The 144179-nt window shown below is 39.1% G+C and overlaps 9 protein-coding genes across 13 annotated transcripts; 3 read left to right on the forward strand and 6 right to left on the reverse strand.

Moving 5' to 3' along the window:
* Positions 1-3153: 3153 nt before the first annotated feature.
* Positions 3154-23595, reverse strand: LOC116250145 (sister chromatid cohesion protein PDS5 homolog A-like). 2 transcript variants are annotated; one of them, XM_031623586.1, is made up of 31 exons: positions 23220-23595; positions 21722-21925; positions 21366-21547; positions 20073-20199; positions 19765-19983; positions 18027-18243; positions 17779-17924; positions 17526-17671; positions 17310-17459; positions 17146-17194; positions 16869-17060; positions 16566-16748; positions 14122-14276; positions 13917-14043; positions 13630-13776; positions 13474-13533; positions 13268-13404; positions 13036-13153; positions 12749-12883; positions 12310-12512; positions 11699-11855; positions 11429-11560; positions 10304-10378; positions 9501-10202; positions 8469-8548; positions 4544-4595; positions 4378-4461; positions 4219-4256; positions 3885-3991; positions 3436-3623; positions 3154-3347 (listed from the first exon to the last, which is right to left on the reverse strand). In XM_031623586.1, the coding sequence occupies exons 1-31, from the start codon at positions 23310-23312 to the stop codon at positions 3312-3314; spliced, it is 4641 nt and encodes a 1546-aa protein (XP_031479446.1). In that variant the 5' UTR covers positions 23313-23595; the 3' UTR covers positions 3154-3311. The 2 variants fall into 2 exon arrangements, with proteins under 2 accessions (XP_031479446.1, XP_031479445.1); XM_031623585.1 differs by having other exon boundaries at positions 9501-10211.
* Positions 23596-25368: 1773 nt separating this feature from the next.
* LOC116251239 (probable L-type lectin-domain containing receptor kinase S.7) lies at positions 25369-28889 on the reverse strand. The gene is made up of 2 exons (XM_031625390.2): positions 26739-28889; positions 25369-25686 (listed from the first exon to the last, which is right to left on the reverse strand). Exon 1 carries the CDS (start codon positions 28780-28782, stop codon positions 26740-26742), a length of 2043 nt encoding a protein of 680 aa, XP_031481250.1. The 5' UTR covers positions 28783-28889; the 3' UTR covers positions 25369-25686; position 26739.
* Positions 28890-30588: 1699 nt separating this feature from the next.
* LOC116251238 (uncharacterized) lies at positions 30589-39157 on the reverse strand. The gene is made up of 8 exons (XM_031625389.2): positions 38742-39157; positions 35683-37745; positions 34003-35479; positions 33551-33867; positions 33252-33431; positions 31937-32100; positions 31768-31859; positions 30589-30857 (listed from the first exon to the last, which is right to left on the reverse strand). The coding sequence occupies exons 1-8, from the start codon at positions 38929-38931 to the stop codon at positions 30724-30726; spliced, it is 4617 nt and encodes a 1538-aa protein (XP_031481249.1). The 5' UTR covers positions 38932-39157; the 3' UTR covers positions 30589-30723.
* Positions 39158-41062: 1905 nt separating this feature from the next.
* Positions 41063-41650, reverse strand: LOC116250353 (nuclear transcription factor Y subunit B-1-like). The gene has a single exon (XM_031623980.1). The coding sequence runs from the start codon at positions 41648-41650 to the stop codon at positions 41063-41065; it is 588 nt and encodes a 195-aa protein (XP_031479840.1).
* A 9112-nt stretch (positions 41651-50762) lies between these two features.
* LOC116251553 (protein ACTIVITY OF BC1 COMPLEX KINASE 7, chloroplastic) lies at positions 50763-70533 on the reverse strand. Of its 3 annotated transcripts, XM_031625892.2 has the most exons (19): positions 70376-70507; positions 70141-70276; positions 68962-69558; positions 68261-68404; positions 67818-67943; positions 66947-67034; positions 65439-65532; positions 58795-58888; positions 58571-58625; positions 58306-58397; positions 55709-55879; positions 55450-55506; positions 55236-55319; positions 54241-54325; positions 53997-54058; positions 53802-53876; positions 51723-51827; positions 51311-51452; positions 50763-51027 (listed from the first exon to the last, which is right to left on the reverse strand). In XM_031625892.2, the coding sequence occupies exons 3-19, from the start codon at positions 69541-69543 to the stop codon at positions 50954-50956; spliced, it is 2130 nt and encodes a 709-aa protein (XP_031481752.1). In that variant the 5' UTR covers positions 69544-69558; positions 70141-70276; positions 70376-70507; the 3' UTR covers positions 50763-50953. The 3 variants fall into 3 exon arrangements, with proteins under 3 accessions (XP_031481752.1, XP_031481750.1, XP_031481753.1); XM_031625890.2 differs by lacking the exon at positions 70141-70276 and having other exon boundaries at positions 70376-70533; XM_031625893.2 differs by lacking the exon at positions 70141-70276 and having other exon boundaries at positions 70320-70476.
* A 1868-nt stretch (positions 70534-72401) lies between these two features.
* On the reverse strand, positions 72402-87532 carry LOC116251268 (NAD-dependent protein deacetylase SRT1). The gene is made up of 14 exons (XM_031625434.2): positions 87147-87532; positions 84726-84755; positions 84535-84627; positions 82893-83012; positions 81431-81531; positions 81165-81273; positions 80031-80110; positions 79798-79876; positions 78617-78670; positions 75932-76025; positions 74660-74742; positions 74015-74082; positions 73791-73893; positions 72402-73198 (listed from the first exon to the last, which is right to left on the reverse strand). The coding sequence occupies exons 1-14, from the start codon at positions 87243-87245 to the stop codon at positions 72656-72658; spliced, it is 1656 nt and encodes a 551-aa protein (XP_031481294.1). The 5' UTR covers positions 87246-87532; the 3' UTR covers positions 72402-72655.
* Positions 87533-89833: 2301 nt separating this feature from the next.
* Positions 89834-95106, forward strand: LOC116249810 (trihelix transcription factor DF1-like). Of its 2 annotated transcripts, none has more exons than XR_004171254.1 (3): positions 89834-90193; positions 93223-94666; positions 94738-94862. XR_004171254.1 is itself a non-coding variant. In XM_031623084.2 (3 exons), the coding sequence occupies exons 1-3, from the start codon at positions 89874-89876 to the stop codon at positions 94867-94869; spliced, it is 1536 nt and encodes a 511-aa protein (XP_031478944.1). In that variant the 5' UTR covers positions 89834-89873; the 3' UTR covers positions 94870-95106. The 2 variants fall into 2 exon arrangements, 1 of the variants encoding a protein (XP_031478944.1); XM_031623084.2 differs by having other exon boundaries at positions 93223-94306; positions 94738-95106.
* Positions 95107-108672: 13566 nt separating this feature from the next.
* Positions 108673-113761, forward strand: LOC116251569 (nudix hydrolase 2-like). The gene is made up of 9 exons (XM_031625915.2): positions 108673-108947; positions 109582-109775; positions 111261-111326; positions 111845-111982; positions 112226-112303; positions 112403-112453; positions 112540-112574; positions 112685-112793; positions 113315-113761. The coding sequence occupies exons 1-9, from the start codon at positions 108725-108727 to the stop codon at positions 113495-113497; spliced, it is 1077 nt and encodes a 358-aa protein (XP_031481775.1). The 5' UTR covers positions 108673-108724; the 3' UTR covers positions 113498-113761.
* Positions 113762-133496: 19735 nt separating this feature from the next.
* On the forward strand, positions 133497-136323 carry LOC116249502 (nitrile-specifier protein 5). Its single transcript, XM_031622617.2, has 2 exons — positions 133497-133657; positions 135225-136323. The coding sequence occupies exons 1-2, from the start codon at positions 133628-133630 to the stop codon at positions 136155-136157; spliced, it is 963 nt and encodes a 320-aa protein (XP_031478477.1). The 5' UTR covers positions 133497-133627; the 3' UTR covers positions 136158-136323.
* The last annotated feature ends 7856 nt before the right edge of the window (positions 136324-144179 follow it).

A 144179-nucleotide genomic window follows, 5' to 3' on the forward strand; every position in this document is an offset into this window, starting at 1 on the left:
TTCATGTTTTTTGTGTTTTTTATATTTTTATCAATTTTTATTTTTTATAATTTTCATGATTTATTAAATGTTTCATTTTTCTAAAAATGATTTATTACCGTATTATACCCGAGAAATTCCTCACCATATTAACATGTTTTCTTGTGACAAGGAAATCGACATGAAACAAAACACCAATATATTTGATGTGTTTCAAAAAAGAAAAATGATTTTTCTAAGGATCTCCGGAATTAACTTTGAACCAACTAACCACTCAGCTGTCTAAGGTTTGATATAGCCCTCTGTCAAGTTTTGAAAATTTAAAATTCTGTTATTAATTTTTTTTAATTTTTATTTGGCCCTTTCGTGATTTGAAAAGATTGGGGTTTGACTCCTGTTAAACATTTTGAAAATTTTTATTTATTGCCCACCACAGTTTTCATTATGATGCATAATGCATACTGACTGCTTCAATTTCAGGACATGCAATAGAATTGTCATGTCTAAAAGGTGGTTGATTCGTTAACGAGTTCTAAAAAATCGAGTAAAGAATAGAGGTGCTATATATCTTCTTTTTCAGCTAAATCAAAGCTTGTATTTACAATGACAAAGATAATATATTATCAATAACTTATGGTAATGGGATAGTGATGCCGGCCCAGAGCAGGTGTTTGAGTAGCTAATCATGTCTAGAACCACAGTCACCGGCAGAAAAGAAAACGCGACCCAGATTTGCACCCAAACCGCACCACGTTCATTTCAGTTCATTTTTTGGGTTTTTTTAACAAATATAATATTATTAATATATATAATAATAAATTAATAATGAAAATAAATACTCTCGCTGCACCATTGCACCTAATTTTTTTGAAATGTCCGGCGCCGGCACCCGCACCCCTCATCTTGGTGACATAGTCTAGAAGTGCACGGCTCTGAAAATTAGACACTCCATATATGTTACACCATTTGAATTAAGGCTTCTTATTTATTGAGAAATTAAGCCGATATGTTAGAGAATTAGCAGTTCTTGTCTGTTCATTTTAAAAAGTTTATAAGTGTTCATAAATATTGGAATTAGTTTTTGACATTTTGCAGAAAAAATGAAGAGTCATAATTTTCGATAAGTAATAGTGTTTGCAAAACATGTGCAAAAGAGCAAGAATTTTTATAGATACGAAGAGCTTAGAAGAAGTGAAGAGCTAAAATTTTGTAACACCTTCATATGGAAGCCGAGTGGCTTAAATTTTAACAATTTAGTAATTTTTTTTCCCACAAAATGAGAAACCTTGTTAGAATCTATCTATGGAAATCTCTCAGGCATTGTATTAAAGTATAGGTGTTCAGAAAAGTAGACATCAACAAGCAAAGGATATGATAGAACATTTATTACTGTATCCATTGTCGCCACTCACAGATTTCTGAAATGGTCATAAACAGTAGGTAAACGGATCAACAACCCCAGAGTCAATTTCAAATTCCCACTTATTGGCTACAACACTTTGTTTCTAGGTAAGGATGTCAATAAATCTGATTTAGATCTGATATCCGAAGGAACCACATAGAAAAAATTGGGTATGGAAAAGAAATTGTTATCCGATTACAAATTCAGATGAATTTGGATATAAGACATGACATCCAGTCGAATTCATATTCGAATTCGGATTCAAATTGAAGTAAATATTAACCAGATCTAGACTCTGATTGGGTATAGTATTAAATAAATAAATATCATGTACTCAATGCCTACAATATTGTTTGGACTCAGACGTTAATCTAAACGTTGGATTGGACTCAGACGTTAATCTAAAAATCAGATTTGGATTGGATTCAGATTGTGAATTCATATTTCAAATTCAGTTCAGATATGTCATAGATTTTCTAAATCTGAACTGAATTCAAACCTGAATACGTAGATATCCAAAAGCAGATACGGTAAAGTGTGCACAGAACTAAATCTCATTTCTTACGAGTCACTGATCTGAATACTTATAACCCGTTTACCACCAAACGAAGCAGATGCATGGAAGTCACCAGCTACATTATGTTTGTGAAATTTTTAAGACCAATTCATAAAAAAACTGGAAGACCCATATTCTCAATAGAGGAAAAGCTACATTTAATATAACGATTTTAGAACCTGTAAAGACCAGAGTTTGGCGAAGATGCTGGCGTTGCATGGAGAAAACCCAAACCGTTGGATTCAATGCTTTCTTTTTTGATATCCTGTCTTATTCTTCTCACCTCATCTGTCTCTATTCCGGCTAAATCAGACCAGAGGTTTTCACTCTCTCCCTTTCTCCCCACTGGAGAGGGTTGCTCTGGAACCTTTTGCAAAAAGAGGGTTTCAGTTCTTTGCCTCTGCATAGAGGGTTTTAAAAAGAGCTCTGAAACCCTCTATGCACAGGCAGAGGGTTTCGCTCTTTGAAATCCTCTATGCAGAGAGAGGCAGTTCTCAAACCCTCTACGACGCTGGTTTTGGGGAGCCGCCCTCTCCGTCCCTGTTCACCATGATGTCACTCTCCCCCTTGCAGAACGTTTCAGAGAAACCCTTTGCGGGTAAACCCTCAAGACAGAGGGTTTCTTCTGAAACCCAGTCTCGAAGAGCCGCCCTCTCCCTCTAATGTGTCGGGTTCTTTCTCTCTCTCTCTCTCTCTCCCTACAGAATACATCGCCTCGCCAGCCATCGCAGGTGGCGAAGCTTCAAGCAGCCTCGCAGCCATCGCGGGAAGCAACGGTCTTATTTTTCATCGTGGAATTTTCCTCCGACCTCTCGGGGTGGGACGAAAATGTATATGTTAGGAAATATTTTAAATTTAATATGATATCTTGAAATTTTGGCTTTCACGCACCTCTTTATTTTCTTTTCCGGATACGCGCATACTCTACTTTTATCAAATTAAATGAGGTTGATTTAGGACACATCTTGAATGCACATTAAATGCAACTTTCGTTCAACATTGCACATTTTCTTAGAAGGTCATTCACTTTTCTTTTTCTTTTTTTTTGGTTCCTTGACGTATTATTTAATTTTTTCCTTTTCTTGTCGAACAAAGGTAAGTCCAATCCATGGTCGGGTCAGCTCTCATGGGTAATTTTGGGTTAAACAGAACTGATGTTTCAGTTTGAGTTACGCACGCGCAAGGGGAAAGGAAAGTAGATGCGAGAGTCAATCAGTAATCATGTGAAGGAACCTCTTGATTATATAATTTATTTTAATGTACATTGTAATGTACAAACAGGAGCAGCCAGACAGAATCAATGCTGAGGAAAATGTTGATGAAGCATATTATTGCCTGATGCTAAAGTTTGCTGGAGGTGGGGTTTAACGCTCTTCAGTCTCCTTTGCTTACCCTGAGTTTCCAAGCAAGCTGCATTTGCAGAAGGACGGAATAATTTTTAGACATGTCAGATGGTCCGAATACAACGAGCGAAAAATTCATAATAAACTTCCCTTACCAGAGGTTCATCGTCGGAGTTGTCACCGCAAGCCTTTTTCTCATTGCCAGGATCTTCAACAGGTTGGGAGCCAGATAGATCAGGTGTGTTTTCCGCATCGAAAAGGTCATCCTCCTTTGCACCTGTTGGATCCTCAAAACTGCTCTCCACACCTGGCAGCTTAGCATGACGTTCAACTTCAACACCATCTGAAACGTAGGAATTTGGGAACTAAGATCCCACTAGCGGAAAGCACAAGCAGGTTATGTGATAGCCACCATCTAGCCGAGAAGAGACAATACACTTATTTTACTTTTTAACGAGATACTGGTAATGCAAAACGAAACGAGTGGACCTACTTTGCAACTGGTCCTACCAATGTAGAAAAGATGGAATCGACTGAAACCGTTGAACAGAAGAAAAACACCCTGAAAATAGTCGCTTAAGATCAATTATCAGAAATCACTCACCTCCACTGTCGGTCAGTTCATCTCTGCTCTCACCCGCACAAGATGGAAGACTTGTCCTGTTAGGTGATTTACGTGAAAGCTTGATTGAGTTGCAACGGTTTTCCTTCCTGCTAGAACGTTGACACATTAAAATTGCAATTAAGAGATGATGAGATCCTAAAAAGAAAGCAACCCAAGATGCAGAGTGTTGTACTTTCTCATTGTATTTTTTTTTCTTCCAGAAATATTGTCTTCTTTCTTAATTCTTTTTCTTTAACAGAATGAGAAACTTTCAAGCAGAATAAATCATGAAATTCAAGAACCAGGCAACAAGTTAGATGAGCCAGTAGCTTACCTTCTGCATAAGGTAGATGGACTTGGTGATGGTGCTTGCTGAAAGTAATGAATAAAAAAAAATTAAGATGATTAAGCATTGGACAATAATACAACCCCAAAAGAATTATCCTGAAAAATCAAATATAACAAATCTATGATTCTGGACTGAAAACAAGACCTTTGGCACATGAGAATCATCAATCCTCTCCCACTTCTCCTTTTCCAACTTAAGCATCTCAACATCTCCATCATCATAAAAGATCTTGGACAAACAAAAAACAACGCAACATTATTGGCCAGTTGTGAGTATTTTGACCGTTTGAAAAGACAGATATTTCGCTTACCAAATATTTCCTCTTCTTAGCATCGAAAGATTGTACAACACCTTCATAGAACCTGCACACAACAGAAACAAATGCAAAATAATTTTCAATATAACTGCATAGTTTCTGGGATTAAGACAATAATAACACAACTACACGAGAACATGCTTAATTTGTTAAAGTTCTATTTTGGCATAGGAAGGCCCCAGTTGCAACTGTTTCTTTTTTGGGCAGACAAAGCAATGACATCACAGATTTACAAACAAACTCAGCACACAATCTATAAAATGGTACAGCAAACATTGGCCTACAGGCAAAAACTGATGCAGTGGAGAAGAGGATTGCTCTTCTAACCCAAGGTCAACGTCCAAATTAAACTAGAAAAAATCGAAAGGAATGTGAAAAGGAACAGAAATAACTGGAAGGAAAGACCTCAAAGAAGATGCATTAATTCCAGGATAATCATAAATGAGGCTCAAACATTTTCATATAGCCAAAAAACGGATCCCTGGATCTAGATCCAAAACAAAGTAACAAGAAATAAAAACCTAAAATACTAGAACAGATAAATAAAATAATAAATAATACACAAATTGAAACTGAATCTTTTTTTTAATGCTCTTCAACTGCATCACAAACTTAATTAGTATTCCAATAAAATAGCCCCATTACATGCGATTGTTCTTATTCTAGACCCATATATTCCCTGCACTTGGTCTGTTATCGATGTAAGACAATTTCACCAACTGGCACTTTCAATTTCCCAGAAGTTCTTAATTTAACACAACTTACGTACCATGGTCTTATAGTAACACGGCAGGTTAAGCCAATAGCCAATAGATGTCAACTACATACTGAAGGAAGCTTTGGTGTTTATCATACCCAAACAGAAACTGGTGTCGAACCAATAAAGCATGCAAAGCAGCCATCAGATGTTTGACTGTCAGGAGTTTAGTTGAGTACCAATCAATTAGAACCTGATTGCTTGGGTCTGGTGGAAAAAGAACACAAACCATTTTGGGAATGGTTTTCCAACACCTCTTTTTCTCACCTTCTCACCTTTTCTATTCCCTTCTTCATTTTCTTCAAGGGTGGGAAAGCGACTTGAAAATTCAGTCCTATTTTGGGCCTGGTGTGTGTGTGTGTGTGTGTATATATATAGGTAGGAGGTGGATCCCTTCGGCCAGGAGGGATCCCCTCTCATCAAGACCACCCAATACATTTCAACAGGCAGCCTTTAATCATGTGCATGCTCCGATGAATACATTGGAGTGCATGTTGTGAGAGGCCGGAGGATTCCTCCAGATGTGTGTGTGTATGTAACACCACACGTTGAGAAGTTTAGTTCTATATTTAAAATTGTAAGGAATCTTGAAGGATTTACAAAAGAGGTTAGTTAAGTGATTTGGTTGTTTTAGTTCCTAGCCTTTTTTAGGCTGGAACCAAAGCTGTTAGAGGACAAGTTGGGAACCGCTAAATTGGGAGCCCGAACCCAGTGTGGAAATGTGCGGGTTATTATAGTGGTACCATAACTGGTTCAATGCTGGTTCAATGCTCAGACTTGTGGTTCCACACACATAGACATTTGTGCCTCTAGTGGGGCTGGACTGTAACACCCGATTTTGAGAAGTTTTTGTATCTAATATTGTGAAGAGTCTTAAGAGACTTATAAGTTAAGTGATAGATTGTTCTGGTTTCTAACATTTTCCAAACCTGGAACTGAAGTTGCTTAGAGTCGGGTCAAGATCTACCAAACCAAGAGCCCACGCCTGATGTGAGAGTGGGCCAAATTGTTATAGACACTATAATAACCCACACGACTCTCACACTAGGATGAGGCTCTTATACGACAGGTCCCAACTCGCCCCTTAGCAGCTTCGATTCAAGCATCAAAAAGACTAAAATTCAAAACAATCTATCATTTAACCAACCCCTTAATAGATCCCTCAAAATTCTTCACAATCTTGGATATAGGATTAAACTTTTCAATAGGGTATTACAAATTACTATATATATAACAAAGTGTTGTGATACATGCCGGTGAACATATAGGCCCTCACAAATATGATATAGAAAATAAAATATGCTCCTTCTATAAAATCTTTACAACATGTATACCCCAATTCCAATCAGATTTCATTGAGGAACCAGTACTTAGCATCATTGTCCGGACACAAGTATAATAATTTTTTGTTTTCAAGTATCAATCCAAACTGACTCTCATTACAGTAAATCCACTTAGAAAGTATAAGGTAACACCCACATCTGACCCGAATCCAACCACGTTAACATCCCTATGTTTGAACATCGTTCTCTTCAAGAGACATGCTAAACAGCAAGAAGATACAAGATATCTTCTCCAGATAATTGACATACAATATATTAGCACCTCTCTCTCTTTCTCCACAGTATTCATAAACCCCTATTCAACTAAATTCCTTCTCACAGTCACAATCTCAATTGCTTTGCAATTTAACTACCAGACACAAGGTTTTGAGTAGCAAATACAACAGCTAAAAAATTCATAATGCCATTTGATACATGATGACTCACCTTGTTGGAAAAATTGCCAAGTTTGACCAAGTCAACTTGGCAGGCAACAAACAAGTTAGAAAGCAAGGTGTCTTGTTAATCAACTTTCTCAAGCCAGTGGGCCAAAATATGACTCAGATAAGTCAACTTAGCTATGTCAAGCAAATTCTGAAAAGGATAAAGGGCATTTACTTACATAAAAATACCCAAATTCCCCTGAAGAAAAGAGCCACAGGGCATAGGATTCAAGGGAAGAGCGATGTGGGTATGGGCGAAGAGAGAGGGGCACATCATCATGGCTGCCCTAATGTCCTTCAGTACTTTTCACCAAGGAAGGGGCCGGCAGTGCTGCCTCATTTTTTTTTTTTTTTTGGTTTCGACTTTCAACCAAAGTCAGATAGGTGTGGGTATGAATGTGGGAGAAGATAAGCTGCAACGTCACATATATATATATATATATATATATATATATATATATCTGTGTATATGTGTGTGTATCACCTCAAAATTTTGGAGGCATGAAGGTTCCAGGAAGGGGAAGGGAAGCACAACTGCTACAAAATGGAGGGGGGCGGTACATAGGTGAGGTCTGCTAGGCTGGTAAACAATGCAGATTGTTGCCATGTTGCAGATGGGAGGAGGGTATTGGGCAAAGCTATGTGGGTTCCCCGGAGATCTCTCGATTCTCTCCTAAATTAAGGACGGGGCTACAATGTAAAGGAGTGTAAGGCTGCTGTAAAGCAGAAAATGTGGTAGAATGGTAAAGGGAGAGAATGAAGTACAAATAGGCACAGTTCCCCATAAATCAACTCTCTCTCTCTCTGTGTACCATAAACCAACTGTAAGTTTCAGGATGCTGTTTTGGAAAAGCTTTTTTCAATTTGGATTTTTTATTTCGTAACTGCATAAATTTTACATTATTATTTTATCAACATCGACTTGCAATGGACTTGAGAAATTTTACAAGAAAAAATTGCCGTATATAATTTTTTAGATCAGTTTTGGCTATTTTTCTGTTATCCATAGCTATTATAAACGTTAATCTAACAAGAAATTGCTCTTTACTATTTATGGTAACTTAGGATTCTTTTTCGATTTGTCTATTATGAAAATCATAAATTATGCTTTTATTGTTTTTCACCATGAAAGAAGTATAACCATGACTCATCTGTTAAGCCATCTGAGTCATCATGTGGGACATGCTTCATCCAAGACTAAGTCCAGAAATGCCAACCATGATGGAAACTACAATTAATAATTAAAATTTCTACACTACAATACAGATGTGGTGCTAAAATAAAGCTACAACCTAGCAAATTTCCATTGGTTTGGTACTATAAAACTTTACCTAGATGGCATGGGAAATAGAATGAACAAGAAAACCAAACATGTCAGAAAGAAAACAAAATCTTACTGTCTATCCATTGGCCACCAAACTTTTATTCTCCACCCAACTAACTCCGAGTTATCCTTGCTAGATTCTTCCAAAAGCCACTACAGAAAAGTAAACAAGAAATCTTCATGAGGCTCACAAGTCACAATTGTACTTGTAGAGAAATGAAACAAATAAAATGTCCATCGGCTGACAAACCAAATTAAGATCATTATGTTGATGTTTATGTCCATATTAGATTGTTAAACTTGAGGTTATTTCGAAAGAAGGCTTGAGAAACAACTCTCATAAACAGAATAACCATTCAATTATAACTTATCAACAATAGTAGAATGCACAATTTTTTGAACAAAAACAAGGAAAAATTCACCTTCTCCAACCTGTAACAAGAGCCTTTATGGCAAAGTTCACAGAACTTGCGGAACTGGATAATGTGTCATAGAAAGGATGAGTTCGCTAATGCACACTCACCTCACACAAGTACAGGGGCAGGTTCAGCATTTTTCAAAAGAACTTTGATACGAAGATATACACACACATATATGGGATTTTAGAACAGGATGTCTAGAAATACAATGTCTAGAGCGTTGTCTGAAGTTGTTTCAGATGAATCCAACCAGCCAGATGTATCGGTATTATTTTAAATTCAAGAAATTGCAATGAAATCACACTTTATCATATCACTATTTTATGTCTTAGAAGCATCGACTCATAAAAATCCAATTTACACAGTAAAATTATCCTGATTCATTTTTATGACATAGTTTTGGACATTCAAGTGCCTCTTTTCAGTCTGGTTCATCTGACATGACCTCAGCTGGCCGGAAGAGCCAGATGACAGCCCATGGATAGCATATTCCTGGAGATCATAATCTAGGGGTGCCATTTCTATACAGCTGCATTGGCACCCAACTCTGACTCAGTTGCAATGACTATATGTTGGTGACATAGCTACACACAATCAGTTTGAGTTAAAACTGTAAGACCACAAAAAAAAGACTTTAGATAAGACGCCATAGTATGTATAAGGACTTAGTTCTACAGAAAGCTTACCTGTTGTTTATCGTGATTCGCATCCCCATCAACATGGACATCACCCTTAAAGGTGAAACTGTGACCTTTTCTCGATGATAGTACTTTATTTTTTGCACGAGATGCTGGTCCTGAGTCTCCTGATAACTCCATACTCTTTATCGGTTCAACATCCATCCCGCCTGTAGTTAGTTCACCTTCCAAAATGCTGGAGTCACTATTAATATTGGATGACACTGATGTTGAAATACCCATAGTCTGAGACTTGAACCCTAGCTCTCTTTTGTTCTTCTTAAGCTTCAATGTGTGTGACATCATTGATGCATCAAACTCAGAAGCTTTTCTTTTATAACTAGTACCAAGGCCATATTCCCCCTTGAAAGTTTTTTTCATCTTCTTCCTTTGAGATAGAAGCACGGTCCCATTGTTCTTACTATCGTTCGTTTCTTCCTTCTTCAAAAATATGGAATCACTTTCAAGTTCAGGAGCTGCCATGCACACATCTCTGCGAAGATTTCCCATTCTCATTTCGTTCACCATACTCAACGTTTCTGAGTCTGTTTCTTGGTTTTTTATTTTATTTGACGCAGTATTGATGATTGGTTTCTTTTTCTTCAGTTTTTTAGACTTCAGCAATTTCATCATCTTCATCAGAGGCAATTCTTTTCCATCATCGTCACCAGCCTCAAAAATCTTCTCGTCCTTGACAGATGCAGACTTAACCTGCACGTTCTTAAAAGAACACAATATCAAGAAACATACATGTACATGTGTGTGTGTGTGCAAGAATAAGAGAGAAAGAGAGAGAGAGAGAGAGAGAGTACTTGCAAGCTCGATGATTTGAAATAGACAAACAGATCAACATTAGCCAACCAAGGAAGCTTAAACTCTTCATTGACCTAAACATAAAAGGTAATAGAATGTTAGCAACTCAAGGTCTCAGGTAAGGACACCACCAAATTGAATAAACTCCAAATTGCAATAAGTGAATATTCATTTCATCCCCTCACCTCCTGAACCCCCCAGTTTTCTCACAAACAGAAAGAAAGGCTAAACAAAACAAGAAGCGCTAAAGAAAAAGGGTGAAGCAAGAAAAGGAGAGAGAGTGAGAGACGTCTGTATGGATTTTATTCATACTTCATATATAGCATGGTTACAATGACCACTTTGACAAACAAGTATGACTGTTGAATTCAAGTTTAACTTTCAAGTTCAGTAGGCATATGCATCAGGACACTGAAAAGGATCCCAGTTTGAAAATTTTGCAGTGTTACAGTGTTACAGATTATCTTAAGTTGCAACAAAAATTAGCACCAAAAACTGAAGTCAAATGATAAGAGCTGGTGACACAGTTTAAATATAAATGTGACCATAGTAAATCCAAAATCTGAACACAACAAAGCTGTGAAAATAGAAAAGACATCTAAATGTCAATAAAATATATAACACATCTAAATGTCAAATAAAATATATAACACATCTAAATATCAAATAAAATATATAAGGAACAACGAATAGATGCCACCAACTATAAGTTATCTCATCAAGCACCTAAACAAATGCTCAATGCAAAAGTTCCATTATCCTATATACAATCATTCACAGAGTAGTGCCCTGCTTTTACTGGGAAAGGCATATATCCTGCCATTTATAAAACAGTCCTTGTTTATATACCAGGAAGAGTAAATACATATACAAATGACAAGACATTGCAGAAACGACTACCCATAGGCCACAAACAACCACATACGGCAACAATATCATCCAGAACAAGCATAACAGAAGCTTCAGTCATAGTCACCATTTAAAAGAAAAAAAAAACTTAGATACAGTAAAGAACAATTGAAACTAGGGTTACCCTAAAGGCGAAGATACATTAGTAAAATAGAAATACATGAAGCAGAAGTAGCAGAATCTGAAAGCAGTATATAATTTAGAAAGGAGCTCACATCATAGTTACTCTTGGTAATAGGGGTATAAAGCGCTGATGGCAGTGGAATTGATTGCATGAAGTCGTTATCTGGTTGGTTAGAGAGATTCCTGATAATGATAAGTCCAATCTCACATACTAGATGTGAATTCTGCAAGTATTTATGTAGAACTACAAATAAGAGACCATAAAAGGAAAGTAGACAGAAACAGAGTTTTGATATATTTTGGACTCCACTCTGTGGAGAACTTAATAACAGTCTGCATTATGAAATGAAGTATCAACCCACCTTTGACTTGTTTGAATCTACTACATCTTCAGACAGTTTGATACTTTTGAAGACTGAGACAATCGCACAAACTCTATTGTGCACCTCAGGGCACACAGTCTCCAACTTACCGTCAACATCTTGACATATGAACACAGAAAGAAATGCATATAACCTCCTGGAGAAAAAACAACAATCCAGTAAATAAAGACGAAAGTGACTCTGGTTCCTATCTCCCTGTTTCTATTCGTAACTGCAAGACTTTCCTATTCAAATTCTAGATGTAAGGCAGCGGATGCAACGCCTACAATTCACTATGATCAATTCCAGTTAGGATTTGTGGTAATTTTTTCGGCTCTAACACAGACTTGGACAACTATGGCCGAGATGCTATATGGACAACTAATCTCATGCGCTCAAAATCTAAAGCAATGAAGCATGAATATCATTTGAAACAACTCTAAGATGTAAAGGCTATTAGACAACTACAAAAAATTATCCCATATCATTGCAAATATTTGCATGTTCATGTCCAAACCTCACCATTAAGCAGACCTTTTAAAGATTATTAACTAAGACAACCTGGAGTAAAGATAGCGGTTACAAGTCAAGTCTGTGAAAGATCTCCATACCAGAAAATTGGCACAAAAGCTTCAGAACCAGGCCGTTCAACAATACTGGGGAATGAATTGTCATGTGCTAAAGCATGAACAAAATATGCCAAAATATATTCAGGATGATCTGATGGCAAGTTCTGGCCAGATGGTGCATAAAGCTTCCGAGATTTGGCTTCACGATAAAGCATCTCCACAATTTCAACTAGACGATGTCTGTACTGTAGAGTGAATTGTACAAATGAGAAAAAACTTATACACACCATCATGCACACTTACATATACAAATAATGTACACATATATGCTACACAAATATATGCATGTAAGCATGTATACATGTGTGAATTCCCATAGACAAAGGAATATGATATATCATCATCACTGCAAGAGATAGGGTACTCCAATATAAAAGATCAACCTAAAAGCTTTTGGTAAGAAGTCTTGAAGAGTATGGACCTCTTTGTATTCATGTTCGGGGATTCCATGCATGGCCAATGGAAGTGAAATAGCATACTTCACATCCACAAGCCGATCTTTTACATATTGGTGCACTTTAGCAAGAAACTGCTTCCTGACTTGTGGGTAAGTATCCTGCCATTTGTTATAAAAAAAAAAAATTAAGGGACAATCTGAAAATCAGAAGCCAAAACCCTGACAACCATTGATCTGAAAAGATATCACCAGCCACAACAAAAAACTGAGCACCTTATTCATACTAGTAAATTTCAAAAAGTGGAACACACCTGTGAAATTTTTATAGTAAAAAAGAAAACATCATTTGGAATTTTGTGGTCCCAGATCCTTGACAACCGCAGGATTGCTTTTGCAGAAGCAAGTCTAAGATGGGCTTTATCAACAATGCTGATGGAAAAACAAGAATGAGTAGTAAATTTCCATACCTGCATAAGTTGCAGACAATATGCAACATATATCCAACATGACATGCAAATAGTTTGAGAGATGAAGCCAGCAAACCTCGATTCCACAGTTTGGGACACTTCACCAAAAGAAAGTATATCTTTCAGCAACTTTAAGAGGTTTCCAATTCCAGTGCGCAGAAGAGCATCTTTAGTGGGTAGGTAACTCTTCACTAAGGTCTTAATAGCAAATATCTGCAGTTCTTTCAGACATTAATATGCTATGTCAATATGACAAAATAAAATATTCATAGCTAAACTAACCTTGAGCAAGCATTGTTTGCTTTGATTATCCCAGTCTGTTCCAGAAATATTTTCTACAACCTGGCAAAGGCCAAGTAACATACTCAGCCTGAGAAAGAATGCCAAGCAGAAACCAGAAAAGAACATCACATACAAGATTTAGTTGTCTGTGCATACACTGCAAGGCAAAATTCTGTTCGATAGAAACCCTACAATTTCCTCCTCCCTGGTTTCAAATATTGGCATGGCAATTTGTGCAATATAGCCCAAAGATTGCAATATGGCTGGTAGATGCTTTCCTTCATCTAGCATATCCACAAGATGCTGCACTTCAAGTATGAAACACCATCCCATATAAGAACCCAGAACATCATATTGCAAAAGAATGCTTGCATGTGGAACTCAAAAGCAATGTTCATGTCTGGCACAAGGTATACATGAATAGAAGTTAATAGAACACCAACCTTGTAAAGCAGTGAGAGTGACTTGAGGCCATCGCCAATTGTTATTGCAGCGAGAGCCTGGACAGAGTACTTTGCTTGCTTTCTTGTGCCTTCTATGCACAGTTTCTCTAACAGTAGGTCTACAGAGCTGAGATGAAATAAAGCATATCAAACCAGATCTCAAGTGATGATCTCACTCACAATTCTCAAAATGACTAGATAGTACCTGTCTAGTGTTGGAAGTTGACTTCTGATAGCTCCGCCAACCTTTGCAAGAACAAGCAGTATGCCTTCTTTGATTGTTTCATTATCATCTTTAAGAAGAAGGACTAGCTGTTCTTCCACCCCTCTAAAAATAGATGGAAAGAAACTTGCAAGAATCTGAAAAACAGAAAATCGATGAACAGTTATCCACCAATTTGACTGGAATCTGTTACTAAAGCACATTAGTCAGTTAACACCAAATCCAGAACTTACATGGCCACTTATCTCTGAACACATGAATGCAATAAAAACATTCTAGACCGTGTTAGTTTTTTGGGAAAGATAGAAAAAAATTGATGTGGCAAAGTAGCTGCCAAACTAGGCATTCTACTAATCAACCTGCCTGTTTGGGGATACCAGACAAATTTGCATTAACTGGCATTCAACCATAACAATGCCAGACACTCACAGAGAAGTCCATATAAACAAGTCAATCTCACCAGTTGGCTTTATGATGGCGGGGAGAAGACTGCATATAGAATCCTATTTAATCCACTCAATAATGTCAACCATCTCCCCCTCTCTGACATAAGTAAACACACAAATGTATGGTGCAAAAAATTTAAATTTAGAGTGCAGTAAACAAATTACAAATAGAACTTCTTCTAGAATTCCTTTCTTGTCAAGGTAGCCCACAATGTTGCCAATATCACAGGACTAGAAAAAAGCCAACAGTATCATCAACTCTACATTCAACGCTTGGAAAAACACAGAGTTCCCAAAAACCCAACAGTCAGCTACTCAGCTTTACCTAGAAAATCACTTAAAACCTACTTTCTCATGCCCCTTGAAAAAAGAGATCCACACTCTTTCTTGGGCCTCTCATGTAACAAACGTGGGGTTTAGGCAAACCATTTTCGCAACCACTCTATTGGCAGGTTCATATCATATGGAGATCAGACCTCTACAACACATCCAGGTCTGGATCATTCTTGAGACAAATTGATCGCAGATCAGATCCACCGTCAGGCCATTGCAGACCCAACCTGTTCAGCATAAGCATGCAATTTAGAGTCTTACACACCAAAAATAATTATTTTCCTCATAAGTTCAGTTTCTTGAAAATGTGTTCAAGGATATGTTAATTACAAAAATAACATTCATATTTCATCACCCCAACACTTGATTTTGCCTACAAGGGGCAATGTTGGGCACAAGTGTCTTGGACACCAGTACAAACTGTTGGATATGGTGAGCTTTAATAAATTACACACTAAAAGTGTATATACACATAAAGACAGTATTCTGTGTTTGCAATCCACTTTAAGCACTTACACATAATAGAAATAAAAGAACAAGAATAAAAGCAAATGGAAAGAAGGGAAAAAAATAAAAAGAAAGAATAAAGAAGAGCAAAAAGGAGACTTAGCCTTATGCCTTAACAGTTAACATATTAAAAGGGTCAAATAACTGGGAAATCAAGGCAAAAAAAAAAAGAAAAAGCAAAACAAAATATAAGAAACGCAAAAGAGAATTTCACCCTATGCCTTAACGCACTCAAAGGGGAATGGCCTATTTTTAGCCCCATATCAGCCTGCTCTCAGGAATGAGGGGGTGGGGGGGAGAGCTTGCACAGACAGACCATGAGAAGAAGAAGAAGAAGAAGAAATAAATGGAAAATTTTCTGGAAAAATACTTTCCTTTAATATAAAAGTCATATTTTAGATATATGCATGTCCAGTTCTTTAGATACCACATCCATCCTAAACATGTGATGTGCACCTATGCCTGTGTCAATGTCATGGTATGTCCGTCACTGACACATCATGCTTCTGGAAGTGTCAAAGTAACAGACAATTTTGCAACATTAAGGACCAAGCCAGCAATATTGCAATGACTTGATGGCAGCAAAAATCACAACTTTCAACTGCCTCATGCATGCTTGCAGCTAAAAGCATAGAAGCACCTCAATGTCTTTTCTAGGCATAGACATAATGAGAAATCTAAAATCCTGATGGTGATCCAATATCAAGGATTTATCTGCAATGGACCCAAGTAACACAACTTGAGAGTCTATGAATCTCCTCCCTCAAAAAGGCAATAACAAGGTAAGGTGAAAGAGCTTCCTTACTCAACAGGTATGCATGAAAAGAAAAAACAAACCACAATGTACATTAGCAAAAATGAACACTGGAAAGTTTCTAAACACTAATGGATATTGTATGACAACAAAAAGGAACTAATGCAGCCAAGACTAAAAGGACATCCTACATAGAAAAAAAAGCTTGGAGGAATACGTGTATCAGGAAACAATGCAAATAAAAGATCTACAGAAAGCGAGAAAGAAAAAGTAGTTGATAGTGCAGAACCGGTATCTGCTGTAAATTTAGATGCAAGAAAGTGAAACAGTTGTCTTTCCCCCAGCCTGATGATTTCAACAGATATAGAGTACAAAGTACAGCATACCATGAGGAAGCGCAAGCATGATGAGACAAGCTTTTCATTTCCAGCAGACTTGTGGAGAATAAGCTCATCAAGGATTTCCTCAATATGCTCCTTGTTGAAGAGAATAAGAGAACATTTGGTTGTTAATGTACCAAAGAAATCAAACAAAGGATGCCTATCTCCGAGGATCTTCAACAAGTCATCCTACAAAGTAGACAAAAAAGCCACATGGACATTGAATCATATACAATCACATTCAAACATGGTAAGAGATGAACTATCTGCTTCCATGATCTTTCTGAAGCACTAAAAAGGAATACTCACACGGCCTTTTAAAGCTTGTGCAGTACTAGTGCTAGTATCAAGAAGACTAGTTAGAATCTTCCAAACATTATTATCCTTCAACTGATTAAGGGTTTGAAAATCTTCTTCTGCTTTGGCAGGATCTTTAAATGACCGAGCCAGGGTCCTAATGCACCCTGAAGTTCTCTCTAGGATATCTGTAGTATCTTTATCCTGCAGAAAAATAAAGATTATGCCTTGTTAGAACTTAAGACATTTTGGCACTTCTGACATCCAATACTTAAAGAAGAAAAGATACCTGGTATTTCTTTCTAAGCGCCAGATACCGCTTCATTTCTTTCTGCAACCTGCAATCCAAGGAGAAACCCCCTGAAAATCCGGCCAAGACCTATCAAATACTAGAAAGTGGAAAATGGGCTTCTTAAAAAGAGCGACAAGAAGCATGACAATGAAAAGGCTAACCTTTGTTTCTGCAGAAAAGCTTGTTCAAGGGCCTTGATCTCAACTTTTTCAAACTCGGAGAAAGCTGCAATCCAGTTTCTCACTTTTACTTTAACTGAGACTTCAGTGGGCAACAACGAGTCTGATAAAAATTTCTCCACTGCTTCATATCTGCACAAATGGTACAACATGAAATATCGATGCCCAGAAACATAAAACAAAAAGTAATGCCCAGACCTCAAATCTTTGTCATAGAAACATCTTAGAATTTTCCCAGGAAGCCATCTATACTCATTTTGCTCAATCGAACCATCTGAAAACTTCAAGCATTGCAGTCGATACAGTTCCACCAGCCTCTCCAAAGTATACTTTTTGACAGTGATCTGAAAGTTACCTGAGGTCACTCATGCAATCTATTCAACAATACACATATTATACAGCCAAGAAATTTGAGGAAATGAATGTTTAAATAGAATAAAAAGAACAGTACAGATTTATCCCGAAGGCGCTCTGCAACAAACTTGATAGTCCCAATTGCAACAGACTCTAAACTATGTCCAGCAACATCACAAATTGCACCAACAACTTGTTCCCGAACACTTTCATCATAGTCTAACAACCGATCACAAAGGGCAGCTGGAAATGTCAACCCACCTCAAGGTCAATTGATGCATCCAATATAACTAGTTTGTTTGGCACATATATCAAAAAATAACCGACTCCAAATTTCTTTCTTACAGATAATCTCAGCAGCTTCAGGTCTGAAAGGATTAGATAGCAGGCAGCCTTTCATATGTCCGACAACAGCAGTTCGAATGTCAACCACTCTGTCTGTCAGCCTCTTAAGGAACTCTGAAAAAAGGGGCCGGAATGGCTCAGAGATTGTGCGACCAGGTAATGTAAACATCCATCCAAGCAGGTTTACTGATTTCAGCCTAACATCAGGTTCATTTGCCTGAAAAAGATTAAAACTTAATTACAAGGCCACACTTGTCCAATATCGAGGCATCTTTAGCTACAAACTGAAAATAAATAAATAACAAGGATTCTATGTCTCGTTTGGCAGGTTCGATCATGAAGTAATGTGAAAAATGAAGTAATTTCAACATAGAAAGGAGCTGAATCTTAAGAAAATACATGCATGTCAGTCTTGAACCTTCACTAGTCAAAAGTTCTTTTATTTCCAGGGCTCTACCTCATTTGCATATTACATCAGTACTCTCCAACTGCTGGAAAGGTACACACTGGCACAAACAACATACCATTTACTGCAACCAAGATGTTCCATTCTTATCAAGAAACCATTCGTGGAAACAAAATCTCATAAAAAGAACACCACATTTTACGAGGGGTAAAGGCATAATATGATAAAACAAGTCATAAACCACCAAAAGAAGAGCGCAAAAACTTCTCGACTTAAAAAAATAGTTTATTTAATTGTTCATCCAAAAGCACTAGAAGAACAAGAACAACTTCACTAACCTCAAATTAACATATAGACAAAAAAATTAGACAAATCTCAGCATAAATTACCATAATAATTCATGCTAAGTCCAAAATAATTAATCAAATACCCCGCCGGGGGGGTTGGTGTTGGTGGTGGGGAACATTATCAATATCTATGTGCATCATCTTGTCCCTTCCAATACACATTGTATCAGTCACTCGCCGTAATGATGCAAGGCCCCATAAGGGCCTTTACAGATGTCAGCCAATATGGGATTTATTTGAGCCATATTAGCCAGTAATAGCCAATTAAGTCATGTATCAACTAACATAAATAAATTAATAGTAGACAATTGAATTTATTTTTATTTTCAATTTACATAGTAATGAGCTACGATTCATACAAGCTGGTGCATATCAGCCGAAGGAGCTGTACCAGTGAACGCCTCAAGGCTCAAAATGATGTGGGATCCAACATTTAAATTGCTGGTGTATCCTCAAACTGTTTTTTGAATAGAACAGGTATAGAATATCATGTTTTAGGGGTTAAACTTGTCTGAATTTCACTGGGCATGTACATGGCTTGATTGTCATGGTCAATTTCACAAGCACCCTTCAAGTACGACAAACATTATACTATCAATAAAGTTTCAGTTATTGAATGAAGTCTAAATGGATGAAATATCATAAAATTCAAGCATTGGAGTTCAAGATCCAAGCATCCAAGAAGAAACATATCCTGTATATTTTCAGTATAAAAATACAAGATTTTTACAGGCACAAGCGCATTACACATGGATTTCATATAATGATAAATCACAACTTACAATATAACTCAGTGCAGCATAATATCCAACTGTTTACACCAACCAAATAAGATCCGGGCTAAGATGAAACTTCATAATCTTTATCAATCTCACGTAAAACATCCAATCCATATAGAAATAGCAAATCATCTAACAGACAAGTAGGAAAATCTTGGAAATAACTCACATAAGAAATCAAAGCACAAGATGATAAAAGAAAGTACCAGCAGTTCTTCTAGCATGTAAGGAGTAACTCCACGTAAGAATTGAGGAGAACAACGATAAATATCATAAATAATTTCATGATGATTAAAACAACTACTTTGAGAACGAGCATTCCTTGAGATTGCTGATATAAGGAACTGATTTATGTATGGCTCAAGCTTGCCAGCACACTGTTCAATGACACTAATAGCCAGTTCTTGTCCAGCTGAAGATATATCCTGGAGTCCACAAATTCCATTAGTATTTAAGAGACATCAGATGTGCGAGACCAACCATGACCACAAGCAAAAATGTGTGCACAACATACACTTTCATGTTGACCAAGCGCAGATAATAAAGCAAGTAATAGATCCTCCTGGACATCCTCACTTTCATCAACTAGGAGAACCATAATTGTCTGCATTGATATAAGGACAGCTTCTGGATGCTCATTACTGCACATGCAAAATATCCATCAAAAACATGTGACAAAGTCAATGGTTCAACAATCAAGTATCAACAGAGCTCCAATAACCTAAGCTCTGAAAATGGCTCACAACAAGTACTATCCATCTGTTGTGATGCGACTATGTGAGTGCATGCAAACCCAGAAAAAATCGTGAACAGGGATATTTTTCTCCAATGTTTCTGTAGGGCTTTCTCAACCTTTCAGCCATATGTGTCACATGCTAAATTTTTTCTTCTACTTTTGCTGCTTCATCATTTTGCAATAGCAATGATGTTCCTCGTGCACGCTACCAGAAACGTGAAAAGAAAACATAATTTAACCCCCCATCATAATTTAACCCCATTGTATGTGTATGGGAACATAAGCATGTTTGAGAGTATATGTGCACATGCACACAGATAAGAGAGAGAGGGAGAGAGCATGAAGTATAAAGACATGCAAAAAGAATACAGAATTCTGACTAAGGGTTGATTTCAAAATAATATGCCAATTCATGCAACTAAATCATGTTCTTTTTTTAGGTAGTTGTGCCACTAGTCAGAATGGTTCAAACAGTCAAGGCAATTAAACAACAAACTTGATGGCAATTTCCATAAATAAGACATGCATGAGGCATGATGCATCTGTTAGAACACCATTTCAGAAGAAATGTGATCCTTGTTCAGAATCTTTTCATTGAGAAAGGGTGACAGAGTCTTTTCGGAACCCATTGCTTATAGGTGTGCATGTTTGCATGCTTATAGACATGCCCAATACATAATCACATACTTTGATTTGTTGATTCAGTTGTCAAACTTTGGTATTTGGCCAGTAAAAGAAAGCATCCATAGACATATGAGATGACACTACTGAAAACTGCTTAAACTGTTAATGTGGACCCACCATGCTGATTAGCCATTTGGCATAACTGCCTTCTCAAGCTTACTGATTTTGACACACTTTACTGCACCAGCATTACCCTTTAATTTCAGTGGGGATTATGGGCCTAACACAACAAGTACAAAATGGAAAAGAGATAAACATCAAAACATCACAAATGCAATCTGCTAACCAATTAACAATAACAGCCTTAGCAAGTCATGCACAAGAACACAAATGTAGCAATGAATGCTTATTGGTAATTCAGAAACTAAAAGATTTCACAGAAAATACCTGGCAATAGAGAGAAATGTACTGAACATTTCATTCACTAGATCGTTGCATTCAAGATCCAACATGACAACACAGGACCTATATTTAGCAAGAGTCTCCAGAATAGCAATCATTCTCCCAAAAGAAGGACTATTTATCTCATCTAAACTGCTAAAGGTCCCCACAATTACACGAAATGCGTCCTGCAGAAATGTAACATAACTAAGATCAGTGGAGCTAATCCCAATGTCAGCTGTTCAGTTTGAGCATGGGTTTTGTCAAACTCCTGTGGCGTAAGCATGCCATTAATATATGCAGTTGACCTTGAGATCTCCAACGACCAGTTTACCATTAACTTTCAATGCTAACAAACTTACCCTTAACACATCGTCATTGTATGGAGGCACTGGTGCTGTTATCCTCATTATCTCACAAATGCAAGCCGATACCAGAAGTCTGACATCCCTATCTTGCTGGGCCAGAAGCTCAGCCTTTGCTACTGCATCAGCACATGATTGCACAGCCACCAACAGTGATTTTGGTGGTGATTGGTCAATCTCAGACAGGCAATTTGTGGCTTGCTACACAACATGACATGCATAAGATAAAGGATCAAGTGAGGCCGGATTTACATATTCCAAATACAAGTTAACATATGTCATTGTAAAACTGCATGTTGTTATGAACATACAGCTGGACATTTTCATGATTCACAACAATACTGATAATTGAAGTGGATACCTACCTATCTCCTGGTTAACCAAAAGTACGCATCACTTTCACTTAAGGTTCACGAAAGCAAAATGATCAAAAGTGAATACTTAATGAGGATAATAAACTAATGTTGATGGAATTTTATTAGCTATCGCCTGAGACAAAAGAAAGACCACAGTTACCAGGGTACGAACTTGAACCGTAAAACAAAAAAGGTATGCATATTCATGTGAATGGACAACTAACATCATGCTTGAAAGTGGAACATTCTTCAGTCACATATCGCGAGGAGTCATACACATCCCAATTGGACAAACAATTTCCATGAGAAAGGTCAGATTTTCTTTTAACGGGTAAATATGTAAGACAGAGCATAAAAAACTAAAAGACCAATTACTAAACCTCAAAAGGAACTTGCTGGCTTTAATGCAAATAATTTTGTACAATAGATGCTTCTCGAAAACCTATGACATCGGCAAATGGGTAAAGAAACAAATCCGATGGACTTCCGCTTGTACACTGCAAATACAGATAGAAGTATGTATATGCATGTAAAGCAGTGCTCCTGGCCCTTTAACTTTCAACAAAGATAAAAGCCAGAAGCCTATAACACATATATTTGATTCCAAGCAGATATTGATTTGGTCATACCAACAGGTAGTTCTTGGAACAGCCCAGAAAAAAATTTAAATTCGTTCCTTATACATGATTTTGTTATTTTACCCAAAAAGGACGAAAGCAACCTTTTCTTCCACGTGAAAAAGAGAATACCATAATATCAGCAGAACGTTCTGAAAGGGCTCTGGATAAAAGGAGCATTACGAGGGAATGTCAAAAGAACAAAAGGAATTTATCGAGGACGCCATAACAAGCACCAAAAGAAGAAGAAAAAAAGATGAAGCAAACATAGAGAATCAATCATTCGTGTTTCGAAAAAGAAAACGACGGATTAGAAAGAAGAATTCCCGTCCCCAGCAAAGACAAGCATGGAGATGGTACTGCAGAATAACGAGTTAACCTAATCGACTGAAAAAAACATATGAAATTGGGAATGCGCCAGACACAATTTCGGCTACGCCGCGGGCGATGAGCGAAAGGACGACTCAGAAAGACGCAGAATTCGATCGAGGGAGAGTCCAGTAAGAATGTCGAAACCCTCACCTTAAGGAGCTTCACGAGGGAATCCTTCGAGTGGGGAAGGTTCGCGAGCTTCGACCCGATTTCCTTGAGCGCCTGCCGAAGATTCTGCGCCATGACCTCCCTTCCTTTCCGCTTCCTCTTGGTAACTCCCGACACGAGTCTGAAGTCACAGTCCGTCTCCTTCCGCCATTACTGAGACGCGGGAACCAAAGCCCGGACCACAGACGAGAGACAGAGACCGAACCTCTACGGAATCGAAAGGCGGAATTCAATCCAACTGAATCAGGCGCGATCGCAGACGCTGGGGTTCCTTAAGTAGAGCGAGAAACGAACGACGAAAAATGGCAGAAAGAAGGGTTGAATTCCACAAGCGCCCTAATTCAACGGAGTCCATCGCAGGTGCTGCCGGTCCGTCAGAAACTGAGGTGACGTGTTTTTAAAGCCAAATTTCGAAAATAACCTTTTCCCAGATGGAAACTTTGATGGACTAGTTCAATCTTAGCAGATCCTACCACTCCAAGTTGTACTAAAATAGCAGTAAACTCTTGTAAATAAATCGGATTAAGTTTCATAAAAAGGCCGTTGGATAGCAGGAAGAATATTATGTTCTAATTCAAAAACATGCCCTTCCAAAAAAAATGATTATGCATGTTAATTATAGATTTTTCAATCAAACGTTAAACAAAGAAATAAAAAGACTGTATTCTTTGAACATGTGTTTGAAGAACACAATGTTTTACTTATCAAGTATGGGTTTTTGTTGGCCCACCAAGTTGGTTTACAATAATGTATGTTCTAATAAAATTTGAGATTTACATTATCATGTCCATTTCAGCTAACAAACTCAACCCAACTTAGGAGCCAGTAGAGCAATAAATATTTGGTTAAAAGACATTAATATTTAGATTGAAGCTTTTAAGAAGAAACAAGTGTGTAAATAAGTAAATGTTTGCAAGATATGAATAGATAACCGCCCACTATTGACAAGTAAGTTTGTATTAAGAGATTTAAAGTGAAGCTGGTTATATATACTCCTCCGTGCACAAAAAAATTATACATCTAGATGTAAAGACCAGAATACCTTCGATTAATAAAAATGATATATAAAGGCAGAAGAAAATATAGTGAAAAAGATAAATGTCCAAAAAAAATTCAAAAATCCCTATAAAGTGATCATTAGAAAGGCAAACTTTAAAAAGTTGTTCACCCAAAAAAAAGAAAAAAGTTTGCTAGCACCCTTGGAGACGTTAGGGGTATGTTTGTCAATTGAAAAACTTAGTAGGTTTATGCAATCGGGTACCCAATACCCATTCCCTTTGTTTTGCTGTAAACGGGTCGGGTCCGATAGATTATAATGTGTTTGAAATCCGAACCAAGTCATGCAGCGAAAATGAATAAAACGGTCGTAACGGATCCGATCCATTTGCAAACGGAAATCAATGGAGCAGCGCACTGCTTTCAAGCCGTGGCAGCCAATTCTGCATCAACGTCGACGAAGGAGAAACAAGTTTCATCTAAAACTTATGCAACAGCCGAATGCATTGAAAACAGAGGCAAAATCATGGAATTTATTTAGGGGTGATATCATTACTTAATAAAAAAATCCGAATGAAGTAATATAAATATTTTGTTTAAAATGTATGTCTTTGATTACATATTTTAATTGCCCTCAAGTGCATATAATTACAACAGGTCTTACAGGAGCCTTCGGTTAGAAAAACACCATGTTCTTGGAACGCATGTTTATGTAACACATATTTTATAATACCATGCTTTGTTTTCTTTCAGAAACATGGTATGATCATGTCTACGTTTGATTATTAATTTAATGGCATTCATAATCACATCAAGTTTGGTGCAACAAGAATATAGGGTTATTGGATCATGTATTCTAAAAGAGTGCGTTTCAAAAATCAATGTTACCAGACACCCTCTAAAGTCCACACGTTGTCCTATATGTTTCGTAAACAAGGCATAGGGAAATGAAATTTCAGTAACTTCAAGTTAAGCCTTGAGCCCCTTGCCTTGTGATATTTTACAAAAATATGGAAAAGAGAAAACTGTATTGTTTAGGAAGACAAGCCTGTATAATCATGTCCATGGCTTTATTTTGGAGCTCAATCTTCTCTGTCTTTATCTTCCTCTCCCTCTCTCTCTCTCTGAGATTGGCTTACAAGCAGAAACATGTTTCATACTAGAAAAAGTCTTTCAAACTTTTGAGATACAACAATTCTGGATACAACAATTCTAACACTATTTTAGCTTACAGCATGAATACAACGGAATGGATTAAATTTCACGCAGAGAACTACTGAATATACATTTCAGGCTGATGAAACACAAACTACAGACGCAACAGACAAACACCTTATTAGGACCCAAGAAGTATGGAGATTGACGCTCACAGGACTCGCATGATCTTGATCTCCCCAGATTGGTTCCGAACTGTTTTTCCTATGTTGGGACTTTCTGTCAATTAAGGCCATTCCTGCAATAAAGAGATGTCAAAAACTTGATTGGCAAGTTAACGAGAAAAATAATGCAAAAACCAAACAGATCAGGGTTAAGTTTTCACCTGCAGGAGAGTTAGAACAACTCAAATAACGAACCATGAGAGCAAGAGACTGGTCCAATTTTTTATATGTTTTACCAAACGAACATATTAATATAGACATGTAAACTTTACATTTTGTAATTTTAGTTCAGAAAACGGTTCATACCATTGTGAACATCAGTTGTTATGGTGGATTAGTAAACAAATTGGAACTTGCTGGTTTTTTCAGTAAACGTCAGTAAGTACAGAGATTGAAAAGAGTCTCAGTGAAATACCAGCAGTGGCAAAGCTAGAAATTTCTAGCTAAGGAGCACCAATACTTCAATTGAAACTTTTTACCAGGCAGCCAATATATAAATAAGTAAATGTCGATGAGGTACTAATAGAGAAATAAGCAATTTATCCTGCTTGTGTTGGCAACTGCCCAAGAGAACCCACATGTGGCTACCGCCACTGAACACTAGCAGCTTTGGAATTCTACTACAGGCTCTACAGCAGCTTTGGAATTCTACTACAGCCTAACAACGATCCACAATATTGCAGGAACGAATGCCAAAACAAGAAAGTTCACCGTTATAAGAAGTTGTCCCCCAAAAACGCAAACCAAAACTGCAATAGAAGGTCCGAATTTAAGAGCAGTGAGAAGCATTAATCTAGTCTTAAGTTTTTAGGTTTCTAATTCAACAAAAATACAGCATGCCGGCAAGCAGCTCACCAAATACAGTGAAGTTCAGAATCATGGGTTTGAGCAGATCAGACATTAATACTAGAAATTAACAGTGTAAAGTAAATAGTTAAATAGAAACATGAAAGAGTACAAGAAAATATCGAATGGTTCTAATGCTTGGTGTGAACAGACAAAGTGGTATGACCACTAGGACCAGGGGCTACATTCTTATTTTCACCAACTGGCAAGTGAAAAAGGCGAACTTAATAAGATGCAGAAAAAGGACATCCTTAAGAATAAGAAAAAGAAAATCAAGCACCTCAAGGAAATGAGCAATCTCCAAAAGCATTCTTTGATACGCGCAAGGGACTCAACACTGTACTGTTCTCAATGTCAGATAAGATTTCCTGGATGCTTAAAGGTAGGCTACAGGAAAAGCTCGCGACAGGCTTCAAAGTTGGCAAAACAGGAACTAATGCATCTCCATTGAGAATCTGCAGAACCTTTCTCATGGTTGGCCTCTCTACGTGATTAGGATGAGCACAATTCAGGCCCAGAAGTAGCATTCTCCTCATCTGCTCTTTATCAAATTCACCCTTCAGCCTGGGATCAACAGCTTCCAGGAGCCTACCTTCACCATATAATTCCCATACCCAATCAACCAAATTCCTCACTCCACTTTTGAAACTTTTTTCGATTGGTCTCCTGCCACAAGCAACTTCAAGTATCACTACCCCATAACTGAAAACATCGGTTTTTTCTGTTGCCTTTCCATACTGAAGATATTCAGGAGCAAGGTAACCCATGGTTCCTGCTGTAAGAGTAGAATCTGGGCTCTTATCATGTTCAATGATCTTGGCCAACCCGAAATCACCCAATCTTGGATTAAAATTTGCGTCCAGCATTATGTTGCTGGTTTTCACATCTCTGTGAATAACTTGCTTCTCGCATTCGTAGTGCAGGTACATTAGAGCTGATGCAGTACCAACTGCTATATTATATCTCTGTGACCAATTCAGTACTTCTCTATCATCTTCTTGGTAAAGGGCACTATCAAGGCTCCCATTGGGCATGAATTCATACACAAGCAGCAGTTCACCTTTTTCACAGCACCAGCCTTCCAGCTGCACAAGATTTCTGTGCCTCAGGCAAACTATAACTAGAAGCTCCCCCATGAAATCATCCATACCTTGATTAGCATGCTTCGATCTCTTTACAGCAACAGTCGTTCCGGACTCAGGAAGGATGCCTCTATAAACTGTACCAGATGCTCCGTATCCCACCACATTGCCCTTATTGAACCCCCTTGTTGCAGCTCTCATCTCTCTATAACTGAAATTCTTCGGACCTTTTAGCATTTCTTGCTTGAAATTCTTCACAGGCCTTGTGAGTCTCCATCTTTTTACAAGAACCCAGCTCAAATATCCCATGATCATGCATATAATGATCGCTCCCGAGATCTTGAGACCCAGATTCAGTTTTCTGCTCCAACAATTCTGATTATGGCACTTTGCTTGCGAAAAACCGAGTACAGGCTTGCCCTCAGCGTCTGTTGCTACACTGTGAGGAGGCGAGGGCCCCTTTGACTCAAGTCCATCAGTTTGGAAGCTCCATTCCTCAATGGTGTGAAGTTCAGTGCTCCCCTCCGTCGAACCCGAAAATCCCACATACATAAACTCCTCAAAATACTTCGACAGATCGATATCGACGGAAAATTGGGGATTCAAAGGCTTCAAACTCGTGTAGCTCATCCACATCATGAGCCTATTCATGTCATTCCTGTACTCAATCCAGGCCGTGATCGAAGTGCCGTTCTTCAAATCGATTCCCACAGTGCCTGCATCAAGTGTTTGAATAGACGAGAGGTTCCCGACGTCCAACCCCACGTGATTCGCGTTCGGGTCCCCAAGTCCCGCGTCAAAGAACGTATCAAATTCGACCGCGATGAACTTATTATCATCAGGGGAGCTCGAATTCAGGAGGCCTAAGAATCTTCCCGGACTTCCGATGGTCTCATTGTTTGGAGACAAGAAAAATGTGATCCCGTCACCGTATGAACCAGGGTTCGCGTTGGTAATGGAGAAGACGAATCTTGAGAAGAAAGAAGCAGAGGAATTCGACGCGGGGTCGAAAAACCTGAAGGGGAAGTTGTAAAGAACGCTACCTGAGCTCGAGGCCGGCACGTTGATCTCCCTGGTGAGGCCGATGGTGCCATTGCGGAGGTAGGCATCACCAAGCAAGGTGAGGTTCCGAATGGTGAAAGAAGGGAAATCGAAGCTCGTGTTCTCTGCACATGATGCAGAAGATAGGAGGAAAGAGACTAAAGAGAGAAGAAAGAAGTAACATCTTGAATATGATTTCATAGCGGAAGACCTTCACCAATACATGGAGAGAGGGAGAGAGGAGAGAGAGAGAGAAAGAGAGAGAGAGAATAAGAAGAAGAAGCAGAAGAAGAAGATGAAGGAGCGGAAGAGCAAGGGTTCGGATGAGAAAATTTTGAAAATGGGGTTTAAACGGTAAGGAGGAGGCTGGTGGGGTCGGTTAATAAGTAGAATTACCGAAGCGTCCCTGATTCTTTCTTTTTTTTTTTGGTAAAGAACACCATCAAAATATTGAACGGTTTTGTTAGTGTTCAGACCAATCGGACCAATTCATTCTCACACACTCTCTCTGAATAATCCATACTTTGGTGCTTTTTAATTTCTCCTTAATAGATTTTTGAGAAATTTCTTGTTTATTGTGGAATTATTGGCAAATTCTAATTCGTGTGCGAACTAACTTGGACAAATTGATATATATATATATATATATTTGAAAAATAACGGTCTTACTGTGTTCACATATAATAGGTTCATTGAGAAACTCACGGTCACAGACTCTCACAAATGTTAGCCATAGCACTGCAAAAAAAAAAAAAAATTCCATTTACTATCTACCTTTTAAATTTCATGTTTTTTTCTTGGTATGGCCACTTTCAAATTAAATAGGGCTACATCTATTGAACTTGTATTAAGAATTAAATGTGTGTGTGTGTGAGAGAGAGATAATCTCACTAAATTATGCTAAGACAAGCATCAAACTCTGCATTATGGATCATTAAATGTGTAAAAGCTTGGGTTAACATGGAATTCAGTAGAAACAAAAAATTACCCATGAAAATAGACCAAATTTAATCTAAGAGTTTTGTCATTTACTATTGTACTTCATTTTATTTTATTTTAACATAATTACCTAATAGGTGACAAGCTGTGACAAATCGTTAATATAGATGAGGCAAAAAAAGAAAAACAAAGCACAAAATACAAGAAGGAGAGAGAGAGAGAGAGCATTCTATTTTAGTCGACCTCTACTATATTTAATAGATTTTTTTGGAACTTTAATCCAAACAAATTTTCGGAACCACAGCGGACCCGTTCCCAAGTTGTTGGACCGAGGAGATTTTGTAAAGTTCAGGGACATTTTCGTCATACAAAAAAGAGCGACGATCCAAATAGGGGAAAACGCCGCACCTTGTGTGTGACTTCCTTGCGCGTACAGCCAAGCGCACGGTCAAGATTGATGACGTCATCATCTGCTCATCCATGGCGAACCCAACGGCTCCAGCACCCCGAGAAATTCCAAGGAACGTTGCGTGTGAACGTCTTTTAATATCGAAAATGCCCTTAGAGTGGATCGATACAAGCTCCGGACTGCAGGTCAGGACACAAAGAGGCATTGACTCGTACACGCAAGGATAGAATCGTCAATTTAATTTTATTCCTTTCTTCAGGAAAAAACACAAGGGATTTCTTTATAATATTAAATAAATTGACATTTTAGTACAAAGGAGTTATTTTGTTCACCAGTCGCCATATGTATTCCAAAATTACATGGAATAAAATAATATCTGGTCTAATACAGGGCTAGTCACGTGGATCCGCTTGTGTTCTTAGTCATTTGTTTTCCTCCCTCTCTAAAACGTGTCCCGTCGATTATGGCAGTTGTCACAATGTTCACATTCTTGATCCACAGCGTGAAAAAAGTTGCAGAGACTTCATTTTTTCATGTTATCACGCACCCTTTTACAGTGAAACATGCTATAGTTCCATCCATGGTGAGAATTCAAGGACAAGGAAGTTGTACGTTACTCAATAAAATGAAAAAGAAACAGAAGAAGAAGGCCTTGGATCTTTCCGGGAAAAATAAGATCTACAACGATCTTCATTAGATAATGAAATCAGACTGTACAACATGAGCGGGCTACCTACCCAACACGAGGTAGTGACAGTAGCTTCAAAGCATGAAACCATGTCAGTGGTGAAGATTTACAACTTTATGTATCCCATTTTAAGTTTATACTGATACTCTTCTTGCTGGGTGAAGCTATCGTTCAACCAACAACCACTTTCACCGCGTCCGTTTCGATCACGATACCTGCTGAAGTTAGTGCTTCCAAGAACTGCACAAAAAAAGACAAGCTTCTCAGTATTCCTCCTTGATTGAGTCATGAAAAGGTGGAAAAATCAGAAAGTATTCTAGACATCAAATTGCTGAGACACAGCTGCCCAATTATGAAACCTTATCCACCCAAACGGTATATATGGGCGTTGATTCAATTGTATGCGGAAGAAAATTGAAAAACACTGATCTTTCACTTTCTTGCTGAGATCTGATATTGAGAATTTCCAGAGGAGATATCTAAGAGTATTTCTGAAGATTTTTTTTTTAGGAAAATTCATGGTAATTAGAGAATAACTAAAATAGAAGAATGTTTGTCAGAAACGTATATAGAAAAAGCATGGTGACATTAATGTAAAAATAAGAAAGAAGGAAGCAGCTTAGTGAAATTGGTGGAAGCGCAGTTTCATTGGCTTAATCACCGTATTACTTTCAAAGGGACAAAAAATCGTACTAAGAACTCCCAGTGCAGAGACAGAGAATGTGCATAAGTTTTACAAATAATTCAACTTAAGAAGTTAAGAACACAATCGTGGTAATACTCATTTCGAGGTGAATTTATTCCGGATTTCTGAGGAAGCCGTTAAAAATTGGAATATGGTCAAACGTTATGCATCTCAACTTTACACTTGAATTTCAGAACTGTAATTTACGTGTTTTATCTGGTCAAAAATTAAAAAAGTATTCATATTGGTCATCATGCTTTTGCTCAGGTACTTTGCTGTCTAAGAGACCTTAAGCAAACTGACTTGGACTTGAAAAACTGGTCTCCATGGAAGCCAGATCAAAACATGGTCTCGGTTGGCCATAGTTAATTGAACTATAGCTCTTCCGTTGGCTTTTTCCAAGTTCAACAAGAAAGGAAAAAGGCGATGGAATAATTTTCAAAATGAAAAAACAAAAAGCCTCACCTTCATTTAGATTGCACCCTTTTATACTGGGGAAAATTACATCAGGATCAACATGTTGCTGTCTACATAGAACCGGAATTAAATTCTCTTTCCTGCAAGAACATAAAGTTTAGCTACTTTCTGAAATGAGAAAGCCAAACACGAGAAGGAAACATGATACATCCATTACCTAGCCCAGGAAGGTATAAATTTTCTTCGAGCCATGTCATCATCTTCTTCCTCCTCATCATCAGACCCTCTATATGGAGACATTTCATATTGCATCTCTTCAGTTTCTTCAATGCCAGATGAACAACCCTTGTCTACGTTTGCAAGGGTATTGGTGCCGATTAACTACAGTAAGACCAGTAAGTTTTAGTGGTCATATATAAAATCAAAACTTCAACCAAAAAAGAAAACTAGATATGGAGTCCAATATACTATTCTTTAAGTTCGTGAGACAACGTAGAAAAACACATTTGCAGCACTTCAGGTATATTATACATGGATGCTCATCCTTGCAAAAATGAAAATGATATATTCATCTACAATGCTAACCTTTCACATTCCGTCCATGGCCGTGAACATATTTGACATAAGAAGGGTCAATCAGTTAAGTTTTTTTTCTTTGTTGTTAAGCTGCAGATCGAGAAACTGTGAATCATCTACGTACGGTTAAGAAGATTGTTTTCTCGCATTTGTTCAAGCTACTCAACGAATGACAAACAGTAAATAAACGCAATAGCTAGGAGCAAGTTTATGTAGAAAAAACGAACATGAATCGCCTTCCAATCTAGGTACACGTGGCGTGATATATCTGTAATTCGATGTGCATCTCCGTGCAAGGGTAACCTTAACAAAAATTCCCTCAGAAAAATCTCAGACTTAGAAATTACTAACTTGTGAATTTTCTTTGATAAAAATTGAAAATAATTATTGAAATGTGAAAAGGAACCAAGAAAGTTTGAAATATGTTTACCTTTTTTTGAAAATTTTGGCAAAAATATCACAATATTTTCATTTTATCATATATTCAAAAAGTGACAATAAACTATCATCTCTCCGTTCCACACGGTGCTTTTATGGATAGTTTTGAAATATTGCCAATATTTGTGGCGATTCCGTTAAATGTACAGTTAAAGGACCAGGCGCATCCCACATTGTTGCATGCAGTAGCGCAGTCGACAATGTAGACGTCTCCCATCATCTTGAGAGTAGAGTAAACCACAGTGGTCAGGGTAATGTTTGCAGCCAACCGCCAAGACGACAGAGCATGTCCGTCATATTTGCAGAGGATTGAAAACAAGCGACTTTTGAGTCAGAAATAGAACTATACATAGGAAGGAAGATTTTGTGAATATGTATACAGGAAGTGCAATCCAGGAAATTCATTATAGATAACCTAAGATCTAAGTGGTTAGTAACTCACAGTTGAGATGCAGATGATTCCAAGTTCAAACATTTAGAATCAACAAAAAACGTCCTTCGAAAAATTGAGAAGCTACCTTGTCACGGAGAACAGCAACCGCTTCGCCTTCTCCACGAACATGCTCAGATGGCCCAGCATCACTAGCACCTACTATCCCTGTTCCTGAAAGTGCGGTTTTCATTTGTTCAATTCCATCTCGCCCTTTCTCTACCTTCTGTCTTTTCGCCTCTTTCCTCTTGAATTCGTCCTTATCAACCTATGGAAACAAACCCAAAATAAGAAACGAAGAAAGAGATGGTAACGAACCAGATGGCCTGAAATATAGGTAATATTTCAGAAGGCATCCGTTCCAAAACTGGAATAGCTTAATATTACTTTGTGCTGCAGTTCTTTCTCCTCAGCTAATCTGAACTGTTTGCGTGATTCTTCAATTAGTTTGCGCTTCCTTTCCTTCTCTTTTTTCTCTTCCTCTTCCCTCTGCTGTCGCTTTGCTAGATCAGCCCTCCTTTTCTGTTTTTTCTCCTCTTCCCTTCTTTTCTGTTCTTCCATTTGTTTGAGATTTTCTAGCATCAGCTTCTCTCTTTCTAGCTTCGCAGCTTCTTTCCTCATTTTCCGCTCAATTTCCTTTTTCTCTTCAAGGCGCTTTGCTGCTTCAGCGGCTTCCAAGGCTTTGACCTTTACATCTCTCTTGGCTGCAAATGTGATAAATGCCAAGCAGGTAAATTAAGCACGTCAGTTTTATCCGTAGAAGGCGTGAAAAAACAAAATAACTTAACTCTTACAGCAACTTGTAGTAATCATAAAGCTTTTATCAAGAGAAAATTTACCAGGAACTGGCTTCTTTTGTTGAATAAGAGGTACGAAGGATGAAATGTTGGCCACGATATTGTTCAGCTTCCTATCCTTTCCGCTGACAGCCTGACTTCCGTTCGCCCTTCCCACATTCCCCGACAATTTCGCCTTACTGGTCCTCTTGGGAAGAAAGTTGGAAACCTTTTCAAACTTGCCAACAGAAAAAGAAGGATAACGGTTCTCTTTATCATCCATGACATTTTTTCGCTCATCACTGTGCCTTTCGCTCACACCACTTTCTTTTCCGGCAAAAGCTGTCTGCGTGTGATCCCTATTTGTGCTGTTGCTGTGCAAGAAAGTTTCGCCTTCATCATTAATATCTGAAGAGCCACAGTGCGACATGCTGATATCCGCAAGCGCGTTCTCTGGCATATTCATCCCCGAGCAGTTCCGTTTGGGAGATATTTCAGAAACATCATCAAGATCCACGTGTCCGTTTTCTTCGTTCATATTAGTCTCTTCTTCCTCAATTCGGAAACACGTAAGTTCTGGGTTTTTAAATTGCTTTCCCGAACTGCTGCTGTTCGATTTCAGGAGAGTTCTCTCAGAAAATTTTCCAGTAGCAGGGGTTGAGGCAGCGGGGCTCCTAATACCCTTCCGAAGTTTAGCATCTGAACCCGAAGTGGAGCCACAGTAAGAACCCCTCAAGGAACCATCCATCAATTGCAAACCTGAAATGCAGCGTATCTCATGAAGGATGCCATCTTCACCTACCGTAGTCCCAACATGTTTAAGGTCTTCAGCATTACATAGGAATGAGCCCCTCATGTGTTCCAGAAGCCCATTAGGTAAGGATTGATAAACGTCTGGAGTCGAATGGATCTTATACTTCGCAGTGGCATTTGAGCGTGGTGTTAGAAAAGAGGTCGACTTGCATATCTGAGGACCATCAACAGCAGTTGTTTTGAAACTTGAAAAATCCAAATAATCATACAATTTACTACCTTCCATGACAGGTGGTTCTCCACAAAAAATAGGGAGACCTACACTGAATCCTTCGAACACTGGCAGTGAGTCGTCAACCCCAAATGTTGATGAATGTTTACCAGAGTAATCAAGAGAATCGCAAACAGTGGTCCGACTTGCAGGACAAGATGGCGAAACAAATTCTTTTTCTTGAGATGGCTGTTTTTTCTCCAAGTCTTGTTCAGTGTCACCTGTATGATGCGTATCAGACACGCAAGAACCAGCCTTCTCCTCCACAGAATAATCCACACTCATAACTTGAGGTTTAGTCCCACCAAGTCGCTGCAGATCATCTTTCGGATCCGAGCACTTGTTGTTGTCTAGAACAGTAATAGCAAGCCTTTCTGATCCTTGCTGGTTCGTTAACGGATGATCAGAAGCTTCATTTACTTGCTCTTCAAATTCAGAACCACGTGGGGAAGCGACCGAAGTCTTCTGAAATGCCGAAGGTGTTGATGCATACTGGTCCTTCAAATCATGTTCAACCTGTGAAGCACATAGACACACCATCGTTTCACTTGAACTGCTTAAAAGTTAACGTCTAATAAATGTTTTCTATTTTATATATAAAACAAGAAGCACCACCAACAGAAAAACGTGCTATTTTATAATCATTTTGACAAGTATTAGATTCAGCAAAAACGAAAGCAGGGTAAGGAGGACAAAAGAGTAGAAAATCAAAAACTGACCTCTTGTAAGAAAATTGGAGAGCAGCCTGCTTGCGACAAAGGCAAAGATTGCAATCGATCTATATCAGATTGTTTCGTAGACTGATGGGCTTCAACACCATCAAACCGAGCATCCAAATCCGAATCCGCAGCATGAATTTGATTAGATGTGTCATTATGGGATTCTACTATGGCTTCTGAAATTCCACTTGCAGATTCAGCATCCTCATTTTGAGTCTGCAGGTTGCCTCCCATCATTGATGGTGCAGTAATAGCTTTAGGATTCAGTTGGTTATCATTATTTGGTTGCATCCAGTATGCTGGACGTGAGAGGTTACAAACATATCCCATGGGGTTTTCACTCAACATGAAGCTTTGAGAAGAATGACGTGGCTTGCTTCCATTACTGCCCGCCATAAGAGACGCATCAACATTTCTTTGATGGGTAAGAGAACGATTTCGCAGGAAGTAAGAAGCCTTACTTCCTGTCTTGCAATTCTTGGGCGATATATTCAAGACTGCAACACTCTTATCTACAGTACCACAAAGGGCAATTCCCACGGTTTCGTTCACCATATCCTTCAGAGAATAATCTAGATCTCTAACATGCAAACTGTTTGAATGCACAAACTCATCTACTTTCTGCAACCGCTTAAGTGAGGAAGAAGCTCCACGATTCTGATTTCCAGTGACAGAAGCCGTTTGTCTTTGGGTATCTTCTCCTCCATTGAGGAAACAGGATGACATTGATCGTGTAATCCTCCTCTGAGTGCCAACAGAGGCACCTTGTTCTCTAGGTTGAAGATTTGCTGAATCTGATAGCTTTCTGATCTTCAATTGATCACTCGACGAAAACCTAGTGGTATCCAGGTTAACTTCTGAGACATCCCCTTCTGTGACTTCTCTTTTGTTTTTTGTGTCAGTGACTTTTCTTTCGCTTTTTATGTGTTCCCGAGATGAATTGGTCGATTTTCTGAGAGTAACATCACTAACCTCTTTGTTTGGCATTGTATCATCAATTCCCTGTTGAAGATGAGAGCAACTACTACCTTCTGGGGACTGAACATTCAGTGAATCAACCAACTTCCTTACCTCTGCCAACTGCTCAGCTGAAGATAAAACATCCTGCATCATATTACCTTCTGAAGCGTCCATGGTGGTCATCCCAATTTGTGAGCTTTCATTTGCTGACAGATCGTCCCCAGATACGACCATTTCTCTCTGTATCTGTTCAGAGAAGTCTTCCAAGTTCGCTAAATTAGCCGACTCTGGCTGCATGTTCTTGTTTTTCTCAAGACGCTCGCTTTCGAAGATTTGCTCATCATCTAAATCAGGACGTTTATCCTTCACACTGCAATCTTCCATATCATCGAACATCAGCTCTTTGGGCTGAATTGCCAACATATTTCCATAAACCGGCTGTCTTTCAGCAGCTTTTGCAATTTCAACTGAAGATAAACCACAAGGTGGGCAAACATTTCCATCATGCATTTGTTGTGTTGCTCTATTCCTTGCAGAACTTTCATAACCCAAAATTCTACATCCTATCTTGTCGTCACGAATTGACACCTCCTTGGAGTTCAAAGGGTGAACTGTCTTTTCAGTTCCAAAACCTTTGCGATATTTCAATGGGTCCATTGAGCGTACCCCAATATTCGACTGCTGACAAGCAAACCTGGACGATGCAACTCTCCCTGTATTTTCGTTTTCAGCAGCTTTCTTGTCATCAGTTTCCCTTTTCTTTTCACTGTTACGCTGCTCTAATGCTCGTTGCCTTGATCTCGACCGTGTAATTTTCTCCAAGGAGCGATCCGGTGCAATACAAACTTCAGAAGGCATTGCAGCAGTTTGGGGTGGAGGGTCACCATTTTGACTATCACCGCATATCTCATTGCCATTAGGTTCCCGAATATCTCCTTTCATTAATGTTGACATATTGTCTGTCTTGAATTCTTTATTAAAATCATGGGTCCCTATAGAATACAGAGCTTCTGACTTATTATAAGTGCAGCAACCAACACAGGAGTTGGCAATCTGCTTATGTGGCGGGATTAGTAGACCAGGAACTAGATCTTCTTTGCTCCCTATAAAGATAATTGTAACTTGTAATAAGTTTCCAAAAACAAAAGGTCGTGCAGACGTAATCAACAAGAAGAAAAGAATGAAAGATGGAAAATATAAAAGAAAAACACAATTAAGAAAATCTACAGCTCACATGTATATTGGAAATAATAATACTTTAAGAGGTGAAGCTACAAAGGAATTCAAGCGAACTTGAGCTTCGAATAAAAGCATGATACTTCGAAGCAACTCGGAGAGGGAGAAAGTAAAGAAAGGAATTTAACCATTTAGTAGACGACATTCATTGATTAAGGTGATTGCAAATGTCAAGGTTACTAGTCAAATAAAAAACCAGTTCTAGCAACATAAGACGTAAGCGATCAAAGGAGGAAAATTGAGACATGAAAATTAACACTGCCTACAGAAGTACCATTAGTTCGGGTAAAGCTGGTTATGCCCAAGAAAAAAGGTTTGTTAATAGGAATGGACAAGACATTGTACAAATTGGGTACAAAAGTTACATATTTATATATAAAGGACATTCATCGACAGCTTCAATCTTCCTCTAAATCTCATTAGCACCATCTGAAGAACTAGAACTGTGCCTCAGCATCAGATCACCAAATAAAGGAAAAAACACAGGCCATGGATATCATATAAGCGGGGAACTAGGGCATTTGCGCAACTAATGGTAGAAAAAAAGATAATTGATAAGCATTTCAATTGTTAATCAGCAAAATTCAGTCTAAGTAAAAGGGCTATAAAAACTAAACAAAGATTTGGCAATGTTCACAAAAATCTTGACGCAGTGCGCCACCCACTCTCCTCCTTCTCCTCTCCTCCCACCCCCCCTCTCGACCCCCAAAAGACCAAAGCGAAAAGGTTAAACTCCTAGAGAAGGGAAACCCTAAAGGTGATGCCATTTTCAAGAAAGAAGACAAAGTGCTAACCCTAACCCCAACATAATCAATTGTAAGAGAAGACAAACTTTCCAGCAAGAAATCCAGCGGAGGGCCTACCAGGATGACAGCGATCCCCAGTTACCGTCGTGGCTCTGGCACCGGAGAGCCACGCCGGCGGTTGGATGCCTCTGAGAAGAAGCGACGAATGGAGGGCTTGGTCGAATAGCTGCTGCTGCTCCTTTAGCTGCCTCACAATCCGGTTCCTCGTATCGAAGATCCCCATCAACATCTCCTCGCAACTCGCCATTTCTTCAGACTCCCTCTCTGTCTCTCCCAAAAAAAAAAGGGAACAATAATCCCAAGAAGAAGAATTTTAACTATAAATCGAACAATTCGCTCAGCAATCTTGCTGATACAGAAGAAAATAGAACCCTAGAGAGGCAAGGGGACGGAAGGAACGCCATATGTGAGAGAGAGAGTCAGAGAGAGAGAGAGAGAGCGAGGGAGGAGAGGGAGGGGAGGCGGGGGACTGCTTCGACCTTCCGGCATAACGGATACCTCAGATCCGCTTTCAAATTTGAAACTTCTCTCGTGTACAACGCTGTTACCATAATACCCCTGGTCTTGTGGAAGAAGGACGGGTAGAGTGTCTGCTTAAACGGGTCGGGTCTTCTAAAACGTTTTAACTGTTTTCTTTTTAAATACAGTTTTTTAATTTTTTACCATTATACGAAAACCCATAGGGTTTGTAGAGGAGGAGAGAGGAATATCCAAGCGAAACAATTTGTAAGGGTTTCATGAATATGTTTCAAAAGTTCGAATAGATTCATATAACACATTTTAAAGTGTTTCATAATTTTTTTATAATTTTTGAGTCATATTATTAATGGACATTTACATGCAGTTCCATTTGCCAAACAGATCCCAAGTATGCCTTATGCCGTAAGTGTCATTTTTGTGGCAAAAAAAAAAAAAAACATTTCAAAGCGGCATTCAAGTATGTCATTCTCACACTCTCTATAACTTATTATTACTTATATTTGATGTGATTTCAGATATTAGGCCGATATGATTTTTTTTTTAATTGGCACCATGAATTCATCAACTTTGCTTTCTGAACTCTATAAATCTCAAGTCAATTAAATTAGCTCTCAAGTCAAATTTGAGATATATATGATGAGAGACATAAATTATGGTTTTCTAAGTCCTCAGTTTGCAGAACCATAAATGTGAGGCTGGTCATTTAAATATAATGAACCGTAGGGGACTATGGCTGCTACCAAACGCAAGAATCGTATGTGAAGAGAGGAGATCGCACCAAACAAGGAAGTAAGAAGGAAGGAAGGAAGGAGGCAGGAAGACCGAACCACGCGATTGAATAATCCTGCTTTTCTTCTTCTAAGCTCGTATGAGCAAAAGATCGGGAGGTTAATAAGCAAAGTTTGAGGTAAATGAGCAACATATCTATGGAAATTAACAATATGTTTTGTTCATTTGAAGAGGATAATAAGTCTAAGGCTATTTATTATATTCGGCAAAACTATTTTGAATCTCCTTCCTTTGTTTTCTAAGTAATCAAATTCTTCCCAAGATTTAACAAGATTTGCCAGCTCTAATATCTTTCATAAAATGTTACTTGGGAAATAAGTTCTTAAAGATGGACCTCAAGGGAGTTCGATTTTCTTGGGTTTCATGCCTCTAGATGCATGCATGGAGTGTTTGAAGCAGTTGAAGTGTATTGGACCGGCAACATGCACCAACATAACTCTAAATATTGAGAGTTAGGGGAAGGACTTCCATGCATCAGGCGAAATATATGTCTGGCTCACCTCGAAATAAGTTCTCAATGTGGTTATGACACGTTATATAATTTACATTTTAGTTTGTGAAAACTATAAAATAGCAAATAATTGATAGAAATGGTGAAGGTATGTGCACCGTTGCAGCAGGCGCTGGATTTTTGAGAATCTAGAAGATAATTTGTATGTGTATATACGGTATAGTGAATGATGATTCTGGTTCTTCACATTCACTACGTTGTTCATCTAAAGCATATGAATGATTAAAAAAATAAGATAATAAATGATGGAATTGCCCATCTTTTGTTTTTGGTTCCTTCTTAATTACCCATCATGTTGGATTAACAGTCCTAATTATATGGTTGAATGACTTTATTCAATTTATATATATATATATATATATATATATATAGAGAGAGAGAGAGAGAGAGAGAGAGATGTTAATGGATATTAGAGAACATATCTCTGAATTTCTCTATCCAACTAAAAAAACACCCACAGACAGGCCCATGCACCTCCACACCCAACACCTCTCTCTCTCTCACCACACATACAAGCAGGAGCCCAAGTACCCAAATTAAAGAACACCAAAAACACACCACCAATGACCATGCGCCCAACCGCCATAGTACCAACAGATCATACCGGACCTCGGTATAGAGAACCACCACCACCAGCAGCAGGAGGAGCGCCACCGCCCCTTCCACCGTCCCTGTAAAACCTTCCACCACCGCCACCATACATCCCATGGTGAGTAGAACTATGGTAGCCATTGAGAGCACCCATGTCCTTTCTCATGCTCCCGGTGAGGCCATCCACCACCCGCATCCCCCCTCTCTCCCCTTCCATCTCCCTGAACTTCTGCAAGTAGACTGAGAGGGGCTCGACGTAGTCATCGAACCCCAACTTCCTCATGGCCCACAGCACATCATCTGCAGTGATGGTCTTCCTCTGCTCCCTCTGGCAGCGCTCGTTGGCCTCGCTGGTGACGAAGGAGATGTACTCCGACACACACTCTTGGATCGTCTCCTTGGCGTCGTCTGAGATCTTGGCGTGGCTGGGGAGGATCCTCCTCATTATCCTTATCACGTTCGCTATGGGCATGAACCGGTCTTGCTCCCTCACCAAGCAACCATCTCTTTCTGCGGCAGCAGCAGAAGCAGCGGCGCCAACATCCTCAGGGGGCTTCCCTTCCTGACTACCACCACCAACGGAGGGACTCCCCATAGTTCCTGCAACTTGACAAGAACTAACTCTTAGAGAAATAGACCGATGCAACTACAGGGAATATCAAATGGGTTATGACTGAAAATCTTGTTTATTCATGAAGCAGAGCAGACTAAGTTCATGAACTCTCTGCTTTTTTTCGTATCTGAGATTGTGAAAGGGCAAAACTGGTGGGGAGTGCTTAGAGTGGATGAACTCGAGCCCACCACGGAGGCATTAGCGAAGTGTCTTCATCTTCGTCGCGTAGGGCAGTGTGGATGGATCAGGTGTAGCTAGCGCCTGCTGTGTGCTCCAGGTTGATCGCACTGTTCCTTGACGTCTGTTGCAGGACGACACGTTTGGAATTAAGAAAACTTTATTTTTTCCCCAGTTTGTCTTCACATGAATGTTTCTTTACATTTATTAACACCGTCTTTTCTTTTCGAAGCTGGATATACCTTGGGCTGGGTTTTGAGATGACAGATACAGGCATACAGCGAGAAGCTCAGAAAGTACTCTTGTTCAGTGAAGACGATAAAGGAGAACTTAGCTTCCTACATAGTGCCATGCGAGATCAGAACAAGTATTTGGATTTTTTTCCTAGTCGGATTTCAAAACTGTTTTTAGTCTTCACTTTTTACAAATCATGAATATGAAGTGAAGTGGTCAAGGAGCACAATAATCATATTATTGAAATCAAAAGAGAAACTTCAAGGTGTAAAATTTTTTCAGGTAACGGATATTTGTAATAGCTAGTTTGTGCTTATAGCCTTACGCAGTTCATGCAGATGAAATTAATTGATTCATATACAAACTGTTTTTATCCTCAGTTTTTACAAATAATGAATATGAATTCAGATGGTCAAGGAGAATGGGAAGCATGTTATTGAAAGATCAAAGGAGAAACGATTAAAATTTGTCAGGTAACAGATATACATTCTTATGGAGGCATGTAATAGCTAGTTTGTGCTTATACCACAGTTTCATGCAGATGAAATTAATTATTCATATAAAATGGACAATGAAGTGTAGGAAAACAAGGATTATGTTTCCTTCTGCAGTATCAGCAGAGGCTTCTGTAATTTGGTCACCCTTGTGCAGTATCAGGAGAGAGTCTAAGATATAATCTATACATCTTTCAACCGAACAATTTCAATCTTTACGAAATATCAAAGATCTGAAATATGGAGATCTATGAAATCAAAATCTCAGGTTACCTAAAATATTAGATCCAGGCAAGCAAAATTAACCCTCCCGAGTTACTAATAGGAAGAGAGTTTTCTTTCTTGGCTGGTACCAACATCTTTTACCTATAATCTAAGAAGACCGCTTCTTAAAATTTTCTGCTAAAGAACACATTCGTCGTTAAAACTATCAAATAAACACTCATGAGCAAACACATGCTGGTTGTTCTTGTTACTGACGCCAATAGGCCGATCATTTTTCAACAAATATGTGGCCAATTATCACTTATTCCTGTAGTGAAAGGCCTGGAAAAAACTTGGGTACTAATTAAAGAAACCAAAACTGTAACTGTAATTTCCCCCCATGCTTTACTAATCAGAATTGTACGTTTCTTTGCTCTTGTTGAATTTACTACCAAAAAATAATGTTGAAAAAAGTTCACGGCTTCAAACCAGTGTTCTGATCATAATTAGCCTGAAAATGGGCTGATCTGAACTGAATTAATTGGCCGATTCAGGAGTACCACACGACAGCTCTAAACTATTTTTTGATATATCTTATCTTTCATATTTAATTATTTTACATATTTTTCATTTTTTTAATGAAATAATGTTTTTTCCAGTACCTGAATTAGTATATCGGCCCCAAACCAGCAGCGCCGCCGATTCGGTTCACAAACGGAATTTTGCAACACTGCTTCAAGCCTTTGTTTTTATGTAGGACTATTATTAAAAAAATCATAGAGTCGGCTTTTTGTGTTTTTTTGGGCAGAAAAATAACCATGCAAACGCACCTACTACTACACATGTACAAATTAAGTCGAGCCATGCACGAGTGGGGCCGGTCCCGGCCATGCAGGACAAGTACCCGTACGTGAAGTCATCCATGAGGCAGGGGCCGAGCCGAGGGGTGCAAGCATGCACCACGCACACTGCTACTTACGACTTGGCGCTAGGGGGACTTCACTGCCAGAATCGAGTCGCTTTTGTCTTTGTAATAAATCGCAGCGCAGAGGCTTCGGTCTGCTTTTGAGAGGCCGAGATTCTTGGGGAGCTCCACAGCCAATTTGAATGCAGCAGCAGCAGCAGCTGGTGTTTGTGCTGCGGCTACGGGCCAGTTGGCGTTAACCAAACGGCATGCATGCAAAAATAAAATAGTATTTTTTTTTGGGGGGGGGGGGGTGGGGGGAATCAAATTTCCAAAGAATCCAAAAGGCAGGAATCCACTTTTTCTTCTTTTCCGGTGATTTTTTCTTGTTTTCCGGTGAACAGTATTTCATATTACGCAATCATCTCTCAAGCTATCATCTCCCAATGTATCAAAGTTGTTTTTGATATTTTGGGTGGCACTGGTTGTGTTTGAAGTCACCTCCGTTATGTTTCAACACTTACATATCATCTTCATTTTCCATTTTACAGTAAAAAGAGTTCATATTATATGCCATAGAAGCTCTAAACTAGCTACCTATCAATCCCTACGTCATCAGTTGTGCCAACTCTCTGAAAATTTACATTTTAAGCAGTTTTAGGCAGCGAACGAACAAAAGGACTAATCCCCCTTCGACGGAAAGGGAGAAAAAAGAAAAGACGTGCTTGGGAAGAGCACCGGTGTTTAAATTAGTGAGATAAGATAGTTATTTAAACAACTGACTTTTCTTTCTAAACGCCAAAGGTGGAAAGGTACTGAAAGAACTAAAATTTCTTAAGAGAAGAACAGGCATGCAAAACAGAAAAGGTGATTGGTTTATTACTTGTTTTGGAAAATAAATGAGTCTTCTTTCCTAAAATTTGCATTACTTTGCACCTTCTTTGAATGACCACTAACTATCTCAAAGCATTTATTTTATGAAATATTTATTCGGGGCTTCATATTATGTGGTAATGATCATATCAATACACACAAGGGCCTGCATTACTTCATATTATTTTCATTTATCCTACATAAAGAAATTTAAAAAATTATATTTTGACTTCTGTCAAAATGTTGAACCTATAATTCTTAGCTCCCCTCATAAATACACATTACTCAGTAGGCCTAATCAGGGCAGCCTAAATGTCAATCTGCTTTTGATCTCATAGTCGAGCCCCTTTTGCTGAAAAGATAAACCTTCATGAGATGGATTCGAGGTCACAGGTCTCCCGTAAAAATTTCAAGATATAGATTAGAGTTTCCATTTTTCTTCAAGAAGCTATTGAAAATTGAGTTCTCGTGATGCATCTCCCCAAATATAAATAAACGAAGTGAAAAAAAAAAACTTAAGGAAAAATGCCATTGGGTGCGTAAGTGCGTGCCTGTGATCTATATATCTATAATATTATATAACGCGCTCGAAAGCCAGCTGACTATTGGACTTCATGCACACACGAGTCTTCTACCTTCTATACATTTCATGGTTATTTTTTTAGAGCATTTATGAAACTTGAACATCCGGTGAGCCGGCCGTTCATATTCAATTGGACCTACCGCGAGGAAACACGTAGTCCCCTCCCAGTAAAATTTGGTCCTGAATTTCTTCACCTCGGGAAGACCTTTCAAATCCACCGCAGGGCCTTAGGCAGATGTTCTCATAATGCAGGGAGGGAAGATCGACTACATTTACTCGTTCAATTTAATTTCCGCATAAATGCAACAATCATGAAGATAAGGAAGGCAATGCATGCCATGCAAAATAATCATAACATCGCCCCGGCTCATTTGCTAGTGCTAATGGTTGGTAGGCAGCTGGTTCTTGATTCAGATCTCATAAAATAAATGGTCTTCAGGAATTTGAAACGCCGGAAGTAATTAGTCCCACGGCCCAAGATAGTTTCTAAAAACCAGAATATGAACATACATGTAAGAGAGAAAGAGAGGGGAAGGTGAGGAGAGGGAGAGAAATATTAAAATAACAACCATCAACCCATCTGTTAATGTGAAGATACATAATACATATGAAAAAAAGAGAAAGGAGGGGGAGAGGGAGCGGGAGAGACTGAAGAGCACTATCAGCCCGCAACTCTTAATACAAAGATACATGAGAGAGGGAAAGAGAGAGAGAGGGAGGCGGAGAATACTGGAATATCACCCATCAACCCAACTCTCAATGTAAAGATACACGAGAGACAGGTGGGGAGGGAAGCGGGGATTAGAATAACACTCATCAACCAACTATTAATGCTATCAGGAGAGTAGCAACCACAGAAATCGAAATCGAGTGATTATAAACTCATTCGATAATGTATCCTATCGAACCAGCTACGATATGAAGAGTTGCATGCTCTCTGCTTTGATGCTGTTAGTACTATAAAAGTTCAATGCCCTGCAAGGAGGCGAAAGAGAAGCGGAAATCCCATAGAGGAGACGGTGTACTTACTTTGGTTCGTTATAGAGTAATACCCTTCACTCTTCAGCCAGCGGAGCAATGAGTAAGGAAAAGAAAAAAGGTGGAGCATGCGGATCAATGGCATGGCCATTCTTTTTCTTTTAGTTTTCTGCTATTTTGTTTCAAAAGGATGCTCAACCAAATAGAAAGCAGAAAGGAAAAAATAAAGGAGTTGCTTGAAAGAGAAGATACGAAGAAAAACGGGAAATGGAGACGACGTCGGAGCATTTTCCGGTTTGAGGAGATTAAACGCATTTTGTCTTCTTCTTCTTCGTCTCTTCATCTTCCTGTCTAGCACAACTTTCTCTCTTTCTGCAGTAAAAGTTGCTATGAATGTATTTATTCTCTCTCTTTCGTGATTTTCTTTATTGTGAGGAGAGATACCATCTTAGTGTCAACGGAGTCGAGTATTGAGAGAGAGGGAGAAGCGGTGAACGGGTTCAGAAGGCAAATGAGAGGGAGGGTTGTCTGTAAAGAAAGCAGAAAAAAACAGAGGTGCTACGAGAGAGAAGAAAGGGAAAGAGAAGTTGTACCTCGCCAGCCATTGGCGTCGGAGATGGGCCTCTGGTGGCGGTTGTTGCCGGAAGACGACCCTCCTCCTCCGCCATGCAGCTGCGACCACGCTCCTCCTCCTCTTCCCTCCATTCGAACCTTCGGTCGCCTCCTCTCCCTCTCCCTCTATTTATAAGTCCCCGATATTTTACACGTGGCGTAGATGGCGGTGGAAACAAGAAAGGCGCAATTAATTCAAAAACCCGACGCAACGCATGCCTATGACACCACCCTCCCTTTTTAGATATTTTACATTTATACCCTCCCCCTAAATCTTTGCCTGGAAATATTATTGGCTCATCGCACCGTCGGACTCAAGAGATCGACGGCCGAGATGGAAGGCGGCACTATGCCTCGCGAGGCAGAGGACTTGACTTTACACGGAGGCCGTTCGATTCTGAAGATCCAACGGTTTTCGCTAGATCGCCTCACCATGGTGCACCTTGGAAAGCGGACTCGTTCCCCCGAGGTTGTTTGATTCGAGGACTCATGTTTCGTGGATGAATCAAACATGGGACTTCAAGAACAGGGACTGCATGACTCATGTTGTGTGAAACCAACCCCTGTTATTAATCAAGATTCAAATGTTATGTGGCCATACATTTGTTGCTATGGCAAAGTTTATTCATTCACATATTGGTTGTCTTCAACCATTTGTTTATTTCCATACTTCTGCCCTCAAACCATCATTGATTTGCTTAGTGCATTTCTATCAGGATTCTGACCTTAAATTCATGAATCTTAGGGATCTCACATCACCGTGGATCAGCCTCATGTTCTCTGATCTCCATTAAACTTGCATGAAGTTCTTGGCCACATTCCTAATATGATATACAAGTTCATATCTGTTTACAACTTCTGTCATGATAATAATATCCTTTTCGAATTTTAACTTATCCGCCTCATGAAAAAGGAAGTCATGCATGGGAAAGCTAAACATGATCTACATCAGATTTATCTTCATGCGTAGTAGTTATCCAACACTGAAGTGGCTATGAGAGGAGATGAACCACAGTGGATGGATTGCACTGGGCAACTTGAGCATTTAGCTTTTTCTATTGTGTGTTGAACAATATCTAACATTGCTCTTCCTGTTCCGAATAATTTTAGACAAAATGAACTACATGATGTTCGTTAACAATGTCAAATAGAAAGAAGTAGCACCTACAAGAATCAAACTAGACAGCACGACACTCATGCCGACCAGCTATACAGACTTAGAATGGAAGGCGTTTGACACATTCCTTTTAAAAGATAGCATGGACAAGGTAATAATTTCTATTGTGCAACCTTTGATGAACAATGCTTCCCATTCTGAAAGGAAAGTTCTTCCAAAAAAAAGAGTTTGTGTCCCACCATTCCTTCTCCACTAATTGTGACCCAAACTGCCTACTTCTTTGACGTTCCCTGTGTTAATCCTCTCTCTCATAATACATCCAATCTCACCTTCTCCTCCCATGCCACCTGCTCAACATTCACCTACTCTTAGCCCTCGTTTACACCCATTCCCTCGTTGGGCCGAGTCAGAAGGATGGGCATATGTTTAGAAACATTTATAACTAGAGGGGCACCTATATATATATATATATATAAGTAAATATTCAATTTGCCAATGCAAAAATAAAGCAATGTTAAAGAACTCGTGTGACCAACAGCCCACACCAATTCTCTCATCTTGTGGTCACAAGATATTAAGAAGGCACTAGATCAGGAACAGAGCCAGAAATTGTTTTGTCGTAGGAGCCAAACTATAGTTTTAAAAATTTAACAAAGACCAAAATAGAAATTTTTAAATTTTTTATATACGTTAAACTAAAAACGTTTGAAATTTACATTTGTTTTTTTCAATTTTGAAAATCCGTGAACATTCTACGACATGCTTTGCGACATGTTTGTTTCCGTTTTTTCGGCTGACCTGTTTTGAATGTTTTTTTAATAAAAAACATTTTTTTATGGTACTAACAAAAACGTTAAAAGGGAAAAGAATAAATCTTGTGCTGTAACTCCTCAATCTATTACAGAGATTCTGCCTGCTCTAGAGCCCGACAGTTTTGGCTCGGTACATCTTGTAAGACAAATATAAATAATGGAGATTTTGGATACAATATTTTTTTATCTTTGAACAGCATTAAAACCTTGTTCTTCTTCTCCTTCCCTAACACCTTTGAACATAGTTTGGCATTAGGTGGATATCATTGGCTTTATGGTGATGGAGTGTTTGATAGCAGAAAATGTTTCAACAGCTGAAACAAGTAGGTCGCCCGAGAAGTAAAAGTTCTCAGAAAAGAAATTGAAGTTCACAACCCCGAGAAAAAAATTTGGCGATTTAAAAGTTTTGCCCGGTAGAATTTTTGCGCCCAGTTAAATAAAGCACACTCGAAAATTCACCTGGCTACCAAACGCCTCTTATTAATCTCTTTCGACTTTCTTCACCTGAACGATCGATCTGGATTGCGAAGCCTCACTCAATTGGGTTCAGTGCAATGTTCTCATCTACAATTTCATTCTTGTAGGTTGATTACACACACAAAATTATAAGGGTTCATCTCCAATTTGATGAAAAATGCTTAATTTAAACTTAACCATGAGAAAACATTTTTTCTCAAGATAAAAAATGGAAAGAAAAAGGCCTGTATGTGAAGAATAGCTTATTAAGACCCGAAATCTCATCATGCAGAAAAACTATTTCCACCACAACTTTCCTTGTGTGTGTGTGTTTTTTTTTTTTTCAACATGGATTTTTGGATCAAATTGGATGAACAAAAGATCCAGCGGATTCATGGAACTTGAGTTGGAACCCGGTCGTTTTTCAATCGCTAGAAATATTAATACTATTCAAATGGCCAAATAAAAACAACAAAAAAACTGTAAAATATAAAATCAACAAAAATGACATACGACAATAGAACCGGCGTTTGACCGATTCAAAATTGTGTCCCTATCAATTCAACTTCTTCTATGGAAAAGATCATGCATATTAAAACACTGAGAAATTCACTTTCTAAACCAGGAGGACGAATGAAGGTGTTAAATGCTTCAACCTTACAGAAACTACAGGGTAGCCTTATTCCATTCCAAACAGGGTAAAAAAAGAAAAAGAGATTGGCAAGCTGTGGGGGAAGAAGAAAGAGAGAGGCGAAGAGATAGGGGAGAGATTATATATACTCACATGAATGTACATCATTTAACATATGTAGTTTTAACTTTTAAGTGTTCTCCCAAAGTCTACTCACATGAATGAAAAATGTTTATAAATTGAAAAGAACAGGAGACATTTTGATATACTACTGAAGAAAATTTAAAAATGGAAATGTGACGCATAAAACACCGATACTGTTAATTAAATCCTCATAAAATGTAATCTAACGCATCAGATTCTCATTTTTAAAATTTGTTTGCTTCTTAATAGTCCCACCTATCCACACGTGCAGTTGGATCTGGGGAAAGCGACCTAAAAAGTAAAACAGTTTGAGAAGCTGAACAACCATTTGAAGACAAACCCGAAGAACTATATTTTCTGGGTAAAACAGGCGCGATATTACAAGTAGGACTGGTGAACATGAGACGAGCTACTTGCTGGTCAAGGTACATCAAACAGGGCCGGCGAGCAGAAAATAAAAACAAGAGTTTAGATGGATTTTTCCAGTAAACAACCATCAACAGCCAAAGAAAGCATAAATCATTTATGGGACAACTGGTTCGGTTTTAATTCCACAAAAGAGCTTCATTGTACTGAGTTTGTTCTTACAGGTTCTATATTTTCCTGACTAATGGCAAATGAGCCATACGTTTAATGCCCAGCCGGAATAAAACAAATGGGTCAATATCATATATAGATCTCTATTGCCTTTTCCGTGTGGGTAGGACTGAACACTTCTCAATTTGAAAGCTTATGGAAAGCCGCACGATTTACGTTTTTCAAAGTGATAAAGCTTAAGTATATGTTTTTATTTGGCATTTTTAGAACCACTTTGAAGACATAGATAACGTACCATTGAACATCGAAATGTATGTGTACACAGACATGACAGCATATGAACAAAATTTTTCTATTTTCATTGAATTTCCTATTCATTTCCATTTACAGATGAATCAGATAGGCAACGCCCAGACTGAGACATGCTGGTGATCTACATAATTTAGAAGGCACAATGCTATACACTGTGACAATTGATGCCTCATTGCCATTTATAATATTATAAAAAATGATACAAAAAATGCAAAGCCTATATCATCTTCTCAAACTTGTCCAACTTTTGCACTCTTTGCATGGAGTAAGCAAACAACGTCATGAAGATGCCTGTATGACCAGAACCAGCAAAGCAGAAGTCAGGAAGCAACTCACATCAGAAAGTGCATTTACTACAAACTAACAGGGAGAAACTGAAGGTTGAGTGGATATTCAACAAAGAGTAGTGGCCTTCTTCCAATTCTATAAGACGTCCTCAAGAGACGAGAGAACTGGACTCAGGTACTAGTTGGATTTTGGCTTTAATTATCTGTCATCCATACCTAATTGGTGGAGGGCTTTGCATCGATGTGTGTTATACGAAAGCATCAAACGAGGGAAAGGGGTCACTTACTTGCACCAATAAAGGATCCATTTGCAACTACTTGATTCCCCTGGAGGCTTAGGCTAATTCCAACATTGAGCAGAGTTCCCCCTAGCACGGTATAAACTGTGGCCATTTGCATTATTGATGCCCTTCGAGCTGCTCTTTCTGCCTGTGTTATTAGTCAATTAACATGATAAATCAAACTTGATATGGTTTGAAATACCTCATACAAATTAACCTAGCAAGGTAGTAGAGTAAGCTATATTTATTTAATTTCCCTCAATTGATAATCAAACTGAGGTTTGATAAACATGCTTAACATTAGGGGATTACAGATCGTTTCTGAGCATTAACATGTTATTTCTTTTGCACAAGCAGATAAAAGACGCATATTTACCTAGTGAACCTCTATATTTTCATCACATGAAAATGCACATACCTCAAGTACACGCACACGAAGTTTAAGATCACCAGATTCAAGTTGTTTGACAAATTCTTCTATTCGCTGAACTCTGTAAGGCATGGAGATGGTGGAAGCTCTAGCCTGCACCAAACAGAACCTCTTTTATTAACCAAGTGTCAACTAAAGGGACCTTCTAATAAAGTATGTCACAAAGTGAAGAACCAAAATTTTCAGCCAATCCATCATCCATATAAAGAAAAACAAAATCCTGCCAGCTAAAATCAGATTGAAGTTAACACAGAAATGTCGGACAAAGAATGATTAATGATATCATCATAAGCTTGAACTCCCAACTGTAATTTTCCGTCTTCTAGGTAGGCTTCAAACCACTGACATCCACAATCGTGCTGCACTTGTCTTGCGGCTTTACCCACACAATTGCTCCAAAAGAGGATACCAAGTGTAACACAAAATAACACCAAGTATTGTAGCCAAAATTATACATATCCTCAAGCTCCATCTTGTGAATGCTTCAGGGTCCCAGGAAAGTGATATTAGGATTTTCCAACATCAGTTTTCAGCTTAAAACCCAGTTCAGCTCACTTGACATTTTCAACAAATCTTTTGCTCAGATGCATGAATATAGCTGTTTATTATCTGGAAGCCACAACAATGATTTGTAAAAAAACACCTAAGCAGTAAGCAGAAGGTTTCCGGGGACAAGATGGAAGCCAAAACATAAATCTATGCAACACAATCAACAGATTAATTAAATCAAGTTTGGCAAAGGAATATTAGTAATTGGAAATTCAAACAGTAAGAAATACAAAAAGCCAACGACACCCCTTGCATAAACTACTGAAAGCTAAAAGAAGCATCAGAAGCAGAACTTCCGATGCTGAAGACACCAGCAGCCACAATTAGTATCACTAACACATAAGAAGAAGCATATTCAAAGGCGTAGAAGAAAGTAGCTTTCCAATCCAAAGATCACGTGCATGAAGTATGTAGGTGTCCAGACTCTCCTAAGATAAATTAACAGATGTTGAGGCCATTAAACTGGTCAAGAAGAAACAATTACTTACATACGTCTTAGAATAAGACTCAGACGTACCAGGAGAGAGGTAAACAATGTGGATTTGGGTCAGATGTCTCTAATGTAAAACTATGGAATCAATTGAGAATCAGGTTGAGTTGGTGTAAAAAATTGACCTAATAGGATACAATTAAATTTTATATAAAAATCCATTCAGACGCTATACATGCAAGATGTGCAAAGCATGCATTGACTTTTCAAATATCAGTTCTTACTGAACTAGATATGGAATGAAAAATCCAATTAAGTGCTTACTTTTCACAATTAGCACTTTCTTGCAAACATGCACTTGCACAGCACGGTTTAACCATCACGCCTGCAATTTCAATTATGCGCTGCATGATACATTCTTTTTTTTTTCCCCTCGAGATTCAGTTCTCAGTTTGTCCATTCCATTTTATGAATTCCAGTGGAAGATATGGATGTGGATTTTAGCTTAGCAGTTAGATTCTGATTCAATTTATGGAATAGTCTACCAGACATTGCATCCAATTGGAACTAAGAGAATATGTGATTAATCAGATTTGGCATAGCAAACATCTGAACCAAATCCAACCTGCGTAAATCCATATCGACCAGATTTAATAAAAGAAACTTGAAAATGAGGTGCACTCACATATTACCAAGGCAAGTTTTGTTGTAGTCAGTAAAAATTTCAAAATAATTACCTCGAGCATGTTTCAATATTTCCATTTTGAAATATTTCAATAGCCCATACACTAAACATGAAATGAACTTATACCAATTAATGTGCAAATAACAACGAGCCTGAAAATGTTATGACTTTATCACGGAATTGCAACAACTATAAGGGGTGAAATGTTCTGAGGTGTTGAAAATACAAATAGCTTTCTCCCTTTTCATTGTTTGAGAAGTTCTTTACTTGCTAGCATTTTCGTGAAAATTACTTGGAAACCATTAATAACCTAAGGTTCTACCTCATCAAGATATACCCAAGAAAGATATTTATGGCTGTGACTGAAACTAAGACACAGTACTAAGTTTATAGAAGTCATTACATCATCTGCTTGCCTCCGCAGTTCTTGAACAAGGTATGCTCCATTTACCCGCTTTTGTCTAGAGTCTAATAATTCCTGCGTTCCCATATTGTGAAAAAGACTTCAGTGGTTTGAAATGATTTTATTACATACTTAGCCAAAAAACAATTCTACTAAATTACCTAGTAAAAACATAAAAGAATAGTAAATGCATACTTGTGCATAAGGAGCTGCAACTTTGACAAATGAAAAATCTGAATCCAACATGTTTCCAATACCTGCAAGTGAGAAAAGAATCTACAAAATGTCATTTGTTGCGAGAAATATCCAGAAAATCATTAAAAAAAATCAATTTGCTCTTAGGGCACAAGCCAAGTAGCTAATCTCTTTGTAACCCTTGTGAATATCTCAAACTATCATAACGAAGAGACAAAAAAGGAATAGATATGCTAAGGTGCACCTTCTAGCGTTGAAAATGCCCTCAAGACAAACGTAAATGTTGAAGGAAAACGGAAAGGTTGATCCACTGCTATTGCAAACAAATCCTGTGGAAAAGGCATAGTCAGCCAAGAGAAAATTACCCTCACACACCAAAAGTTGCACTTCTACACACACCACAGACTGAGAGAGAACATAAAATGTGTGTAGACTGTAGATACAGGGAATTCAAGAAATACATGAATGATCATCACCTGTACCTCTGAACAATATCACCATGCTGTAGTTCTTGATTTTATCATACAGACTACAGATTCTTAAACTTTCTTTATCCACTGTACTTAATTTCTTATTTTTCCTCCATGACTACCAAATCATTAGTTACTAACTTATTAGGATGTATGGAGCCCTCTTCTCAAACTATAACTACTCAAGTATAAGCAGCAAAATGCTTGCCGACCAAGTCAATCAAACATCAAAACAGGTTGGAGTACGTAGGAACAATAAATAGGGTGTGCAAATATGGAAGTCAGTAAAACTATAAAGAATTAGCTAACAATGTGTCAGAATCTAGAGGCTAGCTGCAGCATGCATGTCGTAATAAATTCCAAAATCATCATAAATCTTCCTAACATAGATTTCGAGCTAGGGCATCAAGGATTAGCCATCACATGTAATTTGAGTTGAAAGGACAAAATTATATATTATGTTAGAGTTTCATTAAGGTATTTTCTTTCTTTGCTAGTATATCTGTAAATGTTGAGCACTGTTTAGCTTCACCACCTCTTGCATTGCTTCCATTTTCCAATATGGACTTGTTAGTTGTTACTGAACTGCTTAAGGACCAACGTTACCGATCCTGCACAAGCGGTCTAAATTGACAAAACAAACCTTGCCAAGGAAAAGGGAAACTTCTCAACATGAAAAGAAACAACAGCAGCTCTAACTTTCAAATGTGGTGTGGAATAAATTGTTTTACTTATTCTGATCCTAATTGGATTCAATTCAAGTACTTACCTCACCAATTGCAGTGAAAGTCGTCTCCTGATCAGGCCTCTGGTTTAACAAATTGTCTAGGAAAAACTGAACAGATCTTTTCACCTGAGATCTCATTTTTCAAACAATGAACATTCAGATAGCAGTACTTGAATGACAAATTTATGCCAACGTCAAATCATTTTTCATCCAAACAAATTAAAACCAACACCATAAAACAAATAATAGGACATACCGAAGACATGTCTCCAGTGGGTTTTAGTGCGCCTAGGTCAACGAGGCACTTTATAACCTACAAAAGAAAAAATTATAAAAAAGTGCCAAATGGACAGCAGCATTTGACAGCAGAAGAGCTTAAAACACATCAAAAGTATAATTTATCCTATCATCACATGCATTATGGACACAAATGGCTCAGGAACAACTGAGCTGTAAATTCAAAGATGTGTAGAGCAGTTGTAGGAAATGTAAGTTAAAGATCAAAATTTCTGTACCTTCTTTGCATCTTTTTCATAAACAGCATAAAATAACTCCAGTAGTCTCTCTCGCGTGAACAATTTTATTTCTCCCATCATGCCAAAATCATAGTAGATAAGTGATCCATCTTTGTCCACAGCAAGATTACCAGGATGAGGATCAGCATGGAAAAAACCAGTTTTAAGTATCTGCATAAAAATGCATCATCAAATGATACAGTCTGTAAGAGATAATTTTTTGTCCTAGACAAAGATATTCACAGAAATTTAATGAGTTAGTTGACTAAAGCTAGTTATTTATCAACGTAAAGAAAATGAAACACCAAAAACAGTAAAGAGAAGTTGATGAAGACTGAAATTTTGTCACTGTGATTGTTTACTGTTAAATAGAATGTAGGACGATAGCTTTCATTTGACTTACAGTTAATCTTACATCACAAATATTTTTTCTGTTTCGCACAAGGATTAAGGCTGGGCACCAGGCCTGGCCGCCGGGGGGTAGTCGGTACCCGGTACCCGGCCCGACTCGGGCCCAAAAAAAGGGGCACCATGCCAGCTCAGATGGGCCCGATAAGCCCGGGCGGGCCCAATAATGTTCCTTTAATATTTACTTTATTAATTTTTATATATAAATATAATATTTTATTACAATTAATACATTTATATATTATTTTATATTAAAAATATTTTTTAATTTAATCAGGCCGGGCTCAGGCTCGGGTTTGAATGGTCAGGTTGGGCCCAGGCCCGAGTTTCCGGCCCAAGCCCGGATCCTTATCGGGCCAGGCCGGGCCGACCCGATGCCCAGACTTAACAAGGATGAAGCAAATAAAAATAGGCGTTCATCTAACATTCTATTACTGAAACTGAAAAATCAACAAAATATGTGCAGTTCCATATGTAAACTAGCCTGGTTCATATGTTAAAATGCCAACATTTCATAACTACTAATAGAAGATTATCATGGACACTATCATGTCAACATGGCAAAGCAATTGAACAAGTCATAACATACATTATGTATGTTTAAGCCAGTCTTGAACACCCAACACAGTTCATTCTCTCCCTTTCTATGATTCTGATGGTCTAATCTATTCACCTGTGCTATTTTTTTCATAAATTTCCTACCAATAATGTTTTTAATAAAAAATTGTAGAATACTTCCTTAGGGGTTGTGCTTGGGATGATATTCATGCTTTATTATTTAAATTAGGAATTATGCCCATTAGCATGAATGCTAAAGTATAACAAGGTTACAACCTGTAAACTGCATCCAAGTTCTACAAACATCTAGTGTCACACCATGAATATCCATACCATGTCCCACCTATGCCCTTGTCTACAGGACAAAGATTTTAAAGGTTTATTTATTCGACTAAACAGACACTAACTTATTCAACATCTTAGTTAAACAATAGATTTGTCTCCCTATGTTGGAAAGCTAGGCTTTTGCCTTTGTTGGTCTTCCTCCTCACCTGCTTATTTTTCTTTATTTCATCCAAGAACTAGTCAAAATAAGATACGTCAGCCACCAAATAGTCCTCGACTAGGCTTTCTCAAGGGTCTCTAACACCTAGTCCTCTGGCCAACATAGTTTCCATCCCCAACCAATAAGTAGTCAATCAACTTACAATAAATGTATATATGCTATGATTTTGTTGAGTGTGGCTTTTTTCTTTCTTTTTCTTTCCCACTATGTAGTCACAGCCATCTAGTAACACCCTAAAAGTTTAGTACCGTATTAAAGATTGCAAGGGATCTTGAGGGACTTAAATGGTTAGTTGTCCTGGTTCCTAGCTCTTTTGGGCAGGAATTGGAACTGCTAGGGGGTGGGTTGGGATCCGTCAAACCAAGCTCCCGAGCCCGAAAGTGGGTCAGGTCGTTGCAGTGGTATCAAACCACAATTCAACACTAGGACTTGGGTACCACACCTGCATACGTGTGTCTTAAAGAGGGTGAATTGTAACACCCCAAAAGTTTAGTCTGGTATTGGATATTGTGAGGGATCTTGAAAGAGTTATAAAGGGGATTGTTAAGTAGTTAGTTGTCCTGATTCCTAGCCTTTTCAAGTTGGAACCGAAACTGCTAGGGGGGCGTTGGGATCCATGAGACCAAGCGCCCGAACCTGGGAGTGGGTCGGGTAGTTACACATGTTTTCCTTAATAAGCAATTTTATATAGCACACCTTTCAATCTTTTAAGACAATATCAAGATTTTCAAGTTACGATAACATTTTAGCAAAATCAAGTTAAGAGATGTTTTCAAATTTTTAGAATATTTCCAAAATCCTTCAAGTTAGAAAAATCTTTGATTTGAATGTCACAATATTTCTAAACAAGAATAGTGTCTGTGGCAAAAGAATGAATACATGCAAGTAGACAAGCTTTCAAAATAAGCGGTTGCTATTCATGCTATAGGTGATGCTAAATTTCATGTACAAGGTAAAATTTATCGATCTCATGCAACCATCTGTAGAACTGGCTGAACGATATAAAACCATGTGTACTTTTGAATTATGGAAATTATCAATTATAGAATCATTGCATTTCAATATGAAACTAAAGGCTACTCTAAGCTAGATAATTAAATTCATTATGAGAAACAAATGTCCTGACCTGTATCAAGTATGCCTCTGTTGCACGTGATGATATCTGAGAACGGTTAATACCTTGGACATCTAGCAGTTCTAAGTTATTTATCTTAATTCCTGTAACCATTATACTGTCACAAGTTAACCTGATGTCATCAAAACATGGGCATTTGTAATTTACAATATGTGCTACAGATAGTATTACAGATGGACAAAATATTCGCGATGATATCTAGCAGAAAACCATAAACTGAAGGGATTCTTGTTTGCACTAATCTTTGAATACTAACCTGGAACATACTCCAAAGTCAACACCTTTGTGGAAGTGTAATCCCAGAATATTCTCTACAAGAAAGTATCCCAGCTGTTATCAATTGATAATAGAAGAAAGGGCTACCAACTTTCATTCCACAGTGAAAATATTTTAACTGTCACTTTGAAGAAGCTTATAAATACAATAACAGCCCAGAAGTTCGAAAATTAAAAAATAAAGCCAAATAGATTAGACACATACAGGGACCCGGACCCACTTTACATTCCGAAAATCCCGGCGAAACTTGTCAGCATTCTTCCCTTCGTTGATGTAATCAATCTCTTCATACAAAATCCTGAAAATTTATTTCCGACAATCAGGTTTTACTTGGTGAAGTTATCCGTTTCAATAAGTATTTCAGAGGGCTCTAAACTTTGGAGTAGATCTAGCCAATCAATTTCACTTTGAAACCAACTAAAGATAATTTTTCTACTTGCTCAATTTTCAATTACTGTAACATCCAAGAAGAATATTCCAGATGGTATCTCATTCAAATAATAGGTGAGGTTGACACCTATTTAATTATGTAATTCAATAAAATCAATTGACACTTTATTTTGGTTTACTTGTTAACTGAATTTAACTTATGATTCATCAAAGTTGCTCCATTCTTTTGGGCACTCGTATTCTCCTTTTCTTAGTACAAATCAATGCATTCAGGAACCAATACACACAAGGAAAAGAGATAGAGATGAAAATGCTGGCATTCCATCAAAAAGTCTCAAACAAAAGGAACAACAATTAAGATCTATTCATGCTCAAACAACAACAAGGTATTACTGGAAGAAACCATTTTCAAGTGAGAACTTAACGAATCATGCCAGCATGATGAAACAAGTAAAATACATCAAAATAATAAACAGTAGAGACATATTACGCCGCTAGACAATCGAATGAATAGTTATGAAAATACTGCTATAGTGCTATTATAGGTCTTAATTGACTGATTCCCCCTCACATCGAGATGCATAAGGCATAACTTGTTCTTCAAAGACTAATCCCCTGAATTTTCATACTCCTTGCAGATTCAAAATATTGATTTTCAAGACAACAAAATTAGCTTTCGCCTTTCATACTCGTCATTGAGAAAATTATAACTTTACAATTCATCCTTCAACCAGTCTGTAGAAACACGAACCACAAGGAGAGAGCAGAGAAAGAACACACAATATACGTGGAAAACCTCAGAAAGAGGTGAAAAACCACGGGGAAGCTCTGACCTAGGGGCAAACCGCAACCCTAGGAGAGAGAAAATAATATTCACTTAACTCAACGATTACATGTAAGTGAAGAATATATAGGAGGGAGAGAAAGAGTGCCGCCTAGGGTACCGAGCCCGCCTCGGTATCCATGCCCCATAGGACCGGGTCCAGATATGGACCCGGTTCCCAATACAATATATTCTAACACTCTCCCTCAAGCTTGGCATACATGTCAAACATGCCAAGCTTGCTAACATTTTTCTCAAATTGAGATGTACATAAAGACTTAGTTAAGACATCCGCAACTTGATCTTCAGACTTCATATAGGGCAGAATCAACTCCTTTGAATCTATGCGTTCCCGTATGAAGTGACGATCGATCTAGACATGTTTGGTCATGTCGTGCATGACCGGATTGTTTGCCAAGTTAATCGCAGACTTGTTGTCACAATACATCCTCATCTTCTCTTCCATTTTAACCCCAATATCTGCTAAAAGAATTTTGAGCCATAACATCTCTGTAACCCCCATAGCAACCGCCCTGTATTCAGCCTCAGCATTGGACCTGGAACAAACTTCTTGACGTTTACTTCCCCATACCACAAGGTTACCTCCAAGAAATATGCAGTATCCTGTGGTAGACCTCCTAGTATCTGTGCATCCTGCCCAGTCGGCGTCAGAGTACCCTTCAATGCTTAGTTGATCTTGTCGAGTGTAGAGTAGTCCTTTCCCTGGGTCATTTTTTAAGTATCCCAATACTCTTTCAGCACTTTTCCAATGACAATCAGTAGGGGCATGCATAAACTGACTTAACACACCCACAGCATACGTAATATCTGGGCGAGTAAGAGTGAGATAAATAAGTTTACCAACCAGACGCTGATACCTCCCTTTTCCTTCCTCATCCAAGATAGTCTCAGATTTGATACTTATCCTTGTGCCAGACTCCATTGGGGTAAGAAAGGGCCTGCATCCCAGTTTACATGTCTCTTTTAGAAGATCCAACGTGTATTTTCTTTGGCTCATAACAAGCCCAGTCTCAGATCGCGCGATCTCAATCCCCAAGAAATACCTTAGTTTACCCAGATCTTTGAGATCGAATTCTGCAGCTAACATTTCTTTCATCTTCCTTTTCTCCCCCTCGTCGTCACCTGTGACAATCATATCATCAACATATACAAGTAAAAGGCTCACCAGACCATTTCTCTGCTTGATGAAGAGGGTGTGATCACCATTTCCCTGTTTATACCCATTAGTCTTCATTACAACCCTTAGTCTTTCAAACCAAGCTCTAGGGGATTGCTTGAGACCATACAAAGCTTTCTTGAGATAGCAACACTTCCCGTTCCGAGCATACCCAGGCGGCATGCTCATATAGACTTCTTCCTCAAGGTGACCATTCAACAAGGCGTTCTTTACATCAAGTTGGTCCATGCTCCACTTCTTTTGCACTGCAAGAGCTAAGATGACCCTTACGGTCTTCAGTTTCGCCATGGGAGCAAACGTCTCAAGATAGTCAATCCCATATTTCTGACTAAACCCTTTAGCAACAAGACGAGCTTTATAGCGTTCTACAGTGCCATCAGGTTTGTACTTCACATTAAACACCCACTTGGAGCCAACTAAGTGAGTTCCCTTGGGGATATCAACAACCTCCCACGTATTGTTCTTTTCCAGGGCGTCCATCTCTTCTGTCATGGCCTGTAGCCATTTAGGATCCTTCCTTGCATCTTCCACTGACCTGGGAATAACAGCCATAGATAAAGAGGTAACAAAGCACTTGTAGTCTTTACTGAGTTTTGCATATGAAACAAATCTCTGAATAGGATGAGAAGTACATGACCTGGTGCCCTTGCGCAGAGCTATGGGAAGTTCTTCATTCATTGGACTTGGATCATCCGGGGAGGTCACAAGATTGGGAAGATTGGGATTGGTAACATCAACATCTTTCTTCTTTCTGCTGTAAACCTGACCAAATAGGTGATCTCGAGACTGTTCTTCCACAGGGCCCCCCTCCATCTGACTGTCTCTGTCTTCACTGACAATGTCTTCCACACTTGGAGAACTCACCGTATAATCCAAGAAATCCATGAACTGAATCAACTGATGCGAAGAATACTCTTCCCTTCTGTCACCTAGACACTCCCCCTGAAGAGGATTCGCAGGAAAGTATGCCTCATGTTCATGAAAGGTCACATCCCTGGAGACATATACTCTGGAAGTGCTAGGGTCAACACACCTGTATCCCTTCTGGGTGGAGGAATATCCCAAAAAGACTGCTTTGATGGATCGAGGATCAAGTTTCTTGAGAGTGGGACTATGATCATGGACAAAACAAACACACCCAAACACTCGAGGGGTTAAAGGCCAGGGATTCTGAGTGGGCCACAACACAGAATAAGGGGAATGACCATCCAACACACGAGTAGGCATACGGTTGATAAAGGTGAGCACTAGTGAGAAGTGTGTCCCCCCAGTACCTCTTAGGGACATGACGTTGAAACATAATTGCCCGGGTAACATTTAACAAATGACGGTTTTTTCTTTCAGCCACGCCATTCTGAGGAGGGGTGTAGCTACAGGATGTTTCATGAATAATACCCTTGCTGCGCAAGAAGTCATCAAAGGATTGAGAGACATACTCTCGGGCATTGTCAGTACGGAAGGCCTGAACAGTGGTCTGCAATTGAGTTTCGACAAATGCCACAAAGTTTTTGACAATGTCGGGAACTTCACTACGTTCTTTCAACAGATACACGAACGTACACCGGGAGTAGTCATCAATACGAGTCATAAAATAGTGAAAGCCACGACAAGTGGGTACTCCCGAAGGACCCCAAACATCAGAGTGAACCAAAGCAAAAGGACGGTTGGCTTTATTGAACGAAATAGGGTACGAGGCCCTAACATGCTTAGACAACTGACACACTTCACATGCGAAGGTGTCCAAAGAAACAGAATGAAACATCCTAGGAAACAACTTTCTAAGCAACTGGAATGAAAGATGACCAAGTCTCTCATGCCAACGCATAATGACGGATCTGGCCTCCACGCCAGGCAACTGTCCACTGGTGGCTGAAATCAAAGCAGAAGCAACTCGAACGGGCAGTCTGTAGAGCCCATCAATAGCCGAACCAATCCCAATCTTCTGCCCCGTCCCCAAGTCCTGCAGGAAACAACGATCAGCAGAGAAAATTAGATTACAGTTTAGCTCTTTAGTAATACTGCTGACAGATAACAAATTTACGGGAATATTGAGAACATGCAGGGCATTATGAAGACAATATTTGTTCAGTAGTGATAAACTCCCTTTTCCAGCCACAGAGATAGAAGAACCATCAGCCATAGACACACGCTGCTGCCCAGAGGTCAACTTGTACTCTTGAAACATCGTAGGGTCCCCTGTCATATGATGAGTAGCCCCACTGTCAACAATCCAATCACCGAGAGGAGAATTACCTTGATCACTAGTAGCAACCAGAGCCTGGGCTAACTTAGCCCCCTCAGAAGTAGAAGCATCATCCTGGGTAGACAACCGACTAATGTAGGCTTGCAACTCTCTAAGTTGATCTGAGGAGAGCTTGGATTTGGCAACATTGGACGACCCCGGGCTAGGCTCTGGTACAAAAGAAGCACGGCGATGAGGAGGAGGATGACCTCGGACGAGACGCTTCTCAGGATGAAGATCCCAACAAAAATCAACAGAATGACCCACTTTGTTGCAATGGCTGCATCGTCGAGTAGGACGCTGCCCCGTCCCTGAAGTATGGCTCACAAAGGCTGCTGGAGAACTCCCCTGATGGGAGTCAATATGCATAATCTGGCGCCGTTGCTCCTCAGACTCAATACGGGCATACACCTCTTCGATTCCAGGAATCTCATCACAGTTAAGAATCTGGCTTCGAATGGTTTCAAACTCATCACGCAGGCCTCCAAGGAAGATAAAGGTGCGGTCCATCCATTCCTTTTCCCAATACAGGGCATGATCTACACCACATTTCCAGTCATCATTCACATGATAGTCAAGTTCCTCCCATTTGGTCTTCAGGGCGGCATAGAAGGAGGCAACAGATAAATCACCATGTTTAAGAGCATATATGCTACGTTTGATTTGATAGGCACGTAAAACACGCTTCTTACGACCATACATACGTGCAAGAACAGTCCACATATCATACGCCGTCGATTTACGCAAGATCAAAGGCTGAATATCTGCGGAAACCGAACTAATAATCCATACTTTAACCTGACTATCCTCCAACGCCCAGGTCGGCCATTGCGAATCAGTTTTAGAAGGTGCAGGCTTCTCCCCAGTGATATAGTGCAGGCGACCACGACTAGTAATCCCGATTTCTAGGGCAGCAGACCACAAGAGATAGTTATCCTTGTTCAGCCGAATGGAGGTGACATGAACAGGCAAGTTCTCACCCTTGGTATTGCTGCCCGTGTCGAGGGCATCATCAAGCTTGGGCATCGCTGCGTCAGCCATCGCAATCCCCGAAGAAGGTCACAACCGGCGGCAGAGAGGGCACAACCCACGGCGGCGGAAACAAGACACCCGGCGGCGGCGCAGATAACCCAGGCAACGGCGGCAGGGCAGGGCAGCGCTGGGAGCAGCAGAGATAACCCAGGCGACGGTGGCGCTGGGAGCAGCGACGGCGGCAGGGCAGCGCTGGGAACGACGGCGGCGGCGTTCCTGGGCGGCGGAAAAACGACGGCGGCGCTGGGAACGATGGACGGCGGCGGCTTTCCTGGACGGCGTCAGCACTGAAAACAGCAACAGCAGCGGCGCTGGGAACAGTGTCGGCGGCGGTGCTGGAAACGGCAACGGAGGCGGCACGTGAACGGCGGAAAAAACACTACTTGCACACCAACGATCTCACACGCGGTGGCTCTGATACCATGTAGAAACACGAACCACAAGGAGAGAGCAGAGAAAGAACACACAATATACGTGGAAAACCTCAGAAAGAGGTGAAAAACCACGGGAAAGCTCTGACCTAGGGGCAAACCGCAACCCTAGGAGAGAGAAAATAATATTCACTTAACTCAACGATTACATGTAAGTGAAGAATATATAGGAGGGAGAGAAAGAGTGCCGCCTAGGGTACCGAGCCCGCCTCGGTATCTATGCCCCATAGGACCGGGTCCAGATATGGACCCGGTTCCCAATACAATATATTCTAACACAGTCAAAAGACACTAAACCTGTTTCCAGCACCTAGGAACTCTTGTCATTATAGTTAATCACCAATCTCCAACTTTTTCATTGTGAGTACATTTTCTGGACAATGTATTTTCAGTTATTTCTGATTTTGTACCTGCTATTGCTCAAAAGTAAAAGGAACAGCATGAAAATTATCTGGTTACCAAAATTGGTTCCTGAGATCTTGTTTTAGATTTTGACTGAAACAACAGTTTTAAAAGTTAAAATCAGACTGATCCAGCACAAAATGCAGAAACAAAGATCACCTAGACGAACTCACTGTTGGTTTTTCTTTCCTATTTTACAAAACAAAGGTCTACAGTCCTTCCTTTGGTTCTTATACTTTAAAAAAAACAATGAATATAGGTCCTAGTTTTTAACTACATAAAAGGAAACAGAGAAGTTTCCTTTGAACAAAAGGCTAAAAATATACTTACTTTGAACATTCTTCATAGATACCAATCCAATCTTTTGAAGCACCTCCAAAAGTTTCACTATTTTGAAAATATTCTGCAATCAACTTCAAGTTTCCTGAAAAACTCAAACACAAAAAAAAGTATAATTCTACCAATTCCAATAAAAAGCACATCCACACACTAAAAAGGTAATGAAGTGCAGATGTCAATGCAACCAATGTAAACTCTAGTTTCCAAACAGTGTCACTTTCGTTAAAGCATGATTTTGTTAGATCAGGTAAATGTAGATTACTTTAGAAATTAGGGAACATCAATGGAACAAGTAGAAAGCAGAAAGATACTTGTCGAGAATTACTTTTGAAGGCAAAAATAAACAGAGTTACAGGCAAGTACATTCACAACTACACACCCAAGATGACATGGTAAAAAATACGAGGAACAGAGTCAAAAGGACCTGACCATGCATGAACCTCAACTTCATATATGTTAGATATATTTCACATTTTTAAGGGCATGTTCATTCTCAGGGGATACAATAACTAGGCATTATTGAGGGAGCAAAAATCCTGCTAATCTATAGTCAAACTCATTTTATTATTACAATTTGGATCCTTTTCACACTCTTCTTAATATTGCAGCAACTTAACACATTTGACCATGATCATTATAGCATATTGAATGTTACAAAGTAAAGAGTTGTTCATTTCCAAAGAGCCAATGGTAAAGTGCTCTCAGCCTCGGAGGTATCATTTACGGTCATGTTCTTTTCGAATTGCTTTCAGGTAGGAACGCCCATAAATAGGACCTAAGAAAACATCAAGGCAAACTATTCATAACAGAGAAACAGAACAAAGAGTTCTCCAGCACTACCAGCTTCCTTTTTGGCTGAAAATCATCCATCAGCCCTTCCTTAATGCTTGAGCAGGCAAAGATAATGTATATATGAGCACATGTCAATCGTCGCCATGGTTTAGTAGGCAGTTCTGATATGTCATATGATGTTTCACAATTAAAAGGATCATATAAGAACAGAATAAGGAAAAGGCCAATGGAGAATTAGTATATTGATTCAGGCCAAATAAGCACAATTTTATTGAATGAAAAGAGAGTGCTTACCAAGAAAAAGGATATGATAAAACCATAAAAGGCGAAAACAGTATGCAAAAAAGAAAGTACATAAATTCTTAACCTTTGAAACACAATAACTTGAAAGATGCATATCCTTTCAAGCAGAGTAGATTTAATCACGAAAAGCAAAATATTTCCTAGAAAACCAATAAGAAATTAAAGTAAATTCAGTTGCTTTAAGTGATAAGCATTGCATTTAATGCATATGTCTTCCATCAAAGAGGCAAACAATAAGCACCAAAAAACATAATGCAGCCATTGTATGTTTAGTTGCTTACAAAATTTAGCTTATATGAGAAACAAAACTGAGTACGAAATTTGGGAATACAAAATAGCAGGTTGAAATGAAGTTCTATTTACATATATAAGTGATAGGAGGAGTTCACACTTCAAATACTTACTCAAATCAATATCAAAAAGTTTCTTCAAACCAGGCCTTTGAACTTTGATAACAACCATTTCACCATTGTGTAGTATGGCACGGTGTACCTATTAATCCAATATGACAAATTTCTGTCAGCAAGAAACTAATGAGAAAATAAAACTAACAACAGAAATTCCATGAAATAAATGCCATGCAATTCTGCACTACACACGAAAAAAGATGCGCTTGAAAAAGCAAAGAGAAGCAAGTAATAACCCATATGGCCCATGTGGCGAAGTTAAACTGAGTTTAGCTTGAAGTATCTTCTTTAATCTCAGCTGTTGGTCCCTCAATAAGGCCCAAACCCATTAATAGGTGCACCAAGTTGCTATGCTTGAGCTACGGATAGAAGTTATTATGTTCAAGAAATAAGCCTAAAAATGTGATTTTTTTCCATCCATGGATGATACTGTGTTCGGCATTTAACGGAGAGATTGCAGGTTCAACTTTGATCCCATCAAAGAGGTAAAAAAGAAAGGAAATATAAATCTCTCAAACTTGAGCATAAGCTGAAGATAGTGCTGCCCTCGAAGGCTCGAACAGTGTAATTCAGCTTTCAACATGAAACAAACATCAGACAAGTACATAAATACTGATGAAATGGAATGAAAGCAATTAACAGACCATGTATATGATGCTCAAGCAAACTGGAAAGTTAACACTCAGTTTCATACACTGTATCAGAATATGCCGATGAACTGCAGAAAAGGAAGAGCATGGGTTGCATAAACACTAGACTAGATTACCAAGATATTAACGCATAACTTTTGTGATCAAAAGCTGTATTACAAATTACTGTGGCTGTACAAAGAGGACAAAAAGAAAGCCACAATATTAAGAAAAAGCACCTGACCAAGACTAGCTGCAGCTATTGGTTGATCATCAAATTCCCTGAATATTTCATCAACAGGAGCCCCTAACTCGCGTTGAATAAAATCCCTTGCTTTTTTTGGTGAGAATGCTGGCACTCGATCCTGCAGTGACGCAGTCCAAACAAGGAATTTAGGGTATTCATCAGTCAAATCTAGCTAATTTATCTCTTTAAGCATGCATTTCAAAACTAAAAGACACTGGAAGCTTACAAGATTCCCATTTTATGCTATTCATTTCCCAACATTTGCAGCAAAATTTACATGGTTGGAGTGAAGCTTTTATACTATTTCCTAAAAATACTTCCTCAAGTACATGGTGTTGTTTCTTTTTCTATAGGAACTAAAAAATGAGATCCAAGAAAAGCCCCCATGTTTGCAGGATTCGATATTTAAATGAGCACAAGACAAAAGACGATTACCTGCAACTTGGCCAGCTCCTCAACAAATTCCTTCGGGAACAAGTCAGACCTTGTTGATGATAACTGCCCCAGTTTAATGAAAGTTGGTCCAAGCTGCAGTACCCTTTCTCTTAACCATGAGGCTGTACTCCTCCTCCTGGATTTCTACAAGCAAAGTGATTTGGTCCCCCCAAATGAAATAAATAGAAAATCATAAACTTCCATTTTATTTTACACTGTAAATATATTAGAATAGTTTCATACTGCCATTATGCAAATTCAATTTTCAAGTTAAACGAAATGAACAAATTTAACCAACGGAAAGAGTGAGATTCAACCAATGCTTCAACAACAAACACAGAAAATATCTAAAGATGCACTCTTTGAAACCTACTTCTAAAGAGAAAAGGTAAACTATGTTTTCAATATAGATAGAAAAGATATTTGTTTAAAGATGCACTCTTTGAACCCTACAGCCCAACATACTGAACGAGTGGCCTGTCACATTTTCAAAACAAGCTTCGTTAAATAAGTTCCTATCTTGAACAGAACAAAAGAAATTCTTAGATTTCCATTTTGATCAAGCAACAAAGTTTAATGGCTTATTGTCAGGAGAAGCAGTAACCTTCACTAGGGAGAGAAAAGAAAGAAAGGAACCAGGTCTAACGGCATGCCATTTAGTTTGGTCAAGCATAATAAAACATAAGGGACAAGAAATATACTTGTTTGTCCTCGCTGAAGCCACCAACATATGTCCACTTGGCATTGTCAAAAAATACACGACCACGCAAAGAGAGAACAAATGCCCATACATCCGCACTCCTTTGCCAAGCATTATAGTCATCTTTAGCCCAGCTAAAACCTTCATCAGATGGAAGTACCCTTAAGTCATCTGCAAATGAAGACTGTTTGCTATCCACGGGTTTTGGCTGTTTAACCAGAGCGAGAGAAGGTTTCTCTTTGACCAAGGTCATGTTGTAAGCTCCATTTTTTCGGCCGTTCAAGGTCACACCTTTGGATGAAGTAGAGCTCCTGTTTTTCATTACTTCCTGAACAGGGCGCATCTTAGAAGGACTCCCATTTGTTTCCATCCAGGAAGCATCTGACTTGCTAGACCCTGCCTGCCTTATTTCAGCCAAGACCACTGAATTTCTCCATGTCTCGGTGACATTATAGACAACCTCTTTCGAAGCTTTGAACTTCCCAGATGAAACTGAATTGGAAAAGCTAATATCTGCATCTCTTCCTTGACCTACAAACCCATGGTAGCAGTAACAGCCACAAGAAGCTAGTACTGCTGCCATTGCAATTTTATTTAGCTGCAATAAGATCACATTGATCAGTAACAAAATTAAGAAGTGATATGATATGATACGTGTGTGTGTGTGTGTGTGTGTTGTTATTCAGACAAACCAATTATACAGATTTTATTAAACCACGGAAATTGGCAAAAAAACATATTGTTTGCACATGTAGGACGAGTTCTATTAGCTAAAACTATTCGTTAACTGTCACAAATTCTTATCTATCCGTTAAAGAAATGTCATGTGTGTATTTGTAATATTTTGGCTATGAAGAACACATCCATATGATAAATTCAGAAAGAAAAATAGTTCAAAAACTAAAAATAGGTATAACTGGTTAGACACGTCAAAATCGCCGTCTGGTACTACGCATTCTTCTTCCAGTTAAAATGCCTAGCCACATATATATACATCCAGTCAAAATCCACCAAACCAAAGAAATGCGTAAAATTGCAAACAACACAAGCCAGAATTACGTTTCCGTCAACAACATCTCCGAGGCAGCAGACCAGATACTGAGACGAAATTCCAACAACGGAACAATTTGAAGAGAATAAAGAGGAAAATGAATCAGAAGAGCAAGAAAACGCTACTAACGAGCAAAAGAGTGAGTCGAATTCTTGCTTGTTTCAGCCATGGACAAAATTCGCCAACGAAAAAGGCCGAGACACCGAAACCGCATCGATGAAGCAGAAACTCTAAACAGGACCGACGAATTACCAAAAGAACCTCACTGCGATCAACTCGATAAAGATTAGAAGGGAACCGAAACTCACTTGGCTAAGTGCATTCGAAGGCCTCGAATTGAGAAAAAGAGAGACGGAAAGCGTACCTTCTTTTCTGGTTGCCAACAAAAGCTTCTCGCTTCTGGCTCACACTCGACAGAGAGTCATCGAGCGACAGAAAAAAAGAACGAATTTGAAACACCGCAAGTCAACAAAAAAACAAGAAAAGAAAGGTATAAACCGGCGGTTCCTACCCCGCCTTCGGCAACACTATTCTTAACCCTTAATTCGGTAACAAATCACAAGAAGACCATTCCCGTTACTCCCATTATCTGGGTTAAGAAAGACCACTACCGCTCATTGGAGCGAGTACCGATATTTTCCCGATTTCACCTGAAAAAAGAAACGCTATCATAACATTAACATCGCTACCGAAGCCGACATAATTGCGAAGTTGAAATACACGATATTTAATTGAATTTCATTTATAAGAAAGAAATGCGAATCGCATGATCTGAACAATAACTGTAATTTCCTAAGGATAAAGGGGCAATCTCTCCCGCCTGGTAGAAGCGTACACGCAAGATTCGTTGGTAGGCGCCAGACGATGCCCCGCCGCCGAACAATCAGTGGGGCCCGCGCTAACGTGGGGCCGTTACCTCCCCCCACTTGGTCTCGGGATTGAATAGGAGAACGCGAAAGGCGTGGCGGGAACAGAGCCGTACGTGGCACCACCTGCTCTTCGACGGCCTCACTGGTTCTATGGTCCCGAGCTCCACAGGCGGTCGGTCGCCGGTGTGGCGCGAAATCGTCCGTTGGTTTATGCAGATTTCTGTGAGTTCATCGGAACTTGTGCGCTTTTCACAGCACTCCCATTTCGTCCGGCAGAATATCTAGTAATGGGAAGCAAATTCGATTCTTTATTGTGAAAAAAAATGTGGGCGTAAATTTTATGTTTTCCATGTATAAATTATTTATGTTTTCCATGTATAAATTATTTGGTTCTTTCCTGTACGTATATTCGTAGCCCTATAACTGAATTATATGCTGAAGGATTGTAGGGACTGATCGCAATTTGATTGGCTTAGACTTTTATGTTTACAGAAAGCCAGCTTATTTTGTATTTGCCTCTTTTTGGAATAGTGGGGAGGATTATGTCGAACCCCTCCTTCCCGATCACGTAGATCTTTGTATTCTTGCGAGCTTGTTTCTTTTCTTCTTCTCAATCTTGAGACTGTGAGAGCATCATAAGCTACAAGTTTTTAAAAACACAAATGCAAATATATTTTGCCGCCATATTTACTTACATCTGAACCTAAATTTAAGAACAAGCATGCCTTTACTTGTCAACTGTATCAGGAAACTGTAGAACTTGAGATTCTTTCCGGAATAATGGGAAAAAGTTGAAAAATCAAATGAGTTCAAGAATAAAGCATCTGGAAATGTCTCCATCTACCTATTTAGGGTAGGGAGATTCATTGAGAGACAAAAGGCGTATTGGAGCAGGAAACTTCTTCAGGTTTAGTAGGACCATGCAGTGTGTGGATCCGAACTCTCTAGGAGCCAAAAATATCTGGCCTTCTATGAATACGTTTCGTGCGGTGTTCTTTGTATTACGACGCAATGATCTCAGAACCAGCACGCGTCCCCATCTGGCATCCACTGTCAATGACATCTGAATCCAAGGCTTATCATAAAAATGGACATCTCATGAAGTCTAATTTTGTAATATTGGTCTTTAAAGCTACACAAATTTTACTTTAACATTTGTGAGCATGATTCAAGAAGTAATCTTAGGCTTTGAATAGTACACGTGTTTGTGCCTGTGTGCACATGCATGAGGGGAAAGATACAACAGGAGAAGGTGGAACTTCCTCAACCGATGAGCATCCGCAACTATTCCTTCATCGAGTTTCAACGGATCATACATTAGAATCTTTGCATTTATCTAAAGAATAAAACTTTACAAAACAAACGTTAAATATATGTGCTTTTCATCAGAATAGTAAGCAGTCCACAATGCTTTTATATGGTGGTACATTAGATGCATCATGCACACTCAGTTTATCAGACCTTAAAGACCCAGAAGGGAATTAATTTATAAGCAGTTTCAGGTGTATTTCCACTGAAATATAGAGCATTCTACTTGTATTTCTTTTTATCGGAAGAGAATATACAAACAGCTGTAGGTCTAATCGAACTGGAATATCCAACTGTTTCACTGGGTGTAAAAACACAAAATTCACCCAGTTTTCTCAAGACGACCAACAGAATTAGAACTTAAGCTATTAAAGGCCACACCTAACATAAAGAATGAACTATGAAAAGGACACGGAAAGGTAAAAAGAGTACAGGAAGACGAGCATCAACTGAAGAGCAAAAGAACATCATGTCTTTGCTTTCTTTGGAGTACGGTTGCGACTAACACCTGTTCTGTTTCTCTTCGCCACCTTCAACTTGGCCTCAGTAACTTTAGGTTCCCTGAGGATTAAGGATTCATTTGGTTTCAGAATCTCTACACTCCTAGTTCTGCATAATTTTCCCAGATTTACCAGCTGACTCTGGGACATTAAATTCACACCATTGCTTTTTGGGGCTTCAGCTTCCTTCGGCATCTCCGCTTGGTCTTGTGGCCCATGGCTCATGCAACTGTTTATGGGGCTCTCATCTTTCTGATGGACCAACGATTCATGTTGCTTCAAGGGACATCTTCCATTGCTTTCAGGAACTCCACTTTGCCGAAGCATCTGGGGTTCATCATATCTTAAAAGGCTTGTTACAATGGCATGTAGAGTTGTTTCCGTGCTAGGATTTGAGGATTTCTTTTTTTCAAGTATGGCATGCTTCCCACATTCTAGACCTTGAAGTGCTGCGTCCCTTAGCTGTTGGAAAATAGAACTCTTCTCACAGCTGTAACTCTTAACGGAATCCTGCATGGCATCACGCGGGCCTCATAAAGCTTGTGTACTGTGAAGAAAATAAGTTTTTAGACTCAATCTTCTACTCCGTTCGAGAGGTTCACCCTTTTGACTACATGAATTTTCTGTATTACTACAAGAGAATGCAGGTCCTAACCTTCAAAACGAAAATCATACATGGACCTTCTTATATCTACAAGTGAAGAAAATCTGAGACTTTTACTGTCTGGCAACCAATTAAAATAAGAAAAAACCACCACAAGTATGGAGGCAATTTTATTGTAGTTTCACTATGTCACGTGACACTCCTAGAAGTATGATGCTGATGTTGAACACTTCTCGACACTAAGACTGGCACTCGTACATTTCTAAATAGCTAGGTCAAATACACTCACTCTCTCTCTCTCTCTCTCTCTCTCCCTGATCTAAAATTAAAATGAAAAAAGGTCAGTTGAGGTATCATTCTTGTACACAATCTTGGTAGCCCAAAGAACTTCTGAAGGAGGAACTAGAAAGATGACAGTTCATCCCATGCTCCACTCTTTTCTGGTTTGACCCGAAGAGAGAGAGAGAATGATACTAAGTTTATAAGTAGTGCTCTCACCAGGAAATTTACCGTCCTCTCAATCTTTGTGGATGAACACGCACAGCCTTCAACAAAATTAAGCTGTATTGCCATCTTAAATGACCTTGATTTGACAGTTTCTCTGAAAAGGACAACAAAGCAAAAGACAAAGAAAGATGTTGTAATGAAAAAATTCAGACCACTAATCAATCAACATTTAAACCAATAATATTAACAGGCATTGTTAAGAATGACTTTAGCACCTCGTTAATGAGAATGGTTGATCACATAGAAGTGCAGTTTTCATGTCAGGTCTTCCTGGAAAGCATATCTGCACAGCACCTCAGAAATTGGAACGCCAAAAGAACATTTGACAAGAACCATAATGATTGAGTAAAAAATAAATATACAGTAAGAAACAGCAAATTCATAAATAGGCAATTATCAGAGAAATGCCACCTATCATTGGGAAAAAAAGATTGATGAAAAATTTAGCAGTTATGCAACTGGATATGCATTTCATACCATGGCCACAAATATTGTTTACAGGTTTTAAACGGCTATGTTCTTCTCAGGTATAATACTGGAAAGTTTAAATTTTGGGAAATCTCAGGACATTTTTAAAAGATTAAAAAAAGCAAGCCTCAAAATAAAATGCAAAAAAATGCCAAAATAAAATGCAGTAATAAGAAATGAGAAAAAAATGCCAAAAAACATGAAAAAATATGTTTTTTATGTTTTTAGGCATTTTTTCATTTTAGTATCGTTTTCAAAAAGACGGCTTTTTTGAGCTGAGTTATTTTTGAAGCATAAAATGGGTTTTTTTTTTCGAGAAAACAGGTTTTCTGTGACAATGGTTTTTTTATACCATTCACATAAAAATTTTGGCATTGAAGTGCTGATAATACCTCAACTGACTTCAAAAAAGGTACCGGAAACTTTTCTCCATCCACACTCAAAATCTTCATGGTCCACTTTATATATTTCCCCCCTGCATTTGCATAATAATGTATCAGTCTGCCCCAGAAGCAAGAAACATCTTAAGCAGATGATAAAAATAAAGATTCAACAAATTAGAAGCATATAAAAGCTGGGTCACCATAAGCCTTTAATGGAGTAGGTAATTCATGGCAGCAAAACCTAGTCACTCACAAAAGTTGCCTTAAGGTGTGTGTGTTGTTAGTGTGCAGGTGTACATACACTCATACTACACATCATTGTCACGAATATTATCCTTGGATTTTTACCGAAGAATTTTTTCTCAAGCACGAACTGTGAAGTTTGCTTTGCTCGTGAAACTCTCAGAATTTCAAAAGATAAAAAAATATATTAAAAATAATAGAATATGATAATAATTCAAATTTACTGCTGTTTTCTTACCAAAACATTGATTGGAAAAAAATGAAAAGAAACTCGAAAAAAATTAAGATATAAAGCAAAAAGTAAACACAATATTGTCATGTTGGCATTTTCTTAAAACATTGCAATTTTCACGTTCTTTTCTTTTATATTTTCCTTTTTCAAAAAGAAGTATCTATATGTGTGTGTGTGTGTGTGTGTTATATTGTGTAAACATATTTATAGTTTATGCAATTTATTGTAGTTCAGTTTCAGTCAAGAATAAACCTTGACTAGCTCAGTCCTCTTTGGTGTATATAATTCTGTATGTGAAGCCTTTATGCTTGAGTTATTTTATCTTGGTATAAGTCTTATATTGTGGCTTATGCCTTGCTATTTTTACATGGTATAAGCAAGTTATCCACAGCATGATTGGGACCATTTTGAACAAGGTCGCTGCCTCATGAAGCATGCCGGTGAATCAGTCAATTGGTCCTATCTAATCATTCTGAAATTCTTGGACTCACAAAATATTCTTCAAATAATCTGGAAAAGGGAAAATAAATGGAGAAAGACCATTACACCTTCCAGCACGAAATAACCTCTACACCCCTTATATAGATATGTATAGATTCACACAATAATTCAGCAACACTATAGGCATAACAGGAAGTGTTAAGTCCGCCTATGAATCTACTCAGACTCCAACTGCAGGTTGAGCCTGGATAAGATGCACAATATACGACTTTTCTCACCCCAATGCATGTAATTTCCAGCCCCATCAAACTTCAAGTACAATGCAGAGAAAAAGAAACCCCAAAAAAATGAAAACATAGGCTTACTTTTGGGTGATTGAGAAACGGAAAGTTGAAAACGATCAATACGAACATACGGAGGGATCCGCAAATTAAGAAGATCCATAACACCTGCAATAATCTGCAGCTAATCTAGTCAGATATATTAAAGTACTCTAACTGCATGATTGTGGAAGGTTGAGTATTGCAACTCTAGAGAATTGAAAAGTTCATATGCTATAAACACCCACAAATGCCAGTAATCACATAAAAAAATCCAGAGTTATTTTCGTAAGGAACTCCTCAGCACCGACATTACCTTTAAAAAGCATTTACAAGATATCTAGCAACTTAAAACTGGTATTGTCCAACATGTGTCTGTTATAAATCTAGAAAGCATAATCTGCAGCACTAAAGTTAAGGAAGCCTAGGGTAAAGGAGAAGAAAACATTCATGGAAGAAAATTCCAGGAAATATGACCACCTTCGTTAAGTACATATAAAGGGCTTCCTACTTGATCCTCACCTTTGTCATACAAATATGAATGAAGCAGAAATATGGCCTCGTAGGATGATAAATGACAGCATTAGGACAACAAAAAACAAAGTATATAAATGAAGTACACAGTTTTATAAATACCAGAAGGCTCGTAAAGCTCAATTTCCACATTGGAGATGGGTGTGCTACTGAACTTAACAAGCCTATCGGACATTTCATCTTCCAGAAGAGGCAATGAAATAGTAGAGATAAAATGGTTCAAATCTGGGTGGACTTTTTGCTATTTTTATCTGTATTGCATCCAAATCCAAAATGACACTAAATGCATTCGTCCATCCAAGATCCAAGCCATTTTCATCTCCATGAAGTAGGGGCAGGACCCTCCATATACTGCAGCCCAACAAAGTGCTAATCTATCACAAATGAAGCTCAAGATTCTCGACAATATGAATGATACTTTGATTATCAAAACAAAATCAATGTAAACAACTACAACTTAACACCCTATTCCCAAGAAGAAAATGAACCATAGCATTTAGAATAATATATGAAGTGCTACAGTGCTCGACCAAGTAACATGGGTACAGGACTTGCCCAGAAATACTCATGTCTTGACATGGGTGTGTCAGGCCAAGTGGGTACATTGTGGATTTGGCCTGGGTCAGCCTCGATCCAAAATTATAACTTTTTTTTTTTTCTGTTAAGAATCATGTGCTGCTTCTGTCCAAAAGTAAAAGCTCCTTCGCAGCTCTTGAATATTTTTGAAAACCTGTCGCTGTCCTTTTTGCAAAAAAAAAAAAAAAAAAAAAAAAAATCTTTAAAGCTGCTGAAAACTCCTGGAAAGGCTGCTTAAAATTCATGGAGAAACTGCTCCATTGAGAACTGCTGAAAACTCCTCAAAACCGCCCCCTTGGAAACTGTTGAAAACTGCTTAAGACAGAGGAGGGGCGACCTTGCAAACCTTCTTCTTTTTCTTTATAATTTTCTTGAATGCCCATAGAACTTGCCTATATAAGAAAAATAGGCTCAAATTTTATAAAATTGCAGCTTTCCAGCTGAAATATTCCAAATATATCTTATATCTTTGAACTCCTACTGAATATTTTTTTCCTTCAAAATAATTAAATATAAGTTTTGCCCATAGCGGACCCATAACATTATATCTGCGCTTGTATATATATATAGGAGGGCTGGATTCCTCCGGCCAGCCAGAGGAATCCAGTCCCTTCCATCGGAGTACATGTGATAACGGCCACCCAATGCAATGTATCAGGCTGATATTAGTGGAGGGGATCCCCACTGTACATGGGGATCCACCTTCTGTGTATATATATATATATACACACACACACACATACACACATGCAGAGAGAGAGAGAGAGATATGTATATATACCCCTCCACCCGAATTTTTTATAACTCCCATGTCCGAACCTGTATGGCCGTACCTGCACGCATGTGCTTAGGCTCAACCTGTGATGTCAAAAGTCTATGTTTTTTCCATTCCACTTACTAGAAAGTAGAAATAACTAGGAAAGAAAAACCTTACTCCTTACTATAGTTTCATTTCATAGAACTTATGCATAATTTAATTAATAGCCTTCAGCTTGCTCAGGAAAAAGAAAAAACATCAAAAAGTTTATTTCAGATACCAACATGAACTGAAACACCATTATGTAGATCGTATACATGTTTTCACTTTTTCAACTATTCCATTTTCTTAGATATTGTGATACTCATGATAGCCAATAAAGTCATGGTTTGGCCAATAATCTGCATTTTGTAGGTCTTATAAAGTGTACATGGTATCAGTATTTGGTTTCTTATCTTCGGGCAACTCTGAACCCTTGCTTACATGCTTTCTTTTCTGGAAGGGATTTTCATTCCTAAGAATGCCAATGCCTGTCCAACATGGTAATAAAAAACAGCAATATGACTGCAAATTTTCCTAGATTTCTTGCTTTTTCTCTATGCATCCAACAGAATAATCTCCATCTTCAAGATATAAGCTCCACTAGGTTTAAAATAGGTATCAAAGAAATGTTGCACTACAGCATCATTTTGCCACAAGCTCTTCTAGTCCAGGTATAAAGACATCTGACAGCATTTTTGGTATACGACAGAAAAATATTTATCCATTTCTTAGCAAACTGCAAGATAGGATTCCTTGATGTAGCATAACTTATTGTAAAGATACTCACGATATCTATCCAACAGAATGTCAATAGTCAATACCTTATCAACCTGACCATGGATCACTAAAGCTGCTTTCTTATCCTTTGGTGTTGGCTGCAATGAAAAAAATTATTACTTAAATTGTTAAACATCATTTTTATTTCTATAAAGGGGGGAAAGGAATTACATAAAACGAACCCAAGATGCAAACAGACAACTCAAATAAACACTTGATGTCTACTTATTAAGCCAGCAGATTTTAGGGTAGGACATGTAACATGGAAACTTGTAACATGAAACTGACATAGTTGACCTTTAAGTTTTTCAGGTTCTGCTTACATGCAGCCTTTATTTTGCTCTACGCTGATCCCAAATATTTCATGTCCACCTTAAAAAACTGCAGACCGTGGTTTTTTTCAAGTCTGCACTAAATGATCCAACAAACAGGATCATTCTTGACCACAATTACAAATAATGTTTCGAAGTTTTAAACGGCGAGGTTTTTCTTGGGTATATTTGAAAAAAACAGAAAAAAATACGGTAAATTTTTAAAATAAAAAAAAACTAAAAATGGGGGAAAAATAAAATAATTGAGAAAATAATAACACAAACATCAAAAGATAAGCAGATTTGCAACAAATAAAAAATCCAAAATGAAAAAAAAAATGTTTGGCATGGAAAAAAAATGAAAAAAATGAAAAAAGTGAAAAATGCGTTAAACACGCATTTTTTTTTGTTTTTAATGTTTTTAGAAAAAAAGCATGTTTTTTTTAAGTTTTAAACAGCAACTTAATTCCTTGCGTTTTTTTCGAAAAGAACACGTTTTTTGTAACTATGTTCTTGACGAACAAGAAAATGTGAAAGAACAGATTGACAAGAAAGATGCACATGCTCAAACATTTATTAGAAACAAAAGAAAGGGTGCAACTTATTATATGTAGACTCATTCTATCCTTCATGGATACTGTATTCCATTATTAGATTAGGAAGACCAAATTGCAACAAATGACTGTACATAGGACCAGAGGCATCAAGAGATTTGCATTGCAAACAGTTTATTCTGGGAATATTTCCAATAGCAAACAACATTAAGAACTTTTGGAAGAGAACCTTCTTAGCTCTTACTAGAAGTGTTTTTCTAGATGCTAACATGCAGTTGCAACTGTTTTTCGAGAAAGAGATTGGCATCCAGATCAGAACACCAAAGAATTGCAACTAATATAGCTATCGCATAGCAATACCTGAAGATTTACAATAACAATTTTTCCCCCACCACGTAGACATCTAACAGGCAGGTTGCAAGCAGGGGTAATTTGCAGACTGCAAAAAGAAAACCAGTTTCACATTTTTTTCATATAGAAAAATGATCACTAGATCATCTAAAAAGGCTGGGAATGAAATAAAGCAACACAGGAAGAAAGAAAATTCTATTGATGCACCATAAAATAGCCCGCTTCATTGAACATTATAGTACCTGGTTCCCAAACACAAGACCAAATCAGCCATTTTACAGTGCTTTGTTGCTGGATTCATTTCTTCTGGGGGCAAAGCGTTCTGGAAAGGAACCAAAAAAAGGAAAGTCTTACAAAAACACTTTGAAGTTTTTGATAGTATCACAAAAACATGCTTCAGTTTCAATTTTTTCATTTAACTATCTAAATCAATATGAAAATAGGTGTTTAAATGAAATAAATCAAAACTTAAAATCTGTTTTTGTTATACCACCAAAGTTGAGCATGTTTTTGTAAAAAGTCAACAAAAAACGTAAGAACTGTACAGGAAAATTACAAAAAAGAAGCAAACGTTGTTCTTCAAAGTTTCAAACAACCCTTAAAATTCATTACACTGAGCTGCAAAATATATCTCCATTAATCGTCTTGATGAACCACTTGGGACAACCCAATCGAGACGTGGTCAGTCAAAACACTTATGGTTTACTGGGAATACAAGCAGGTTGGATATAATTAAGTGTGGCGCAGCCTGAGAATGAATCTTTCTCAGAAGTCCATGAAGGAACAACTCAGTATGGAATTAGTGTTGCATTCAGAAAAGAAATAGGAACCTATGGTACTGAATCCAATAAAAACAGGCAAATCTATCCACCCTCCACTGAAAATGGTAACCTTAGTTGTGTCAAAAGACTCAAAACCTTACTAGATTTTGAGCTAAATCCAAATTGTAACATCTTGTATAGGAATTCCTTGGAAATAGTCCCATATTTAAAAAACTTGAAAAAAGACAATGGATATGTGTGTGTGTGCACATGTGTCTGTGTACTTGAACCCAATTACTACCATGTGTTCTTATTCATATTTGTTGATGCCAAACCCAAGCAGTCCACCAAGTCGGTCCATATACCTTGGACCAGCTATCTAGGTCAGTTCCACATCAAGCCTATGGTTGGTAATGGAATCATTGTCAACCTTCAAGCCTAGGGTGCAACACGCAACGAATGAGAACATGTGTTCAAGGTGGACTGAGATCCAAGCCAGGTGCTTGAGTCAACTTTGTCAGTGTCCCTTAAATGGCAACCAAACCTTGGAGATAACAACCAAAAGGAAGGAAAAATGGCTCAATTGTGTTTCTCCACTCAATATTTGCAACTTACCTCCCAGTCGAGAACTGTGTCCCTTAATTTCCCCCCACACTTCTTAACAGAGCAACGGCGGGAAGTTTTCCTCATTCCAATAGTTTCCACCTCAAAATCGCGAATATATCTTCAAGGTTTAAGAACATGTACAGCAAAAAACTTCAAATGATGAGTCACTATGTGTAAAAACCTTATAGTAAGAGAGTATAACCATGAACTATACTTATATACATAATGCAATTGAGACTTTAAAGGTATTTCATGGATCTCATCTGGAACCATACTCTAATCCACACTTGGGGCAAAGTTCGCGAAATGAATTCCCATGCAACTCAGCTAGCTTCTCTCTTGGTATCCCAGATCGAAGATGGAGATTATCAATGTTCTGTCAAAAGAAAAATTGAAGTAAAATGCATACTTTTCTTCTTTAAAATTATCCAGGAAAAAGATGAATATTTTGGAGCAACTAGCCCGAGACAGAATACCATTCACCCTAGTTAACATGATCATGAGGCAGTCACCAATGTGATTCTCGGCAAAGTGTTTCTTTTTTACTGTGTTCTAAGAAAAGTGGTTTTCTTTGGGAAGATATATTGGACGTTTTAAAACTAGAAAAATATAAAGAACAAATAAATGCTATGAGATGACAGGCTTTCTAACATTTTTCTTGCAAAAATATAAAGAAACAAATAGAAGAAACAAAAAAGGAAAAATACACATGGTTAAAATTATGAAGAAAGCAACTTCTTCTAAGGAAAATATCTCACAATATATCGTGATATTTTAGCTTTTGTGATCTTTTAAGAACATGGATCTTGTTGTGTATACATACTTAGGCTCTGCAGACCACTTCCAGTTAGGGATGTGAACAGTTTCAAATCAGGACAACTAAGTTCCGTGGGAATTGGATTCCATATGGTACAGCCAAAAATGACAAAGCACCTAACATTTGCATCCCCAAATTCAATGCAACTGTAGGCCTAAGCTGCCACCAAGCTTTTTATTAGCAATTAGCCAATAACTACTCATCTGGAACAAGTTTATGGTACTAACTACTAAGTCATTTTATCAATTTTTATATGACATCATCTGAAACTGATCTGGGCCCAAGCTGTCACTAGTCTTTTTAGTGAGAGAGACTCAGCCAAGAACTGTTCAAAGTTTGGAAAATGTACATGGTACTAAGTCATTTTATCTTTTCATATATGACCTCAGATGGGGACTCCATTCTATGATTGCAGCACCAACTGGAACATTTGAGGATCTTTTTCCATTTTATTTTTGATAAATGATCTCACAGATGTGCTCAACGTGCTTGATTTTGTAAGGACCAGGTCTTGAAACTTCTGGATACAACACATGGATAGATTTTATAACGCTGCATTGCACTGGATATTGGCAGTTCATGTAAGCATCGGCCACTTTCAGTATGTCTAATCCAGACCCAACACATGAGCTGTTGTATTAGTGGCAAACACTAGTCAACACACAAAAACTTTTTAATGCTAAAGAAAAACCAGGACCAGCTTGCAGCACAGCAGCAGTCTACGACTCTACATAAATTGAATAAATGTTCAGGTGGTTTCCAATTAACAAATTTCAAAAAGCTTAGATCTTATTAAACTTTTGTAAATTTTTGGCCACATCACTTTTAGAATCCTCAATGACCAAAAAGAAAGCCGAGCAATGCATAGTAAAGAAAATGTGCATCTCAAAAGTAAGACAAACATATCAAACAATACATACTTGACTAATAACAAACTTTAAAACTCCAGCCTTTTCCAGCTCCACTAAAGCCATATGAGTTAGACTTGGCATTGCACGATGAAATGGTAGTGATGCTTCCGGCAGCACCTTTCCTTCACGCTGCATGTAGAATTCCAGAACATTTACACTATAAATTATTACTGTTTCCAAACAAACTTGTTAGGAATAATTTGTCGAAAATGGTAATATTTTGGCCTTGTCACAATTCTAAAGTGTCTCAGTGATATATATAAAAAACTTTGCTAACTCAAATTTATCTTCTGAATATCTAGCAGTGTATAAGGAAAGAAGCATTTTCACCAGCCCTTTGTGGTTGCTTTCTAAATATGCATTTATTACCATGCTAGTCAATTGCCCTTTGGTAAGAAAATGGGAGACTTTCTTGGTGAGCAAGGTAAGGATACCCAAGATTTCCACAAAGTAACAGCCAGAATAGTGTGTTGTAAGCATGAACCTTCAAGATCAGTAGATTGGATGCACAAGAAAGTTCAATTAGTGCCCCCTTATTGAGAAGGAAAGAGGTGACACTGTTTCCACATTTAAGGACGTTATGAAAGATTGTGCATAAATTTCTGCTAAGCAGATAAATGATTTCAATATAAATTAATATATTCTCGACAATTGGGAAACAATAAAACAATATTTCAGTTTTATACTTCCTATATGTTGAAAAACTTCGACAACACATCAAAGATTGCAATACTAATTTAAAAAAATAGATACTAATGAAGGAAAATAAATATCACTAAAGAAAGTAGTCAAGTCACATAGGTTTAGTGTTTTTGAAACATTAAAATATTTAAACAAGTATGCAAAGTCTAACTGCCCAGAACCCGGCGATTGCCTAAGCTCATAGGCAGTCCTCGACACGAGGTTTGAGTTTAGGGAGGCGAGGCAGCTGTTCTGACCATAGTGCCACATAGGAAGAACCTATACTAAAGTGAGAAAGAGAAAAACGTATTACCAAGGAGAAAATAAATATTAGATGCAATGAGATGGAACAGTGCCATTTTGACTTATTTCATTCTTACTTCCAATAAGATCATAAAGTAAGCAACTCTGCTACGAAGCTAACCATGTTAAATATGGTTAACTGCCATTAACCATATTGGACATGGATCCAAATATAGCAGCAATTGGTCAGTGCAAACTCATGCTACACAAATGAATCATGTTGTATCACAGGAAACATGAGAAGAAATTCAATTCCTTGTATTATAGAGATGTGCCATCTTATAAGAATATATACATGTGAGAAAGTGTGCATAAACATAGAAAACATTAAATTCAATAAAAAAAGGATAATTGTTCACTGTGCTCTACACAAGAACAAATCCTTAACTTACGAAAAACACTACTTGATATTGTAGTCATGCAAGTCTCTCCATCAGTCTTGGTAGTAAGCAGTCAGCAAAAGACTCAAATTGAACCCAACCTTTTCCTTTTATGGATATCTGGAAGAAAAGCTAGTCATAACCAGCAAAAAATGCTGGTTACATATAGATGCACACACACCACATGCACAACACACACACACACACATAGCTCAAGTATGGATGCACTCTTTGGTGTCATCATATAACATCTTGAGATGCTCATATTCCACAGAGGATGACATTACCTGAAGAGTCCAAATTCCCTCGGGACCACGGAAATCAGGAATACCACTGGAAGTTGATATACCTGCTCCAGTGAATGCAACCAAATGCTTACTCTGCACGTATACACAATAAGAAATGAGCAACCCTTCTCCTGAGTAGCATGTGGAAACCTGTTTTGAGGTCTCAAATCAAACAACTGGCAAGCTCTGACCTTTTGTATCAACATTGCAAGTTCTTCGATCTGTTCCCGAACATTAAAGATGTAGAAATTAGTATAGTAAGTAGACGAGTAAGAGAAGAAACCAAGCCAATAGATTTGGGAAATCTGGAGCTAAGATTCATACAAGTAATGGAATAAAGACCACAAAGAACACTATCCAAATACAAATCCAAGAAAAAGATAAAAATTTTCAATCTAGACAATGTCTAGGAACCACAACCCAGCCACATTGAAGATGTAGAATTGGGATATGCTTACACAACCCATTTTTAGATAGAAAAGTCTCTTGGAATGCAACATATATAAATATAATACACACATTTGCATGCCTACTTTTACCATTTCATTATTGATCTGATGTTGGAAAAAAGTCAAAAACCATAATTGTGGTACACACATAGATACATATATATAGAATGATTGATAGATCGCAGATATTTTGCATCCCAGTCAACTCCAGTCCTGGGAAACGTACTTTGGCATGATTCTGACTTAATCCATACACATATACATGTTTAATATTTCTTACCCTTTATGAACATGTTTTCGATTGAATAAATTTCACGAAGAAAAAAGGAAAGATTTCTGGCCACCAAGCTTTTGGCAGAATATGATCCATTCAGTTCTTGATTGCTTACAAAACAGACCTAAGTATCAAAATAGTAAGTTTTAAGATGTTTCTCGATTAAAGCAATTAAATTAGATTAATTTGACAAGTGCAAAATTATTATAAAAGACAGTGTCTGGGCATTCTCTCTCTCGCTCTTAATCACATAGTTAATGAAACATAGTTGGGGCAAACACCGTCAATTATATACTTGACCCAGAAAAAAAGGAAAACGCCAAGGAACAACATAAATGTAGGCATTTTAATTAACTCATATGAGTTTTTTTATCAATTAAACATATCTGGGGTGAACACCATGAAATATATACTATAGCTATCAACAAATAATTACATAACTGCAGAACTAGCACAACCTTCTAAAAATGTAGTGGACATCATAGATGTTGGAGTCGTAAAAACTTAGTTTGTGTTTTAAATACAATGATTTGTGGGACCAATGTTTTACTATTATTCTTCATATTTTTAGGCAACAACGGAGGAAGTTCACCTAAGTTCTGTGGAAACACATAAATAGACTGCATCCTTTAACAGAAGCCCACTGTTATAAGACAAACCCATCCATGTTTTTACTTTTTTCTTATTCTTATGCCCCCACGACTATCTAAGGAAGCCACTAAACGACAGACACATTTACTGGCAATTTAGATGAACTTTCCACAGAGAAAGATTGAATGTTCTTTTCGCACTTTATGAAGGACAAACATGAAAAACAGAAGAAGATAAAAGAAGTGTGCAATGGATTCTGGGAGGTTAGATTATGATACATGATAAATCTAGTTCCATGGGTTCACAAGATTCTGGCAGAGAGCACAACCAGACACTTATCAAAGAGGATATTGCAAGTCAACTATTAGTTTGGTCGGTATCTTGAACACGGAACCACTAAAAAGCAACTAGCCTTAAGTGAAATTAATTCTCTCCCCCTTTGCTCATAATAATGTCATGACTTAACACATATACGAGAGAATGAATTTTTGCAATTTCCCAGATGTCTCTGTCAACTTTCGCTCTGGCGCATTTAATCTCCTTGACTATGCTTTTAACGTCAATTTCAACAATACAATAGGTCACCCGAGTCACCACCAAAACATACAATGAATGAACAACGTACAAACGGTTTAGCATTTACAAAGATTTACACACTTATAATCACTTTGAGGCCTTTGTAGCAAGACTCGTTTGGCCCGTAAACCACCATGAATAGTCCTTTCTATTAGCATTAATACCATTTAACTTCTAATCTTTAGCTGCATTGGTGAAATATAGCTAACTTCAGTCAAATGGCAAGATGAGAATCCCCAGTTTGATTGTACCTGGAGAAACCATAGCATCCACAACAACTTGCCAACTGAAAATGGTTATAAACCAACATAAAAGCACCTTCACACGCAACATCAACATCATTATTGTTACATGTTTTTATCTACAGATAGCAAACTTTTTAACCATGTGTCCAAATTAACTATCTTGATACATGCTTACATCTACGGAAAGAAAACCAGCACAGCTTCTAAAAATGTATCTAATTCTCCTGGACAAGAAACAGATTATTTCTATTACCAATCAAGTCGGGTTCACTACCAACAGATTAATCAGATTATCGGAGCGACAATATAGACAAACTCGGACATCTCAGAGACTGCTCAAGAAAATTGTTCATGCACTACATAAAACGAACAGAGAAGATATTCCGACATGCCAGCCAGGAAACCATGCATCGCCATCATTCCAATATGCAACAAAGAGAGATATAGCAAATGGAGGCGAAGAAAGGTGGCCTTCACCTTCTTCCGCAGCACTTCTGGTGAGTCGAAAATCTCAGCCATCCCAACGCTGCCGACGTCCTCTCTATAGGAAAGCTTCTCCGCGTATCCCAAAGACATGGTCGCGAAGGAAGAGATCCTTCTTACGCTAGACCACCTGGGGATCTTATTGCAAGGGTAGATATGCAGAAGGAAACGCCCAAGATTAAGCAATAGAACAATGAACCAGAGTTTCTTCCTTTCCTTTTTTCCTATGCCCCCTCTGCGTTTTGAATGTTTGATCTCCCCCTCCTTTGAGAATCTCTCTCACTCTCCCTCTTGGTTTCTTGTTAGGTTTGTGTGACAAGAAAGGAGAGCAGACGTCTCACCACAACTCACAAGTAACAGTATTCCTACAAACTCCAGGACTCAGGTGAGAGGGGCTGAGAAAAACACACACACACACATATATAAGCGGGTGAGTGTGTACAGATTTTCAAAAGGTTTTCATTTCTTAAGGGGTTTTCCAAATTCACCCATATGTAAGTCCACTTCTAATCATAAATTATCATAGTCATCTATTTAGCAAAGTAAGTTTGCTCTTTTAAAAATGTGTTCATAGTTTTTCTCCGATAAAACCAATTGAACAGTTATTCTTGAACTTCGATGCCGTAGAAGGTTGCTTTCTCATTTCAGAAGCACCATCCGTGTGGTGTTTTCTCAGATTTTTTTTCAATATTTTTGAATAAATAACAGCATTTTCTTGATATATTGGTCAATACATGTCATTCAAGGTGTACAAGCCTCATATCACCGAGCCATTACACCTCCTTGTGCTTTTTAGTTCGATGTAGATGCAATAAGTATCCATTGGCAAATACAATGATAATGATAGAGTCACATGTGAGCTTGTGTGGACACCTATCACATTTAAGCTTGCAATTGTCTATGCCCACGCATGCACATAGTTTTTCAACCAAGCAAATAACTTAATATGAATATAGAATCTAATTTCACAATTTGTATCTGATCCGAATATGATATATGGATTCGAATCTGAATTTTAAACTGACAAAAAACAAGGGTATTATATATAAATTATTTATTTAATACCAATTTCGATTATATGACTTCTTGAGCTGATTTTGTTTTTTTTTTTTCCATGTTTGATCTTTCATAATAGTTTGATTTGATATTCGATTCAAATTTGATACATTAAAATCCCTATCAATGCCAAACAAGCGTGCATCACGAAGCAATGGCTACTCTCCATGTTTTTGATGCACAAGGTGACAGCCCATGATAGTCAAGTGGAGCCTTTCATCATTTCCATGTCCCAAGGGTTGAATTATCAACTCTATTTATTTGTTTGGATTATCAACTCTATTTATTCGTTTATTTGTTTTTCCTCCTTTGGCCGAAGAAGAAGGGTTTGCTCCTATCACCATTTAATGGTTTAGGCATCTGTTTATATGAATATCTCTATTTCATTTTGTTTATTTTTGCTGGATATTAATAGTGTCAAAATGTCACACTATTAGGTTGCTACCATGCTAGAGAGTTGCATCAATCATGATACAATTTACAATCAATTTGGCCCTTGAGGAGCCGTTTTTATTAGAATTATTATGTGAATATTTTATGAATCTACTTCGATATTTCTATAAATTTATCTCAATTTCAAAACAGTTTCATTAAACACTCGCAAAGTATTCCTAATGTCACATGACCACTAAAGCCTGTCTCTACTAGTACTACCGATCCGCTAGTCGCTTGCCCCATGTCTCTTTCTCCCTATATCCTTCTCGTTGTTCCTCTCTTGTTATGGGTGCTTCTCAAATTGACATAATTGTTTGTGGATTTGGGTGTTTTTATCCCATATTTGTAATATCTTAAGTCTAGGTTATTGCTAATGATCACTATAACACGACAAGAGCCTAATTGCCGTCGGTCTTAACTATCGAAAGAGGCGCAAAGATCATTTGAGAAAACAAAATGCATAGAAAAAGCTCGTAATGTATTAATCTTAGAAAACCCGTAACAAAATGTATAGAAAAAGCTCGTAATGTATTAATCTTAGAAAACCCGTACATCATGAGGGAGATAAGAAAGAAGAATAATCGCAACTTGCTTATACATAAGATGGTTGAAACCTTAAAAAACCTTCGGTGCCGCGCGGGCCAAATATACTTGAAAAAGTCAAGCCATATAATGTCACAAGAAAAATTACATTACTTTGTGTGTGAATGTTGTATAGGCAGTTGCCCACACAAACGAGCCCGTGGCGTGCATTCAAAATACAACTTTTATGTCTTCATTATATCTTTATAGGCGGGGTTAAAAATCATTGGTTCTACCTCAAGTCCTGGATAATCTTTAAGGATGTGCTAATCCACATGAGTTTCATGATATATCAATCAGTATATGCAATATACATTTATATGCCGCTTTATAATGTGATAAATCATATAATAATTTCGGAGTTAACCTGCCCAAGTGACCAAGTTAGCTAGTCAAGGTGACTTTAGCCGTCTCGGTACTGTGTCCGGAGCAGTGTTTCAAAATCGGTCCGACTCGCTATTTTGACTCGGATGGCTTGATTTAACGGTGCTATTTTTTTTTTACTTTGATAAACTTTTTAATACAAATGTTAGTTTTTACCGCAGATGTTGGACGTATCCTCTTTTCATAGCTATCCGCCGGCTTAAACGGTAAAAGGAGAAGGAACAGTTACAAGGGAGAGGGAGAGGGAGGGGAGAGAAAGAGAGGATGGAGCCCCCGTTTGAATTCTCTCCGGCGGGAGTCGCCCCGATTCCGTCAACTGTCAGCCACCAGCCACGGTCAGGTATGGCTGACGCTCCGCAGGAAAACACAAGTCCTTTGGCGCAGCATCCGTCTACGGAGGTTCTGCCTGACGGTGGCCGGAAAAGTCTTTCTCCCGTCTGCGGCGAGGAGCTGACCAAAGGCGGCACCACCAGAAATCGGTGGCCGCAGGCAGAGACGGCCGCGTTGCTTAGGATTCGCTTGGAGATGGACTCTGAGTTTAGGGATTCTAATCTGAAAGGGCCACTCTGGGAGGAAGTTTCCAGGTAAGATCGGTTCTTGTTTTCCTCATACATCCCTTTACAAGTACAGGAACGACAATTTGTTGGTAGTTCTGCATGATAGTTGTTGGAAAGAGAACTGAATTTCTCAAAATTTTCCGGGTTTTTTCTGGACAAGGCGATGCAAATAAATATCCGAATACAAGATAAAAGATCTTTCATGCATGTGGGAAGCACCGGGAACACCAGGGCTTCTTTTTTTATCGTATAGGCATTTATCCGTAGACACTTGACCTAAGTTGGGATGTGCATGCAGTTTCTCATCTTATCTGGGTTTCAGGCATACGTGGCGCATGAGGGGGGTTGTTTGTGGGGGTGATCTTGGAGCACGGTAGCTAGAAGATTGTTATATTTAACCCTGTTTTGATTTTTTTTTTTTAGTTGGACATAGGTAAGACCTTCGATCTGAAGTACTTCATATTTCTGTAGTTGGAAGAACTTGACTTCCAGAGCATTCGATTAATAATCACGATATGTCAACGGAGCAATTTTTCTTTTCTCGCGATCTTTAAAAGGATTGCACCAGTACGTCCTGTCATAATGTCGTCCTGATGATAACTTTACGTGTTCTACATTGTTCGCGCTCTTGCTGAAGCTAGGGCAGCTAGAAATACATGTTCGTACAACATTTGAAAAAAATCGGGGCCGCTATATACTAATTACCGAATTTTATTCTCATTTTCTCATCATGCACGAGAGTCGTTTAGTGAGTTATGTGGCAATGTTGATGGAACAATGATCTTTTTGACGTTATTGTTGTTTCTGCTTTCATGATTATGAAATTTCAACACTGGGAAGACAGTGGAGAAGTACTCAAAGGAGGAAATTGGACGAGATAGTTCTCTTTGCTTTTAAGTTCAACTATTGTCGCTGTGATTTCTTTCGTATTATGGGTTTGAGATATAGTTGACATGTTGTGTAAAAGTTGGTGTATGATTCATGCGTACATCTTCTCAATGAAAACTTCACATGCTAACATCCATTGTGTACAGAGACAGTGAAGCTGAATTTGGTTAAGACATTTGTTTGGAGAATCTTTTGCTTTTTTTTTTTGGGAGACATTTTTGTTTTTGGAGACAATTTTTTTTTTTTCTGAAGACAGCATGCTTTAGGTACATTTTCACATTAGAGTGCAAAAATAGAGGAAATGCTAGTTACTAGGTAAATGGATAAAGAATGACCCCCTAGAAACAGATGATAATCATTTGAAATACAAACCAGTCCATGATTTTGAAACAACTGTATCAACTGAACCAGTAAAGAAAACATGGAGCCCTGTCTCCTGTGTACAGTGAAACATCTACTTATGATTCACAGCTTAGCATCAATCGTTAATACACATCCAATAAAGCTTGTCTTGGCATCAGCCTATGTTGTCAAGGTCTCGCCTAGGCATAGACTAAGTGTAAGTCCACACCCGTCGCCTAAGTCCACCACTTAGGTGACGGGATATGTGCTGGCACCTAGGCTCGCCTAGGATGGCTTAGGCGCCAACAAGCCTAGTCCATGGGAAAGTGAAAAGTCACCTTCTCTTTCAATTAATGTTTCTTAATTGAGTATATATTGTTATGTACTTTATTTTGTATTGATTACGTATTTTTATGTATCGTTATATTGATAATATAGTATTGTGATACCGTATACCTGTTATATGTATTGTTAATTTGTTATGCCTGTTATAAACTTATATGTATATACTATTATGTACTGTTAGTTTGTTTTGTTAACCAGCTGCTATACCTGTTACATGTATTGTAATACCTGTTATATGTGTTGCTCATTTGTTATAATACTGTTATAATAGCTGCTGCTATAACTGTTATGTGCTGTTAATCTGTTTTATTATATATAATACCTGCTGTTATACTGGTTATATGTATATATTGTCATGTACAGTCTGTTATACCTATTATAGAGTATTGTATCAACCTATTATATGTATGTACTATTAGCCTTATATAATATGCTGTATTGTGATACCCATTATACTTATATGTATGCATTAGTATGGTTATGTACTTATACACATTGTTACTGTTGTGTACTTATATGTATACTATTATGTACTGTTAGTCTTTTTTATTATATTATGTCTGTCTTTCAGTATGGATGGATTAAAGCCTTTTGCAAATTTACGTTTTTTCTTCTAGAGATTAGATTTAGTTTTTTTTTTGGTTTCTTGTATTAGATTACATTTAATGGGTAATGTTAAACTTCTTCTATTGATTTTACATATTCAATGAAGTCAACAATTAATTTTTGATTGCTTAAGTCGATCATGCTTGTTATATTACTGCTCTCCACATTTCAAGTATTAGTAATAGTTAATCAAAATAACTTGACATATTAATATAACTAAAAATAAAAAAAATGGTCACCTTTTTTGCCTAGGCCAGCCTAGGTGCTAGGCGCTGCCTGGTGGGTGCCTTGACAACATAGGCATCAGCAAGATATCATCGGCATCAGCACATGCCACTAAGGATAATGAAACAGAGAAATGCCTATTAGACTCCTATTCCCATACTTGGGTTACAGGCCTCTGATGAGCTGTTACGAATTTAGCAAGGCAAGTGGTTCAGACCTGCATCTAGCAATCCAGAATTCAGCATGAAATGTTGTACATTATAATGCTTAATTGACAAAACCAAGTTTAAGATTAGATAAACAAAGATTGAAAACCTCTAAGCCATTGGTCTATCACCTTCCTTTTGTTGTCATATATCTGGACAATCTATGAGGTCACAGATCTTATGACTTTCGTTTGTTTTTGTCACTTGTGAATAAATTGCACAGTTTGTTTTTTTTTCATGTACTTCCTTTTCCGAGGCTCGACATTCCATGAATTTGTGCCATAGAAGCTGTTCTCTTGGTACCACACAATTATTTTGTTAAGATCTGACTTGTGGTTTGTGTATTTTTTTTTTCTTCTTCTCAATTTTAGTGGTGGTTTTGTGTTATAAGTTCTTGTTAAATTGTCCATACTATGATATTTTGACTTTATAACATTGTTTTAGGAAACTTGCAGAATTTGGATATCAAAGGGATGCTAAGAAATGCAAAGAGAAATTTGAAAATATTTACAAATACTATAGAAGGACCAAAGAAGGAAGAGTGGGCCGCCGAGATGGTAGAAGTTATAGATTCTTTAATGAACTTGAAGCTCTGGAGGCCAACAACATTAACAATCACATAAACCAAGATTTTATGAACAATAATGGGTCTGAAAATGCAAGGCCACGTGCAATTTCAACTCAAGATGCTGATTATGGTTACCATCCAACTATAGATTGGGATGCCTTACCATTTGAGAACCTGGACCTTCTCACCTGCTGTAATTTGTCTGACTCATCGGACAGTGGTTCTGATGATCCTGAATATATGATAGACTACAAATCTAGCACCAACCTCCTCATTTTGTTTGAGAACTTCTTCAAGCAGGTGATTGCAAAGCAGGACGCCATGCACCACAGATTTCTTGAGATGTTGGAGAAGAGGGAGAATGATTTGTTGGCAAGAGAGGCAGCATGGAGAGAAGAGGAAAGGGCAAGGGTTGATAGAGAGAGTCAAGCAATTGCTCAAGCGAGGTCCTTGGCTGATTTACGATATGCTGCTATCATTTCCTCTTTGCAGAAAATATGTAGCAGAGATATAAAATTATCCCATTTGGATCCACCTATGATTCACCAGTTTGTAAATGCTAACAGTGATATGGAAGAATCACATGAGAGCAAAGGTCTGACTTCAGGTTCTGGCGGCAGATGGCCACGCTCTGAAGTTCATGCATTGATTGAACTCAGAAAGGGGAAAGGGTTGAAATTTCAGGAGACGGGAACCAAAAGTGGACTTTGGGATGACATAGCAGCTGGTATGGCTAGATTGGGCTACAATCGTAGTGCAAAAAGGTGCAAAGAAAAATGGGAGAACATTAACAAGTACTTCAGGAAAACAAAGGGGAGCAACAGGAAGAGGCCACGTAATTCAAAGACTTGTCCTTATTTTGATGAACTGGAGGTCTTTTATCAAAAGGGCATGCCTAATTCCTTCGCAAAAACTCTGACAGGCACCGACATGATCAGTGATGAAGAAGTCTTGGAGCAGGTTATTGAATTGTTCAACGATGCATCTTTTCACAGTTCCATGTAATGCCATGTAGTCACACCACCATAAGGCATGCATGGAGATACATGAGGATCAAGATGATTCTCTCTTCTCTATCCGCGCATATATATGTTTAAACTGTAAACACATGCGCACACCCACACACACACATTATATACATATGTATATTTTTTCGTATTTATATGTGTAACGTGTATGTGAGGTTTGTTAGTAGCTTGCTGGAGCTTTTTTTCCTCACAAATGTATTAAACTGCTCCTGCTGCATGTTTCTATTGCTTTACCAAGTCAGGACAGTAACGTTCTGATGAAATATTCACAATTCCAGGCGTTCTTTCCATGGTAGGAAAACATGTGCAGACATCCCTTCTGTTTTTATTCTTCGCTTGGTCAATGACATGGATCTTTCACAGGTGTATGCAAATTCGAAGCATGAGAATTCTGCTGGAACACTTATGACATCTCAGGCTGCTAATTCTGCCGTGGTGCCCTTCCCTTCAATAAAAGATGGAAGCGTGTTGGTTGAGAACAGTTTGAAACATTGATTCTGAAACTTCTTGCAGGAGTTGTATTTTTTTGTTCTGTAAGAGTTTCTGACAAACCACCTTGCTGGTCTTATACGCATAAAAGGTATTCACGTATGCTTACAACATCCTTTTGTAGCACGGAAATAAACTTGGGAAAGAGTTTGTATAGCGCGGGATGTTCGATGCATGTGTAAATATGCAAGCTTGCAGTTCAATACATCTTCCAGTAAAATATTCTCAAATTATTTGCGTTCATCTGCCGTTATTTATGTCTGCAGGTGGTCTTTTGTTTCTGGAGACCATGAAGGTGTTAATATTTTCCTGTGCTTCTATTTTCTGGTCCATGAGGTAGCATTCTTTTAACAAATTTTTTGTGTTAAATGAATACGGTAAGCCTTGAGGCGCTTTCTGCAAACTGCAGCGGCACACCCAACTTCGATTACTTAAACTGAATTTCAAGTAAAGGCCCAAACTTTGTATAAAATCATAAATAGTACTGGCATTTACTGTCACACCCCGACCTTTTTGACACTCGAACATTTTTTTTTTTCTAACATCCAACATCGAGGTGTGACTACACAATAGTTCAAAAAGGAATGAGCCAAGCAATTCAAAACAATGGGGCAAGCTTTCCATTATATAGCATTTCAATTCAATTGTACATTTGACAAAAATGCCCCAAAATCACAACATCGATGCCTCATCAAAACAAGGCATCAGTAAAAACCAAAAACCCGACGCGCCGGCACTACAAGAACAAAACAAAACCCAAAACCTCCCCAGTAGGACGTGAGTGTAGCCATCTGCTCAGCCTGCTGCCCCGGGTACACCAAAACCTGAAAAAAAGGAAACAACTGAAGGCTTAGCCTTCGCAGTATGGCAACAAGCCAGGAAAAGTCCAAGCCCTCTTAGGTCGGGCTCAGTACACAAACAAACATCAGAACAATCTATCATTATGTCGTGTCAAGACACGACATGCAGACGCCACTCAATGGCTACAATAACATAATTTCAATCACATGCAAGGCATCATCAACATGTCACTTGCATTCATAAGCACAACAGTCACATGCACAACAATCCTATATATTTCAATCACATACATTGCAGTTTCATTACTATCAGTGAATTTACAGTTCCTGTGGGTGCAAACACAGGCACGTGCACACCGCGGGCGGCCCACAGCCGAGAGACAACCCCCGTGGTGGCCCAGAACAGTATGGATCCATCTATCCGCTGCAGCGGTAGAGCACTCATCCATGGATGTGTGAATTCCAAGGAGAGATACTCAGCCTTCCCTAGGACACCCAGGTTGGGAAGGCGGGAGCCTACGCTCCAAGCACATCACACAACAGTACCCTGGGGCCTTGCACCGCCTGCGCTCCGAACAGGCGAGACCAGTGGCGAAAGTGGGACAACTCCCATATACATAGTCACATCCCACTGGCCTCTCATCTCTTATTCTTTCATTCTTATACTTATACTTGCACAAACACATTTAACTGGCTAGCTCCTGAGGTTGGTTCACTTCACGAGTGAACCCACACCTCCAATTGCCTCCACACGAGGGTTACACATAACCACAACAGTTTTGGCTAGCCGTCAATCAATATGGGCACAACTACCCACTGTGCAAACATTTGTATCATTGCCCGCGGCAATGGGTATTCAATAAACATAACATTCACATTCATCATCATAACAATCACATCTTTGAAAACTTAGCCAAACCACAGAAAGTAGTCTCAATCTGTGGTGGGCTCGTAGCTGTCCTATGCAGTTATCATGCTAGAATGCTTTCTAATGCACAATTGGGGTCGAGGAGACACTCGACTCGATACCCCGCCTCATCTGTCCTAAACAGTTATCAATTCTAGCATGCACATGCAATGCGTAACATTATCAAAACAATTACTATAAGCCTTTCAAAACAATTCATATCATATATCAATTTATGTACATGCATACACATATTCATTCACGGAACACTCAATCAATTCATATCACAAATCCTAGGATCCCATGATCCTAGGAACACACATTCATTCACTTGCCCAGGCAGGGATTTGCCTGGAATGTCGCCATACCTGTGGCGCGTTCACAAGAATCTTCAAAATGCCTCGAGCTTCGAATCCGGTAACTCAAGGTCGACGGGACGTACCCGGTGAACCTGCAGACACCAACACAAGATAAGATTCCTACTACAAACCTCAACAATTCAAACAAAAACAAAACAAGGTCATTGAGGCACGCGTCATCGCCTCAAGAGGGTGTCGACGGGTAGTGTCGACCCACAAGTTCTCCAATAGGGTCACTTCCCACTCCTAGCCGTGCCAATAGATGCCAAAACTCAAAGCCATCAATCCGTCTATCACTAACGCCTTTCTCAAAATTCCCTTTTTCTTAAATCAAGGCGTCTACCCCAAAGATATTTCCAACTTATGTACGTTATCCCTATTTAACTCCAAGATGCACCCGTTCACAAAAACGCGTGCTACAGGCTCACTAAAACGGTCCTAAATCTTCCCCACAACCTCACAAACTCTACCATGTCTCCCCTAATGCTTCGAAAATTAATCTATCATGCTTAAATGATCATCCAAAATATGAATCTTCGCTTCCCAACATAATCGCAAGCTTTCCCCAAAAACGAAATCACTAACATGTGTTCCAAATAATCAATTCAAAGCTCTAGCATGCTCAACCAATAATTATGAGCGTTCCAAAAAGAAATATATCATAAAATAGGTTCAATTTCGCCTTGCTCACCCCGATTGAAGGTCTAAACTGCTGTAATCCTCCCGGCAGCCACCTCACGCGTCCAAGTGGTCCCCAAACGGCTAAAATCCTCCAATGCCGCCACTACCAAGGCCTTCTCTAATTGCTGTTACGAGGGGGAAGACAAATCCCCAAGCTGAAAACGGATCCAACAGTGATAGCACAGTGAAAATCAGTGAGAGAAAGTACTTGATTGGAGAAAAATCGAAAACGAGCAGAAAATGGGGAGAGGGTTCGGTCAAAAGGGGAAAAGAAGGCAGTGAGGGGAGAGGACGGGAGAGAAGAGAGAGAGACGGTGGAGAGTGAGACGAGTGACAGTGGGAGAGGGAGAGTCGTTCGGTAGAGAGGGGAGACGAGAGACAGTGGGAAAGGGAGGGTCGTTCGGTGGAGAGGGGAGACGAGAGACAGTGGGAGAGGGAGAAGGGAAAGAAAACGGGAAGGAGAAGAAAAGAGAAGAGAGGAAGAGGCAAGGGACGACAGGGTTCACCTCAACGCCGCCGTCGTCGCCGCCGCCGCCGCCGTCGCCGCCGCCGCCGCCGTCGCCGCCGCCGCCGCCGTCGCCGCCGCCGCCGCCGTCGCCGCCGCCGCCGCCGTCGCCGCCGCCGCCGCCGTCGCCGCCGCCGCCGCCGTCGCCGCCGCCGCCGCCGTCGCCGCCGCCGCCGCCGCCGTCGCCGCCGCCGCCGCCGTCGTCGTCGCCGCCGCCGCCGCCGCCGCCGCCGCCGTCGCCGTTGCCTTCTTCCCTGAGCTCCGGTCGTGGGTAAGGAAGAGACGGTAAGAGGAAAGCGAAGGAGAAGAGAATGCGAGGGAGGAGGGACAGCGTCGGGCTCCTCTCGCGTGGGGCTAGGGTCCGGGTCTGGACCCTGACCCGACCCGCTCCGCCCAAACGCCGCGCGTTACATCCTACCCTCCTAACAAAAAAATTTCGTCCTCGAAATTAGATCATACCTCAATGCAAGAACAAGTGCGGATATCTCTTCCGCACGTCCTCCTCAGGTTCCCATGTGCTCTCCTTCAATCCATGGTACTGCCATTCCACCTTCACTAAAGGGATTCTCTTTGTGCGAAGCACTTGCTCTCTTCGATCCACAATTCTGATAGGTTTTTCTTCCATTGTCAGATCATCTTGCACCTGAATACCTTGAAAATCAATCACATGTGTCGGATCTGGTACGTACTTTCGAAGCATGGAAACATGAAAAACGTCATGAACATGACTCCAGTCTGGTGGTAGTGCCAATCTATAGGCCACCTCGCCAATCTTCTCTAATATCTCAAAAGGTCCTACGAACCTCGGGCTCAACTTTCCCTTCACACCAAAACGAAAAACACCTCTAGTAGGGGAAATTTTCAAAAACACATGATCACCCACCTCAAAAGTCAATTCTCTACGACGAATGTCGGCATAGCTTTTCTGTCTACTCTGAGCAGTCAACAACTTTTTCCTTATCAATTGCACTTGGTCGGTGTAGTGTTGCAAAACTAAAGGGTTTTCGATTTTTCCATCACCCAATTCGGTCCAACAAGCTGGCGATCTGCACGGCCTTCCATACAAAGCCTCAAAAGGTGTCATCCCAATACTAGAGTGGTAACTGTTATTATATGCAAATTCTGCCAGTTTCACATGTTTGTCCCATTCTCCTTTCCACTCTAAGACACAAGCACGCAACATGTCCTCTAAGGTCTGAATGGTCCTCTCCGATTGCCCATCAGTTTGGGGGTGGAACGCTGTGCTTAGCTTAAGCTTGGTACCCAAAGCCTTCTGCAAATGCCCCCAAAATCTAGAGGTAAAACGTGGATCTCGATCCGAAATGATAGACCTTGGCACACCATGCAATCTCACTATCTCGCCAATATATAACTCTGCGAGACTTTCCAAAGACTGATTAATTCTAATAGACAGAAAATGAGCGGACTTCGTCAGTCGATCAACAATCACCCATATGGCATCATGCTGTCTTCGGGTGTGAGGCAATCCAACTACAAAATCCATTGTAATGTCTTCCCATTTCCACACCGGGATATCGATTCTCTGCAACAAGCCTCCGGGCCGTTGATGCTCTGCTTTTACTTGTTGGCAAACCAAACACTTTGCCACATATTCTGCAATTTCACGCTTCATTCCAGGCCACCAAAAATTTCTCTTCATATCCTGAAACATCTTTGTACTGCCAGGGTGTATAGAAAACTTAGATTTATGAGCTTCATCAAGCAACCGTCGCTTCACCCCTTCTTCTCTAGGGACCCACAATCTATGTCGAAACCACAATGAACCCTCTTCATCTTGATGCCAGAAAGCATCTACCTTCTTACACTCTTCCACGTTCTTAGCAAAATCAGGATCTTCCTTTTGCTTCAATACAAGCTCTTCCATCAAAGGGTGTTGTATCACGGCACTCATCGTTGCTTTGTTCTCGCCACAAAGGTAAGGTTGCCATGCTATCACATCTTGTAACAAATTCCAAGAACATGCTAACATACAATACATCGTTGCCTTAGCTTGCCTGCTCAAAGCATCAGCCACCACATTCGCCTTGCCTGGATGATATGATATCGTGAAATCATAATCTTTTAGGTATTCAATCCATCTTCTTTGCCTCAAATTAAGATCACTTTGAGAGAATATATATTTCAAAGACTTGTGATCTGTAAACACTTCAAATGTTGCCCCATAGAGATAATGCCTCCAAATCTTTAGTGCAAACACAACTGCTCCCAACTCCAAATCGTGAGTGGGATAGTGTTGTTCGTGTGTCTTCAACTGCCTTGATGCATAAGCCACCACACGGCCATTTTGCATCAGCACACAACCATAACCGATTCCTGATGCATCTGTGTACAGTACAAAACCCGAATGACCTGATGGAAGCGTCAGAATAGGAGCAGCAGTAAGCTTGTCCTTCAGAGTTTGAAAACTCCTCTCACACTCTTCATTCCAAATAAACTTCACTCCTTTTCTCAATAGCTTAGTCATTGGTGTAGCTATTTTCGAAAAGTCTTGTATGAACCTGCGATAATATCCTGCCAATCCCAAAAAGCTTCTAACCTCGGTTACACTGCATGGCGTCCTCCAGTCCTGCACAGCTGACACCTTAGCCGGATCGACGGATACTCCATCCTTAGAGATTACATGACCCAGAAAGTTTACCTTCTCTAGCCAAAATTCACATTTTGAATACTTGGCATACAACTTATGCTTGCGCAAAAGACCCAATACACTTCTCAAGTGATCTCTATGCTCTGTCACACTCTCTGAGTACACCAAAATATCATCCACAAAAACAATAACAAATCGGTCCAAGAACTCTTGGAAAACCCGATTCATGAGGTCCATGAACGCTGCGGGAGCATTGGTCAACCCAAAAGGCATGACCCTGAATTCATAGTGCCCATATCTGGTTCGAAATGCAGTCTTAGCAACATCTTCCTCCCGTATCAAGAGTTGATGATAACCTGTCCTCAGATCGATCTTGGAGAAAACCTTTGCATCCTTAAGCTGATCAAACAAGTCTTCAATTCTAGGAAGCGGATACTTATTCTTGATGGTGATTTGATTCAACATGCGGTAGTCGATACACAAACGCATTGTCCCATCTTTCTTCTTCACAAACAACACTGGTGCTCCCCATGGTGACACACTAGGTCGGATGAAGCCCTTGTCTAAGAGCTCCTGCAATTGCTTCCTCAATTCTTCTAACTCTGCTGGTGCCATACGATAGGGTGCCTTAGAAATAGGAGCTGTCCCTGGTGACAACTCTATCTTGAACTCCACTTCTCGTGTTGGAGGCAAACTTGACAGTTCCTCCGGAAACACATCAGGGTACTCACTCACAATTGCCACATCCGGTAACCTTACCGGTTCCGGCTCATTGGTCAACACATTGACCAAGAAGGCAACACTTCCATTTTCTATCAATCGTTTAGCTTTCAATGCAGACACCATTATCTTATCAGTTCGACTGGCCTTACGAGCATGGAACTCCACAGGTTGCATTTCATCAGTCAACAATTGTATCTGCTTCTTCCTGCAATCTATATTAGCATAATGTGCATATAACCAATCCATGCCCAAAATCACATCAAATTCGTTAAAACTCATGATCACCAACTGTGCAGGTAAGTGATGTTGATGGATCTCCACGTCCACATCAGATAGATACTCACTACACGACTCTTGAGCATGCATAGGGCTAACAACTTTCAGAACATACGGCATCTTCCTAGCAGGCACTTCTAGTGAAGTAGCAAATCGACTAGATATAAATGAATGGGTCGCCCCAGCATCAAACAACACTCTAGCAATATGAGAACCAACAAGTAAAGTACCTTCAACAAGGTCGTGTGCCTGAAGCTCCTCCACGGTAGTAGCATAGACACGTCCAGTCGTCTGTCGTGCGCTAGAAGGACCGGCCTCTGGCTTCTTCAACTCTCTTTCTTTCCTTAAGGGACAATCCTTGATAAAGTGCCCCATCCTTCCACAGTGTAAGCAAGCTCCGATCTCTCGATAGCACGGCTTTCCAGGGTGCACACGCGAACAAGTAGGGCACCTCTGAGAAGTCGGAGTAGCCACTGACCCCTGGGTGGCCTCACTACGGGTTGGCTGGTTCCGTCTGAAAGTTCGATCATCCCGCCTCTCATAAGGCCTTGTCCTGCCTGCAAAGTGGTGGCGCTTCACCTGGGTTCGTCCACCTTGTGAATGCTGGCTTGCTTTCTTCTGGTGATCCTTCTGTGTCCTCGCCCAGTCTTCTTCTATACATCTTGCCATAGTGACCGCCTCGTCCAAGTCACGAGGTCTGCTCGTCAAAACTTTGGTTCGCAGTCCCTCCCGCAGACCGCGCACAAACTTGCCTGCCCTGGCTCCGTCTGTAGTGTAGAAGTGTGGGCAATACGCCTCCAAGTGTCGATATCTTGTAATATATTCCTCCAAGCTCATTTGATTTTGCTGTAGATCAAGAAACTCTTGCATGTTCTTGTCTCTAGCATGCACTGGGTAGTAGGTGTTGAGGAAGGAATCTCTAAACTGCTTCCAAGAAATTGACGGTTGGCCTGCATACCGGATCTCAAGAGTTGATTTCCACCAATCCATGACATCACCTTTCAGCAGGTAAGTGCCATAGTTCACTTTGTCTTCCTCAGGCATCTTCAGAAGCACAAAGATGCGTTCAACTTCCTCAATCCACTGTTTTGCCTTATCGTGACTGCACCCTCCTGAAAAGATAGGCGGCTGCATCGCCATGAACTGTTGAAACGACACCGCTGATGCCTTCTCCTTAAGTGGCGCAGTGGTGTCTCTGGAAGGAGATGCATTACTCCTCTGGTTACTGACCATGGATTGCACAAGGGAGGTCAGTGTTTGCAACGTGGTCAGCAAAATAGACTGTTGATCCACAGGTGGAGTTTGCCTCAGTGGGGTTTGAGCACCCCCACCCAATTGGGCATACTGGTGCCCTGACGTACTGTCGTCGCGTGGGGTATGCGCATCAGAATGGGCCGGACTAGGCTCTCTCTGTGCCTCTGTGGACGGTCCAGCTCGCTTCTTACCCTTACGATGATATTCCATCTGTACACACAAGAACCTTAATCTCAAATCCAGTCTATGACTAATCTCACAAATCAAATCACAACGTGCATTAGCACGAAGTTCAAAACATAGATCACATTACGTACTTATACGTGAAAAAGCATAACCACAATAACAATCTAATCAAATGAATGCGTATCTGGGCAACACGGCTTCACAAATAGGCTTTAACTCACATCCATAGTGGGGTTTGCCATGGCTCTGATACCAAAACTGTCACACCCCGACCTTTTTGACACTCGAATATTTTTTTTTTTCTAACATCCAACATCGAGGTGTGACTACACAATAGTTCAAAAAGGAATGAGCCAAGCAATTCAAAACAATGGGGCAAGCTTTCCATTATATAGCATTTCAATTCAATTGTACATTTGACAAAAATGCCCCAAAATCACAACATCGATGCCTCATCAAAACAAGGCATCAGTAAAAACCAAAAACCCGACGCGCCGGCACTACAAGAACAAAACAAAACCCAAAACCTCCCCAGTAGGACGTGAGTGTAGCCATCTGCTCAGCCTGCTGCCCCGGGTACACCAAAACCTGAAAAAAAGGAAACAACTGAAGGCTTAGCCTTCGCAGTATGGCAACAAGCCAGGAAAAGTCCAAGCCCTCTTAGGTCGGGCTCAGTACACAAACAAACATCAGAACAATCTATCATTATGTCGTGTCAAGACACGACATGCAGACGCCACTCAATGGCTACAATAACATAATTTCAATCACATGCAAGGCATCATCAACATGTCACTTGCATTCATAAGCACAACAGTCACATGCACAACAATCCTATATATTTCAATCACATACATTGCAGTTTCATTACTATCAGTGAATTTACAGTTCCTGTGGGTGCAAACACAGGCACGTGCACACCGCGGGCGGCCCACAGCCGAGAGACAACCCCCGTGGTGGCCCAGAACAGTATGGATCCATCTATCCGCTGCAGCGGTAGAGCACTCATCCATGGATGTGTGAATTCCAAGGAGAGATACTCAGCCTTCCCTAGGACACCCAGGTTGGGAAGGCGGGAGCCTACGCTCCAAGCACATCACACAACAGTACCCTGGGGCCTTGCACCGCCTGCGCTCCGAACAGGCGAGACCAGTGGCGAAAGTGGGACAACTCCCATATACATAGTCACATCCCACTGGCCTCTCATCTCTTATTCTTTCATTCTTATACTTATACTTGCACAAACACATTTAACTGGCTAGCTCCTGAGGTTGGTTCACTTCACGAGTGAACCCACACCTCCAATTGCCTCCACACGAGGGTTACACATAACCACAACAGTTTTGGCTAGCCGTCAATCAATATGGGCACAACTACCCACTGTGCAAACATTTGTATCATTGCCCGCGGCAATGGGTATTCAATAAACATAACATTCACATTCATCATCATAACAATCACATCTTTGAAAACTTAGCCAAACCACAGAAAGTAGTCTCAATCTGTGGTGGGCTCGTAGCTGTCCTATGCAGTTATCATGCTAGAATGCTTTCTAATGCACAATTGGGGTCGAGGAGACACTCGACTCGATACCCCGCCTCATCTGTCCTAAACAGTTATCAATTCTAGCATGCACATGCAATGCGTAACATTATCAAAACAATTACTATAAGCCTTTCAAAACAATTCATATCATATATCAATTTATGTACATGCATACACATATTCATTCACGGAACACTCAATCAATTCATATCACAAATCCTAGGATCCCATGATCCTAGGAACACACATTCATTCACTTGCCCAGGCAGGGATTTGCCTGGAATGTCGCCATACCTGTGGCGCGTTCACAAGAATCTTCAAAATGCCTCGAGCTTCGAATCCGGTAACTCAAGGTCGACGGGACGTACCCGGTGAACCTGCAGACACCAACACAAGATAAGATTCCTACTACAAACCTCAACAATTCAAACAAAAACAAAACAAGGTCATTGAGGCACGCGTCATCGCCTCAAGAGGGTGTCGACGGGTAGTGTCGACCCACAAGTTCTCCAATAGGGTCACTTCCCACTCCTAGCCGTGCCAATAGATGCCAAAACTCAAAGCCATCAATCCGTCTATCACTAACGCCTTTCTCAAAATTCCCTTTTTCTTAAATCAAGGCGTCTACCCCAAAGATATTTCCAACTTATGTACGTTATCCCTATTTAACTCCAAGATGCACCCGTTCACAAAAACGCGTGCTACAGGCTCACTAAAACGGTCCTAAATCTTCCCCACAACCTCACAAACTCTACCATGTCTCCCCTAATGCTTCGAAAATTAATCTATCATGCTTAAATGATCATCCAAAATATGAATCTTCGCTTCCCAACATAATCGCAAGCTTTCCCCAAAAACGAAATCACTAACATGTGTTCCAAATAATCAATTCAAAGCTCTAGCATGCTCAACCAATAATTATGAGCGTTCCAAAAAGAAATATATCATAAAATAGGTTCAATTTCGCCTTGCTCACCCCGATTGAAGGTCTAAACTGCTGTAATCCTCCCGGCAGCCACCTCACGCGTCCAAGTGGTCCCCAAACGGCTAAAATCCTCCAATGCCGCCACTACCAAGGCCTTCTCTAATTGCTGTTACGAGGGGGAAGACAAATCCCCAAGCTGAAAACGGATCCAACAGTGATAGCACAGTGAAAATCAGTGAGAGAAAGTACTTGATTGGAGAAAAATCGAAAACGAGCAGAAAATGGGGAGAGGGTTCGGTCAAAAGGGGAAAAGAAGGCAGTGAGGGGAGAGGACGGGAGAGAAGAGAGAGAGACGGTGGAGAGTGAGACGAGTGACAGTGGGAGAGGGAGAGTCGTTCGGTAGAGAGGGGAGACGAGAGACAGTGGGAAAGGGAGGGCCGCCGCCGTCGCCGCCGCCGTCGCCGCCGCCGTCGCCGCCGCCGTCGCCGCCGCCGTCGCCGCCGCCGCCGTCGCCGCCGCCGCCGTCGCCGCCGCCGCCGTCGCCGCCGCCGTCGCCGCCGCCGTCGCCGCCGCCGCCGTCGCCGCCGCCGCCGTCGCCGCCGCCGCCGCCGCCGCCGTCGCCGTCGCCGCCGCCGCCGTCGCCTTCTTCCCTGAGCTCCGGTCGTGGGTAAGGAAGAGACGGTAAGAGGAAAGCGAAGGAGAAGAGAATGCGAGGGAGGAGGGACAGCGTCGGGCTCCTCTCGCGTGGGGCTAGGGTCCGGGTCTGGACCCTGACCCGACCCGCTCCGCCCAAACGCCGCGCGTTACATTTACATAGTAATCATTACTTAGAAAAAATCTTGACAATTTTTTTTTGTTCTTCTTTACCATCAACCCTTACGTGTAAAGGTTTATGGTGTACTTATTTCTTCTATATGCATATCCATGACTCTTTAGTAGGGAATTGAGGCAGTCGATCACATAGAAAAACTATAACAAATGCACTCACCATTGTAACCGCCAAGCAGTATAAAAACAGACAACTCCTTGAAAGCGTTTGCAGGTGATGCAGCTGGGATCGTCATGTGTTCATGACGATTAGCCTGGATTATGATTCACATATATAGCAAGTAATGCTTGGTGCACCTGCAACACACTCACTAGAGAGGGACCTCGAAATTTATACTGGTTATTTCCTGGATCAATTTCATACCGAATATCATTAATAAAATTCCCAATTTAATTAAACATAAAACCTTATATAATGAGCACTGGTTAGAAAGAAACCATAATCTAAGAAACATCCAAGTTAAGCAACGCAGTTATTTTCTACAAGACGGGCACTTCTGAATTCGAGTCTTCCTTTTACATCTTCTCCATCGCAGGTTTCTAAATCTCACAGATTACTGTACGAAATTTTTTCAGTTACATACATAAAAAAATAGGACATAAGAGAAAAACAAGTTACCCATTTAGAATTTCCGGCTCTATCATTAGCAGCAGTTGCGGATCAAGGAGGAGAGTTACCTCTGCAAAATGTGTCGTTGAATAGCTCTGGTCATCAGTCATGACCTCCTTTTATGAAGTTTCCGCCATGAGTCACCGAGAAAAACACGTCTCGGTTAAAGAGTTGTTTGGTTCTTCTGGTAAGCCGTAAGCAAGAGCAGATTCTCTTTCCTTTCCCTTGTCCCCAGGATTGTGACGATATCGACATCGTCCGGTGAGGCTGTGCGAGAAGGCGTTTCTTTATTGTTTATCAGATCCCAATGACAGGAAAGAAAGACTGATTTTGTTGTGGGGCGTCGATCTCTGAGCTTTCCTGCACGCGTCCCATTGTCGATACGCGATTCACGGGGACGATTTTGGGGACGCAACAAGAAATTGAAATGAGGTGCTTGGGACGGAGATTTGCGGCAGTGATAATTAATTTGCGTAGGACAAAGCGTACTACCATGATTGCATTGACAATATATTGCAAAATTATGAAAGGATATTGACTAATATATCACTTATAAAATTAGTCAGAAGAATAATACGTAGAAGCTGCAAAATTTTTCTTCATGATGTAGGATAGTTGACGGCTTCAAGGCTTCAAAAGTGCCAAAAAGGTTAAAACAAGAAAAAAGCCATAAACTCTCCCGGGAAAACGATGAGCATGCATCTTTATAAAAAAAATTACTTAAAAATAAGAAAAATCACAAAAATAAAATTGAAAACCCAGTGAAAAGTTAATGAAGGGAACTTGGTAGAGAAGTTTAGAAGCCGCTGTTCAAAGTAAAGAAATGGGAAGAGGACGGAACGGAAGTTGTTTTTTAAAGTAAAAAAAAAATATCAAAATGTAAGCATTTACTTGATCAAATAAATTGGTAATTTTATTTAAAAAAAAAAATCAAAATTTGCACCTTATAAGAACAGAATAATGTAAGAGACTGTTGTTCCCACGGTTTCTCTTTTAAATGTTTATTTCAATGAAATAACTGCACAGAGGATAATTAATAATATGCTGATCGATATTTTCAGGAAAAGAATGGGATTACTTTCATCCTTTTTCTCAAAAGTAACTTTTGTTTTTAATTTTTGTTTTAAAACCCCAACAAACCCTGGCCATTGTATGTTATTAAAGCTAGGCATCGACTTGGGGTCCTTCCAGGTTTCTGGTTTCTGGCTTAAAAAAGTGGGCTGGGGCCAGCTCGAGCCTAGCAATGAATCAGTTTGGCTAGACTTGTGCCGATAAAATATTAATTAATATTTTTAAATAATTTTTTATATTTTATATATAATATACATATTTCAACTGTTTTTATTAAAATTGAATCGACGCGGTCCCTACCCGGGCAGTTAAAATGGGGCCGGCCCGACCCGGTCCGGCCGGATGCCGGGCACTGTGTTATGGCTATAAGATGGCGAGACCGTCTGGTGGTTACTAACTGCAACGTGGCGGGGAAAAGGCTTTGTACTGGACGCCTAAGTGCGTTAGGCTTTCTCGAACAAAAGGCACAAAAGGCGGGAGGCCATCTCGATCGCAACGTGGCGACTTTCAGCGTGCGTACTGTGTCGTGGCCAAATAAGTATCGACTGTCCGGATCCTCTGTTCCTCGTCCCTCTTCCGACGAATGAGGAAGTTCATGGTTGCCATTTCCGCTACAGTAGAAGCTTGCTCTGTACGGACGCACTTTGCCTCCTCCTCCTCCTCCTGCATTGGACCTCTCAAACGTGGGATCCTCTCGCCGGCGGTTCTGTCCAACGCTTCCCCCGCTGCTTTTCCGAGAAGCTTGATCCTACGGAGGAAGATCGCGCCCGCTTCTCCACTTCTCCCGGCTTCCCGCTTCTTCCGAGGTACTAGTTCCTGTTCGATTTTCCTTTTCTCCCTTCCGTTTTTTTGGGAATTTTACTGTGCGTGGTTGATGTTTGTAAGAAATTTTTTTGGTCCCCTTTTCCTTTTAGTTTTCTCATGATGGTAACTTTGCTCCTTTCAACCTCATGTTACTCTGTTAAAAAATTTCTTCATTCAATTACTTTTCACAGTACAGAGTAGTTCTAGGGTCCCTTCCGCAAAATTTTGTTCCAGAATTTGACGGAAGTTTGACTTTTCTGACTAGTTTCGATAAGAGAATTGTTCTTTAATAAGCTGAGTAAAATCTTCAAGTGTTTGTACATTGAGCAAGGTTCCGGTTTACGAGTGCTTTTTACCCATCACAAACAGCAGTTACCCTTTGTAGAACGTGGGAAATTTTTAGTGCATTCTGTTCGTTTTTCAATCGCTTTTTTCGAAATTTGATGAGTACACATAGTTCCCCGTGTACTTTGATTAGTAGATCCGTTCCCTTTTTCTTGCCTCAAGCTTGTAACGGTTTTTGTTGTTTGTTTATCCGGGGATTTTTTTGTTTGTTTGTTTTTCATTTTCCTTGTGTTTAATTGCATTTTATTAACGGATTTATGCCTGCTAAAATTTGGAGTTTCGTTCCTCAAGATTTTGTGGTTAGGGCTTCTAACTGCTTCGAGGTCAGAAGAATGTCGATCTTGGCAAGTTTGCCCGTTGATGTTGAAATACTAAGCGGAGTGGATGACAAGTACGACGGCGTCACCGTTGAGATCAAGGAGCCGGTAGATGTCACTGCATTCGCAGCTTCGCTCAAAGCTTCGATATCCAAGTGGAGACTGCAGGTTATCCTTTTCTCTCACTTGAGAATTTATTTGAAAATTCTCTTAAGCTTTCTTATTTTTTTGGTGACATGCTGAAGATGGAATGGTGTTGTCTACCTGCTTTGTTCCTGCATTTTCTTTTATTCTGTGCATTATATATATATATATATATATATATATATAGATAGATAGATAGATAGAGAGAGAGAGAGAGAGAGGGAGAACACACACTCACACAGGCTCTTTCTGAAGTGATGAAATGTATATCTTGTAGGGCTTAAAGATCAGTGAGTGGCTTGATTGATATTTACAAATTGATTTATTTGGCCAATTATTCATTCATATCAGGTTAATTCGGTCTTCTGTACCATGTGGTAATTTTTCTTAAGACCATATATTATCCACTTCATGGTTACAACACAGTTCTCGTGTTTTTATTAATGAGCTTTTTGTTGAGTTATTTGACAAAGTTGTTTTTCTCAGGAACGTTGGGAATTCAAAAAAGTTTAAAATATACTAAAAGTAATCTAACATTATGAAACTAAGATTTTTATACTAATTTTTTGCAGATACGTTGAGAAAATTCAAGTTAGCTTTTGAAATTTTAAAATAAACAGCAAATGGAAACAAGCATTAAAAATACATCAGCAAAACTTTTTATAAATAAGGAAAAAGCTATTGCAACAGTCCCATGATATTGTCATGAAAAGTTCTTTCTTGACAGATTTGAAATATTGCAAGATTTTCCCTTTTCAAAATGGATTATACTGTTTCAGTGATAAAAGCACTTACATTTTCAAAATATCTATGTGTGACTTTCGTCTACTTGAATACCACTCTCTCTCTTTCTCCACACACCCATCCAACAATTCCTGCTTGGCTATTCAAGGATGTGCTTCTATGGTCCATTTAAAATTTAATATACTTCTGCCATTGCACAGTTGTTATGGTACTAGGAAATATGCACACATTCTCCTCTGGAAGTTGTGCAAATCTGATATTGTTTTAGATAATTGGCCTTCTTTATTTTTTCACCATATGTACTTGAGTGTACAATGTGAGAAGAAATCAGTGCATGTTATTTGCCATATGTACTGATGCCAAATTCATGTCTTGGCTGCATAAATTGTTGGGATTTTCAACATAAACACCTTAATCTTTGAAAGACAAAATCTTATGATGTTTACATTCTGATGTCATGCTGAGTTTATGCTAAATATGCATTAGAGAGAAGATCTGTGCTGGATGTTTTTGTCCTGTAATGAAAATGATACATCTCAAAGGCAGTCCATATCTTGTATTGATATTATTTTCTTAAGAGCTCTTTATTTTAATTGTCACATCATCCCCTTGTATGAGCATATGTGAACTCCATAAAGACTACTGAATCAATGAATTAACTGCCGCATCCGCATCCATATGACATACTCTAAGCATCATTAAAAAGCATGGGTGCTATAATCTACTTTTATCAATATCCTGACCTTTTGTCTTTTTTGTTTTCAGGGTAAGAAAGGAGTTTGGCTAAAAATTCCAATTCAATTGGCAAAACTTGTCCCTTCTGCAGTTGAGGTAACAATATCTCTTGCTTCTGTTTTATCTGAAACTGGCACTCTCATTTGTTTTTGTGGCTTCATTCATTAGATATTCCTTTAATGTTGACCATCACTTCTTTATTTAATTTGTGGATGGTATGCAGCCTACTCATGAGATAATGAGACTGATAAATCGGTAATTAATCTAAGCAATGCACAAGCAGTTGGTGGAATATGGCTCATGCTTTTATTTGTTACTGAAAATGTTTAGATGATTTTAGTACACGAGTGACTTTAGTGTATATATCTCATTTTTTGTTACTATTGATTGAGGCTGATTGTTTTTTACATAGCATCAGTGAAAAGTTGAACAAATTCTGCATTTCCTGTTGTTCCATTAGTTGAGACAAACTTGTTGGGATTTTTACCTTATTCTGGTCGGGATGGTTTCTCACTAGTATTTTACCTTGTTTACCTGTAGGCTATACTACATGTAGGAAGATCAAAGGAACTTGTCCTGCCCAAGCTTCTATTGATTCCTTTATTAACCTGTAGGAAGGGTTCTGGTACCACCATGCTGAACCAACGTATTTGATGCTTGTGCATTGGCTTCCTGACACACCTCATACGTTGCCAATCAATGCTACACATCGAGTGGGTATTGGTGCTATTGTGATAAACAGTGAAAGACAGGTAAGTTATTTGGATTTGCAGTTAACATGTTTCTATTTATCTTTGGCACATGTGCTTATGCATTTCATGAGATGTGTCAGACAGTTACTTACACAGGGGAAGCAATTATATTACTAATTTTTGAAGATTTTATTCGTTATTGTTCCTACTTCAGTAAGAAAGATTTACTTTATGCTGAAAATTTATTTGGTATCTCTGGTTTGGAAACCTGCAACCCTTGGATATGTGGGGATTGTACTTTAGATGCTGGTAGTCCAAGAGAAGACAGGGTTCTTTAAAGGTACTGGTGTGTGGAAGATTCCTACTGGCGTCATTGATGAGGTCTCTATTTTTACATATCCGTTATTTTGATTTTTCTATTTGCCTCTATCTTGCCGTCATAACCTGATGACATTACAAACTTTAAACATTTTCCTGTAGGGTGAGGATATAATATCTGGGGCTATTAGAGAAGTGAAAGAGGAAACAGGAGTAATCAAAATATCATTTCCCTGTTTTCAATTTTTTGAGTGGTGGATTAACACTCTTGATGTTAACTTTGTTCTTTTTTTCCTCAGATCGAGACTGAGTTTTTGGAAATTCTTACATTCAGGTTTGTATATGTAGACATATATGCATAAATATACTTGTGTATAAGTTGTTCTGTTGATTCTTGCATGCAAGTTTTTTTGTTGATTGAGTGCAGAATATTCAATGTTGCAGACAAATACACAAATCCTTCTTTGAGAAGTCAGATCTGTTTTTCGTGTGCATGCTGCGTCCCTTGTCATTTGAAATTCAGAAGCAAGAGTTAGAAATAGAAGACGCACAGGTAAATTCATTAGCTGTCATCCATTTAATTGGAGCTTGAGTAAACGGTCGTCCTAATTTTGAAACAATGGGCTGTTTTTCTGGTTTTCCAAATTTACACGTTTATGTCCATGGAGTCTTATGCTTCGCTAGTGGCAAATGGTGTTCTATCAGCCCATTGGTTCGTAGACTGGTAGTGACAGAATATAAACAGAAAAAGAACTTGGAGATGCTGAGATGGGTTCTACTTATAACTTCCACCCTTCGGAGGTTGGGGTTGGGGAGGAAATCATGAAGAGCTTTTGGGGTGTGGATGAGGCTGCGAAACCGTTCCACAGCCCTCCACGGGATATGCATCCTTATTGGAGTATGAGCAGCTTTTGGCGTGGCTGAGGCGCCTGAAGCTCTCAATGGGCATTTTCCTCCACTATACAAGAGAGTTTCGGTTCCAATTCTTGATGGCAGGAGTCTTTCCCTGAGATTATGCAACATTTATGTATGTATCTGCAATATGACCAGTCCTTTTTTCTGCTACGTGAACAGTGGATGCCACTGGAGGAATATGCATCACAACCCTTTGTCATGCAACATGAGATGCTGAAGAAGGTTTCTGACATTATTTTTGCAAAAGCTGCGAACGGGTATGCTGGTTTTACTCCTGAGTTTGGACACCATTCTGGACGTTCCTGTTACTTGTACCTCAATGGCAGGGATTTAACTATGTAGGTCATTCATTCCTTTCTATAGCATTTGCTTTTGCATCAGACAGTATTTATTTTTCCGATTCTATACATTACATGTACTCCCCCTCTCCTTTTCATTTTTCTTGTTTCCATTATAAACACTAAAAGGGAGAGAATTGGTTGGTGGCTTGGTATGCTGGCCAGTGGAACCAAATGATTGAACCACTGGATTCAGGTCCATAGTCACAAACAATGTCAACCATCATGAAATTTCATGATTTAATAAAAAAAAACATTTTTATCTTAATCTCTTGGTACCTAGAATGTCAATACATTGTCAAGCCATTATTGTTGTTAAAAACAACAGAACGTTAGCACGATGTCACTTGATCTGCTGTTCTCGCCAGGACCAGAATTAGTTGATATTCCTCTGTTGTCAACGAACAAATGTCTTAACAAGTTGCACTTTCATCTATGGCCTTGTCATGCCAAAACAAGTTCGATTACTTGCGGTTGAGCACCCGAAATGCCAACACCAACCGTCAGAATTTTTTGATTTTACATATTGATGCCTTCAACAATCTGCTCGTCTATATATATTGGTGCTCTGTAACAGTCTAAAATTGTTTGAATTAGTCCTCATCTCAGAATCTCAACACTATTTTTCCTTCTCAAGCGCCCTATGTAAGTTATATGTCTGGACTTACATGGAATAGACCAGGTTCATACATCCAAATCAGTAGTAAATAAATTATCAGCCTTGCTGCTCAGCTCCATATATATTGACAAAACCTCATAGGTGTTATCCGTATATAAACTTGGTCTCTTTCAGATGTTAACGAAACCCGGATACTGTCAGGCTTTGTGTGCGCTGAACCGAGTGAACACTTCCAAGGAAAGGAATGAACTAATGGTACAAACTGTATCATGAGATTCTCATCGACCAGACACACAAATGGTACCGATTCAAGTCGGATTGCATAATTGCGCTTAGACTTGGATTTGGACCTTATCACTAAAACGTCTTGCCGTGATATGATCAGAAATTTGTATCCAATGAGGTCAGACCTTTCTGAGATCTAAGCCGGATAACGAACTTGGCTGGGGATTCAATCATGAAACCGTAAACCAATCCAAATCTGATTATTAATTGGATTTTGATTTCCTTTTAATGTTCAATGAAAGGGATTCGAGTCGAGATCGGTAAATCCGATATAATGATATATTCAGTTCAGTGGTCGGAGATGGGGTGGACATCCAGGGAAGTAAGTGCTTGTATGTGACTGGTGGAATTATTTTTCACTGTGTAGCAATCAATTTTGCATGCATGCATATTCATCTTGGTTCCATTCCAGTTGAGAACTAACAAGTCTTTTCAGGTGGGCAAGAAAGAAGTTAACAACCTACCATTTAAGAAACAGGCCCTAAAAACCCCGTTCCTCCTGCCTCCAGGGTCTGAACAACCCATACGGATGGTGCATGCGACCTAGCATACGAAGAATACAGATTTTTTTCAAAACCAAATGGCAAGCTGGAACTCAGCCACCTCTCCCCCTCTCTCTCTCCCTCTGTATACACGTCTGCCTTTATACCAACTTCACATTACGCATTTCTTTGTTGGCTTCTCTCTCTCTCTCTCTCTCTCTCTCTCTCTCCTTGTCGTGCATGAATGGCTGAGAAGATGTCGAGCATGGTAGTAATCTTCGTCGCTGCGATCTGGTTATCATTCTCAACGGGAAAGGGCCAAGGTTCTGGTGATGCGAACAAACGTCCTCCTTGTGCTGATTGTACCCCTTGTGAATATCCTTGCCCTTCGCCACCGCCACCACCACCATCGACGCCAATTTTACCGGTAGCTCCCCCGCCACCGGCGGAGTTTCTGCCACCACCATCGCCACAAGTATATTGCCCTCCGGCGTGCTGCCAAGCCCCTCCAAGTCCTCATCTCGCTCCGCCGTACTTTCCTTACTATTATAGCGCCTCCATTTCTAATGGACAGTGGCTCAACGACAATCTCCGTAGGTTTCTCTTCTGCTTTATTCTTTTGTACATTCTCTTTTCCACTGGATAAATTTCTTCTTTCCTAAAAACTGTTATGGAGTTTAAAGTAGTGATAAATTTGAGTTTGTTGCACTTCTCATCATCGTTAGACACACACAGAGAGACATAAATTGCAAGTTAATTTGTTATGAGCATGTTATGTTATTAAGAAGTGCTTCCCTTCTTTGAAGTTCATTTCCTTTCTTTTTGGAAATGAACTTCATGGCCATGCATTCAATTACATGAAAGGAATCTGTTTCTTATTAGTTAACAACCTTATTAGACGACATTTAATTTAACGTTGAAGTGCATGAACGGAACAGCTTTCCATACCTCACCAACTCGATTGGTTGGTTTAAGAGAAAATCACAGGTTTCCCATTTTTACACACTTGGTAAAGGTGAACGTGTTTCATGAATCTACTTCTATCTTTTTAAGCAACTCTTTTAGTGTTTCTGTTGCCAAACGCTCCCTTAAATTCCGAGCATTTAAACTCATATATCATTTCAGAACAAATTTAACATGTATGTATATATGGAAAGCCTTATAAAGTCATTTTTTCATAAAACAACCTTTAAAGTATATTTTATTGACAAAACCATGTTTTTATTCTCAGCAAAATTCCAACAGTCTATTTTTTTATTTATGAGATATAACATGTACATGCAATTCGGTGCTTGAACTAAAGGAACTGGTGTGTATTAAAGATCTAAGATAATTAATTGAACAAGTATAAACGTTCTAAAACTGGTCCAAATCCAAGATACCAGAAGATCGTCTATAAGGATCCAGGGGATAGCGATCACGCCATAAGCATTCTGTTGGTTATGTATCCACGTTCAAGAAAAAAAAACTCGACACATCAAAAACCTCTCAGAAAATGGACTTTTGCATAAGGAAGAGGCAATGCATTTTTTCTTTTTTCCTTTCAAGTTAGACATTAGTATGAACTACGAAGCTGCGTACATTACTTGTCATGATATGTGCCCTCAACCCATCTTATTCTTTGTTACGTGTTAATTTGAGAAGAAAACTAGGAAGAGAAGTTTGTATCGATTCGAAAGTCGAAGGATTCATTTGTTGGTTTGCCCCGATTCGCGGCGGAGCCCCGCTTTCTTTGTACGTGGCCTCTTGTTACTTCTCCTTGTTGACGACCGCCATTGTTTTCTTTTCTTCTTCTTCTATTTCCGCTGCTGCTTCACTTTCAGTGCCATCTGCAGTGATGAGATAGGGAGGTGGGACTGGGAGGTGTGTGTAGCAAAGGTAGAGGCAAGTGTGGACAATTATTTATACCAACTTAAAAAAAAACTTTTTATTTTTATATTGATATTTTTGAGCATTTTTTCTTATTTATATGATGTATTTATATTTTCTCGGCTCTTTGGTACGTAGAATCTTTGTAAATGAATTCATGATGTGAGAAAGTTATTTTTACGACAAGGACAAAAATACCTTTAAATAAAACAAAAAAGTACGTTCCAACAAAAGAAAAACCGCCTTTTTTTAAGTGTTAAAAGTTGACACTAGGGGCCTCATATTAGCACAGAAAATATTTTTATTTTTATCAAAAAGTTTTCTATATGGGTACTAAAATCTATCAGCCGTCGACTGATACAAATATCAATGCTGTCGCTTCTTTGTTTTATTTTATTGTTTTCAATAATTTTTTTTTGTCATTTGGAATTAATATCAGAACATTATTGTGTATGATGAGGGTCGGGTCTGTTTGATGTGGTGGACAAACAACTTCTCCAGAAAAGAGCAAGAAAAAGTTTTCACTTTAATCACAAGGAATTAAATTTGCATACGACTTAACCCCGATTGAACGAACGTTGTGGTCAGTGTAACTGAAGGGAAGAATCAACATTTAACTGCGAGAATATCAAACGAACTAATACATGCCGTATTTTGCAAAAGAACAAAAAATATTCCATTTTCTGTATCATACCATCTTTTTCGAAAAAAAAGAAAACTTCCAATAACTTTTTTTGGCCTATACAAGCTGGATATTTTCCATTATATTCTTGGGCATATGCCAATTCCTAATCAATTCCATAATCTTTATGTTTTAAGCTTTGATTTGTGAATGGTCGATAGGGCGAATATATGCCATGGAAAATGTATATAGCCGCTTTAAATTCCGAATAAATATTGCATTCCTATTTGTAATTGATTCAGTACATAAAAGAAAGGGGGCTTCAAATTTTTTTGTAGTCAAGCATCTAAATAAACATTTAAAAGAAAAACCAGAAGGGGTTGGTGCTTCGGATGGAGTGGAGTTTGGTAGGTGGTCAGTGTCTCCATTTTAAATCTTTAGAACATCAATTCCTTTTGATGCATAAAGAAGGTTTTTTCGACATTCAAGGAGAAGCGTAGCATAGGTGGCATCTCAAAACACTGAAAGCAGACCCTGTACCTTAAAAAGACAAAGAGTTGAATGAGGACTTTGACCTCAAGTCTAGTAGTGGGTCTCCCCTGCTCAACAGAAAAAGAAAGACATTATAACCTTGGCATTTAGGAGGCCACTAGATCAGATTTGGACAGGACTTAATTTCTATTAACTTTCGTTAACTTGATAGCTGCACTTTTGGATTCGAGTTCAGTCATAAAAAGAAGAAGCTAAAACCATATCTCAACTATCTGATTGTTAAAGTCACAGCAAAGCGCGACTCATAAAAATCTGACTTCGATAGAAGCTTCAAGTACATTTGAATCCAATCCCATATTCGATAATAGAATTGACATCCGAATTCGAAAGTTTAATTGAATATCATGAACTTTAATTACCCAATAAGATATTTATGTAAAAGATATAACTTTTTAAAACCTAATCTAATCCCCCACGCTACCACTAGTTTCCACAAAAGTGTTGATTTCTTTCAAATTGGACCAACTAACTAGTCCCAAGATCACAGTATTGAAAAAAAAAAACAAAAACTCTTTTAAGCATAAAAACTCAAATATCCTCGATCACGAAACATATCGCATAAAAAATCATGATTTTCTCCACGATTCCAATAGTAGTGATCAATAACAAAATAAAAGAATCAATTAAGTAGCAAAACTCTAATTATAAACAATTCACTACTTTTGTCACTCCACAAGAGTCCATAATAAATGAATGTGATCATAAGAGAACTATTTCTCGCTTAGATTATTGGCAAATGATATCTCGTCACGTTGGCATATCTTTGAACTCTATGGGCGCTACTTTTCCTTATTGCGTTGAGATAGATTAGAGAGCGGTTTCTCTCTTTTCCTATCCCTCTTTTCAATCTCCTGGTGAGACAAAGACAAACATTGAATTCAAATTTCAGAAATTGTTTTTTACCTTGAATCCATCGACATCCCTATTAATAAACACGGCCTAATGATAATTATAGTGGTCTTAGCGTCATCCAAATGGGGCTTTTAGTTTCGGAAATATAGATCAGGTTTTGCCTTATAATTCTAAAGCATGGAAACCAATAGCAGAGTTATTGTGTGACTAGTGTGCGCCACTGCCCACCCCAGCCCTTAAAATCTTATATTGTGATTAAGTTGGACCTAGGTTCAGCTAGGTCCAACCGCATGTGAGGACTACACCAAACCTGAGTCCGTGCCTACAATCACTGATTCTCTTAAACAAGAGATGAGTTAGTGCTCCTCAATTAAAATTTTCTAACTCCGTAACTTATGGAAACCAGAGACGATTGGGTGAAGTGGATCTAACGGATTTGAGGCCCCAGACCCAGCTTTAGTATGAACTTCTGGGGTTACTTTCATAAGTGAATTTTTGCCAGCTAGATCTAGCCTTGTTTTTCCTTCCATCTTTTCAATGTTCTCAAGTCTTGAGAGGGCTGGTGCTACAATTTAGGATGAAGTTGGTTGGTTGTCAATCTTTATTCTAAATATTACGAGATTAAAAGGGAGGTCATTAATGTGCATGTCAAAATGCAGTGAAGTCGACATCTTAGGGCCTGTTTGGTTGGAAGGAAAGGAAGGGAAAGAGAGGGATTGAGCAATCCCTCCTGTGTTTGGTTGGCTAATTAGAAAGGAGGGAAAGGAAGGGAAAGAGAGAAAGCCTGTTTGGATGGGAGGGGAGGGAAATGAAAGGAAAGGAAAGGAAAGGATTGTATAGTGTAAATTCAATCCCTTCCAAATCGGACGGATTGGGAGGGAAAGGAAAGGGAGTAAGTACAAAAATGTTGACTGCCCACAATACCCCTCCACGTTTTTCCTTCCAACCTTTTGACTATTGAGGGTATTATTATAAATTGTATCGTTTCCTTTCCATTCCATTCACTTTTATCCAAACAAGCTTTTATAATCACCTCTTTCCATTCCATTCCCTTCCCTTCCCTTTCTCTTCCCTTCCTTTCCCTTTCCATTCCTTTCCCTCCCTTTCCCTCCATCCCTTTCCCTCCCTTTCCCTCCAACCAAACAGGGCGTTAAAGTACCAAAAGCAGGTCTTATACTCTAAGGAGACAAAAGAACAAAATGTACTCCGGTGTCAGGTGATGAGTCTCATCTGTTCACCCAAAACCACGTACTGAAAAGGGCACATATGAGTACAAGGTAAAATGCATGGCATCTAATTCTCTTACAGCTCACCATGCTCCACTATTTGGTTTAATATGGTTCTGAATAAATGCTTCATGTCAAAACGATATGATTAGGATGCGATAAAAACATCTCATGTTAGTGGCTTTTGAATTTGGTCTTATTGAAAGAAGTTGTTTGAATCTGAATCCAAATCATAGTCGACCCGTACCCGAACAGCTCCCTCCTTCCCCAGGCGTGAAGGACAAGTTGCAGGAGGGCTCATAAATTAATATTCCAAAACAAATGAAAAAGTGGGTGCAAAGTTAAAGCAGCCGCTGGGGGCCAAGCTGATTTAACAGGTTCATCGACCTGCTTCTGTATTTGCAGAGCCATGAATTGACCCTTGTGTCCTTCTTGTCCTCATTCACACAGAAGGTGGGGCGAATATGACTGTAGATGAATAATCATTCATTGATACCTCCACGGGATAAAGATCAAAAACCAAAACTGCGAAGTAGATGATCAAATCAACCAATGTTTAGCAAAGGTAATGCACATGGCGACACAGAAAGTAGTTTGTCATCTTCCTCCGCTTGTATAAGAACATAGCGTGCACCGGGCTTTTCTTTCATCTCTGCACCTGCTTGCTTGTTGGCATGGATGGTCTCTGGTTGTATTTGGCAGTTCCTGTGGTTTCGCTTCTCTATTTCCTGCTGCTGGCATTCGAGTCTGCATGGAGCAATCAGGCAGCATATTTGCCACCCGACTCTTGTTTCCCTTGCAGTGCCTGGTTGGAGCAGCAAGGCCGGGATCAAATCGACCGCCGCTCGTCTCCGGCGTCGAGGATCCGGTGAGCAGCTTTTCCGGGGATAGAAAGCATTGCCGATGACACATCGAAAAATCTGACTGAACCAAGATACTTGTAGGATCAAAATATCAAGTGTCGTAATTTCTGTTCATTTTAAGGCGGAGGAATTCAGGGTTCCAGCATTGGGACGTTGCTGTGGATGTCATAATGGGACTTCTTCTTCGTGGCTGTTCTTGTGTGGGAGGAGCAGAAAGAATCCTGTGTCATTCCATTTTGCCATGACGGTGCTTCCAAAGTCAACGAAAGCTCATCAAGGAAAGATACAGATGTAAATGATGACAGCTTCCATCTTGATGTACATCTAATCTTACAATTTTTCCTGTAAATATTGCATTTTTTATGTGTTTTGTGTGTGAGAAAGTTGTCATGCCCACTTGTGTCTTATATGCACTCTATGCTTCCTCTCATACACGGATGCAAACTTTCATGAAACCAGAGGAAAGGCCAACTCAAAGACCAAGAAAAATCTTTACATTTGAGTGATGTTTTCCGACAGTTTTTGTAAACCATCTCGTTGGCAGCAATCCTATTCAGCAACCAGGTATGAAAGATGATAAAGTATCAAGGTCTATTGTAGTCTTAAACAGGAAAGAACGAAGAAGCAGCACCACAGAACCATTTCTGCGCAGAGGTAAGGTTTCATGAAGATGACGGTAAGGGCATCGATGAAAGCAACAACAGGAACGACAATTTTTTTCCCTCTAAGCATCTGTTAAAGAAATCATGGTGTCGATGGGGAGCCGCAGATACAATACCATTTCACTCTAAGGCCCTGTTACCGAATTTATCAGATGGATGATTTTGAGGTCAATTTCTGCTCCTTGAAACTCATAAAAGAACAGTTTCTCCTGCAGAGATCAACATGCTAGAGCAGCCATGAGGTATTTCTTGCACCAACATGCTTCTCTCCTTTTCTTTTTCAAAAACCATCATTAAAAAGGGGAAAAAAACAGGAAGAGGCTAGATATGAAAACTTGAAAGGAGGAAATCAGGAAAGCGATAGGCGGATATTGATCCAGCGGAGGCGAGCAGTGTACCCCTCATGAAAAAGTTTTATTCTCGTAACCCTGTCAAACCTTTTTGCTTATTAACCTCAGGAATTGGACCACCATTAGATGCCAATCATGTCACTGCTTGGCGCCTGCAGGGCCTGAAGACCGGATGCTGTTGTCGAACTACGATTTGTCCGAGGACTTTGATTTCGACGCTTTGCTTTCCTTTTTTTTTTCCTGACAATGAGACAACTGAGTATTTTGTTTTCGAAATCAGAAAACTCAAACTTTGAATTTTGATTTCATTGCAGTTTCAGGAGGAATTATGATTTTATAATTTTGATTCTTGAATCGAAATTTTAAACCATCAAACGCTCCGTCTCTTTCGCACTGTAAGCCACGAACAGATGGGACGGAGTCACGGAGCGTCTCACACGCTTGGCGTTCGTGTTTGGTTACGGCCTTGGGACAGAGCGTCTCAAAAATTATGTGAGATTTAAAACACCCTCCGTCCACCTATTCAAACATGCGATTGTAGACATTTTATTTTTTCGATTCGAATACAAAGGAAATTGCACTCAGGCTGGGAAGCTTCATTGCTCGCCTGCCAGTGCAAAATTCCTAGGATCCTTTAACTCTAGGAATTATGTTTTAATTGGGTTTATTGAAGGGGAGTGAGTTGATACACCCAACAAAAACGCACTGAAATGCTCATTTAGTTGGTACTCTTTCCTATTAAAAGGGGAAAGGAATTGAATCAAACACCTCTGCAAAGAGAACCCAAAGCCACCCACTTACATTAATTAATATTCTTCTTCCCTCTTCCTTATTTATTGGCCATCACAATCAAGCCCAAGAGGGTGTAGCACATTTGATTGGACCGGCGGCCAGCCTTTAGTTTAGTTCAAATCTTGGAGGTGCTTGCACTTTGGGAAAGCAAACCCATGCCAGCAGCACGACGACGGAAGACGACTGGCCTTGCGGGGTTTTATGCCTTAGGCAAGCCATGCGGTCCTTCAGCTTGGAGTGGTTTCTCTTTTGTTAGTCACTTGGTGGAAGAATCCATGTCATGTTATGACATAATCTTAGTCATTTCTAGTAATATATGCATATATATATATATATATATATATATATATATATATATATATATATATATATGTATGTATGTATATATATATCTTGAAGTTTTTAGGTGGTGGATTTTTTTTATTATAATAGCCTTTTGAAAAGAAAAAACCAGTTTTGAGGTGTTATGACATAATCTTAAGTCATTTATAGTAATATATGCATATATGTATATATCTTAAAGTTTCTAGGTGGTGGAATTTTTTTGTTACAATAGCCTTTTGAAAAGAAAAAACCAATTTTGAGGTGTGCTGACTCTTCACCGGCCAATGACAGAGCCGAAACCCTTATCCTTTCCCATCTCTTGGGTCCCGACCTACTTTGATCCCACCTCATAATTAAGCCAACCTAAATTTATTGTGTTTTTAAAAGCTATGTACAAATTTGAATTACTTGTGCACAGGGGCAAAGCCAAGGTGAACGCGCCCTGGCTCCACCTCAATTTTTTTTAAAAAAAAATTACATGTAAATTTTAGAAAATTTTACTTATTCTATATAAAAATTTTGAAAAATGATATTTCAAACCTAATCAAAAATTAAAAACTTTAATTTGGTACTATTCATAAAAAATTTGAAGCTCTACTCCTACTTGTGCACATTGGCAAGCCATAGCATGGTAAATCTGGACGTTCTTCCTTAGCTGAGAAGTACAAAAGAACGTTGAACTTATGGCAATGGAAGCTCCTGACCATTTCAAACTTGTGATGACGTTTTGTCAAGATCCCAAGTATGTGTCATTTTCATCCTCCTATTTCGGGGAGCTCCTGCAAATATAGTCATGTTTCTTTTTAGACCAGACAAGAATATAAATGGAGTAGCGTTTAGTTGTCAATAGTTTTTTTTTTTTTTCATTTGGTGCCAGTATTTGATGAAACCCATATAAAGAAGCATGCAATTTACAAAAATAATCTTGTGAATTTGATATTCTTATAATACATAAAATATATGTATCATACTCTGCATCATATTATGATTAATTTGATTGATTTTGATTTAAATAAGAGTAGATTCTATTTTTTCATAAAAATGCACACTTCAGGTTTTGATTAAGCATTTTTAGAGATATTCTATGTACATCTTTGTATTTGTTAGAGAAGCTAAACAAGAAATGAAGTTTGACCCTTTGACATCAATAGTTTCTTATTTATTCCACTGAAACTTCAAGTAAACGAATAGCTAAATTTCTTAGAGCCCTCTCTCTTTCTCTCTCACACTCTCACCTCCTTGGTATTTTACCATCTTTCAGACCATGATCATCTGTGCCTATCAAATTCTCACATGGGAACCTTTGAGGAATATCCATGCCATCTGTTCTGAAGGATTGTTCGTTCTTGTTAAAATGCAAACATGAACTTGAAGGTTCACTGTAACTACACAGTCAGGGGTGGAGCCAAAGAATTTTTCATGAGAGACCCGAATTACAGTTTCAAAATTTTAATGAGGGCCGAAATATAAAAGTTTATAAAGGACAAATAACTTTTTAAAAAAAAATTACAGTAATTTTTTTTTTAGATGCTGGGGGGGGTTAAACAAAATTTAGACATTTTACCCTTTCAAACACAAAGTAACGCACTATGACACACTAACATGTAATGAAAACCAATTCATGTAGGTCTGTGTGGGCAACAGCCCACACAAGCAAGTTTGCCCACATCTGGCTCCGCCACTGGATGATCGAGATGATAGAGCCACGCAGATTTTATTATGATGAAGAGAGCTATCAAATACGGAAAATGTGGCTGGAAATTAGCTGCCGTGGAGCACCAAGCTGGATATGCACTTGACCAACATGATATATAACATCCACACACTTGGGAAACACAACTGGGTCCAGATATCTGTGGATGCCGCTATCTTTGCAATGTTGACATATTTAGTTAGTGTGCTCATTAAACTAAGGCTAATTAAGGCGTGCCGACATGATCTGGATGCATAAGTACGTTAATCACTTGAGAATTATTATTTAACAAGTAGAGCATTTTGTGATGTTGACACCCAAGAGATGATATGCACTGAAGAATGTCGAATATGAAGGTTAATGAGATGCCAAGTTGGGACAAGCTTCATGTGACATAAGATTTTTGCATGCATCATCATGTCACATGCAACACCAGTCCTTTCAACTTCATTGTTGCTGTAATGTTTCATTTGCCCACATAACCAACAGTAGAGCTTCACAAATTCAGACCAACTCTTCTGTGCCTTCCCAAGGGAATAGCAAGAAACCTTCTTCTTCTCTCTCAGAAATGGCAGTTGCAGCTTGTTTTGACCAGTTTGGGCTTTACCTGGCAGTTGGCCTTCTCTTCTTCCCTTACTTTCTGATGTTCTTCATGGAGGTTACCTGGAGGAAACAGGTGAGGGGCTTGGAGCTTCAGTTCTGCCCTTCTACCCATGAATCATGGGGTCATCAGCGTGATGATGGAGTTGCTTTTCCCAGATTGGGGCCTCAATTTTTTTATGGGTATGTCGCCAATGGCCAGAGATTGCCATAGAGCTGCAAGCAACAGTAAGGATAATCTACAGAAAAGCAGAGACAGATGAGAGAAAGATCAAATTCAAAACGCGGAGAACATTCCGCAGTCTGCCTGGAGAAGCATCAAAAGGCATCTCGAAGCTGTTCGCTTTCTGTCTCTGTACTTGGGTTGGAACCGAGCAATTGGGTTCTTCTGTAACATTGTATGAATGTGTACCTGTAATTCTGCATAAAGAGTTCTCACTATCTAGAAATCTGTCTTTATTTGTAAATTTCTCCCCTTCTGTATCTTCATCATTCAATGTTAATGAACACCATCATCAATAATGCCCTCAGCCATTCTGCTTCTTTTTTCTGTCCCTTGCTGCAAGGATGACCCCAATGATTACATGATTTTTTCTTTCGTATCAGGATCTGAGGTAACTTAGTTCCTGACGCCATTGATTTCTTTTGTTTTTCGTTTCTAAAGATTCATCCATGATATATGTACTCTGAGATAGGATCTGTCATTATTTAGTGACAACCTAGATCGATGAACCAAGATGTATATATTTGTCTCAAGTTGATTATCAGTTTTCATGTTTTTAGTTTGGAGTTAGTGATATTGATACCATAATTTGTATTTACTGAGGTTCTGCATCTTCCATCACTATGGGCACAGTACTTGGTGTTTTGAATGTCCTCTATGATGCTCATTATAGAGTTCTTTCTATATGATCAGGGTGCCAAGCTGTTCATGAATAGAGAGAGGTGGTCCTTAATGACTCAGCTTAGATGTGTGTATATGTGTGTATGAGAGAGAGAGAGAGAGAGTTAAGCTTTCTAAAATTCAACAGCCCCCTTACCATTTACAATGTAGGACCTTAGTTGACTGCATTTACTACCATCGCTATAATGTTTCACTTTGAAAAGCTAAAATTTATCTTTTTGTCGAAGATTGCAAGGAATCTTTAAAAAGAGTTGTTAAGTGGTTGGTTGTTCTAGCTTCTATCGAGCTGAAATAGAAGCCACTAGGAGGCAGGGTGTGATCCGCCAGCCATTTGTTACCTCCTCCATAGGAGCGAAAGTAGGACAAGATTCAGATGCAATAAGTGCATAAATTGGGATGGATAAAGCCAAAAATTGCAGAAACCCCAACTTGAATTAGATCGGCCATGGATTCGGCTTGGAGCTAGCACCTCATTCTTCACTTGGATTTCGATCAAGCCGAAATTATGGCCTTAATTCAATCCACAATTCACAAGACGAAGTTCAGCATTCTCAATACCACCTTAAGGAAAAGTTTTGGCAGATCCATCAAAATCTTTGATGTCCACAACCAAATACCCATGTAAGACACGGAAATAGAGATATCCCATATGTTTGCCAATATGCATAGTCTCAAAAATCACAGTCCTAGTAAATATGAAGAAGAACTAGACAATGCTATCTGATCGATATCAGCATTGGAGGTAAGATTTTTTTTTCCCTTCTACAGTATACCGGATATGCGTGTACGTATGTCAATTTATTGGTCCAGCATATTGATTACTCATTCAAGTCGTTTATTCAAAAAAGGCTGTGCATGAAATCGTACATTAGCAGGATGGATGCATGCAAGTTAATTTTTCACTGTGAGAAAACTGGTCCCCAGTTTGAGTCGTATGAACAGTAGTGGTAGAACGTTCAAGTGCAGGACTAAGCCATAGTAAAAAAAAAAAAAAGTGTTTTTTTTTTCTAAAAAAACACTTTAAAAATGCAAAAAATAAGTCGTTCAAAGAAAACGGTAAAAATATCATTTTTTAAAAAACACCAAAATGAAAAAAACGTGTTTTTTTACCGTTTTTCTCATTTTAGGTGTTTTTTCATGTTGTTTTTTTTAATGCCAACGTGCTTGTTTCCATTTTCTAATTTTTATTTTTTGCTTATCCCTTCTTTTTTTCTTACTAGTATTTCACTTATTTTATTTTATTTCTTAATTTTTAAGTTTTTTTTTAAATTTGTCATAGTTTTCTCTCTTTTTTTTCCAAATTCACTCTATTACATCATAGAAAAACATTACCGTTTAAAACCCGAAAACAATATTTATAATTATGGTCTAAACATTAAATATGGGTTTCTCAAGGCAAGGCAGCCATTCACTGCTTTGTCTGCATTCAAAAAGGCATCATTCTCTTTCAAGGCCGTGGACTCCACTAGACTGCGACAAAGTCAGAAGTTGTCAAAAGAGGAAGAGAGCTATCAAACATGAATGCTGCGGCAAGATATTAAGTTTTGGTACAACTTGTCATGAAGCAAGTGGAGTCATCCATCCCTTGAAGGACCACACTGGCCATATGCACCGAAAAACATTTAACTATATGCTTGGGAAAGGATGTTTTATTAGATGAGTGTAAGTATATGCATAACAAATATAATAATTATAGAGATAGATTATGAGTTGCCTAATCAAATTTATTGGTAGAGACATCACGTGGAAAATTATTTTTTATTGTGCTTTGTCTTCCACAAACACATGACAACTTATAGATGACGATCAAGGAGTGAAGCTGATTACACAAACTCATATAGAAATCAGTCAAGATAGTCGTTATATTGATTTAGACAACATAAATGAAGATAGTCGTTATAGCTCTATAAAATCCGCCTTATCCTTTTAGGATAGATTCATGATATAATAACAGTGTGTTACTATTACCAAACAACCCCTTATATTTGAAAGACATTGTGTCCGAAATCTATCAAGACCGACTTAAAGGTAATCAAAGGCACAAAGAGTTTGTCATAGTCGCAAATCTTGCTACGGAAACTTTTTGGGAAGATACAACCACAAAATAACAGGATAGTGACACGACAATCAAAAACAGGTATTAGTTTTAAAAATGCTGTTTGTAGCTATTGTCTGATACAACATAGCAGGAACAGAGGTAGGTGTAGGCTGCGTGGGGTGTATGCCCCATGGACCCCACTCTAAAACCTTGTTCTTAATAATTAGATTTTGGTAGATTTGGGTGCAATTATATGAATCGGTCTTACCAGACCCTGGTTATTTGCTCAAAACTAATTGAAAATTTGTTATTTATATATTTAGTATTTCATAAACAAAAATTTATGGCTTTGCCCGTGCAACGAAGACCACTTCTAGACAAGTGAAAAGATTTAGGATTTTACCTTATTGCCATGGGGAGCTGAACTCACAGGTTCAGATGGAACTGGTCAATTCCTTTAGTAAGAAGACAATGGAGTTTTATGTACAAATTGGTTAATTACCTCGACATAATTAATTTCATAAGAATATGCTTGACATGTGAACCCCTCGCCCATTTTTAAGATGTTTTTGGTTCATTCTTAGGGGTAGGTGTCATGCCGCATAACCAGCTTGGAGCAATCACGGCAAGATAACCATGGTCGCCATTCTGACAGCTAACTGTCGACTGGTTCCCTGTGTCCCACCACTTGAGAAATGAGGAAAGAAGCTTCAATGGCTTCTCAGATCATTGGCGATCGATCGTTGTCTTCATTAAAGCCCTTGATTGGAATCGCTCTTTCACTGGACTTGCCTTCTTTCCGTTTCTCTTTCTTTCGTAACTTAACTCCATCACACAACCAACCACGAGTAGTAACAGCAGCCTTGATGAAAAAACTGTATGAATATGCCGGCCGGCCCCATAGCCATCTGTGGAGTGGAGTTTGTCCTTCGTCAGATTAGCTCAAACTGGTACACAAGCTCCACCATTAAATGTAGGGTTGCATGGTGCAGAGCTCCGAGCTGGCGAGACCTTTTCCTTTTGAAAATGGCAGCCATTATTAACACAACATATATAGGTAGGTACATGACCATGAGGTGCTTGGTCTTTGATCTTTTAAAGATGGAACATTGATAGAAAAGTAAGGGAATAACTCTATGTATCTGTCCAGTGGACATCTATGCACCCAAAGTCATGGTTCAATTTTCTTTATATGTGAGAAAGAGAGAGAGAGAATTGGTAGGTTGGAGACGTTTCAAGTGCTACAAATCATCTTGGCCATTGGTTTTCCCAAGATAGACACCGGGGAGAAATACAAGTTGAATGCTAAATGGCTAAAATACTGTATCTCATTTCTTTCGTTGATTTTCTCTCCGCTATTCATCATGTTGAAATATCCTCGGCCAAGATGATTCCTTATACATCTAACACGAAAATGTCTCGTAACTACGAATAAAACTATTTTATATATATATATACCAACCAAGCTGTCACATGGGCTTCTGCTTTGGACTAAGAAGAGGAAATTGCCTGACAAGAAGGGAAGGACTCACAACCACAAGAAGTTGGAGAAGAACCTGCTAAGGATCAATGCTGTGGGCCATCACCCATCTGAGGAATCCAACATGACATGCATGGAACCAACAAAAGCATCACCCAGGCACATGCATGGATGTGGCTGCATGAATGGTGTTGAGAAGCTCAACCTGCCGATGCAATTGTGAATGAATCTCAAGGCTATGACACCTGCTCTTCATCCATGCCCCTGCTGCGTACGACAATATCCAGTCATTTGCTATCGTGGATGTGTTGTGATCAGGCCTTTGGTCCCCATCTTCTAGAATTAGTTGGTTTCATATTGCTTTCGCGGATTTGTTTGAACAATCTTGATGGATCGTGGTCCCTTTTCAAGATCTGCAGTGATTTCAAACATTGAACCTCATATCATATGTTCATGTTTCAACATCAGATAAATTTACAAAAATACAGGTTTCGTCTAAAGGCAATTATAATCTCAGGTTTAATCATCACGATGGTGGTCAAATTCACAGTCTAGTTATTATCAGATGTTGATTCTGTAAACAATTAAGCAAAGAAACCTTACAAATTCTTAGACGTACTAGATCTGAAACCACGAAAAGGTAGGCCATGCAATGGCTGGTTCCGGACCTTGACAGCAACAGACGGTATGCGTGCAAGGAGAATGACGTGCTTGACAAAACTAACGGCGTGCAGCGGCACCTTATCAAGTTGCAGGCAAGAACAGGTTCTCAGGGCACCCTGCCAAGCACATGCAACACAAGCCCTCTCACTTTCACGGAGTCGGCCGCCTCACTTATATAAACAGCAATGGAGCTCAACAGTGCTCATAACACTTCTTCTTCGCCCGCTTTTCCCAAAGTGGGAGAGAAAATCTCTCTCTCTCTCTTTCTCTGTGTGTGTGTGAGTTGTGGAAATGGCGGCAGTTTCGGCTTGCTTTGGGGAACTTGAGCTCTGCATAGCAGCTGTTCTTCTCTTCTTTCCCTACTTCATGGTGATGGCCGTAGAGTTTGGCAGGAGGAGCCAAGTAAGAGATTTGGAGCCCGACGTCTGCTTCCCTTCTAGCTATGGATGGGCTGGTGAAGATGGCGATGGCTTCCCTGCTGATCGATTGAGAGTCCACAATCTTTATGGGATGTAATTGGTGGGTAGAGATTCATATAGAGATGAAATTATGGAGGTAAGAACCAACAGATTAATAGAGAGAGAGAGAGAGAGAGAGAGAGAGGATTTAGTGTTTGTTTTGTTAAGACAAGAGAACAGGCTAGCGAAACATCAAAGCTTATTTCATGCGGAATTGTTTTCTCCGAGTTGTGTGTGTGGATTGATGCCTCTGACTTGTAAAGAAGGGAAACTATATGGTGAAAATCTGTCAAATTGATGCCGAAAAAAGAGTTTGCTTCTACTGTTTGCCTTGTTCGGCGATTTATAGCTCTCAGTATTTGCAGGTTTATTTCCCTCTGTTCATCGCCAATCTTAGCAGAATCCGGCCGCCGGTTGGCCTTTCGAAAAATAACCTTTCCTATTGTGTTAAGTGCTCTCAAACATTTATTCAATAATTAAGAAAATAGAAAATCTTCATGTCAAGCTATCCGATATTATCATTAGATGGAAACCAATATTTTCTACTGCTTCCAACTTTTCAATTTTTTCTTTTTTTTTTTTTTGAAAAGGATCGGTTTAGAACCGCATTAACTAACTATAGCACAATGTCGAGCTACACATTAGATCCTCTTTGATCAATCAATGCAAATGACCAGGTGAATTGGAGTATCCTTTAAAGTTCAAAACTTAACGAGAAATTTCTGGCTTCATCTGGTCAAACCAAACCGGATTCGTATTCTGGCATGTGCCTCACCTTAATTTAGATTTATGCGGGCGGCCATATGTTCGGGCCGAAAATAGGCAGATAGATAGATTGAGAGGTGTGCACGGAACAAATATGCACCAACGGGGTTGAGACATTTTTGGATTTTTTATAAAAGAAATGGATGTTTCAAACTTTTTTTTACCTTTTTATTTTTTTATTAATTTAATAAGAGTATTTTGGACGTTGCTGCTCCTATGCACCAATTAGTTATTTTAAATGTAAAATAAAAATAAAAATAGGTCTCTAGTTAAAAATCAACTTAGCTTATTTCTTTCTCTCACGCCCCACAAAAATAAAATAAAACAAAATTCAGCAACATTCTCATTCAAGTGATTCTTTTGGAGAATCATTTAGAAAAGCAAAGAAGAAACTAAAATAACATTTGAAAACCTGAAAAAGTCAAAATTCAAGGCCGTTTAATAGTTTTTTGTCATTAATGATCACCGTCAGGAAACGAGAGATTAACTTTACTGATGAAAGAACAGTAATTGGCAGGCCGGTTAGGTTAAGTGTGATTGTCATTGGTGATCATATACTTGCCCATTTCAAGTTGGATATATTCTTAACTGCATCCACTTTTTCGGATATTCTCATACTCGGATTTGAATGCGGATAAAGAAAAATTAATATTCAAAGCTGATCGTTACATTCATTTCTGGATTCGAATCTCAAATTTTGAACGACCGATTTTCATAATGCAAGAATATTAGATATAGGATATTTATTTAAAACTAAATTTAATCCGTCTGAATCTGAATCTAATCAGATATTTTTGTATATCCGAAATCAGATATTTTTGTATATCCGAATCTCATAGGATGTGATTATTTAAATTTGAAACCAATTCGTTTTCTTCATCAATGAGATATTAAGTTTTTCTTGCCATCCGATTTTTGAAAACGGTTCGATCAAATCCAAATCCTAATATTTTGAATTCCCCATGCTCCTAATTGCCAGATGCATCGCAGATTCGGATCCACCAGGAAACATCCCAGTTTTTCTATATATTAAATCTCATACTAAGTACAAAATTGTTCACATCCCTTACTTTTTCTCTTTTCTCTTCAATCATTTGCTGCTCCCACAGGAAACCCTAAACCTGTGGGCTGGTTTTTCTTATTTTAATATTTTTTGGGAGGTTTTCTCCATTAAAATTATCAGTCTGCCCCCACAATGCCACCCATGACATGACGGAGGATGACTTCACCTCTCCTTCATGCTGTTCTATCTTGAACCTTATCTGACCATTAAAAAATTTTTAAAAATTATTGGTTCAAGTAGATAAAAAGAAAATTAATATGATTTAAAATTATAATGTTCTGGTTTGACTCTTGCACATTACATGCTGCATGCTTTCCTTCATATGAGTTGTTTATTTTTATTTTTTTTATCTCCTAAACACTTTCATAACTTTTTGTGAAATTATTCATGTAAGAAGATGGCAGTTCTCTATACCTGGAATCACTCTTTCGATTTTTCAAGAAATGAACTCTAAATTCAAATTAAAAAATATGCATATTTGAGCTGTAAACCTCTTGAACCACTTCTCTAAGTATAAGATTTCGGACTATGAAATATTCTTTAATATATTTTAAAAAAAATAAGAAAAATTCTGAAGTAAATTTTTGGAGTGCAAATTGCACCAAATAGTGTTTGGGTGAGAACGATCTTAATGAGGGGTCTCCCAAAATAGAATACCTGCATTTTATCGCATATATTAGTAAGTGCACAACAACAACCGGGGATTTCACCAAAATTACTATGTACCCCTCCCTTGGTTGCCGGTTGTTATTTGAACGTGGGGACATTGTTGCAAATTAAAAGGAATGCGTGGCTTCTTTGTCAGCAAGTTTCGGACAACTGCAAGCTCCTTGTCCTGATATGCGGCGTGCTTTTTTCCCATTATCTGGCTACCGCCAGAGTATCAAGAAGCCAGCGACCTGATCGACTGCGTCACTCCGCCGGGAAATTCTACGGATCAAGTTTTCTGGCCAGGCTTCCTTGCCGACGGTTATGGCGAAGTTTCAAGGAAGATGGATGAAGGTAAGTCGTCGTCTTCGTCTTGTAACTAGTTCTACCACACCCATTTCTTGTCGATGCGTTTGATTTCACGGATACCCAAATCGTTCCGAATCTTATTTTTCATGTATTAAGGTGATTTAAGGCCAACTTCCTTTTGCCCTCTGTAGAGTCATGCAATTGGGGAGAGAATATTCTCTTCAATTCTCACTGGGCATCCAATAGAGCCGCAGAAAACGATGTTCTTAAGAGATAATGAGGGGAAGATGGCCTTCAATACGGTCGACAGTCGACACTTTTTCCTTTCCAAAATTTTCTTTGCATTGTCTCAATAAAAGCTCCAGGGATTATGAACAAGTCTTTTTCGTGCAAAGATTCATAAGTAATTCTTGTATTGGATTCTAATAAGATTGACTTTTGTCCCCCGAAAGAAGAGAGTTTCAGTCATGACCGGGACTAGCATAATCAAGCTGGTGAAATTTCTTGAAAATGTTCCTGTTTTCTTGAATTTTTTCATTGATGGGACTACTTTTTTTTGCCATAATACAAGAATGGGCCCCTGTCATTTAATTATCTAGATAGGGGCTTAACTTTTGCTGTAAACTGCTAAAAAAAGGCCTCATTCAAATCATGAAATACCGATCACTTGAAATTATGTATTTTCCAATATTCCCTGTCTTTTGGGGGCAAGATTGTCATTTTCTTTGTCCTAACTCAGAATTGGACTAGCTCTTCAGTTAAAAATCAGATAACATAGTGATCAGGAGGCCTTTTTACAGGAAAGATTTCACTTCACAGCCTATCTTAAGAAAAATCAGAAACGTGGAGCTTATATTATTATAAGCAAAAGGTGGTCTTCTAAATGAAAGTTCTTCTAAAGAACGTTGTGCATGTTCGAGGAACAGCTTTCCCAAAAAACATGGTGTAATTAATGGCCTGGAAGATGGCATGTCAAGCGTCAAAGATGAATTCTGAACAAAAATAAGACAAGGGGATTTTCCGCAAGATACTTTCAGAATTCATCTTTTTTACTGACAATCTGGTAGGTTACCCATGTTTAGTGCTGAGCAACGCTAAAGTGATTGTAGAACTATAGATTGAAGCTTATTTCTTTCGGAACTGTTATGACTCTTTACTGTCGACCTATACGCAATTGTTCTTTTGTGCAAGCCAAAGGTGTAGTTGTGCAACATGGGCTAATAAGATATATCCTAGGGTATTCATTATTTTACTGATACTCTTTCAAGAGGACGGTTTTCCTCCAAACATAATTCTGAAATAAACTGAATTAACCCAGTTGAACTAAGCAACTGTTAACATTAACTTTCTCGTCATCTTAAATAGCTCCAGCCATGAGCCAATCATGTACACTCACTCCAGTGTTAATGCTGTCAAACGTTCTTGCACTTCAACGAATTTGTATAATAGAAATTAGTAAAGATGAAATATTCATTAGCAGAAAATTTTGCATGATTCAGAGCTCCGTGCTATGAACATAAAAAAGCAGTATGGTGGGATAGCGGGAGGCTCTGTTCTTTTACATTCTACTACTGCAGTATAAGAATTACTCTGTTTTCTTACTCTTTGCTAGATGGAGCAGAAGGGTGATGGACCAGGAGCCAGGAGCTCTCATGCAGTGGCAATTGTGGGAAGGAAGGCCTATGTATTTGGTGGAGAGTTCGAGCCGCGTGTCCCGATTGATAACAAGACATACGTCTTTGATCTAGATCAATCGGCATGGTCCCTTGTGCCAGCAAATGGAGACATACCACCACCAAGGGTTGGTGTGATGATGGCTGCAGTTGGTCATACTATTTATGTATTTGGTGGCAGAGATGCTGATCACTCTGAGCTAAATGAGTTCTACTCGTTTGATACGACAACCAACCAATGGAAGCTCCTATCTTCAGGTCAAACTGGCCCTGAGAACAGGAGCTATCACTCCATGACTGCTGATGATCAGTATGTGTATGTCTTTGGAGGTTGTGGTGTGAAAGGCAGATTGAATGACTTATGGTCTTATGATACCAAAGCCGGTTGCTGGATCAGTTATCCAGCGCCAGGGGATGCTTGTAAACCAAGAGGAGGTCCTGGCCTTGAGGTATGCGGTGGAAAAGTGTGGGTTGTGTATGGTTTTTCTGGAGAGGAGCTCGATGACGTCCACTGCTTCGACCCTATCACCAGTGAATGGAAGCAGGTTGAGCCAAGGGGTGACAAGCCAAGTGCCCGCAGTGTCTTTGCTGCTGTTGGTATTGGGAAGTATGTGATAGTCTATGGTGGGGAGGTAGATCCTAGTGATCAGGGCCATCTTGGTGCTGGGAAGTTCTCAGACGAGGCCTATGCTTTGGACACAGAGACACTTCTATGGACCAAGCTTGAAGATAAAGGCCACTGTGAGCATCCGGGCCCGCGTGGATGGTGCGCCTTCTCTGGTGCCCGCGGAGAAGGAATGCTGGTTTATGGAGGGAATTCTCCTACCAATGACAGGTTGGATGATATTTTCTTCTTCACTCCTGTTCTCTGATAGTTGACGATACAACTGTTTGTAAGACTTCTGCTAAATCGGACTCCTCTCTGAATGTTGGGATGCACCAACCTTTTGTAAGCCTTCTGCTAAATAACCTTGTGATGCTCTCCCTCTCCTGTTTGTATCAATAAACAATCCCCATAAATTGCTCTTTTCTATCGAATCATGGCGCCAACAGATATACAGGGACAATTTCTAGAAGGTTTAACTTTATCAAATGCAAGCAGAAAAACAACTCTTGAAGCTATGTTGAAAAGTGCCTTAAAATGTTGCATATATTGATCACCCTTGTGAAATTGGTGCAAGAATGGGGTCAACTGTGTATGTTACATGCTAATTACTTGTTTGCCTACTCTGTTGTTTTTGCCACAGAAACGACCATTCCAGCCCAATCAAGACTATGAAACAAAGCAAGCCATGAGAAATAATAACACCAGGATCAAAGGATTCATAACATCCGATAACGTAGTATGCGGGGTAGCATTGTTGTTAGAAGTTTGAGAAAGATATACTAAACGCCTTCAATAAGCTAGCATTTGCAAGCCCCGGTGGTAGCTAATGCAAATACTTGCACTGCAGCTTGTTTTCCGACCCTACACTTGGGACGATTCCGCAAGGTTCCTTAGAAAAATGAATGATGCAAATTTATTTGACAACAGATCAGATTCTAGCAGTTCAAACACAAAGAAAGCATCAAAATCATGTGTGGCTAGTTTTCACCAAAGTGACGTAACTATGAACATGGGCAGCTCTGTTCTGCTTCATGTTCGTGGCATAGAGATAAGGAGGGATTCTGCAACTTCCATAGAAAGAAGATCATGATCCGTTGTCTTTGGAAAGAGATAGGATACAGATTTTGATGTATCAATCATCTCCAAGATTATTGCAATCAATCCTGCTGGAGGATTCTCATAAATCTCTCATGAAACTGTTTCCATCTTAATCCCATGTATCCAAAACCTATACGAGGAGCTGTATCTCTGCTGTAAAGAATCATCAAAGAATGAAGTAGTGAAGTAGAAGAGTGCCTCTTTTTCTCTCGTGGATGTAGGCTAACAAACCGAACCACGTAAATCTCTGTTATGCTCTGTTTTATCGCTTCTTTAGTTTCCCCTTTTCTTTTAACACTTCCAACGTATAGGCCCAGTATAAATCATGCGTGCAGCGTGCCTATTATATATGTTTCATATGCTATATGTACATCATATACAACAATGCATATCCTTCACACGTTTATGATAGACATATTTATTTAGTATATACTTAAAATTTTATGAAGTAGTATTTAAAAAGAATGAGATTCAGATATTCAGCTCATAGAAAATGAACTCGGACTCCATTAATTCATGGCGTGTTAGTGATTTATCCGTAATGGACGTGCTCCGACAAGGACTGCTGAGCCTGTTACTAGCCTACCAAAGTGCATGTGTAAAACTAGTGTGCAGCAGAACTAGAGAAACAAGGGAACAGACACGCACTTGACACTACAATTGAAAGAGTTCCAGTCCATGGCAGCGAGAAGAAATGCAAGCAGAATAGGGAACAGGCTTCTGGAAGAGACACAGAACAAATGAACTTCAGCATTCCAGAAAAGAAACAAACTTAGCTGCTAATCATTATTTTCTTTCTTCCTTTTGGCTTAAGTTTTAGGGTACTTAATTCCTTCAGCTGAAGCAGTGCCTGCCTGCGTGGTGCTTGCAAGAAAGAGCATCCAGGAGTTTAGATCATGTTATCATCTGCACGTTTCGCCCAGCAAAGGTGGATCATACATCCCTGATCTGATAGAATAGCATTCTGCAGACGGGAATATGCTACCAACCCTGATTAAGGGTCTCGTCACTTGGCGACACAAAAATGGTAAGATGGGTGGAGCTGCGGCGACTGTGGATTAGAACATGCTCCGTTTGGTTTCTCTTGGTTCAAGACCTCAGAGCTTGTATAATTGAGAGTATGCCGGCATTTGAAAGATTTCTTGCGTTCTTGCAGGTGGTGCACCCCACGTCTTCTAATCAAACAAAGAGTTCTAGGAACACTCCACTTTTGTTCTTGAAAAATGCTTTTCAAGTCTTATAAGCATTTCTACTACCCATGGAACCATGGAACCGGAAACTCTTTTCTGGAATAGGTGATTCAGTAAACCAATGAAACAAGTTCTTAATCTCCTGCAAATGCATCTGTTTTATTCAGCAAGAAACATGTGCATGCATGCAGGCACGGGCATATGCAGACATGTTCCAAGTTCGTTTGAATCTGACTCTTCCTGTACCTGTGTTATCCTAATCCAAAACCTCGAACTATGCAATGAGCTTCTATTGGCTGATCCGTTAAATTTACCTTTTTTTTTTTTCCTTTTTCTAAATTCGGTGATTACGAAGAAAAGCTTCTCTGTACTTGTGTTATCTCAATCCGAAACCTTGAACCATGTAGACGAGCTCTTTACTTTACTGTATCTACTAAAACTGAATGGTTTTCATTTGCCTTGTTTACTTCATTTTGTTAGAATCAAGAAATTTCTCTTCAGAAAAAAGAGTTTCCAGCGTGCAAGTGAGGGGCACTTAGTGGTTTTACAGTAAGAGACATGGTCGTTCTCCTAGTTTACCCATAGGGCGAAAAAAATGTCCAAGAAACCGCGCTTCTCACCATGTTATGACCATTTGCATAACCAGAACGTGTTACAGAAAGGCTCTTGTATGTTCAAAAATCTTTTGCAAGATGCAATGCATCAGATGATTTTGTCATTCTTAGAAGCTTTTGTGGCTTAAACCCGAAAAATTGGACAGGAAGAACACTGTCTCTTCTTAGAACACACGGTTCAAGCGCACCATCTTTTTGTTTTAGAAAACAAAGTTCAACTATAGATATGTTATTCTTGGACCCAACAGCCAGAAGCCGGATATAGCAGCACTATGTTCCTTGCAAGAAGAGTACGGTGATTTATATGTTCTAAAAATGTGTGTTCCAACGGCACAATATTTTCTTCTATCAAATCAATGCCCTATACCTTGGCAGTTGGTGTTCACCCTCAATTCAAAAGAAAGCTATGGAGAGACTAGCCAATAAGCAGCTAAATATGACTTACAACCCCATTTTGGTCTCTTATAAGGCAGAGCTCCCTATGCTTCATCAGGTTAAAAGTTCATAGGGTTCAATGGACCTTCCTGTAGTGTTTTACACTATTGAGAAGGTGACCAGATAGCAAGTTAAGGTGAACATGGCCAAATCTCTAACATGGTAATAGTATTTATAATATATTTGAAAAACACAACAGAGAAATTTATAAAAAAAAAAAAAAATTTGTTGTAACACTAATTGCACCCCGCTTGGATCTGAATCGAAATTCAGATAGGAAAAAAAAATCAGTATTTCAAATTCAACAAAATATGGATCCATATCCCCGTCTGCAACACCAGGCCTATAGTTACAAAAGAAAAAAAAAAATATCTTGAAGACCTGAAAAAGCAAGCTTTCTCCCCTAATAAAGTGCTCCAACTTTACTTGGGGAGGCCATCCATATTTGGACCACAATGTGCACCTTTTTGTAGGGCTCGTGCTCATATAATGATGGGTGCATGTGGGTCAGTGCAGTTTAGTTACTGACCCAGCAGACCACACTGCAATCTGCTGCTAGGCTTTACAAGTGATGCAGGTAAAGCACATGAAGGGCGTTTTAGAATCGAGATCATGTTTGCTGTAAGGTTTTAGTTTGAAACGGGGCGATAATAAACCATGGTCATGATGAGTGGAGGAAACCCATTATCCGATATCCGACTGAAGGCCGAAGTCCCCATTCAATTTCTCTCGTCCACTTAATACATAAGGTTTGCTTTTAGTGTCTCGAGATGCAACTCTAAATCACTTATCCAATGACATAGTCTTCACATCATACATGATAAAACGCGGGGAGTTGGAGAACGAGATCGTCCAAACTCGAGAACTACAAAGTTCTCCATGCCACAAAGGTGCCCACTTTCTCTCGATTGATTAACTAATTTGACGTCAACACGACATTCTCTAATAGTTTTCTTCCATGTTCAAAAAATGGGGAAACTAATGGAAAGGTCTTTGTGACAATAAAAAAAATATTTAAGCTTTAAAAAATAATTAAACTTTTGACATTTTTTTTTATCATCCAGAGGTTGGGATATGATGACTTTTTGGGTTCATTGTTGGGAAATGGGTGATGAATGGTTTGACCATCAATGTGAAGAAACATGACTATATTGTATCTCGAATTAATCATGGAAAAGGGTTATATATATATATATATATATATATAGATCAAGGGGACATAATTTTTTGGCTAACTTCTGATAACTTTTAGAAGAACATCAAATTTTGATCATGAATGCAACAATTGGCGTTTCTAAGAGTAGGTGCACCAAACTTTAGTGTCTAAATGTAAACATTTTAAATTGGGTGGTCATTCATAATTTCCACAAACATGGGGTGTCTTTTTAAATTTTTTCTTTCTTTTCGCAATTTATACCACAAATGTAGGCGCCAATTTGTAGAACACTAAAAACAATTTGCCTTTGTCTTTTTAATTGGTTAACGTAGAGAATGGGTCCATTTTCTTGGGAGTCATTCATTTGAGTAGAAGTGACGTTAATCTGGACTCAGAATGGATTTGCATCTTTCAAGACCTAGAGGGTTGGTGGATAGTAAATGGTCCACTCTCTCCTTGGATCTTGGTTCAAATCGCGCTGGTTTCTAGACTTGTGCCTTCGTGATAACTAACATTAACATGCATCGGCACATGGGTGGGCACATGCACACACACACTAGTCCAATGTAGACACATGCCATGGAATTAGTAGATACAAATGTCTGGTGCAATTTGTAGTTGAGGGGTACTATTATTAAATTTTATATTTTAAAGTAAAACATTAAAAAAATGAAATATCAATTCTGGGTCTGATTATCCATTTATATATGTGTTATGTCTAATAGATATTAACGATTTATAAGCATATGAAATAATGGTTCAAGTACAGTTGAATGCTTGAAATGAGTTCTTCTTTTTGCACATGCACACCGGCACCGGAGGATGGGTCAGAAAGGAGGAACCTTGTCACTTTTCTCTGACAATGTTTTCTCGTGTATCCATCCACGGCGACACTGAGACAAATGTTTCAATGGAAAAGAAGTCCATTCCCTTTTCCCTGAGATCATTAAGTTTACTGGTCTAGGAAAGTGGTGACATGTCCAATCTCATACATGGACCCGGGCTTCATTGCTCGGGGACCGATTAGATGAACTGCACCATCTTAACCATTAGTTTCTATGTATGAATCAATATTTGATTTTCAATGTCGCACTTGGGTAATCCAAGTCCAAACCATTTTCATCTCTGTAACTTTTCCTGATTTGGATCTTAAAATTTAACGGGATGCAGTACTTGGATAAGGTTTGGTAGTTGAAAATTCCACATCTTTAGTAAAGACTTTGATGTTAAGGTCCTTGATTTAGATCCTTGGTTTCCTGACCTCTCTCCCCACTCCATGGATGAAGGTGGGCCCTTGTTAAGACATTACCTTGGATTTAAGATTCAGGGTAATCCAAAGGCCCTCAATGAGATCAGATCAATCCAAATAAGGGACACCCAAATTTATTTATTAACATCATTCATTCTCTAGGAATAAAACTAATAAGAATCAAAACTATAAGATACCATCGCTTTTTCCTATGAGGTTGGCACAACGATTGAGGCAAAGGCTAGTAGGTGATCAATTTCAATTTCAAACTTTTATGTAAGTTGAAATATAACAAGAATGTTACCTCAAGACATCAAAAGCAGTTCAGTAGTTGAGAAGAATAATTTTCTTAGGTGAAGAACTCAAAACCGCAGAGGTGAAGAACTCAAAAGTTATCTGCAATACAGATCATCAGCCGCTCCTTCTGCAAAAACATGATGGTCAATCATGCTGCAAAGCTCACAATCATCTCTTGTCGAACACCGTTGATCCTAGAGATGGACGGCGGATGCTGCACGTCACAAAAGCAGGACGAGGTTGACCTCCTCAAGTTCTGCGAAAGCCAATAATTAAAAATCGCATGCTCCCTCTCTCTCTCTCTTGAATGAAAAAGCAACTCTAGCCAACCCAGCTTCATAAATATGTCTCCCACTGTTCTCACGCTTTAACCGTGACATCTTCATTACACACATGTGCACGCGATATATATATAATCTTTCTCCTGAGAAGAGGTTCATCCTGCATTGCTATAAATTCAGGCTCAAGAAAAGCAAGAGGACGATGGAGATGGAGACGGAGACAAAGATGAAGATAGGAAACGCAGAGGAAGAGCAGTGCCGCCGAGTCTGCCACCGGCAAGAGCAATATCGCCACCTTACAAGGACTGCATTGTTAGCAATGATCATTTCGCTGCTGCTGGTAGCCATCCGCCACCTCCTCTTCCTGTTGCTCCTGCAGAGGCAGCGGCCCCCGATGGCGCCGCCCATACTGTTCCTGCTGCTGCATGTCATCGTAGGTTCCATCCTCATCACCTCCATGAACACGCCGCAGATCGACCAGAAGAAGCAAAGGAAGACGAAGTCCAAGCCCGTGCCGGAAGTGCGGGAAAGGTGCAAATCCGACGAAGGCAGCGGCGACGGCGACGGCGATGACGATCTGCAGGTGTCGGCAGAGGAGGTGAACGCGAAGGTGGAGGCGTTTATAGCGAATTTCAGGAGACAGTTGGTAATGCAGAGGAGAGTGCACTCCTTGAGGAAACAGCATGGGTTGTGATGAAAGCGTTGAACGTTTAGTTGTGGTGCTGATCTTAACATCCTTTTTCTGGTATGTATTAGAGAAGATCTGGAGCACTTGATTTGCCTATTAATTGGACCTAACTCTCGTGTTAATAAAATAAAATGTTTCTGCAAAGTGCATTCCATGGCGGTTTCTCTGGTATCATGAGAAGAAAAGATGAACACCACAACCAAGTTTGCAAAGGTTTAATTGGTGAATCAATGGAACTCCACAGTTAGTTTCAGGAAGAGCTCAGTGGATCTGGTAAGGCTGAGTTCTGGACTTGAGGCTTTAAGGCTTCCAAGTTGCAAGCAGCAGCCATGGTGGGTCTTTACGATATTGATCAGACTGTAGCTTGGCTAAAATCGTTAGGCAAGACAGAGTTTAGACGAAGTGAGCAACTCCCTTACGATTTACGAGCCTTACTGGGAAGCAAAATCCATATTGAAAATTTCGAAGGCCATTTTCAAGTAGACTACATATTATATTAAGGCAATACTCCCCATGAAAAAGAGTTGATAATTATGCAATATAAAATTCGTTCTCCTTATGTGTGCTTGAGAGAGAGAGAGAGAGCATACTTGTTATGAAGGTGGGACTATTCTGCAAGGTGAAATTACCCACTGCTAAAAGGATCTATCTTAAGTCATATGGGTATGTGAGATCTTGGGTATGGCTACACGGTTCATGGGGTCAAGTTGGGTAGTGTTGTATTTTATAAATTAAAAATGTATATTATTATATATCTAATATATATATTTACATATACACTCTACCATACCTTGTATTGTATCCAAATTTTCTAAGATTGTTGCACCTAGCATCCACTTTATGTATCCGTACTCGAACCCATAGTCATATTCATGTGACTTAGACTTTATCAAAGAATGCACTCGACAAACATCACCTCATACATGAATATACTAAGACATTTTACAAATCTGAACAATATTTCAGTGTCAAACCTCAAAAAGTCTTTTTTGCTTGACAAAACATTTTTTATCTAACGCACCATCACACAAACATCTGAGACCCACATGCTGAATTTGAAATTATTCCTTCCTCTTCACAATGATCGACTACACAAGCAGAGTGGAGGGTTCTGAGCGTTCTCTCTCTCTCTCTCTCTCTCTCTCTCTCTCTAATGTGTTTAATAATACTAATTTGCTACAAGTCAAATCATTCTTTAGATTGCAGAATAAGTATTTGTGATAATTTACTTTAAAGAGTTCGCTTTTGTTCCTAACCCAACTTGGGTAGGAGATACCTG

The sequence above is a fragment of the Nymphaea colorata genome, chromosome 3 (genome assembly GCF_008831285.2).
Source record: "Nymphaea colorata isolate Beijing-Zhang1983 chromosome 3, ASM883128v2, whole genome shotgun sequence".
NCBI classification, from domain to species: Eukaryota; Viridiplantae; Streptophyta; class Magnoliopsida; order Nymphaeales; family Nymphaeaceae; genus Nymphaea; species Nymphaea colorata.

Excerpts from the sequence above, each read along its gene's own strand:
- LOC116250145 (XM_031623585.1), bottom strand. The coding sequence starts at position 23,312 with ATGGCGCAGAATCTTCGGCAGGCGCTCAAGGAAATCGGGTCGAAGCTC. Across the intron at positions 17,460-17,525 it reads TTCTATGACAAAGATTTGAG|ATATGAAGCAGTGGAGAAAT; the intron begins GTCTGGGCATTA and ends CCATTTGTGCAG. Across the intron at positions 4,462-4,543 it reads CTAAGAAGAGGAAATATTTG|ATCTTTTATGATGATGGAGA; the intron begins GTAAGCGAAATA and ends TGTTTGTCCAAG.
- LOC116249502 (XM_031622617.2), top strand. The coding sequence starts at position 133,628 with ATGGCGAAGTTTCAAGGAAGATGGATGAAG. Across the intron at positions 133,658-135,224 it reads TTCAAGGAAGATGGATGAAG|ATGGAGCAGAAGGGTGATGG; the intron begins GTAAGTCGTCGT and ends ACTCTTTGCTAG.
- LOC116250353 (XM_031623980.1), bottom strand. The coding sequence starts at position 41,650 with ATGGGGAGTCCCTCCGTTGGTGGTGGTAGTCAGGAAGGGAAGCCCCCT.
- LOC116251239 (XM_031625390.2), bottom strand. The coding sequence starts at position 28,782 with ATGAAATCATATTCAAGATGTTACTTCTTTCTTCTCTCTTTAGTCTCT.
- LOC116249810 (XM_031623084.2), top strand. The coding sequence starts at position 89,874 with ATGGAGCCCCCGTTTGAATTCTCTCCGGCGGGAGTCGCCCCGATTCCG. Across the intron at positions 90,194-93,222 it reads CTCTGGGAGGAAGTTTCCAG|GAAACTTGCAGAATTTGGAT; the intron begins GTAAGATCGGTT and ends ACATTGTTTTAG. Across the intron at positions 94,307-94,737 it reads ATGAAGAAGTCTTGGAGCAG|GTGTATGCAAATTCGAAGCA; the intron begins GTTATTGAATTG and ends GATCTTTCACAG.
- LOC116251238 (XM_031625389.2), bottom strand. The coding sequence starts at position 38,931 with ATGGCGAGTTGCGAGGAGATGTTGATGGGGATCTTCGATACGAGGAAC. Across the intron at positions 32,101-33,251 it reads TTGCTGTTCTCCGTGACAAG|TTAATCGGCACCAATACCCT; the intron begins GTAGCTTCTCAA and ends GTCTTACTGTAG. Across the intron at positions 30,858-31,767 it reads AGGGTGCAATCTAAATGAAG|TTCTTGGAAGCACTAACTTC; the intron begins GTGAGGCTTTTT and ends TTTTTTGTGCAG.
- LOC116251569 (XM_031625915.2), top strand. The coding sequence starts at position 108,725 with ATGAGGAAGTTCATGGTTGCCATTTCCGCTACAGTAGAAGCTTGCTCT. Across the intron at positions 112,304-112,402 it reads CTACTGGCGTCATTGATGAG|GGTGAGGATATAATATCTGG; the intron begins GTCTCTATTTTT and ends ATTTTCCTGTAG. Across the intron at positions 112,454-112,539 it reads AAGTGAAAGAGGAAACAGGA|ATCGAGACTGAGTTTTTGGA; the intron begins GTAATCAAAATA and ends TTTTTTCCTCAG.
- LOC116251268 (XM_031625434.2), bottom strand. The coding sequence starts at position 87,245 with ATGTCTTTGGGATACGCGGAGAAGCTTTCCTATAGAGAGGACGTCGGC. Across the intron at positions 80,111-81,164 it reads ACACAGTTCTCGACTGGGAG|AACGCTTTGCCCCCAGAAGA; the intron begins GTAAGTTGCAAA and ends GTTCCTTTCCAG. Across the intron at positions 73,199-73,790 it reads AGAGGACGGTAAATTTCCTG|GATTCCGTTAAGAGTTACAG; the intron begins GTGAGAGCACTA and ends GATGCCATGCAG.
- LOC116251553 (XM_031625890.2), bottom strand. The coding sequence starts at position 69,543 with ATGGCAGCAGTACTAGCTTCTTGTGGCTGTTACTGCTACCATGGGTTT. Across the intron at positions 67,944-68,260 it reads AGGAGCTGGCCAAGTTGCAG|GATCGAGTGCCAGCATTCTC; the intron begins GTAATCGTCTTT and ends GCGTCACTGCAG. Across the intron at positions 58,398-58,570 it reads GACTTTGGAGTATGTTCCAG|GAATTAAGATAAATAACTTA; the intron begins GTTAGTATTCAA and ends TAATGGTTACAG.